The sequence below is a fragment of the Phyllobates terribilis genome, unplaced genomic scaffold (genome assembly GCF_046119375.1).
Source record: "Phyllobates terribilis strain yellow unplaced genomic scaffold, ASM4611937v1 Scaffold_1__5_contigs__length_1240528914, whole genome shotgun sequence".
Taxonomy (NCBI): domain Eukaryota; kingdom Metazoa; phylum Chordata; class Amphibia; order Anura; family Dendrobatidae; genus Phyllobates; species Phyllobates terribilis.
The window spans coordinates 946,116,248-946,260,426 of record NW_027362761.1 but is presented as its reverse complement, the minus strand read 5'-3'; the positions used below and the strand labels follow the sequence as shown (position 1 = coordinate 946,260,426).

Sequence of the window (144,179 nt, the reverse complement as noted above, 5' to 3'; positions counted from 1 at the left end):
AGTGTACAGGTAATACAGTGATCATCAGTGACATTATACACAGGAGCTCTGTATATAGTGTCAGTGTACAGGTAATACAGGGATCACCAGTGACATTATACACAGGAGCTCTGTATATAGTGTCAGTGTACAGGTAATACAGTGATCACCAGTGAAATTATACACAGGAGCTCTGTATATAGTGTCAGTGTACAGGTAATACAGTGATCACCAGTGACATTATACACAGGAGCTCTGTATATAGTGTCAGTGTACAGGTAATACAGTGATCACCAGTGACATTATACACAGTGTACATGTAATAGACTGACTCACCGGTGACGTCTCTAGGTGAAGTCCTTCATCTTCGCTTTTCTCCTTCATCCAGCACAGACCGCCATCACTCGTCTCTGCATAAAATAACACAGTTATCTAGAGCACATTCCCCAACTTCTACATTACGCAGCTGAATACAGACGTGCATCCACCATCAATATATGGTTAGTTATTAGGCAACCTACCATTCCAAATATAAATTGTAATCCACCACTGTGCCCCCATTAACTGTAAATAGGCACTTAATATATAATTTAATTAGAACCTCTACTCTTTCCGCCAATTTGTTACCAGTCACACTCCTGCATCCGCAACGCCCCCTACTCTATACTTCCTGCTCCCCGCATTCAATATTTACATGCACCCCCTGCCCCAATTCATTATATCATGTCCGTGCTCTCCCCACCCCATCATCATTTATCATTTACTCTCCCCCACCCCACATTCGTTATGTGCCCCTCTCTCATCCCCCTCCCCCACATGTGCCCCTCTCTCATCCCCCTCCCCCACATGTGCCCCTCTCTCATCCCCCTCCCCCACATGTGCCCCTCTCTCATCCCCCTCCCCCACATGTGCCCCTCTCTCATCCCCCTCCCCCACATGTGCCCCTCTCTCATCCCCCTCCCCCACATGTGCCCCTCTCTCATCCCCCTCCCCCACATGTGCCCCTCTCTCATCCCCCTCCACCACATGTGCATCTCCCATCTCATCCCCCTCCACCACATGTGCATCTCCCATCTCCCCCCCCCACACACATGTGCATCTCCCATCTCCCCCCCACCACACACATGTGCATCTCCCATCTCCCCCCCACCACACACACACATGTGCATCTCCCATCTCCCCCCCCCACACACACACATGTGCATCTCCCATCTCCCCCCCACACACACACACACATGTGCATCTCCCATCTCCCCCCCCCCACACACACACACACACATGTGCATCTCCCATCTCCCCCCCCACACACACATACACACACACATGTGCTTCTCCCATCTCTCCACTCCTAGTTAATTGTATTTTAAAAAAAATAAAACTTGTTATACTTACCCCCATGCGATCCCTGCAGAATCCTGGCGCTCGTCCAAATCGCTGACAGCAGGTTCTCCTGACTTCCGGCCATGTGACGGCACCGTCACATGACCGGAAGTCAGGGGAATCATCAAGGTGCTGCTGCAACAGCGCAGCTCAGCGCTGAAATGTCCCGGACCCGGCGCATAGCATGGGGCCCCGGAGAGAGACGCACAAGAGGGGGGCCCCCGAGGGGGCCCCTACCGGCCGGGCCCCATACTGGAGTCAGGGCAGTCATGCCCTGATGGCGGCCCTGCTGGAGGCTGGAGGGGCCCCCTCTCCCTCGGGGCCCCCGTTCAATGAACCGGCTGCACGGGCGGTAGTTCCGCCCCTGGTTGGCACAACCACTACAAAAGTTGATGAATGAAACCAGTCTTAGGCCACGGCCTCACTATCAGTATTCAGTCAGTATTCAGTCAGTATTTTTTCTCAGGAGTGGGAGACAAAACCAGGAGTGGGTGATAAATGCAGAATTGGTGACTTGTTTCTATTATACCTTTTCTCTTATTGTTTCTTACCTTGTTTTGGCTCCCACTCCTGAGAAAAAATACTGACCGAATACTGACCAAATACTGATAGTGGGGCCGTGGCCTAAGACTAAGTTCACCCCTCACTGAATACATCTGGTGATGCAGCGAGGCTATTGACACCACAGGTGTGTCACAGAATTTTATACTATTCTGTGGTGAAGAACTGCAAATAATTACATTTTTATCAGTAAAATACTGTTTTAGCCCCAGATTTTTTATTTTCACAAGGGGAAATTTCTCCTTAATGTGGCGATATTCCATATAAGACTGTACAGTACTGTTTGGCCACATGGCAGGGCTCAGGAGGGAAGGCACGCGATTTGACTTTTGCAGTCCAGATTTTTCTAGAATAGTTTACGGATTCCATTTGCAGAGCCCCTGATGTGCCTAAGCAGTGGAAAACCCCCTCAAGTGACCTCTTATTGGAATTTACACCCCTCTGGGAATTCATCTATGGGTGTAGTGATGATTTTTACGTTATGGACAATTTACAGAAGCAAACATGCAGTGGAAGTTGCAGAGTGAAAATTGCAAATATGCCATTGTAGTGCCCAATACATTGTGCCCAGCTTGTGATTCTGGAGCCACGCACCTTTAAATTAAGACACTTTGTGGGGCTCAGAAGAATGGAGGGCATTTGGATATAGGAGCGCAGATTTCGAAGATATTCTTTTGGTGGGAGCCATGTCATTTTTCCAGAGCCTTTATGCTTCTAGTAACTTGGACACCCCCTTCATTTCTGTTAAGAGATGGCAAACCTGAGTGAGGATTTGTTTTTTGTGTGGGTTGAGTTGAAGCTATTATTGGTGACATTTTAGGTTACAGAACATTTTGGATAAGATCACATTTATCCTGTGCTGTACGCTGAGCACTTGTATCATGTGATGCAAGTGCTCAGCGCAGAGCGCAGGATAAATGTGAGCTGAGCCTTACTGCGATATTTGGGAGGCAGAATGAACAAATCAGCAGCAGGTGAATAATTGGTTTTATTTATTTTTTACGTCGTTCCTCGTGTGGTATAAGTGATTAGACGACTTTATTCTTCGGGTCGGTGCAATTACAGAGTTATATCAGATTTTTATGTTTGGCAGCTGTCACACTAAAAGACGCTTTTTTTTTTTTTTTCCAAAAAAGCAGTTTTTGCATCGCCATATTTTGAGCTATAATTATTCTGTATTTCTGTCAACAGGAAGAGTTGACGTTATTATTGGTACCGTTTTTAGGCACACAACGTTTATTGATTGCTTTCTATTCTTATTTTTGGGAGGCAGAATGAACAAAAAACAGCAATTCAGGAATTGTTTATTGTTTTTTTTTTTTTTAATGCTGTTTCACGTGTGGTAAAATTGATAAGGCAGCTTTATTAATTGGGTCAGTACGATTATAGCGATACCACACTCATATATATATATATTTTTTGTTTCATGTTTTGCTACTTTTGCACAATAAAAACTATTTTATAGAAAAAAAGAATTGGCTTTGTATTCTAAGAGCTATAGCTTTTTTAATTATCCACTGATGGAACGGTATTGTGGCTTGTTTTTTGTGGGACAAGATAACATTTTCAGCGATTCCATTTTTATTTACATTCGTCTTTTTGATCATGTATTATTCCACTTTTTGATCGTCAGTTTGATGAAAAAGCATTGTTTTTTTGTCAATTTTTTTTAATTATTTTTACGGTGTTCACTGAAGGGGTTAAATAGTGTGAGAGTTTTATAGATCGATAGATAATGGCCCCCAAACTATATAATGGCCACTGCATTAGCCCCAAACTATATAATGGCCACTGCATTAGCTCCTACACTGTATAATGGGCCCCACATTAGCCCTCAAACTGTATAATGCCCCCGAATTAATCCCAAACTGTATAATTGCCCTCAAATTAGCCCCCAAACTGTATAAGGGCCCCATCTTAGCCCCAAACTGTATAATGGGCCCCACATTTTCCCCCAAACTGTATAATGGGCCCCCACTGTAGCCCCCAAACTGTACAATGTCACCCACGATTTATAAGGGTCCTCACAGTAGTCCCTATAACGTATGAGGTCCCTCTGATTGTTTCAGGGTCCCCCATTGTTTATGAAGCCCCCACAAGTTTTAATGAAAATAAAAAATATCATATACTCACCTATTCCAGGCTCCTGACAAGTCCACTGGTAAGACCTGTGCGGACCAACGCAATAACATCACGCCGGTGCACGCATAGGACGTTTGACTAGCGCCTCAGCCATTTTGCCTGTGGTCTACGGAACGGAGAGTGGTAGTGCAGGAAGACCATGTCTCCCTGCTCTATTGCAGGGGTTAACTGTATCAGCCCACTGCGCACGATGACACTGTTAGGCCACGTTCACACGTGCAGTATTTTACATCAGTATTTGTCAGCCAAAATTAGGAGAGGAATAATCAGAGGAAAAGTATAATAGAAACATGAGCACCACTTTTTCACCCACTCTTGGTTTTGGCTTACAAATACTGATGATAAATACTGATCAAATACTGAACGTGTGAACATGACTTTAAGGGTAGAGTAGCTCCGGGTGGGCCCCTCTGAGCACAGGGCCCAGGACGACCACACCCGTTGCCCCCTCCCTGTAGCATAAGGTAGCAGTGCTTCCTTCCTGCTCTTTTTAGGAGTTGGCAGCAAAAGAGAGGTGCTGTTCACAAAACTGTGCTCTCTTCCAATTCTTTATGGGGGTTGGCAGAACCGGAAAGAAAGGTTAATGTCATTTATAAAACTATGCCTTATTTTTTTAAAGAACCATTTTAATTACATTGAAACTACGTAGAGTGAATGAGGTCTGTATAATGTTTTACTGGTAGCTCCTGTTATGGTGTCCATATTAGGTTAATGAAGGAGAATCTTAAAAAATTAACACAACAATGCCACAAATAATAGCAACAAACACAACAATAAGTCAATCAAACACATAACAATACGTCAGAGACTGTTCATGAACTGACTAAGTTTATACAACATACAAAAACAAAACATGAATAATACAGTCTTGATTCAGATGTCAGTGATTTTTCTAGTACACAAAAAAACAGACCGTTTTTTTTTATCTGTGTTTTGGATCAGATTTTCATCAGTGTTTGGTCACAGTCAGTTTTTACCATCAGTGATTTTCTCATATGTTAAAAAATTGCAAATCTTCTCCTACCCATAAAGTCACATTCACACGATCAGTGTTTTACATCAGTGTTTGTAAGCCAAAACCAGGAGAGGGTGATAAATACAGAAGTGGAGACGTGTTTCTAATATACTTTTCCTCTGATTTTGGCTTACACATACTGAATGTGTGAACATGGCCTTATAGAGGAAAAGTCCTCAGAATGACAGGATGAGCGATTCCTTTATATGACAGCACTGCTTGGTGTGATTTCTTCCATGTGTTTCCTATTCCTACATTTACCTGATTGAGGAAGTCATCGCCCCATTGCACTATGATTGTGTATCCAAGAAGAGCGGTCTTCCCCCATTTGCTGTGGGACACAGAGCGGGCAAATCCCTACTTTCTACTGCAGAGGAGACGAGGTCATGGGGGCATGGATGGCGTCATTGGTAGGAAAGATTAAATATTAAAACATAGAGGACATTAGATCACATTACAAAATTGCCAATGCTTACTAGTAAAGGAGTCCAACAAGGACCCTGCGTGGTTTTGTTTTTAAGTTGAAAAACACTGAGCCAAAGTCAAAAGTGGATTCAGCAGAAATACAAGTCAGTCCTTTGTATTCCCCATTCCTTTTGAATCCGCTTCTGGCTATGGTTTGTAAAAACTCTATGAAAATGTCCTAAAAACTGTGTACAACACTCTAAGGCTATGTTCACAAGACGTTTATTAAATGCCTGCAAAAGTTTTTTCTGCAAAGTAAGGTTCAGGAAAATGCTGACTGTTCTTCCTGAAGCTTCTTTTCTGATGTCTAGTCCAATGTTTGTTTTTTGTTTTTTTTTAAATGTACATATTAAAAGTGAGCGATTCTCAACCGCCAGAGGGATGGTCAGCTAAATTCTTCTAACCACTTTGTGGCTTTGGAAGCCCTTGAAACAAGTTTTAACCCTTTCACCCCCCCAGGCCAAATTTTACAATCTGACCAGTGTCACTTTATGAGGTAATAACTCTGGAACGCTTCAACAGATCCCCCTCATTCTGACATTGTTTTTGTGACAGATTGTACTTCATGATAGTAGTAAATTTAGGTCGATATTTTTTTGCGCTTATTTGTGAAAATATCGGAATTTTGGTGAAAATTTTGCAATTTTCAAACTTTTAATTTTTATGCTTGTAAGCCAGAGAGAGTTATATCACACAAAATACTTAATAAATAACATTTCCCACATGTCTACTTTACATCAGCACAATTTTTTTTAAACATCATTTTTTTTTTTTCGCTAGGAAGTTTTAAAAGTTTATCAGAAATGTTTTCATTTTTCCAACAAAATCTACAAAACTATTTTTTTAGGGACCACATCACATTTGAAGTAACCGTGAGGGGCCTATGTGACAGAACAGTAAACTCTGAACAGCACTTGGATGACATCCATGTGCTATCGATTTCTGTTTTTATATGCACTGGCTAGTTCGATATACAAATATACAAAACGGATCAACGTGGGACAGGTGTATTTTTATTTTTTTATGGACAGTCTGTCTACAAAAAAACAACAACAACAACATATTAACCCCTTAATGACCCTGGGATTGTCTCCGTTTTTGCATTTTCGTTTTTTGCTCCCCTTGTTCCCAGAGCCATAGCGTTTTTATTTTTTGGTCAATATGGCCGTGTGAGGGCTTATTTTTTGCGGGACGACTTTTGAATGATATTACTGGTTTTACCATATCGTGTACGGGAAAATGGGGAAAAAAATTCCAAGTGAGGTGAAATTGCAAAAAAAGTGCAATACCACAGATGTTTTTTTTTTTTTTTAAACCACGTTCACTGAATGCTAAAACTGACCTGCCATTATTATTCTCCAGGTCATTACGAGTTTGTAGACACCAAACATGTATAGGTTCTTTTTTATTTAAGTGGTGAAAAAAATCCAAAGTTTGCTTAAAAAAACAAACAAAAAAAAACACCATTTTCCAAGACCTGTAGTGTCTCCATTTTTCAGGATCTGGGGCCGAGTGAGGGCTTATTTTTTGCACGTCGAGCTGATGTTTTTATTGATACCATTTTGGGGTAGATCTGATGTTTTGATCACCCATTATTGCATTTTATTGCAATGTTGCGGCGACCAAAAAACGTAATTCTGGCGTTTAGAATTTTTTCTCTCGTTACGCCGTTTACTGATCGTATTAATTCTTTTTTTATATTAATAAGATCGGGTGATTCTGAACGCGGCGATACCAAATATGTGTATGTGGTTTTTTTTTTTTTATTATTATTTTATTTTGAATGGAGTGAAAGGGGGGTGATTTAAACTTTTATATTTTTTTTTTTATATTTTTAAACTTTTTTTTACACTTTTTGCATGCTTCTATAGTCTCCATAGGAGACTAGAAGCAGCAACTGTCCGATCGCCTCTGCTACATAGCGGTGTTGAGCAGATCACCTCTATGTAGCAGAAATGCTCCTGTGCTATGAGCGCCGACCACTAAGTGGCGCTTATATCGATCAGTACATGACAACCACTGAAGTCTGCTGCAGACCCAGGGTTGTCATGCCCATCCATCAGTGACCCCCGATCACGTGACTGGGTCACCGATGGGCGGGGTAAGTGACGCGCTTCCGGCGCTGAGCTGTTAAATGCCGCTGTCAGAGATTGACAGTGGCATTTAACATGTGAACGCCGCAGGTGGATCGCGATTCCACCCGCGGCTGTTGCGGGCACATGTCAGCTGTAAGAATCAGCGCCGGAGCCTGTGCTGAACAGGGGGTGACAGCCTGGTGCGTACTATTACGCCCCAGGCTGTAAAGGGGTTTTAAAATCACATTCATTGTAATGGATCCGTAATCTATCCGCAAAAATAACGGTTGGCACAACCGCTACAAAAGTTGATGAATGAAACCAGTCTTGGGCCACGACCCCACTATCAGTATTTGGTTAGTATTCGGTCAGTATTTTTTCTCAGGAGTGGGAGACAAAACCAGGAGTGGGTGATAAATGAAGAATTGGTGACTTGTTTCTATTATACCTTTTCTCTTATTGTTTCTCACCTGGTTTTGGCTCCCACTCCTGAGAAAAAATACTGACCGAATACTGACCAAATACTGATAGTGGGGCCGTGGCCTAAGACTAAGTGCACCCCTCAGTGAATACATCTGGTGATGCAGCGAGGCTATTGACACCACAGGTGTGTCACAGAATTTTATATTATTCTGTGGTGAAGAACTGCAAATAATTACATTTTTATCAGTAAAATATTGTTTTAGCCCCAGATTTTTTATTTTCACAAGGGGAAATTTCTCCTTAATGTGGCGATATTCCATATAAGACTGTACAGTACTGTTTGGAGGGAATGTTGTTTCACGTGTGGTAAAATTGATACGGCAGCTTTATTCATTGGGTCAGAACGATTATAGCGATACCACAGATAAATATTTTTTTTTCATGTTTTGCTACTTTTGCACAATAAAAACTATTTTATAGAAAAAAAATTGGCTTTGTATTGTAAGAGCTATAGCTTTTTTAATTATTCACTGATGGAGCGGTATTGTGGCTTGTTTTTTGTGGGACAAGATAACATTTTCAGCGATTTACATTTGTCTTTTTGATCACGTATTATTCCACTTTCTGATCGGCAGTTTGATTAAAAAGCATTGTTTTTTTGGCAGGTTATTTTTATTATTATTTTTACGGTGTTCACTGAAGGAGTTAAATAGTGTGAGCGTTTTATAGATCGAGTCGTTACAGATTTGGCAATACCAAACGTGTACTTTAATTTTTTTTTACCTAGTCCCTCTATGGGACTTTAATTTTTATTACTCTGATCGATGCACAAGCACTGAAATGCATTATACCTGTCAGTGAGACACTGACAGAATGCTGTTTAGACCAGGCTCTCAGCATGGTTTAACAGGTACACTGTAGCTGGCCAACTCGGAGGTCGTCATGTGACCTCGGATTGCCATGGCAACAATCGGAAACCCGCTATAACGTTGCGGGGGTGCAGATCATGGAGGAGAGGGAGCATCCTCTCTTTTCCAACCTCCTAAATGATGCGATCGCTAATGATCGTGGCATTTAGAGGGCTAAACAGCCAGGGGCGGTGTGGGCACCACTCTAGGCCGTGACAGCCCAGATTCGGTTATCACTTAAGGCGAGCTCATGGCAGCGATTGCGCCGGCACAGCTCTTGTGCCCCACACGATCGCCATGACGTACCCATACTTCAAAGGTCGGGAACCCTTCCCAACCATGATGTATGGGTATGTCAAAGGTCATGAAGAAGTTAAACAAGACTCTGAACATGTACACAGCAAGTTGGTTTTACCGTGCAATTCTTTTTGCCTTTTTTTTTTTTTTTTAGGGCAAATACTGCATTTTTTCCATTGGGTTCTTTTGTGCAGGAAATCTGCATTAAACTGTCCAAGCACAGTGGATGTGAGTTAATAAAAATTAATACCCACTGTATTAAAAGATTCTGTTGAACTGTGCCTTTTTGTGTGTTTTTTTTTCCTCTATAAGCTTCTATGAAGAGCCTAAAAAAGTTATATCCAGCAGATACCTGCTGTGATATATAGATTGAATCAACTTGTAACAGCATTGGCTGAAGCTAGCTTTGATCAGTGCTGTTAACCATTTAGATGCTGTCAGTCACTGATAGCGTAATTTAAATGGCCTGCTTGACTATGTGCGTGTGCATATCTGCTCTCATTAGCTCCCTACAGCGCAATCGCAGTGAGCTGATGGATTAAAATGGCAGACAGGTGCCTGCTACCTTAGTCCTCCTGTGAAGCTCAGTCAGAATTTTGTTTCCATATGAGAACCACAATTTCACTATATACTGCAGTACAGAGGTATTGCAGTATAAGCCGAGATAAATAATTTTACAACAAAAAACTGGGAAAACTTAGTGACTCAAGTATAAGCCTAGGGTGGGAAATGCAGCAGATACTGGTAAATTTCCCCTTCCTGGTAAGTATTGCCCACTCATCCCCTATCCTGGTATGAATGGCCCTCCTCATCCACCAATCCTGGTATGCATGGCCCCCCCTCATCCACCAATCCTGGTATGTATGGCCCCATCACTGCACACATAAAAAAATAAACAATTATACTCACCTTCCTTCCTCACCTCTGCTCCAGCGCTGCGTCCTGTTCTGCTGCAGCAGCTCATGTCAGCATCTGAGCAGTGCATGGCATCACAGCCATGCGCTCTCAGACGCTGATGTGAGCTTCTGGCATATTCACTCCTCTCCATGCCGGGACTGTGGGCGTGGAGAGGAACAAATATGCATTCTCCTTAGTAGCGGACACTGTCAGCAGGAGCCGCGGCTCAGCGCTCCTCTGTGCCCGCTACTAAAGAGAATTGTGGGGGTCGTGATGACATTCCACTCGTCCTCCAGTCACTCCAAATTCAAACTATGAGCATGGGTCAACCATTCAAAGAATGAGTCAGACAACAAGCTGGTTCAAGCTCAGAACATGCTCAGAAGGCTACTACAGACAACGTCCTCAGCAATGTTCTGCCTTTATTTTTTACATGCACAAATCTAAATACACTACATAATGGGGAGGGGATAGGGGTTGTCCGGGGCGGGTAAGCCATGAAAGTCCAGTGTCTGGCCACTCCTGATTGGTCCACATCTCCTTATCTCAGTCTCTGGGCAGATATTGCAGCCGTCAGCTTATAATCTTGTTTCGTTTCTCTGAAATAAGTCTTGGCAACACTGGAACTGTCTTAGTTTAAGTTTCGATTTGAGTAATTACGTAGCAAGGAAAGCTTATTGTTATATGACACAAAATGGTGGTTAGTACATTAGCAAAAAAGCGTATAAAAGTTACAAAAGTATAAAAGTTACAAATATATATATTCTTTTTTACCCCGACATTCCCCCCTAAACACTAAGCTTTCCTTTGCTTCGGGGCCTTTGAGACTGTCCATGTGTGGGGAGAGGGGAGGTGGATTTCTTCACCCAATCATCTTAGAAGCTGCCCTCTTATGGGACGCCCCCAGACAATCGAGCCCTATCCTGAATGACACATGGAGTTCTCCCAACTGATCCTAAACTGAATCTTTCAATTGGACTTTATCATGGGGGTCTGGTCAGGCTTGTTCAAAGAAGTGTATTTCTCCATATCTTCTCTTGATTCAGAAAGGTCCCGGAGGTTGGGACAGCATTGGTTATATTTTTCCTGTATAAGGGGACTATGCAGCACAGGACCACCAGGCCCAATACTAATAGACCTCCCATTACTAGACAAACTTGTTGGAGGAATCCCTTGAGCCCTCCCAACCAACTTGAGAAAAAGGAGGTATCTACCCCTGTGTGGTAGCTGTCCACCCTGGGACAGACAGTAAGCATATGGAAAGGATATAGAAGAAGGTAGTCATCTTTTATAGACTCGTTCTGTCTCTCTTGCAGTGGGAGGCGTGAATCCAGGTGCTCTTGCCCTCAAGCTTCAGAGCCATCGGGGTGGTGAGAAGCACAGTGTACGGTCCCTCGAACCGCGGCTGGAGGCAGTCTTTCCGGACAAACTTCTTCACATACACTAGATCACCTGGGATGAAATCATGTACTGCATCACCTGTAGATTCTGGGAGAGAAACAGATACTGGAGAGCGGGTGTTAGTCAATTCTCTAGACAAAACAATCACAAATTTTACCACTCTATCATATGTTTCAGACAACTCTTGGGGCCTAATCTCTCCTATCTTGGGTGGGGTCCCAAACAAAATTTTATAGGGAGTCAGCCCATGTTTGGCCTGAGGAGTGTGTGTGATATGATACAATACTATAGGGAGTAGGTCGGGCCAGGGGAGGGGATGATCTTAGGTCATTTTCAAGAGCTGGGTCTTGAGTGTGGAATTCATTCTCTCCACTTTGCCTGAACTGGCAGGATGGTATGGAGTGTGGAGGCCCAAATCTGTTCCCAACATGTTCCAGAGTTCTTCGTAGATATTTGCTGTGAAAGCTGGTCCTTGATCCGATTCTATGACTTGGGGAAACTCCAAATCTGCAGGCAATTTCGGTGATCAGTTTCTTGGCTGTGACTTTAGCAGTCATGTTGACAACCGGGTAGGCCTCGGGCCAGGCTGAGAACATATCCACGGCTACCAAAACGTACTCCTATTTTCCTGCTTTAGGCATTTGGATATGGTCGACTTGTATTCTCTGCCAAAAATAGTCTGGTTTAGCCAGATGTTGAAGAGGGACCCGTGCCATACACGTTGGGTTGCAGGTAGCGCAGACAGAGCAGGATTTTGAGTATGCAGTCACAGTGGAAGAGATTCCAGGTGCAAAGTACAGTTTCTTGATACATGCCAAAGCTTGATTCTTTCCTCTGTGTGTAGGCCCGTGAGCCCATGCTGCCACAGCTGAGTACATGCGTCTAGGCAAGCAAGGCTTCCCATCCACTTGGTAAAGAGTCGAGTTGACCTTTGAATCTTTGCAACCTGCCAGCACAGCTCCTGCCGCTTTCCATTGCTTGACTTCTTCAGTGGGGGGTCTTCCTTTGTTCCTCACACAATTTTTCTTTAGGCATCCTGACCCCCCTGGATTCCACTCGTGTCTCCGCTGGACTTGTATGGTCTTCCGCCGGCTGTTCCTTGGCTCTTGCTCTAGTGAGCGCCACAGCTACGGTTTGCAGAGTCTCTCCCATCTCTTCTTCCTTTTCCTGCCACTTTGATGACACATTCTCCACTGCTGCAGTCTTGGCTGCTTGGTCAGCTAGGTGGTTGCCCCTGGCTTCTCTGGATTCTAGTCTTCCATGAGCCTTGACCTTGATAACAGCAACCTGAATGGGTAGTTCCAGGGCCTTCATTAGGGCCTTAATCCATGAGACATGTTTCACTGGTGTACCTGCAGCTGTGATGAATCCTCTAGACTTCCACAAGAGTCCAGAATCATTACAAATTCCATGTCCATACCTGGAATCGGTATATACATATTCGCCTTTGTTCCTGCTGCCAGGTGGCAGGCCTCTGTGAGAGCCACAAGTTCAGCTTCTTGTGCAGACATGTATGGTGGTAGAGCTTCAGCCTTGAGGACTGTTAGGTCCGTTGTGACAGCATATCCCGTGTGGAACTTCCCTTGAGGGTCTGCGAGCGGATGTGCCACCATATTCTCTGGAGCAGAAGTCTCTTCCTGCAAAATTTTTATACAATCATGAGGTTCCACCAATGGACCTTCACCCTCTTCACCTTCCCCCCTAGAAGGTGGAAGCAAAGTGGCAGGGTTGATAGTCAGACATCTGGTAAATGTTATATTGGAGGGCAACAATAGGGAACACTGCAGCCGCAGGTGTCTTTGGTTGGTTAGATGTTTCGGAGATGTTTGTTGCAGAACAGCTGAGAGATCGTGGCCAGCCTGTATAACTAGATCATGTCCAAGGACGATATCAGCTGACTTGTCAAGGAGGATGTGAGCAGCGTGGACCGCCTTAAGGCACGTGGGGGCAGTTCGGGCGACAGGGTCCAGGCGGGCTGAGTAGTAGCCCAAAGGCCGATACTTATGATCATAGCATTGTGCTAGAACTCCAGAGGCATGACCTTCCGATTCCGAGACAAAAAGGTGAAATGGCTGAGTATAGTCTGGTAAGCCCAAGGCCGGGGCAGAGACAAGAGCCTGTTTAAGGCGGTCAAAACATAGTCTGTGTTGATGAGAAACACGTGGATCTTCAGCATGAAGCCAAACTGAGCCTTCATTCTTGAGACAGTCGCACAGAGGTTGCATGAGCTTTGAGGCATCAGGGATCCATTGCCTGCAGTAAGTGATGAGGCCAAGGAAAGTCTGCATAGCGGAGTATGTGGTTGGGAAGGTGATATCCATGATGGCTTGTTTTCTTTCTTCAGTCAGATGTCTAGCACCTTGTGATATACAATATCCGAGGAAAATGACCTTGGGCAGACACCATTGGACTTTGCCTTTCGAGACTTTACAGTTAGCTGAGTGAAGAAACCAGAGAAGGGATGCTGACATCTCTGGCAAATTTTCTTCAGTGCCACAGAGTAAAAGATCATCCACATACTGTAGAAGGGTGACCTGAGGGTTCTCTTGAACCCATGGCTCCAGAATAGACTTCATAGAATGAGTGAATTGGTTAGGAGAGTTCTGGGCTCTTTGCGGAGTCCTGGTCCATGTAAGCTGTGCTCCTTGAAAGGTGAAGGCAGAAAAAAACCACGAATCTTCATGTAAGGGTATACTGAAGAAGGCGTTGGCCAGATCTAACACCGTAAACAAGGTGGCCGTTGGAGGCAGCTGAGACAAGAGGGTGTTTGGGTTAGGTACCACTGGAGTTTCTAAAATGGTAGCTGCATTGACGGCTCTGAGATCCTGAACCAACCGGTATCTTGGAGACTCTCCCGGAACGGTTTTTTCTTTTACAGAAAAGAGGGGTGTATTGCATGGAGATACACATCTGACAAGGACTCCTGATTCCAGGAGGGAAGCGATTTGGGTACCCAAGCTTTGTTCTTGTGCAGCCTTGAGGGGGTATTGTGGCAACCGTGGATACCTGTGTCCAGGCTTGAGGTGTACTCGGACCGGGGGAACCTGCAGGAGGCCGACGTCCTCTGGACCACAGAGAGTGAGGGAACTGTGAGGTTGTATGGTCATAATCATGAGAGGGAAGGCTTTAAGAACACAGCGGTCTTCAGTCCCTTGTTCGGAATGAGGGTCCCGCAAAAGAAGCTCCATACCATGGTTTCCGAAGGTAATTGTTGCCTTCATCCGCTCTAAGAGATCGGCTCCCAACAGATTGACAGGGCAAGTTTCAGAGACCAAAAATCTTGTGAGTACTCCGGTGAACGGTCCTGCAGACACAGGGACTGTGAGTGGAGAGGAAATATGTTGGCGTTCCACCCCAACACAGGTGAGGGTATCCGGTGATAGGGATACAGAAGGAGGGAGCTGTGCAGAGGAAATGACAGATGTGGCCGCCCCAGTGTCCACCAGGAACTCCAGTGGTTGATGGTCCACCTGTAAAGTGACAGTCCCACAGGCGGCCGTGAGATACGTAGCCGGGAAAGTGGACACTGGTTGACCGAGCCGTCATTGGCGTGGATGAGATGGTTCACGGGAAGGTCCATGGTTGTGTGGACCGTCATGAAATGAGCGGTCATGGTACTGTCTGCGGGTTGGACAGTCTCTGAGAATGTGATTAGGGATACCACACTCCCAACACAACATTCGTCCTTCAGAATCACGAGATTGTCTTCTGTTTCTAGATGGTCCCTTGTCATATCTTCTGCCTTGTTTTCTATATGTGGGAGGAGTATCATCACCTGTACCTTTAACCATTACCCACTTGATTCCATGTTGGTTGCCAGGGGTGGGTAGCTTTCTTGAGCTTGATATACCATGGCAGGAGCGGTTTTCTTCTTTGGCTTAGTATCCTTTTCCATTTTTAGCATTGATTTTTGGAAAGCTTTGACGATGTCCACCGCGTCGTTGAAAGAAGAAGAACGAATCTCGGGCCGTACTCTCAGGACTTCATCTCTGAGAGCGTCTTGTAGGCCATCTACCAGGGCCTGAACCAACAGGGCGGCCTGCGTCTTGACGTGAGGACTGTATCCAAGATCCTCAAAATGCATGCTGAGTTTTGCAGCATATCTTTCCACAGATTCATCAGGGTCTTGTTGAACATCTTGTACAGACCCAGCTTGATCTGACAAGCGATTCTGAGCCCAGGCCTTTAACTATTTCATGTATTCTAGGCCGGATTCATACGTACTAAGGGGCCCTGCTTTTGTGGAAACCATGGCCTTTTGAAAGCTCTCCGTTTTCGGCTAAGTGAGCCTGGCATTCTGCAGCCAGAGTAGAACCAGCAGCAAGGGAAATTTTGCGAGCCAATCCTCCAACATGGCTCATACAGGTGTTTGCAGGGTTGACTATGGCCCCCCACCCGATGTGTAAGGATGTCACCATAGCCTATTGACAGAGTGACAGGGCGTCCTGATGGGTCTACTAGATTCCGGGAGCGGCAGGGGTCCCAGACTTCTGAGGGGCTGGGGGGGTGGTGCTCTTTCAGCAGTTGCTTGGAGCAAGGGCCGGAGTACGGGTAATGGATATGGGGTGGAGGATGCCATAGGAGACGTATGGGGTAAAGGAGGGGGGGGGGCTGGAGTATCTTGAGCCCATCCCTCATCTGGCTCCGTATCGTCTTGAGTAACAGTATGTTGGCGGAGGGAGAGCAGTCTGGCCTGAAATTCTGGGGAGTTGAGGAGGATATCCCCAGGGTTGTGGGTGACTCCCATAGGAAACAGGGGAAGCGTCTCAGCATCGTGGACTGGAGCAGAGGGTGTCACATTAGTTTCAGATGGGTGCTCTGGGACTGCGGGCTTTTCCACCTGTGCTGGTGGCTGGTAATATGCACCGGACGGATCTAGTAGTGGATATAGACCGGATTGGGGCTTTCCGGGCCTCCCACAACAAGTAAAAGGTGTAGCAAGATGGCCGTGGGAGGGAGGAGGGGGGAGTGGGGGTGGGATTGTTCTTGGGGGCAGGCTGGGCATCGTGCCATGGGCGGCCCGCCCAGAGTGGGTTTTGCTCTCCACACACCCGACACGTCCACCCTTCCGGTGATTTAGCGTCGGCGCCATTATAGGGTGGTGGCTGAGGGCTCAGTGTAGTGACAGGCATCAAAGGTGCAACGGCCATTTTGGGGGCACATAACAAATCACAATCTGCAGCTTTCATGTATCCAAACAAAGGCTCGGCATTCTCTGTTCCCCCCTGCACCATCTACTCTAAGATATGCTTGAGTCTGGTGCAAAAATCCTCACCCAACTTTCCCAACTTCTGTGTAACACATTCTTTCCAAACTGAAGACTAAAGCCTGCCTGTACTGGATAAGCTTATCATGTTATACAAATTCCTAACATTCTTCTTGCCTTCCCGTAACTCCACTAATTGGCTTAACTCTCACAGCAGCATTCCGCAACTTACGAAATCTTTCAAATTTGAATATACGCAACATTTTCTTATAGAATGCAATGATCTGTCGCGACTCAGATCACTGGTGCAGTCCACAGGTCGCCATTCCTCAGTGTAGAGCACACCTCAATACACTGATGAGATAGAGAGACATCTCAATCTAACTCCTTTCCTAGCCTTGAATGGCGACTTTACAGTGCGACTCACCACGGCACCCTGACTACAGGTCACCACCCGTCAGTGTAGAGACACCTCGATACACTGATGAGATAGAGAGACACCTCAATCTATCTCCTTTCCTACCACGGCACCACCCGACAGTGTAGAGACACCTCAATACACTGTTTCCTAACCTTGACTTTACAGCAGTCTCTGTGTTAGACGAAGAGCACTCCTCAATTCGTCACAGATTCTGACAGCACAACACCTCCTTTACACTACAATTCAGGAATGCTTTGAAACTTCGACTATCAGTTACGGGAGGCAGCTATCTAAGAAAAGTACAGTGACCGGGGGAGGAGGAGGTGGTGTGCACACGAGCACGCGCAGGCATGCGACGTCACTCGTTTTAACACTTGCTGGTTCAGGACGTGGTGCGGGACGCCCAAGGTCTCACCACTCGACCGGTCACCCACCCAGATCCAACCTGACAATCCCACAGGAACCGCTGCGGCTGACACACAGGCAAGTGAGACATATAAAATACATCTCAACTTACCGTGTTCGATGGAGGTTGATCAGGCCTCAAATTCAGCCACCGCGGTCACCACCAGGGAAATCAGCAATATGGGTCCGGGAGGGCGGCGTACCGCTAGCCACGCCGCACGTTGAGCGCCATTTGTGGGGGTCGTGATGACATTCCACTCGTCCTCCAGTCACTCCAAATTCAAACTATGAGCATGGGTCAACCATTCAAAGAATGAGTCAGACAACAAGCTGGTTCAAGCTCAGAGCATGCTCAGAAGGCTACTACAGACAACGTCCTCAGCAATGTTCTGCCTTTATTTTTTACATGCACAAATCTAAATACACTACATAATGGGGAGGGGATAGGGGTTGTCCGGGGCGGGGTAAGCCATGAAAGTCCAGTGTCTGGCCACTCCTGATTGGTCCACATCTCCTTATCTCAGTCTCTGGGCAGATATTGCAGCCGTCAGCTTATAATCTTGTTTCGTTTCTCTGAAATAAGTCTTGGCAACACTGGAACTGTCTTAGTTTAAGTTTCGATTTGAGTAATTACGTAGCAAGGAAAGCTTATTGTTATATGACACAAAATGGTGGTTAGTACATTAGCAAAAAAGCGTATAAAAGTTACAAAAGTATAAAAGTTACAAATATATATATTCTTTTTTACCCCGACAGAATGAATATTCATTCTTCTCAACGCCCATGGGAGTGGAGAAGAGGGAATATTCATTTCCCTTTAGCAACGGGCACACGTTGTAGCTGCAGCAGCGGCTGCTGCATGTGCCCCACTCTTCCGTTGCCAACCCCCCTCACTATCCACCAACGGAATTTCTATATACTAGAGTATATAACAGAGTATAAGCCCCTGATTCATATGTATGCTTAATTATTATAAGTGACATTCAATTATGAAACTTTGTTATTCCAAGATTTATTGATTAACCCCTTCACGACCTTGGGCTTTTTCATTTTTGCATCTTCGTTTTTTGCTCCCCTTCTTCCCAGAGCTATAACTTTTTTATTTTTCTATCAATAAGGCCATGTGAAGGCTTGTTTTTTCAGGACGAGTTGTACTTTTGAACGACACCATTGATTTTACCATATAGTGTACTCAAACGGGAAAAAAACTCCAATTGCAGTGTAATTCCACAATTGTGTGGGTTTTTTTTTTTTTTACAATGTTCACTAAATGCTAAATCTGACCTGGCATTATGATTACGCGTTCGCAGATACCAAACATGTATAGGTTCTTTTTTATTTAAGTGGGGTAAAAAAGCAAAGTATGTAGGGAAGAAAGGCGCCATTTTTTTCGGGATCTGAGGCCAGGTGAGGGCTTATTTTTTGCGTGCCGAGATGACGTTTTTATTTATACAATTTTGAGGGAGAGACAATGTTTTCATCGCCTGTTATATTTCATTTCATTGCAATGTTGCGGTGACCAAAAAAACGTAATTCTGGTGTTTTTTTATTTTTTTTCTCGTTACGCCATTTACCGATTTCGATTAGTTTAGTTTATATTTTGATCTGGTGTTTATGAATGCAGCGATACCAAATATGTGTATTTGTGAAAAAAATTGTATTGTTTTATTTTGAATGGAGAAAAAGGGGGGTGATTTGAACTTTTATATTTCTAATTTTTTTAAATATATTTTTAAAAATGTTTTTTTTCTGCTTTTTACTTGCTTCAATAGTCTCCTTAGGAGATCTGATCGCTTGTGCTACACATAGCAGTGCTTCAACCCTGCTATGTATAGCAAAAATCATCATCTTCTATGAAGATCAGCAATGACAAGCATGGGGGTCTTCTGCAGACCCCCGGTTGTCATGCCAACCAATCAGCGTCCCGCAATCATGTGACGCGCTTCCTGTAAGCATGAGTTAAATGCTGCTGTCAGAGATTGTCAGCAGGATTTAACATGTTAACAGCTGTGGGTGGATTATTATTATTTATTATTCTAGCGCCATTAATTCCATGGCGCATTACATGATTAAAAGGCTCCCTCTCCCACCCGATCAACAAGAGGGTGACCAGGACCTGGTCATGCACCTTGTCTTTGTGTGTGCACATAACGCTATATCCTGTTTGAAATATGAACATGTGTTATGATCAATTGTCTGATGTGTCAGTTATAGGGTCAGTATAGGTCAGTGCAGGTAGGGTATCAGAATAGTAGAAGAGTAAAGCTAAGGGGGGCACTATAGCTTAAAGCAGATGTAGTTGTAAGTTAGGAAAGAGTTAAGGGGTTTGGGAGCTGCTCAGTGTGGGAGGAGCAGGTTCAGTGAAGGACTGGGACTTTTCCTGGTTGCAGTCAGTTTGAGAGGAAGTGAGAGATGTAAGGAGAGTACAGTTGGTGGTCCAGGGGGCACCGTTGACACGATCTGTCCAGCAGCAAAGGACCCATATTCAGATATTCTGAACCAGACATTTCCTAACGTTCGGGACCTACGGTCCACAGGATCCACAGAGAGGTGTGTGTCCAAAAGCCTTCACTGAAGGGGAAGTCGGAAGGGAAATAGACAGTACGGGATTCTTAAAACTGCGAGGGTCTCATAGGCCAATAAGGTCCGCTATGGAAGGGTCAGCTCAGGACAAACGGACAGTGAACATCAATACGTGCGGTGTATCAGACGGTAACCCTGGAAATGTATGTGAACAATGCTATGTGCTGTATGAAGTTGATTGCAAGTGTTCTAGTGAAGTTCTTTTTTATAAAACTTAATGGAAGTCCCTAAATATGTGTGCGGCGGTTCCTGAGGTGAAAGAACCAAAGACAGCAGAGATCTGCAATCCAAACGTGAGTGTTCTGCACAACACAGGAGAATTGGGACATTTATCTTTGTCAGGGGACCAGGGTATGGGAACACATCAGCCCCTCGCCATAACTACTACCCTGAGGTTCCTACAGTGACATGATCGCAGGGGACCGATGGTTGCCATGGCAGCAGGAGGTCAAATAATGACTACCTGGACTGTCAGCTACAATGGCCTGTTAGACCATGCCTGCAGCATGGTCCAAAAGGCGTTCTCTCAGAGTAAGGACTCGCTCACATGAGTGTATAACATGGCCGAGTGCTATCTGATATTTTTTCGAATAGCACTCTGCCCAATGTTATACTATGGGGCAGTGCAGATCCGCTATTATTTTCTCATGACTTTCTGTATGAAAAACAATTGTAGTATGCTGCAATTGACTGCGAGACTCGGCTCATATGCACCCATAAAAAAGTACATATTTAGTATTGTCAAAGCCAGAATGACCTGATCTATAAAACTGTCACACTAGTTAACCCCTTCGTGAACGCCGTAAGAAAAAAACATGTTTTTTCATCATACCACCCAAAAAAAGTGGAATAAACGTCAAAATTTGTATGTCAATAAAAATGGTATCACTGAGATTGTCATTTTGTCCTGCAGAAAAATAAAAAAGCTGTATCTCTCAGAATATAGTGATGTAAAAACAATACTTTTTTCTATAACACTGTTTTTATTGAGTAAAGGCAGAAAACATAAGATATAAATGTGGCATAGCTGTAATCAAACTTACTCGAAGAATAAAGCTGTCCTATCAATTTTACCACACACGGAATGGCATAAAACACACACACACGCGCACACACAAACTTGTTTCACCAATTTATTAAAAAAAAAAAATCCCACACAAGTCCATCTTAGTCCAGGAATCAGATGTAGTCCACAAATGGAAACCTGAAAACATAAAAGGATAGAAATAAAAACAAGACACTATCCCTCGTTCACCACCAATTCATTTGTGAAAAAGTTCCCACGCTTGTCTGGCGTAGTCAAGCGCTTCCCACGATGTTCCCCAAATCCGGTTCACGCTGTCCGGATTTGTTAATGGGTTAGTAATGGGAGTGTCTGATAGACACCTCTCCATTACTAACCCCAGGGCTTGATGCCAGCTATGTTTTTTGACAATTCACAGCTAACATCAACTCCAAACCCCATTAACCCGATTGCCAAAGCACCAGGGTAAACGGGAAGAGGGAAAGCAACGCACCAGAATTGTGACGCGCCACTACTGGGACGGCTGCTGGCTGGTATTTTTAAGCTGGGAAGGGTACAACAACCAGGTACCTACCCAGCCTGATAATATCAGCTCACAGCTGTCTGCTTTACTTTTGCTGGTTATTAAAAATGGGGGAACTTCACGCCATTTTTTTAATTTATTAGGTTAAAGAGGTTGTCCACTACTATAAATAATGCCCCCATCGATTTAAACATTGGAAAGAAGTTTTTTTGTAATCACCTTCTGTTATTATAAGTGCCTGTGAGCAGCGCTATTGCTGACCGCTCTCTGGGCATGCACCAGCCTGATTTCACTGCACGTCACAACCCAGTATGCAGCGCACGCTTGCGGGCAATGAATGCAGAAGAGAGGGAAACCACGCGCTTGATACTGGGCTGTGACGTGTGGTGAAACTCCACCCACAACCCATCAATCAGGGGGGTGTGAGTCCTCTGGGTTCCCGGAACTTGACGTGACACCAGCGGATGTCAAAGCAGGCTGCAGCCGAGGTAACGTGGTGCCCCATGAGCGGTCAGCAATAGCGCCGCTCACAGGCACTTATAATAGCAGAAGGTGATTACAAAAAACTTCTTTCCAAAGTTTAAATCTATGAAACCATTATTTATAGTAGTGGATAATCTCTCTAATGCATTTACAGTAAACTACATACAGTGCATGTAAAAGTTTGGGCACCCCTGATCAAAATTACTGTTATTGTGAACAGTTAAGAAAGTTGAAGATGAAATGATCTCTAAAAGTTAAAGATGACACATTTCCTTGTGTGTGGGTTCTGAGTTGCCTCTCTAGCAATCCTACGAGCAGCTCTGACTGAAATTTTGCTTGGTCTTCCAGACCTTATCTTGACCTCCACTGTTCCTGTGAACTGACATTTCTTAATTACATTTCGAACTGAGGGAAGGGCAACTTGAATACGCTTTGCTATCTTCTTATAGCCTTCTCCTGCTTTATGGGCCTTTACCATTTTCATTTTCAGAGTGCTAGGCAGCTGCTTAAAAGAACCCATGGCTGCTGTTTTTTGGCACAAGGTTAGAGGAGGCTGGGTTTTTATAAAGCAGGGAAATTTGCATCACCTGGCCTTTCCTAACAATGATGATGAACAAGCCATAACCCTAACAGGCTAATTAAGGTCTGAAACCTTGGTCAAAGTTATCTGAGCACACAAATCTCCAAGTGTGCCCAAACTTTTCCCATTTTCCTTTTTGTAATTTTTAAAATGTAACAAATGACAACATATAAATTTTTGCTGCCTAAAATACAAAGGAAATGTGTCATCTTTAACTTTAGGCCTTTTAGAGATTATTTACACTTATGTCATCCATGTGCACATGTGCGGTATGTATTGTCATCCCTGCTGCCAGAAAAAAATGGACATGTCTACATGTGGGTCACATGGACACATGGTCCGTGTGGACACACGGACATGTGTGCAGCCCTATAAATTATAATGGGTGTGCCTGTGTATGTGTCTCCAAAAAAGTGTGAAAAATGACACCACACATACTGGAAACACTGATGTGTGAAGGGGGTCTAAGTGTGCATAAAATCGCGATTGGCCACAGTTTTGTGCACTTCTGAAATTTGCAATTTTTACTCAGTAACAACCAATGCTGCTTGTTTTTGGAAAAAACCTATGGAGTCAAAATCGTTGCTTCATCTGTACATAAATTCCCAGAGGGGTGTAGTTTCCAAAATGGGGTCACCTCAGGGATGGGGAGGATTCTGCTCTTCTGGCACTTAGGGGCTCTGTATATGGAATCCGTAAACCATTCCAGCAAATCTGCACTACAATATGTCGCTCCTTCCCTTCTGATCTTTCCAATGTGCCTCAAAAGTAATTTCCGATTCCATTTTGTCCTATCAGCCCTTATAAAAAAAAAGACATGGGACTAAAACATTTTAGTGGTAAAAATGCAATTATTCTTTCTTCACAGCCCAATGGTATAAAATAGTGACATACATATTAATATGCTCACTGAAACCCAAGATGAATTCATTGAGGGGTGTAGTTTGTGAAATGGGGCCCTTTTTGAGTGAATTTCCCCTTTTTACACACATAAGGGACTCTACAAACGTCCACTGTCGCCCACTATCTATTCCAACCAATTTTGTGTTCCAAAAGTCATTTGGTGCTCCTTCCGTTCTGAGCCCTGCCATGCACCCAAACAGTTCTTAAAATGGTGTCACTTTTGGGTATTTTCTGTCAGCTAGGCCCCTCAACATCACTTCAAATGTGATGTGGTCCTTAAAAAGAAAAAAAATTTGGTTTTGTGAATTTTGTTGGAAAAATTAAAAATTGCTGATCAACTTTTAATCCTTCTAACTTCCTAACAAAAATTAGTTTCAAAATTATGGTGATGTTAAGTAGACACGTGGTAAATGTTATTTATTAACAAGTGTGTGTGTGTGTGTGTGTGTGTGTGTGTGTATAACTATCTGGGTTAAGGGCATACATATTTAAAGTTTGAAAATTGCAAGTTTTTTTTTAAAATGTTATCAAAATTTTCAATATTTTCATTAATAAATGCAAATAATATTGACCAAAAATTACCACTAACATGAAATAAAATTTCAGAATCCTTGGAATATGTTGAAGTATTCCAGAGTTATTACCTCATAAAGTGACACTTTACCTTGAAATGTTTCTTATGGAGCCACTCCTTAGTTGCTCTGGCTGTGTGTTTCGGGTCATTGTCATGCTGGAAGACTCAGCCACGACGCATGGTCTTTAATGCTCTTACTGAGGGAAGGAGGTTGTTGGCCAAAATCTCGCAATATATGACCCCATCCTCTCTTCAATATGGTGCAGTTGTCCTGTTCCCTTCGCAGAAAAGCACCCACAAAGTATGTTTCTCCACCATGCTTCACAGTTGGGATGGTGTTCTTGGGGTTGTACTCCTCTTTCTTCTTTCTCCAAACACGGCGAGTGGAGTTGATACCAAAAAGTTCTATTTTGGTCTCATCTGACCACATGACCTTTTCCCATGCCTCCTCTGGATCATCCAGATGGTCATTTGCGAACTTCAAATGGGCCTGGACATGTGCTGGTATAAGCAGGGGGGACCTTGCATGCCCTGCAGGATTTGAATCCATGACGGCGTAGTGTGTTAGTAACGGTAATGTTTGAGACTGTGGTCTCAGTTCTCTTCAGGTCATTGACCAGATCCTCCCATGTAGTTCTGGGCTGATTCCTGACCTGTCTCAAAATAATCCTTACCCCACAAGGCAAGATCTTGCATGGAGCCCCAGACCGAGAAAGATTGACAATCCTGGTCTTGGCCATGGTGGAGAGGTTGAAGTGTGATTGATTGTGTGGACAGGTGTCTTTTATACAGGTAACAAGTTCAAACAGGTGCAATTAATACAGGTAATGAGTGCAGAGTAGGAGGGATTGTTAAAGAAAAACTAACAGGTCTGTGAGAGCCAGAATTCTTGCTGGTTGGTAGGTGATCAAATACTTATTTCATGCAATAATTAAATAGAATTTTATGTAAAAATCATACAATGTGTTTTCTGTTTTTTATTTTTAGATTCTGTCTCTCACTGTTAGTGCACCTACGATAAAAATTACAGAGCGCTCCATTCTTTGTGGGTGGGAAAACCTGCAAAATTGGCAGTGTATGTCTGCCCTTCTCTGGCTCTATGAAGCCAGAGCTGTCGATCAAAGAAGAGGGGATGACAGCAAGGGTGGCATCCTGATCCTTCTCTGATGCTCAGCTACATGCTGGGCTTCAAAGGAAATCTTGATTTTCACTTTATATTGTAAAACTGTGATGTTAGCGATCAGGCGACTGCAGGTTCAAGTCTCCCGAGGAAACTAAAAAAGAAATAAAATTAACTGGATCAGAAAACACAGCAACCAGAAAAAAAATCAAAACACCAGAATTTTGGGTCACCACTCCTCCTTAAAGAAAATAAAATGCAAAAAAGCTGATACTAAAGTCATATCTGCCCTAAATTGTTATCAGTAAAAGCATCAGCTCGTCATGCAAAAAACAAAGCTCCACCTAGTTTAAAATACAATAAACATTTTTTTTTTTTTTAAATATTTTGAATTTAAAGGGAACCTGTCAGCAGGTATTCCCAATATAAACTAAAACCACCAGATTTAACTTCTCTTGTACCACAGTCCAGCAATCTGTATATAACCCCCAACTCACCCTATAAATCCAAAACACCTTTTGGAATTTTCCCATCCGTTTGATGAATGTTTTTGTCCAGTGCCTGCTATATCCACGCAATTGCATCCTTCCTTAACTGGTGTGTATAACACTTCCTACTTCGTCTACCCAGTACTCTAAATCTCGTGCCCGCGCAGTTGAAGCACGTGCCTGTACAGGCGCATTTTTCTCAGCCCTACTGAGAGCAGAGGAGAGTCCTGGAACATGTATGTGCTGGTAGTAGCAAGGCAAAGGGCATCTGCAGCGGCTTGTGCTTCATCTGCACAGGCACAAGATTTACAGTACTGGTTAGACGACGTAGATGCTGGAGTGATGTTACTAATCTAAATTCCCTGGCCCCAGTATTATACTCGGCATCTACTGTCTTAAGCTGTTCCCAGCGCAGCTCCGGTTCTGTGCCGCCATCTTGTGATCGTAACTTCTCACTGGCTGGAAGTCACAGTTAACAGTCAGAAGCTCCCAATGTAAGTCTATGATGGCCTCGTCCTCGCACTGCTCTTGCTGTCAGAGACTTACATTGAGTTGAGACTTACATTGAGTTGAGACTTACATTGAGTTGAGACTTACATTGAGTTGTGACTTCTGGATTGCCCAACAAACACTGGACTAATTCGGTAGGTCATAACCTGCAGAAGACCACAATGGCATTGATAACAGATGAAGAGGGAGGCTGGTAAGTAGAACACTAGGGGCAGAGATCTTGCATTAGGGACTCCACCACTGCTGGAGTGGTGCTTTCAATGAAGAAAAAATACATGCAAATTTGCTAACGCTGTAATCATACTGACTTCGTAAATCAAAATTCAGAGTAATGTTTTACCACAGAATGTATGGTGTAAAAACAAAACTCCAGAAACCAAGGCGGTATGGAGTTTTTTTTTTCTCAATTTCACCTCACTTGGAGGTTTATCCCTATTTTCTTGTACGTTGAAAGTTAACCCCTTCCTTAACAATTGCCAATACCCATTTAAAAAGGTGGCTGCTAAGGGGCCTTATTCCCTCATGATCGGGTAGAAGTGCGATCTGGTTCGGCGTTAGGCTGTGTGCCCACGATGCTTTTTTTAAGCGTTTCCGCAGCGGCAAAAACGCTGCAGAAATGCTTAAACGCATCGTAGAAGGCCTGCCATGTCCCCCAATGATAATCCGCATGTGCTGTGCACATGCTGCGGAAATTTCCGCTGCGGATTATCATTGCGGAAAAAAACACAGCACTACCAATTATTTTGCGGAAGCGCTGCGTTTTCGCCGCCATTGACTTGCATTAGAACGCGCCAATTCCGCAAGACTGCATCTGTACTTGCGTAATTGGCGCGTTCTAATGTGCGGATGGTACCCGGGTGTGGAGGAGAGGAGAGTCTCATCCACACCCAGGTACCATTAAAGAGCTGTAAAAAAATAATAAAATAAAAAAATAAATATATACTTGCCCTCTGGCGGCCTGCGCTGCGCTCCTCCTTGCTTCCCGGCACTTCGCGATGGAATGAAGGACCTGCGCTGACGTCAGGTCCTTCACTCTACCGCTGCCGGCAGCCGGGACCGAGCAAAGCAAGACAGCGCGGGCCATCGGAGGGTAAGTATAGATTTATTTTTTATTTTTTGACATTCTCTCGGTCACACTATATAAATCCATGCCTTTTGCATGGATTTATATAGTGTGACCAAGTTGTCAATCACTTTCCAAGTGATCCTAAAATCGCTTGGAAAGCACTTGACAACCCGCATGCGGAAATGCATGTGAAGAACGCTTCACTTCCGCATGTCCCTGGCAGGAAAACGCATGTACAATCCGCATGCGTTTTTTACTGCCAGGGAGATGCAGAAACGCTCAGGAAAAAATCCTGAGCATTTCTGTATCGTGGGCACATAGCCTTATTCAGCGAATAATGGCAATCACATAAAAAAAAGTGAGATCCGGTGTAAAAATCATTTCTCTCTCTTCTGACCTGATATACCATGTCAGAGGAGAGATAAATGTTCCCAAGCCGCCGACGGTACTGGTGATGCCATCCCCGTCCTACCTCCTCCTATTAGTGAAGAAAAATGGAGGGCGCATGCGCCGTGATCTGCCTGCCTGCATCAGCAGGGATTTTTCCTCTTGGTTGCTGATTTTTGATCACTGTGATTGTGTAACGTGACATGGGGCAGTAGCCATGGGCAAGGTGCTCGTCTCTTGTGCCCCAACATGTTATATGAAAGTGGGGGTCCTGGCTGGGTGTGTGGACTTGTGCTGTGAGGGCACTATGCCCATGCAGGCCCCATGTAACCAATGTTACTGGTTTGCCAGGACCAGGTGTTTTACAGTTCAATGAGGAAGACCACCAGTCAAAAATAAACTTTTTACTGAACGGGAACTTGGTAGGGAATATGTACAAGAGATAGCGTGTAATTAATCTTATGAATGTTTCCTTTACTACTTGAAGCATTTTCCACAGATTCCTTTCTTTGTTTCTCTACTCTTCTCCTTTCCTCTTTCTACTTGTCCTCTGTTTCCAATGTTTCTCACTACTTCACCACAACCCAGCTCGACTCTACAGTCCTGTTTAGCAAGAGTCCTTTGCTTACTTTCTACTCATCTGACGTACTCAGTCCTGTCTTGGCCTTTACCTCCAAGAGTTATAAACTCTGGACCTTTTTGCTAGGCGTCCTCTCCCAGGACTGGTCTCCAGTAGATCACTCTGTCTCTTAGTCACTTCTGCTCCGGATCTTGCTATCTTTCTTTTGGTCTCCTCTCACTTTAGGGACACCTGAGAATGCGGCACCGTTCACAGTGGACCTTAGGTCCTCTTTCTATGCACTCCAGGCCCTATCTGCCTCTTTGACAGGAAATTGTCACTTTTCCTTCAACTTAACCCCTCCCACTCTGGGCTAGTCCCAACCAATAACGCTAACTATCCATACGGTCAAACTACACACACTATATCAATATTACTAACACCTTTTAACCCACATCAGAATTCACATTATACATCACAATTCACATTACGCCACATAACACTAAACTTGTTTCTTCAAGGGGGAATGTGGGCAATATATCCATCTCCTTACAATTGCAAGATGTATACATTTGTTCCAGTGTGCACTACAAGCCTGATGATTTCCATTAGTTAGGCAGACTTTGGACATTTCCATTGATGTTCCAATAATGGCCTAGCTATAAAAATGATGTGACTAAACTGTAAGGTTTTAGGAATTGACCAATTAAGAAAACCAAGCCAAATAGAGATCGGGTTTCATTAACTAATAGAGTTTTAAATAGAATTAGTTGCCTTTCTGCCCTCGAGCAAGTGTTGGATACTGAAGTATTGAGTTTACAAAATCTGGATAGGTACAAAAAAAATAAAAAAATGATTTTAAGCCATTTTCCCAATGAGAGTGGCCTTTTGATGCTTTTTTTTCCCTTTAAATATAGATATCTATGCCAATCATTATTTGTGAATCGAATGGCCATTTTCACTTTCAATGACTCCTTTTTTTTTAAATTTAAGATTAAATGGAGTCATTGTAGAAATGAGAGTGAACCCCTTTTAGATATTGAGACATAGGAAATAGAAGATAAAAACAGATTTGAGAAATATGGGAGTGGTAAGTTTTATTATTATCATGAATTCTTAAACACTTATAAAAATCCTCGTTTAATGCTATAAAAAACACAAGAAAACCACATTCAACTAAATAATTATCTGTTAGTAAATAATTTTTTTAAGATTAATGCCAGCGTTTCTTTGAAAAAAAGCTCAATATAATATAATATAAGGAAAAAGAGGTAGAGGATAGTTTGAGCTTGGAACTCAAAGGAGTGGAGCGGCGGCGTTCCTTGGGTAATCAGCGGCAGCGTTCCTGATGCTACATATCTTGCTCCTGTCCCCAACTGGAGTAAGATGTGTAGCACTGCACACGCCACTTGTCCGACTCCTGATTCATCAAAAGGTGTGCACTATTTGAATCGGGAGCGTCCAGCATATGTTCTCAACAAGACTGGAGTGAATAATGCCGGTCTTGTTGAATTGGTTCCTGAATATATACATTTCCGTGTATATGCACACCTATAGGTGGCACAGAGCTAAGCAGGGCAAGAACTGCTGTAAATGGCAAGTGTGGTGCAGGCTGCAAAGTGGCCTGAGAAGGGCCAACTGGACCAACCCGCCAGATGGGTGCACTATGAACCTCTTCCTACTTGCATGTGTCTCTTGTAATTTTTAGGTCCTGTGCAATGTCGTATATGCATCCTGCCCCTGTCCTACAAATTAAAAGAGATCGGGCTTCCTGAAGGTATGAGGAGCGTCACAGCACTGGCAGGTGAGGAATACTGATGTGGCCATTGGACCAGTTCACTTATTTCTAGGAGGAGGAATACAGTAACTGTCCACTATTAATAATGGCTGAATAGCAAGCTGCTGTTTCTGTGGGATTAGATGAATGAGCCATTCCATACACAGCAAGCAAAAACCACCAAGTGATTTTGCAATCGAGTGTTCCTTAAAGTTGTAATGAACACAGATCTCCAATTCAACACTGGCTACATCATGTGCCCCTATAGATTAAGCGAAGAGGTGATGAAATGCAGTGATATAAATCTGGTGAACTCATTTATGTGAATTTGTGAATGTCACCCTGGCCTGATATCACATTTTCCAACAATGAAGAACACCGGGGAATATAGTCATTAATGGCAATCCACACTGCTATGACAGTAGAAGTCGTGTACAGTACAGTGCTGTGTCAGGAGGTTATTCCCTAGTTTTATGTGAAATTCTGATGAGTATGATGTGTGTGACTTTTATTTCCCTGCCGTGATACAGGAATGTAGGCATGGAAGATGTGTAGTCTATGGAGACCATGTTTGTGTGTTTACTAAATAACAAGACACAAGTGAGTGATCGGAAGATCTTTATGATCTAACTCCTATTTCTATATGTCTTATGTTTGATGTAAATGCAGTATTCTTTCTGTGTCATGATTTTTCATGGCAAAATTGTTCAATGGAGCTTTTTTTGGGGAGGATGGGGGGGGGGCAGAATTGGGACACTAAAAGGGCTCAACCACACGTCCAATTTTCACAGCCACTATACATTTATCTACAGCGTTGGTGGGAACCTCAGGCCCGTGGGGCATTTACGACCCTCAATGACCTTTAATCCGGAAGATTCCCGGGGACTGCAGTGCTTGGTCCAGCAGCTGTAGTTTGCGGGCCGCCAGCCCTATAATTTCTTCTTGCTCTGTGAGCACGGGCACGCAGTGGTCAGGACAGAATGCTGAGGCACGTACAATGAAAGATTACATCCTGACACCAGTGCCAGCATCAAGACGTACTTTGAGGGCGGAGTTGGTGCACATTTTATGTGGCCCCCGAAGGATGCTATAAACATCTAAATGGCCCTTTGTTAGTAATAAAGTTCCTCACCCCTGATCAAATGGAATCAATCACTGTGCGTTTTCAAGTGTGGATTTTTCTTTGTTGGCAAAACAAATGAAGACTTGTCTTACCTTGACCTGTAAACAGGAGCTGGAGAGCAAAAAAGCACAATATTTATTTTACTCACTTAAATAGCGTCATTAATTCCAGAACGCTTTACAGACATTATCCATTGGGGCTCACAATCTAGATTCCCTATCAATATGTCTTTGGAGTGGAGGAGGAAACCCACACAAACACGAGGAGAGCATACAAACTCCTTGCAGATGTTGTCCTTGGTGGGATAGAGCCTTATCTGGTGATAAATAGCAAAGTAATAATTAGTACTTGCTCACCTGGTGAAGTTGTGTAACAACACAATAATCAGCTGCAGTAGATCCACGGGTCATAAAAACCAAGAGCTACTCAGGTGGAGTGTTGAGTGGTTTTTCTGCGCTGCTGGTAGAATCCCACAAGAAGGATCCAGGACACACGAGGGATGAAGCAATGCGGTTTTAATATCTATCCATTATTCACGTATACTATACATTTTATTCCATTTATTCAATGGATTCAATCACTGTGTGTTTTCACATGTGGTTTTTTTTGTTTTTTTTATGTGGACTGATTGTCAGCAAAAAAAATTGAGACGTCTTGCTTTGTTTCAGACCAAAATCGCTCATTAAAGTGAATGGAAAAAAGAAGACATACACAGCATTCAGATTACACACAGATGGCATTTGAGTGCCTTTTTCCACTGATTAGTTGGTATGAGAAGCTTTTTTTTTTTCTGTACAAGAAAAACACGTCGCTCACAGACTTAACGTGGATCCAGAACACTGAGGTTAAAACAGTTGATTTTTTTTTCTCAGATGTGAAAAATGCAGAGTGAGTTTGGTCTAGCTACAAATCAGTCATCAACTTAAAACCCTGGATAACCACTTAAGTAACCAAGTGAAAAGTGACAATAGCAAGATTGTTGGTGCGCTGCAAGAAGAACAGTAAGAATAAGGCTATGCGCCCACGATGCAGAAATGAAGCAGACATTTTCCTGAGCATTTCTGCATCTCCTTGGCAGAAAAAACGCATACGGATTTTACATGGGTTTTTTCTGCCAGGGAGAAGCGTTTTTTAAGCGTTTTTGCATGCATTTCCGCATGCGTTTTTTCAAATGCTTTTCCAAGCGATTTTGAGCATCACTTGGAAAAGTGCTTGACAAGTTGGTCACACAATATAAATCCATGCAACCGGCATGGATTTATATTGTGTGACCAACTTATGCTGCTTTAAATACAGCATCAATAGTGAAAAAAAGAATTTAAAACCTAAAAAAAAAAAAAACATTATACACACCTCTCCAGCGGCCCCCGGTCTCCTTCTTCGGTGGCGTCCCCTGTCCTCGGAGTCTCGCGGTGTTCTGAAAGGACCTGCGTTGACGTCATTCTCCTAATTTAGAGTCAATCACTCCCCGTCCTTTATACTCCTCCACTAAGTCATTTATTTCTCGTGCAATGTAAAAAGTGGGGATAATAGTATTATTATTATTATAAAAGATATATGTATAATTGTATGTATAAATTCTGTGACTGTTTACAAGTCTGTACTTTTTTCTTTGTATTATTGCCTTTATATTTTGTGTTATGTTCTATATCACTACAGATAACCTTGACAAAGGCAACATGTGATGCCTCTACTTCGGAAAAGTCCTATTCTTTACCCTGGGAGATGGGGGTACTCTGAGTCGGGTCCTGTGATGGAGAGATGGGGTGCAGCCGTGGCCCGGACCTGACCTGTGCTCAGGGCCGTCATATTAAAAGGATGATGTGGGCTTATCCGGGTTGAGTGGCTGATTTACGACTACGCCACCTGTGGTGCCTAGTGAAGTGCCGGTGGGATCCTCAGGGCCTACCGGGCTTTCCCGACCAGGACATGGAGTAGCAAGGTCGGGTGTCGGGGGCCGGTACCCCTCTTGCAGCCGGACTCCCTCTGAATATATCAGCATGGCGAGGACAGGTGGCGTACACCGCTCCGTCTGCATCCTGCTTGGGATCCATTTGCTGTGGAGCCACACTCTTCAGCTCCGGGCCTTCTCGGTCATGGTCCTTGACCGGGCTGAGACATTCATTGTCTGCAACCTGCCCCTCGTCCCAAGGCCGGGGTACGAGGGCCGTGTCTCCCTCCCCTGCAGGTCCACACAGGATCCACTTTCAGGGTGGGAGATCACAGTACTTGACAGTCAGAAGAACGAGCAAAGACCAATCACTATCAAAAGACTTGACTAACAAGGACCTAGAACCAAGATGGCTTTTTATTAAATATGAAATTTGAAGTGTAACTAACTTGTAAGTCCTCCACCCTCACCCACAAACTGGTTCCCCTAGCTGTTGGTTCCCCAGTCTCCCTGTAACCAGGGGAGCAGCACCTTGTGCTTAACAGCTCCCTCTGGTGGAGAAATGTGGTGTTGGATGCAAAGGTTGGGTCACGACTATCACACTGTTCTTACCTCAGAGGAGGAACACTACACTCCATTAAGAAGTGCTGCATCCCTGTGGCGGTCGAACCCTCAGGGGCGCCACAAACAATTTGCCGAAATGTTGGATTTAATCTGTTTACCTTTGTGTCGGCTGTGAATAAAATTATCACTTTATGCATCATTCTTTGTATCCTCTGAGTGCCGAGGGTCTGTGCACATGTCAGTGTGTTTCCACGGACCGTGTGTCCGTGTGCTCCACACGCTGACATGTCCGTTTTTTTGCGGATGCAAGTTCCGCAAAAGTGTCTCACGCTGAACACACATGGATGACATCCATGTGTCATCAGGATCACACGGATCGGCGCCAGGGAATCAGCGCTACAAGTAGTGCTGTTCCCCAGTGCTGGGTGCTGAACACTGCCCTCATCATGGTTCCCTGCCGGCGCTGCGATCAGCACCAGCAGGGACAATGATGAGGGTAATAGTGTCTGCTCCCGCTGTGTCCCTGTGTAAAAATAAGAATAAAATAATAAAATCCTTATATTCACTTGTCCTAAGTGTCCCCCGCTATAATTCATGCGACTGATCAGCAGAGAAGCTGGGAAGAATGAGTTGCTCCAGCAAGCGGCCCTGGAGCTGAGCTCAGGAGCGGTGCCCTGTCACTCAGTGAGCGCAGCTCCGGAGCTGCTCGCTGGTGCGGCTCATTCTCCCCAGCATCAGCGGTTAGAGGATTACAGCGGGAGACATCTCCGGACAGGTGAGTATAAGGATTTTATTATTTTAATCTTATTTTTAAACAGGGACACAGCGGAAGCAGACTACTACTACCCTCATCATTGTCCCAGATGGTGCTGATCGCATCACTGGCAGGGAACCATGATGAGGGCAATGTTCAGCACCCAGCGCTTGGGAACAACGCTAACTGTAGCACTGATTCCCAGGCACCGGTCCGTGTGATCCTGATACGATACACACAGACACATGGGACACGGATCTCTCGGATACCGTTTTTTCCGGTACCGGAAATACACAGACATGTGAAACCGGCCTAAGGGCAGAGACAGACTGCCGTATAACTCGTGCGAGGATCACATTGCACTGTACGGACTGGCCGTCAGTTCTCCTGACCTGAGTATGACAGCGTGATGTATTTCTATGCAGCTGTCAAGTCAGGTCAGGAGAGCTGACAGCCAATATGAGGCTTACGATGAGATCCTCGCAAGAGAAATAGGTCAGTCTGTCTCTGCCCTAAGGGTAAAAGTAGATACCTTTTAGGCCATGTTCAGTATTTGTAAGCCAAAACCAGGAGTGGGTGATAAATACAGAAGTGGTGACATGTTTCTATTATACTTTTCCTCTGATAGTTCCACTCCTGGTTTTGGCTTACAAATACTGAGGTAAACTGTCCAAATACTGAACGTGTGAACGTGGCCATATTGAAAGTTTTCAGGATCACAAACTAGTTTTCCAGCTCGATCCTGAAAACTTCCAATAAAAGGTATGTACTTTTACCTGCCTTGGCCTCACCGTTCTCCTTGGCAGCGCACCAACAATCCTCCTATTGTCAGATACCCATAGTACCCTGTCTCACCTCAGGACTGTCTGGTGCTGCGGCTCCCTGGACCTGTGCCCTATCAGCACACTATCGGAACAATCTGCCAATTCGCACCACCATCACCTCAATAATCTCCTTACCAAGTGAAAAGTTACCAGTTTTTGTTTTTCTTTTATTTCAGTTGCTCCCTTGACTATTTTGGATACTGTTATTTTTTATTTTTTTTTTTTATGCTATGAAAACGAAGAAAAAAATTGCTAACATGCAATAAGTGTAGAAATATTTGTCATCAAAATTGATTGGACCCACATGAAACTTGGCAGGACATACGCAAAACTAATTATTAGAATATTGGTATTGTTTTCTACTTATAGAGGACCATTCACTGGAGTATTTACACGGAGTACCTTCTAAAATTGCTGCTGCTTCACTGATTCTTAAGCAGTTTTTTTCTGTGCCCTCCTTTAAAACTAATTTTGTTTATAGCACAGAACTTCTCTGTGGGTGTTTGCTTTTTCCTCTCTATAACAAAAGTTTTTTTTGGTTTGTTTGTTTTTTAAATCATGACAAGTCATCTTTTTAAGCATCGAATCACATATTTATCAGTTGTTGATGCAGTTTTTTTTAGCCAAATTCAAAAGCAGAAAAAAGTGGACAACCACCTGAATTGGCCTTCGAGTGGCAATAACCGGCACAGGAAATTGAATGTACGGTAAATTGGCTCGGTGTTTCAAACTGATAATGCGTGTTATATTGCAAGTAATCAGCAGCGTTATGTACAAACCAATGAAGACATTAACATTTGAAACCTTGTCTATTTTCTGTAATGGCACATTATCTTGGTTTTCGGTCGCTGCCATTTGTTAGTAACCAAGGTAGCTAATCACATTTGGCTACACCCAAGGGACATTTTTGGGCAAATTTTTAGGAGGCTTATATACTGACACTTTTTTTCCTTGTATTTGTGTATCATTTTTGGAGTTATTTTGTATTTTTTTTAAAAACACAGTGTGAATATATTGTAAAACTGCATGTAGAAAACAGTGCTAACAAGCATTTTAAATTGCAAAACAGTAGTGTCTAATCACAGCGTCATTGTTAAATGATACACATCCATGTGGTCATACACAGCATGGTTGCTCCACCGCATTCCAGAATGGAATACTTCACAAGTAAAGAGCCTGACACATGTTTATAGGGCAGGTACCGTGTCACCAGCCGAAAATAAAAACAGTGTGGTTCCCAGACTGCAGCTGATATGAACCTTGTAATATCTTGCTTCTCAGTGATTGATCACAACATAGTGGACATTTTGTAATAGTTGTACATCCGGATATATGCTGAACCTCCATGCTCCGAATCTTGGTTGTCTTTTGTTTGTTTTTGTTTTTTTCACATGTAAAAAAGATAAATACATTTAAAAAATAAGAAAAAGTGCCAGATAAGGTGTCACCTTCAGTGCTGCATAAGTCTGACTCTAAAGTATACATCTCCTCAGCCAACATTGCACATTTATAGCTCGTACAATAATTCCTATCATATAACAGGTAATTAATTATAGGTTGTGTATGTTGATGTACACTAAAAATTATATTGTGGTAGCGTTGTAAATGCTTTTATGGCCAAAAAAGACAAAAATATTCTAGGAGTGATATCTTTATTGGCCAACCAGAAAAATTATATCCTTTTTAGAATACTTTTGTCTTTTTTGTGCATACACATATTTACATGGGTTGTGTATGTACAATGTATAAAAGTAGTAGATCTTGGGTGATCAGTGTTGCACTGGTATGAAATGTACAAAAGGAGATGGGGGCGCCCTCTGATACCAAATAAGTGTAGCGTGTAATGGGGGGAAGGTCAGGCGTGTCCGTGGCTGCACAGATACAAGGGCATCTACAACCACGCGTATAGTGGTACAGATGTATACTGTGCACATCAGGCCTTCTAAAGCTATGTCTAGTGGGGTCTCACCGGCCCAGGTTCACCAAACAGACCCTGGTGATGCCCGGGCATCCGTCCAAGCGAAAACTATAAATATTGCTCATTTAAATATTGATTTGTCTCCTAAACTCTGTATAATGTTAAACTTGGTAGAAAATTAGATTATGATGTTGCTAAACCAACAATTGCTGCAACTAGAGAATGTGTGTGCCCCTTTTTACCACTTCTGGGGTACAGAGCTGCAGATTGGGGGTATGCAGCTTTGTACATGTAGAGTGTATATGGAAAAGAGAAGCGCTGTGCTGCCCGATGCTGCTCATGTACAGGAGATTATAGGTACCCAGGGATGTCTATGCATGATATGTATAGGGGGGAGATCAGAGTTGTCCAATGCTGCCCATGCATGATATGTATAGGGGGGAGATCAGGGGTGTCCAATGCTGCCCATGCATGATATGTATAGGGGGGAGATCAGAGTTGTCCAATGCTGCCCATGCATGATATGTATAGGAGGGACATCAGAGTTGTCCAATGCTGCCCATGCATGATATGTATAGGGGGGAGATCAGGGGTGTCCAATGCTGCCCATGCATGATATGTATAGGGGGGAGATCAGGGGTGCCCGCTGCTGCCCATGCATGATATGTATAGGGGGGAGATCAGGGGTGCTCGCTACTGCCCATGCATATGTATAGGGGGGAGATCAGGGGAGCCTGCTGCTGCCCATGCATATGTATAGGGGGGAGATCAGGGGAGCCCGCTGCTGCCCATGCATATGTATAGGGGGGAGATCAGGGGAGCCCGCTGTTGCCCATGCATGATATGTATAGGGGGGAGATCAGGGGTGCCCGCTGCTGCCGATGCATGATATGTATAGGGGGGAGATCAGGGGTGCCCGCTGCTGCCCATGCATATGTATAGGGGGGAGATCAGGGGAGCCTGCTGCTGCCCATGCATATGTATAGGGGGGAGATCAGGGGATCCCGCTGCTGCCCATGCATATGTATAGGGGGGAGATCAGGGGAGCCCGCTGCTGCCCATGCATGATATGTATATGGGGGAGATCAGGGGTGCCTGATGCTGCCCATGTAGGATATGTATATGGGGGAGATCAGGGGTGTCCAATGCTGCCCATGCATGATATGTATAGGGGGGAGATCAGGGGTGTCTGCTGTGGCCCATGTATGATATGTATATGAGGGAGATCAGGGGTGCCCGCTGCAACCCATGCATATGTATAGGGGGGAGATCAGGGGAGCCCGCTGCTGCCCATGCATATGTATAGGGGGGAGATATGTATATGAGGGAGATCAGGGGTGCCCGCTGCTGCCCATGCATGATATGTATATGGGGGAGATCAGTGGTGCCCGCTGCTGCCCATGCATGATATGTACTGTATAGGGGGGAGATCAGGGGTGCCCGCTGCTGCCCATGCATGAAATGTATATGGGGGAGATCAGGGGTGTCTGCTGCTGCCCATGTATGATATGTATATGGGGGAGATCAGGGATGCCCGCTGCTGCCCATGCATGATATGTATACAGGGGAGATCATGGGTGTCCAATGCTGCCTATGTATATGGGGAAGATAAGGGGTGACCGCTGCTGCCTATGTATGATATGTATATGGGGGAGATCAGGGGTGTCCAATGCTGCCTATATATGATATGTATATGGGGTAGATCAGGGGTGTCCAATGCTGCCTATGTATATGGGGGAGATCAGGGGTGCCCGCTGCTGCCCATGTATGATATGTATAATTTTGAGGGGATTAGTAGTGACTTTTTCTGACTATGTATAATATGTATATGGCAGAAATGGGGGGGGGGGTGTATATAGGGGGAGAGGAGGGATGTGTATAGGAGAGGATGGGTGTGTGTATACAGCAAGGTTGCCACCTTGACGTTTTATTATTTCTGGACAGTTTATCAAAAAATCACGGACAGACAATATTTTTGATGGAAACATTGGAAAACCATTATGATTATAAGTGATCTAGCTCTACAGCCCATAATTCTGATATGAAGACATCAGCTGCATTCACTCTAAACTGTAAAATGATAATTACAGTCAAAATAAGCTGTATAAGTTTCTCTAGCTTCAAAGAAATCACGGATGCCTTCAAGTGTTTTTACGGAGAGGGCAAAAAAGTTCCCTATTTTTACAGACTGTCCCATTATTTCTGGATGGTTGGAAGCCCTGGTATACAGGGGTGATGAGGGGTGTGTGTGGGCCCCTGCGGGTTCAGTCGCCACAGGGGTACTGCATCTCACCCAGAGGTGTGGTGCCCCATTCTCAGGTAAGGAGGAAGTACTGCCTGGGACCCACCCACCTGCATCCAACACTACACCATTTCATACCAGCAGGCAGGGCAAGATGCACTGGCTTATGCTGAGCCCTGTCCCTGGTTGGAAGTGGGGGGAACCGAGAGAGGGGGAACCATGTAGTGGGTGTGGGTGGAGGAAGCAGGACAGGGGAGCACTTTGAGTAGGAGTACAAAAAAGGAACCATCTTGGAAGAGTGAGTCCAGTCTGAGAGGAGAAAGAGTGGGAGCAGGAGCTCTGTAGGAGCTGTGCTCAGAAAGAGAGGAGCGGGCCTAGACTGAGAGGTCCAGGAGGACAGGCTGGAAGAGGACGGGAGCAGAGGGAAGGCTCCAGGAACAGAGGGTATCCCAGGGGCACGGCGAGTGCGGACGCCACCCGTGTGCTCGAATCTACAAGGAGGGATCAGGCCGCAAAGGGGACCGGCTCCTAACTAGTGGAGAACAACCAGGCTCAGCTAGGAACCAGAGGCTACTGTACTTTCAGGGTGCAGCTGTTCACTACTGCAACTATATCGCCAAAAAGGTGGCCGCATAGGGTTCAAGGGACTGCACGTTGCCCGCCAAAATCCGAGACTACGGGCTTGGGACACTGGTTGCGAGGCGCAGGGCAGGAGGGTGAGAGACAGCGCAGGAGAACGACCGAGGAAGGCACACAGAATGGGGTCCCGTTAAGTATTCCTGGGAGATTGCTGAACCCCTCCCTTGGTGAACACAGGATGGCGTGGGAGGTTACCCTGGCACTGGTAACCTGGAGTCTGACAACTGTGAGTAAATTTGAAGACTGCACCCCCACTGTGTCCTAGAATTATTATCTGCGCCATCACCTGCATTACCCTGCACCAACCACAGCTACCTCTTAGTATTACTACATCCTGCCCTGGAACTAAGCTCTACCTGTGGAGAGCTGAACCAACTCTGCTGCGTCACCATCTGCTTCAGAGGATCTGCACCGCAGCGGCGGCCCCATATAGCCGCATACCACAGGTGGCGTCACGAACATTATATATAAAAACTTTATATCTTTCATTTTATTCCCCTTTTATTGACCACCCTGGGTCACGGTGTGTATACAGGGGATGAGGTGTGTGTGTGTATACAGGAGAGGAGGGGGTGTATACAGGGGATGAGGTGTGTGTACAACCCCTGGCAAAAATTATGGAATCACCGGGATCGGCGCATGTTCATTCAGTTGTTTAATGTTGTTGAAAAAAAAGCAGATCACAGACATGGCACAAAACTAAAGTCATTTCAAATGGCAACTTTAGGGCTTTAAGAAACACTAAAAGAAATCAAGATAAAAAATGTGGTACTCAGTAAGGGTAATTTTTTGCAGACCAAGCAGAGGGAAAAAATTATGGAATCACTCAATTCTGAGGAAAAAATTATGGAATCATGAAAAACAAACACATAAAAGAACCCTCCAATACATCACTAGCATTTGGTTGCACCACCTCTGGCTTTAATAACAGCTTGCAGTCTCTGAGGCATGGACTTAATGAGTGACAAACCGTACTCTTCATCAATCTGGCTCCAACTTTCTCTGATTGCTGTTGCCAGATCAGCTTTGCAGGTTGGAGCCTTGTCATGGACCATTTTCTTCAACTTCCACCAAAGATTTTCAATTGGATTGAGATCCGGACTATTTGCAAGCCATGACATTGACCTTATGTGTCTTCTTTCAAGGAATGTTTTCCCAGTTTTTGCTCTATGGCAGGATGCAACCTTCCCATGTTGTTTGTATTTGGTCCAGATTTTAGAAACAGCTGACTGAACAACCAACATCTTTTGCAACATTGCGTGATGATTTACCTTCTTTTAAGAGTTTGATAATCCTCTCGTTTGTTTCAATTGACATCTCTCGTGTTGGAGCCATGATTCATGTCAGTCCACTTGATGCAACAGCTTTCCAAGGTGTGATCACTCATTTTTAGATGCAGACTAACGAGCAGATCTAATTTGATGCAGGCGTTAGTTTTGGAAATGAAAATTTACAGGGTGATTCCATAATTTTTTACACAGATTTGAGTGATTCCATAATTTTTTCCCTCGGCTTGGTCTGCAAAAAATTACCCTTAGTGAGTAACACATTTTTTTTATCTTGATTTCTATTAGTGTTTCTTAAAGCCCTAAAGTTGCTATTTGAAATGACTTCAATGTTGTTGAAAAAAAGCAGATCACAGACATGACACAAAGCTAAACAACTGAATGAACATCCTCCGAGCCCGGTGATTCCATAATTTTTGCCAGGGGTTGAATATAGGAGAGGAGGGGGTGTATACAGAATATGAGGTGTGTGTGTGTGTGTGTACAGGGGAGGAGGTGTGTGTGTGTGTGTATACAGGGGAGGAGGTGTGTGTGTGTGTACAGGGGAGGAGGTGTGTGTGTGTGTGTGTGTGTGTGTACAGGGGAGGAGGTGTGTGTGTGTGTGTGTGTACAGGGGAGGAGGTGTGTGTGTGTGTGTGTGTGTGTGTGTACAGGGGAGGAGGTGTGTGTGTGTACAGGGGAGGAGGTGTGTGTGTCTACAGGGGAGGAGGGGTGTGTGTGTGTCTACGGGGGAGGAGGTGTGTGTGTGTCTACGGGGGAGGAGGTGTGTGTGTGTGTGTACAGGGGAGGAGGTGTGTGTGTCTGTGTGTACAGGGGAGGAGGTGTGTGTGTACAGGGGAGGAGGTGTGTGTGTGTGTACAGGGGAGGAGGTGTGTGTGTGTGTGTACAGGGGAGGAGGTGTGTGTGTGTGTACAGGGGAGGAGGTGTGTGTGTGTGTGTGTGTGTATACAAGGGAGGAGGTGTGTGTATTCTGTATAGAGAAGATAAGGTGTGTGTGTGTACAGGGGAGGAGGTGTGTGTATACTGTATACAGAAGATAAGGTGTGTGTGTACAGGGGAGGAGGTGTGTGTATGTGTGTGTACAGGGGAGGAGGTGTGTGTATGTGTGTGTACAGGGGAGGAGGTGTGTGTGTGTGTACAGGGGAGGAGGTGTGTGTGTACAGGGGAGGAGGTGTGTGTGTGTGTGTACAGGGGAGGAGGTGTGTGTGTACAGGGGAGGAGGTGTGTGTGTGTACAGGGGAGGAGGTGTGTGTGTGTACAGGGGAGGAGGTGTGTGTGTGTACAGGGGAGGAGGTGTGTGTGTGTGTACAGGGGAGGAGGTGTGTGTGTACAGGGGAGGAGGTGTGTGTGTGTACAGGGGAGGAGGTGTGTGTGTGTGTGTGTGCACAGGGGAGGAGGTGTGTGTGTGTGTGTGTGCACAGGGGAGGAGGTGTGTGTGTGTGTGTGTGCACAGGGGAGGAGGTGTGTGTGTGTGTGTGCACAGGGGAGGAGGTGTGTGTGTGTATACAGGGGAGGAGGTGTGTGTGTGTATACAGGGGAGGAGTGTGTGTGTGTGTGTGCACAGGGGAGGAGGTGTGTGTGTGTGTGGCACAGGGGAGGAGGTGTGTGTGTGTGTACAGGGGAGGAGGTGTGTGTGTACAGGGGAGGAGGTGTGTGTGTGTGTACAGGGGAGGAGGTGTGTGTGTATACAGGGGAGGAGTGTGTGTGTGTGTGTGTGTACAAGGGAGGAGGTGTGTGTGTGTGTACAGGGGAGGAGGTGTGTGTGTGTGTGTACAGGGGAGGAGGTGTGTGTATTCTGTATAGAGAAGATAAGGTGTGTGTGTGTGTACAGGGGAGGAGGTGTGTACAGGGGAGGAGGTGTGTGTACAGGGGAGGAGGTGTGTGTATTCTGTATACAGAAGATAAGGTGTGTGTGTGTGTGTACAGGGGAGGAGGTGTGTGTGTGTACAGGGGAGGAGGTGTGTGTGTGTACAAGGGAGGAGGTGTGTGTGTGTGTACAGGGGAGGAGGTGTGTGTGTGTGTGTACAGGGGAGGAGGTGTGTGTGTATACAGGGGAGGAGGTGTGTGTGTATACAGGGGAGGAGTGTGTGTGTGTGTGGCACAGGGGAGGAGGTGTGTGTGTGTGTGTATACAGGGGAGGAGGTGTGTGTATTCTGTGTAGAGAAGATAAGGTGTGTGTGTGTGTACAGGGGAGGAGGTGTGTACAGGGGAGGAGGTGTGTACAGGGGAGGAGGTGTGTGTACAGGGGAGGAGGTGTGTGTATTCTGTATACAGAAGATAAGGTGTGTGTGTGTGTGTACAGGGGAGGAGGTGTGTGTGTGTACAGGGGAGGAGGTGTGTGTGTGTACAGGGGAGGAGGTGTGTGTGTACAAGGGAGGAGGTGTGTGTGTGTGTACAAGGGAGGAGGTGTGTGTGTGTACAAGGGAGGAGGTGTGTGTGTGTACAGGGGAGGTGGTGTGTGTGTGTGTGTACAGGGGAGGTGGTGTGTGTGTGTGTGTACAGGGGAGGTGGTGTGTGTGTGTGTGTACAGGGGAGGAGGTGTGTGTGTGTGTACAGGGGAGGAGGTGTGTGTGTGTGTGTACAGGGGAGGAGGTGTGTGTATTCTGTATAGAGAAGATAAGGTGTGTGTGTGTGTACAGGGGAGGAAGTGTGTGTATTCTGTATACAGAAGATAAGGTGTGTGTGTACAGGGGAGGAGGTGTGTGTGTGTACAGGGGAGGAGGTGTGTGTGTGTACAGGGGAGGAGGTGTGTGTGCACAGGGGAGGAGGTGTGTGTGTGTACAGGGGAGGAGGTGTGTGTGTGCACAGGGGAGGAGGTGTGTGTGTGTGTACAGGGGAGGAGGTGTGTGTATTCTGTATAGAGAAGATAAGGTGTGTGTGTGTGTGTGTGTACAGGGGAGGAAGTGTGTGTATTCTGTATACAGAAGATAAGGTGTGTGTGTACAGGGGAGGAGGTGTGTGTGTGTACAGGGGAGGAGGTGTGTGTGTACAGGGGAGGAGGTGTGTGTGTACAGGGGAGGAGGTGTGTGTGTGTACAGGGGAGGAGGTGTGTGTGTACAGGGGAGGAGGTGTGTGTGTACAGGGGAGGAGGTGTGTGTGTACAGGGGAGGAGGTGTGTGTGCACAGGGGAGGAGGTGTGTGTGTGTGCACAGGGGAGGAGGTGTGTGTGTGTGTGCACAGGGGAGGAGGTGTGTGTGTGTGTGTGTGCACAGGGGAGGTGTGTGTGTGTGTGCACAGGGGAGGAGGTGTGTGTATTCTGTATACAGAAGATAAGGTGTGTGTGTGTGTGTACAAGGGAGGAGCTGTGTGTGTGTACAGGGGAGGAGGTGTGTGTATGTACAGGGGAGGAGGTGTGTGTGTGTACAGGGGAGGAGGTGTGTGTATGTACAAGGGAGGAGGTGTGTGTATGTACAAGGGAGGAGGTGTGTGTGTACAAGGGAGGAGGTGTGTGTGTGTACAAGGGAGGAGGTGTGTGTATGTACAAGGGAGGAGGTGTGTGTGTACAAGGGAGGAGGTGTGTGTGTACAAGGGAGGAGGTGTGTGTGTACAAGGGAGGAGGTGTGTGTGTGTGTACAAGGGAGGTGGTGTGTGTGTGTGTACAGGGGAGGAGGTGTGTGTGTGTGTACAGGGGAGGAGGTGTGTGTGTATACAGGGGAGGAGGTGTGTGTGTATACAGGGGAGGAGTGTGTGTGTGTGTGGCACAGGGGAGGAGGTGTGTGTGTGTGTGTATACAGGGGAGGAGGTGTGTGTATTCTGTGTAGAGAAGATAAGGTGTGTGTGTGTGTACAGGGGAGGAGGTGTGTACAGGGGAGGAGGTGTGTACAGGGGAGGAGGTGTGTGTACAGGGGAGGAGGTGTGTGTATTCTGTATACAGAAGATAAGGTGTGTGTGTGTGTGTACAGGGGAGGAGGTGTGTGTGTGTACAGGGGAGGAGGTGTGTGTATTCTGTATACAGAAGATAAGGTGTGTGTGTGTGTGTACAGGGGAGGAGGTGTGTGTGTGTACAGGGGAGGAGGTGTGTGTGTACAGGGGAGGAGGTGTGTGTGTACAGGGGAGGAGGTGTGTGTGTACAGGGGAGGAGGTGTGTGTGCACAGGGGAGGAGGTGTGTGTGTGTGCACAGGGGAGGAGGTGTGTGTGTGTGTGCACAGGGGAGGAGGTGTGTGTGTGTGTGTGTGCACAGGGGAGGTGTGTGTGTGTGTGCACAGGGGAGGAGGTGTGTGTATTCTGTATACAGAAGATAAGGTGTGTGTGTGTGTGTACAAGGGAGGAGCTGTGTGTGTGTACAGGGGAGGAGGTGTGTGTATGTACAAGGGAGGAGGTGTGTGTGTGTACAGGGGAGGAGGTGTGTGTGTGTACAGGGGAGGAGGTGTGTGTATGTACAAGGGAGGAGGTGTGTGTATGTACAAGGGAGGAGGTGTGTGTGTACAAGGGAGGAGGTGTGTGTGTGTACAAGGGAGGAGGTGTGTGTATGTACAAGGGAGGAGGTGTGTGTGTACAAGGGAGGAGGTGTGTGTGTACAAGGGAGGAGGTGTGTGTGTACAAGGGAGGAGGTGTGTGTGTGTGTACAAGGGAGGTGGTGTGTGTGTGTGTACAGGGGAGGAGGTGTGTGTGTGTGTACAGGGGAGGAGGTGTGTGTGTGTGTACAGGGGAGGAGGTGTGTGTGTGTGTACAGGGGAGGAGGTGTGTGTGTGTGTACAGGGGAGGAGGTGTGTGTGTGTGCACAGGGGAGGAGGTGTGTGTGTGTGTACAGGGGAGGAGGTGTGTGTGTGTGCACAGGGGAGGAGGTGTGTGTGTGCGCACAGGGGAGGAGGTGTGTGTATTCTGTATACAGAAGATAAGGTGTGTGTGTGTGTGTACAGGGGAGGAGGTGTGTGTGTGTACAGGGGAGGAGGTGTGTGTGTGTGCACAGGGGAGGAGGTGTGTGTATTCTGTATACAGAAGATAAGGTGTGTGTGTGTGTGTACAGGGGAGGAGGTGTGTGTGTATGTACAAGGGAGGAGGTGTGTGTGTATGTACAAGGGAGGAGGTGTGTGTATGTACAAGGGAGGAGGTGTGTGTATGTACAAGGGAGGAGGTGTGTGTGTGTGTACAAGGGAGGAGGTGTGTGTGTGTGTACAAGGGAGGAGGTGTGTGTGTGTGTGTGTACAAGGGAGGAGGTGTGTGTGTGTGTGTGTACAAGGGAGGAGGTGTGTGTGTGTGTACAAGGGAGGAGGTGTGTGTGTGTGTACAAGGGAGGAGGTGTGTGTGTGTACAGGGGAGGAGGTGTGTGTGTGTGTACAGGGGAGGAGGTGTGTGTGTGTACAGGGGAGGAGGTGTGTGTGTGTACAAGGGAGGAGGTGTGTGTGTGTGTGTGTGTACAGGGGAGGAGGTGTGTGTGTGTACAGGGGAGGAGGTGTGTGTGTGTACAAGGGAGGAGGTGTGTGTGTGTGTGTGTACAAGGGAGGAGGTGTGTGTGTGTGTACAGGGAGGAGGTGTGTGTGTGTGTGTACAGGGGAGGAGGTGTGTGTGTGTGTACAAGGGAGGAGGTGTGTGTGTGTGTACAGGGGAGGAGGTGTGTGTGTGTGTACAAGGGAGGAGGTGTGTGTGTGTACAAGGGAGGAGGTGTGTGTGTGTACAAGGGAGGAGGTGTGTGTGTACAGGGAGGAGGTGTGTGTGTGCACAGGGGAGGAGGTGTGTGTGTGTATACAGGGGAGGAGGTGTGTGTGTATTCTGTGTAGAGAAGATAAGGAGTGTTTATACAGGGGAGGAGGTGTGTGTGTGTGTGTGTACAGGGGAGGAGGTGCGTGTGTGTGTGTACAGGGGAGGAGGTGTGTGTGTGTACAGGGGAGGAGGTGTGTGTGTACAGGGGAGGAGGTGTGTGTATTCTGTATACAGAAGATAAGGTGTGTGTGTGTACAGGGGAGGAGGCGTGTGTGTGTGTGTGTGCGTGCACAGGGGAGGTGTGTGTGTATACAGGGGAGGAGGTGTGTGTGTGCGTACAGGGGAGGAGGTGTGTGTGTGTACAGGGGAGGAGGTGTGTGTGTGTGTGTACAGGGGAGGAGGTGTGTGTGTGTGTGTACAGGGGAGGAGGTGTGTGTATAGAGAAGATAAGGTGTGTGTGTACAGGGGAGGAGGTGTGTGTATTCTGTATAGAGAAGATAAGGTGTGTGTGTGTGTGTACAGGGGAGGAGGTGTGTGTGTGTACAGGGGAGGAGGTGTGTGTATTCTGTATAGAGAAGATAAGGTGTGTGTGTGTGCACAGGGGAGGAGGTGTGTGTGTGTGCACAGGGGAGGAGGTGTGTGTGTGTGCACAGGGGAGGAGGTGTGTGTGTGTGCACAGGGGAGGAGGTGTGTGTGTGTGTGCACAGGGGAGGAGGTGTGTGTGTGTGTGCACAGGGGAGGAGGTGTGTGTGTGTGTGCACAGGGGAGGAGGTGTGTGTGAGTGTACAGGGGAGGAGGTGTGTGTGTGTATACAGGGGAGGAGGTGTGTGTGTATTCTGTGTAGAGAAGATAAGGAGTGTTTATACAGGGGAGGAGGTATGTGTGTGTGTGTACAGGGGAGGAGGTGCGTGTGTGTGTGTACAGGGGAGGAGGTGTGTGTGTGTGTGTACAGGGGAGGAGGTGTGTGTGTACAGGGGAGGAGGTGTGTGTGTGTGTGTATACAGGGGAGGAGGTGTGTGTGTGTGTGTGTATACAGGGGAGGAGGTGTGTGTGTGTGTGTGTATACAGGGGAGGAGGTGTGTGTGTGTGTGCACAGGGGAGGAGGTGTGTGTGTGTGTGCACAGGGGAGGAGGTGTGTGTGTGTGTGCACAGGGGAGGAGGTGTGTGTGTGTGTGCACAGGGGAGGAGGTGTGTGTGTGTGTGTGTGCGCACAGGGGAGGAGGTGTGTGTGTATACAGGGGAGGAGGTGTGTGTGTGTGTGTGTGTGTACAGGGGAGGAGGTGTGTGTATTCTGTATAGAGAAGATAAGGTGTGTGTGTGTGTGTACAGGGGAGGAGGTGTGTGTGTGTACAGGGGAGGAGGTGTGTGTATTCTGTATACAGAAGATAAGGTGTGTGTGTATACAGGGGAGGAGATGTGTGTGTGTGTGTGTGTGTGTGTGTGTGTACAGGGGAGGTGTGTGTGTATACAGGGGAGGAAGAGGTGTGTGTGTGTGTGTACAGGGGAGGAGGTGTGTGTGTACAGGGGAGGTGTGTGTGTGTGTGTGTACAGGGGAGGAGGTGTGTGTGTGTGTGCACTGGGGAGGAGGTGTGTGTGCACAGGGGAGGAGGTGTGTGTGTGTGTACAGGGGAGGAGGTGTGTGTGCACAGGGGAGGAGGTGTGTGTGTGTGTGCGCACAGGGGAGGTGTGTGTGTGTACAGGGGAGGAGGTGTGTGTGTGTGTGTACAGGGGAGGAGGTGTGTGTGTGTACAGGGGAGGAGGTGTGTGTACAGGGGAGGAGGTGTGTGTACAGGGCAGGAGGTGTGTGTGTGTACAGGGCAGGAGGTGTGTGTGTGTGTACAGGGCAGGAGGTGTGTGTGTGCACAGGGGAGGAGGTGTGTGTGTGTGTGTGTGTACAGGGCAGGAGGTGTGTGTGTGCACAGGGGAGGAGGTGTGTGTGTGTGTGTGCACAGGGGAGGAGGTGTGTGTGTGTGTGCACAGGGGAGGAGGTGTGTGTGTGTGTGTGCACAGGGGAGGAGGTGTGTGTGTGTGTGCACAGGGGAGGAGGTGTGTGTGTGTGTGCACAGGGGAGGAGGTGTGTGTGTGTGTGCACAGGGGAGGAGGTGTGTGTGTGTGCACAGGGGAGGAGGTGTGTGTGTGTGTGTACAGGGGAGGAGGTGTGTGTGTGTGTGCGTGCACAGGGGAGGTGTGTGTGTGTACAGGGGAGGAGGTGTGTGTGTACAGGGGAGGAGGTGTGTGTGTGTAAAGGGGAGGAGGTGTGTGTGTGTGCACAGGGGAGGAGGAGGTGTGTGTGTGTGTGTGTGTGTGTGTGCACAGGGGAGGAGGTGTGTGTGTGTGTGTGTGTACAGGGGAGGAGGTGTGTGTACAGGGCAGGAGGTGTGTGTGTGTGTGTGTACAGGGCAGGAGGTGTGTGTGTGTGTACAGGGCAGGAGGTGTGTGTGTGCACAGGGGAGGAGGTGTGTGTGTGTGCACAGGGGAGGAGGTGTGTGTGTGTGTGTGTGTGCACAGGGGAGGAGGTGTGTGTGTGTGTGCACAGGGGAGGAGGTGTGTGTGTGTGTGTGCACAGGGGAGGAGGTGTGTGTGTGTGTGTGCACAGGGGAGGAGGTGTGTGTGTGTGTGCACAGGGGAGGAGGTGTGTGTGTGTGCACAGGGGAGGAGGTGTGTGTGTGTGTGTGCACAGGGGAGGAGGTGTGTGTGTGCACAGGGGAGGAGGTGTGTGTGTGTGTACAGGGGAGGAGGTGTGTGTGTGTGTGCGCGTGCACAGGGGAGGTGTGTGTGTGTACAGGGGAGGAGGTGTGTGTGTGTAAAGGGGAGGAGGTGTGTGTGTGTGCACAGGGGAGGAGGAGGTGTGTGTGTGTGTGTGCACAGGGGAGGAGGTGTGTGTGTGTGTGTGCACAGGGGAGGAGGTGTGTGTGTGTGCACAGGGGAGGAGGTGTGTGTGTGTGCACAGGGGAGGAGGTGTGTGTGTGTGCACAGGGGAGGAGGTGTGTGTGTGTGCACAGGGGAGGAGGTGTGTGTGTGTGTACAGGGGAGGAGGTGTGTGTGTGTGTGTGTGTACAGGGTAGGAGGTGTCTGTGTGCACAGGGGAGGAGGTGTGTGTGTGTGTGTGTGCACAGGGGAGGAGGTGTCTGTGTGCACAGGGGAGGAGGTGTCTGTGTGCACAGGGGAGGAGGTGTCTGTGTGCACAGGGGAGGAGGCGTGTGTGTGTGTTTACAGGGGAGGAGGTTGTGTGTGTGTGTACAGGGGAGGAGGTGTGTGTGTGTGTACAGGGGAGGAGGTGTGTGTGTGTGTGTGTGTACAGGGGAGGAGGTGTGTGTGTGTTTGTATACAGGGGAGGAGGTGTGTGTGTGTGTGTGTACAGGGGAGGAGGTGTGTGTGTGTGTGTGTGTGTGTGCACACGGGAGGAGGTGTGTGTGTGTGCACAGGGGAGGAGGTGTGTGTGTGTGCACAGGGGAGGAGGTGTGTGTGTGTGAGTGTACAGGGGAGGAGGTGTGTGTGTGTGTGCACAGGGGAGGAGGTGTGTGTGAGTGTACAGGGGAGGAGGTGTGTGTGTGTGCACAGGGGAGGAGGTGTGTGTGTGTGTGTATACAGGGGAGGAGGTGTGTGTGTATTCTGTGTAGAGAAGATAAGGAGTGTTTATACAGGGGAGGAGGTGTGTGTGTGTGTGTGTGTGTACAGGGGAGGAGGTGCGTGTGTGTGTGTACAGGGGAGGAGGTGTGTGTACAGGGGAGGAGGTGCGTGTGTGTGTGTACAGGGGAGGAGGTGTGTGTGTATACAGGGGAGGAGGTGTGTGTATTCTGTATAGAGAAGATAAGGTGTGTGTCTGTACAGGGGAGGAGGTGTCTGTGTGCACAGGGGAGGAGGCGTGTGTGTGTGTGTACAGGGGAGGAGGTTGTGTGTGTGTGTACAGGGGAGGAGGTGTGTGTGTGTTTGTATACAGGGGAGGAGGTGTGTGTGTGTGCACAGGGGAGGAGGTGTGTGTGTGTGCACAGGGGAGGAGGTGTGTGTGTGTGCACAGGGGAGAAGGTGTGTGTGCACAGGGGAGGAGGTGTGTGTGTGTGTGCACAGGGGAGGAGGTGTGTGTGTGTGCGCACAGGGGAGGAGTTGTGTATGTGTGCACAGGGGAGGAGGTGTGTGTGTGTGCACAGGGGAGGAGGTGTGTGTGTGTGTGTGTACAGGGGAGGAGGTGTGTGCACAGGGGAGGAGGTGTGTGTGAGTGTACAGGGGAGGAGAGGTGTGTGTGTGCACAGGGGAGGAGGTGTGTGTGTGTGTGTGTATACAGGGGAGGAGGTGTGTGTGTATTCTGTGTAGAGAAGATAAGGAGTGTTTATACAGGGGAGGAGGTTGTGTGTGTGTGTGTGTGTACAGGGGAGGAGGTGCGTGTGTGTGTACAGGGGAGGAGGAGGTGTGTGTACAGGGGAGGAGGTGCGTGTGTGTGTGTACAGGGGAGGAGGTGTGTGTGTATACAGGGGAGGAGGTGTGTGTATTCTGTATAGAGAAGATAAGGTGTGTGTGTGTACAGGGGAGGAGGTGTGTGTGTACAGGGGAGGAGGTGTGTGTATTCTGTATACAGAAGATAAGGTGTGTGTGTACAGGGGAGGAGGTGTGTGTGTGTGCGTGCACAGGGGAGGTGTGTGTGCGTACAGGGGAGGAGGTGTGTGTGTGTGTGTACAGGGGAGGATGTGTGTGTGTGTGCGCACAGGGGAGCAGGTGTCTGTGTGCACAGGGGAGGAGGTGTCTGTGTGCACAGGGGAGGAGGTGTGTGTGTGTGTGTGTACAGGGGAGGAGGTGTGTGTGTGTGTGTGTGTGTGTATACAGGGGAGGAGGTGTGTGTGTGTGTATACAGGGGAGGAGGTGTGTGTGTGCACAGGGGAGGAGGAGGTGTGTGCACAGGGGAGGAGGTGTGTGTGTGTGTGCACAGGGGAGGAGGTGTGTGTGTACAGGGGAGGTGTGTGTGTATACAGGGGAGGAAGAGGTGTGTGTGTGTGTGCACAGGGGAGGAGGTGTGTGTTTGTGCACAGGGGAGGAGGTGTGTGTGTGTGCGCACAGGGGAGGAGGTGTGTGTGTATACAGGGGAGGAGGTGTGTGTGTGTGTACAGGGGAGGAGGTGTGTGTATTCTGTATAGAGAAGATAAGGTGTGTGTGTACAGGGGAGGAGGTGTGTGTGTGTACAGGGGAGGAGGTGTGTGTATTCTGTATACAGAAGATAAGGTGTGTGTGTACAGGGGAGGTGTGTGTGTATACAGGGGAGGAAGAGGTGTGTGTGTGTGTGTGTGTACAGGGGAGGAGGTGTGTGTGTACAGGGGAGGTGTGTGTGTGTGTGTGTGTGTACAGGGGAGGAGGTGTGTGTGTGTGTGCACTGGGGAGGAGGTGTGTGTGCACAGGGGAGGAGGTGTGTGTGTGTGCACAGGGGAGGAGGTGTGTGTGTGTGTGTGTACAGGGGAGGAGGTGTGTGTGTACAGGGGAGGAGGTGTGTGTGTGTGTACAGGGGAGGAGGTGTGTGTGTGTGTACAGGGGAGGAGGTGTGTGTGTGTGTACAGGGGAGGTGTGTGTGTATACAGGGGAGGAAGAGGTGTGTGTGTGTGTGTACAGGGGAGGAGGTGTGTGTGCACAGGGGAGGAGGTGTGTGTGTGTGTGCACAGGGGAGGTGTGTGTGTACAGGGGAGGTGTGTGTGTGTGTGTACAGGGGAGGAGGTGTGTGTGTGTACAGGGGAGGAGGTGTGTGTGTGTGTGTGTGTACAGGGGAGGAGGTGTGTGTACAGGGCAGGGTGTGTGTGTGTGTGTACAGGGCAGGAGGTGTGTGTGTGTGTGTGTGTGTAAAGGGGAGGAGGTGTGTGTGTGCACAGGGGAGGAGGTGTGTGTGTGTGTGCACAGGGGAGGAGGTGTGTGTGTGTGTGTGCACAGGGGAGGAGGTGTGTGTGTGTGTGTGTGCGTACAGGGGAGGAGGTGTGTGTGTGTGTGTGTGTGTGTGTGCACAGGGGAGGAGGTGTGTGTGTGTGCACAGGGGAGGAGGTGTGTGTGTGCACAGGGGAGGAGGTGTGTGTGTGTGTACAGGGGAGGAGGTGTGTGTGTGTGTGCGTACAGGGGAGGAGGTGTGTGTGTGTGCACAGGGGAGGAGGTGTGTGTGTGCGCACAGGGGAGGAGGTGTGTGTGTGCACAGGGGAGGAGGTGTGTGTGTGTGTACAGGGGAGGAGGTGTGTGTGTGTGTGTGCGTACAGGGGAGGAGGTGTGTGTGTGTGTGTGTGTACAGGGGAGGAGGTGTGTGTGTGTGTGCACAGGGGAGGAGGTGTCTGTGTGCACAGGGGAGGAGGTGTCTGTGTGCACAGGGGAGGAGGTGTCTGTGTGTACAGGGGAGGAGGTGTGTGTGTGTGTACAGGGGAGGAGGTGTGTGTGTGTGTGTGTGTGTACAGGGGAGGAGGTGTGTGTGTACAGGGGAGGAGGTGTGTGTGTGTGTATACAGGGGAGGAGGTGTGTGTGCACAGGGGAGGAGGTGTGTGTGTGTGTGCACAGGGGAGGAGGTGTGTGTGTGTGTGCACAGGGGAGGAGGTGTGTGTGTGTGCGCACAGGGGAGGAGGTGTGTGTGTGTGTGTACAGGGGAGGAGGTGTGTGTATTCTGTATAGAGAAGATAAGGTGTGTGTGTGTACAGGGGAGGAGGTGTGTGTGTGTACAGGAGAGGAGGTGTGTGTATTCTGTATACAGAAGATAAGGTGTGTGTGTGTATACAGGGGAGGAAGAGGTGTGTGTGTGTGTGTACAGGGGAGGAGGTGTGTGTGTGTGTGTGCACTGGGGAGGAGGTGTGTGTGTGTACAGGGGAGGAGGTGTATGTGTACAGGGGAGGAGGTGTGTGTGTGTACAGGGGAGGAGGTGTGTGTGTGTGTACAGGGGAGGAGGTGTGTGTGTGTGTGTGTACAGGGGAGGTGTGTGTGTATACAGGGGAGGAAGAGGTGTGTGTGTGCACAGGGGAGGAGGTGTGTGTGTGCACAGGGGAGGAGGTGTGTGTGTGTACAGGGGAGGAGGTGTATGTGTACAGGGGAGGAGGTGTGTGTGTGTACAGGGGAGGAGGTGTATGTGTACAGGGGAGGAGGTGTGTGTGTGTACAGGGGAGGAGGTGTGTGTGTACAGGGGAGGAGGTGTGTGTGTGTACAGGGGAGGTGTGTGTGTATACAGGGGAGGAAGAGGTGTGTGTGTGTGCGCAGGGGAGGTGTGTGTGTGTGTACAGGGGAGGAGGTGTGTGTGTGTACAGGGGAGGAGGTGTGTGTGTGTACAGGGGAGGAGGTGTGTGTGTGTGTGTGTACAGGGGAGGAGGTGTGTGTGTGTGTACAGGGGAGGAGGTGTGTGTGTGTGTACAGGGCAGGAGGTGTGTGTGTGTGTACAGGGGAGGAGGTGTGTGTGTGTGTGCACAGGGGAGGAGGTGTGTGTGTGTGTGCACAGGGGATGAGGTGTGTGTGTGCACAGGGGAGGAGATGTGTGTATTCTGTGTAGAGAAGATAAGGGGTGTGTGTGTGTACAGGGGAGGAGGTGTGTGTATTCTGTATAGAGAAGATAAGGGGTGTGTGTGTGTACAGGGGAGGAGGTGTGTGTATTCTGTATACAGAAGATAAGGTGTGTGTGTACAGGGGAGGAGATGTGTGTGTGTGTACAGGAGAGGAGGTGTGTGTGTACAGGGGAGGAGGTGTGTGTATTCTGTATACAGAAGATAAGGTGTGTGTGTACAGGGGAGGAGATGTGTGGGTGTGTGTGTACAGGGGAGGAGATGTGTGGGTGTGTGTGTGTACAGGGGAGGAGGTGTGTGTGTGTACAGGGGAGGAGGTGTGTGTGTACAGGGGAGGAGGTGTGTGTGTGTACAGGGGAGGAGGTGTGTGTGTGTGTACAGGGGAGGAGGTGTGTGTGTGTGTACAGGGGAGGAGGTGTGTGTGTACAGGGGAGGAGGTGTGTGTGTACAGGGGAGGAGGTGTGTGTGTACAGGGGAGGAGGTGTGTGTGTGTGTGTGTACAGGGGAGGAGGTGTGTGTGTGTTTACAGGGGAGGAGGTGTGTGTGTACAGGGCAGGAGGTGTGTGTGTGTGTACACAGGGGAGGAGGTGTGTGTGTGTGTATACAGGGGAGGAGGTGTGTGTATTCTGTATAGAGAAGATAAGGTGTGTGTGTGTACAGGGGACGAGGTGTGTGTATTCTGTATAGAGAAGATAAGGTGTGTGTGTGTGTACAGGGGAGGAGGTGTGTGTGTGTACAGGGGAGGAGGTGTGTGTATTCTGTATACAGAAGATAAGGTGTGTGTGTACAGGGGAGGAGATGTTTGTGTGTGTGTGTGTGTACAGGGGAGGAGGTGTGTATGTATGCAGGGGAGGAGGTGTGTGTGCATTCTGTGTAGAGAAGATAAGGTGTGTGTGTACAGGGGAGGAGGTGTGTGTATTCTGTATACAGAAGATAAGGTGTGTGTGTACAGGGGAGGAGGTGTGTGTGTGTGTGTGTGTGTGTACAGGGGAGGAGGTGTGTGTGTGTGTGTGTGCACAGGGGAGGAGGTGTGTGTGTGTGTGCACAGGGGAGGAGGTGTGTGTGTGTGTGTGTGTGCGCACAGGGGAGGAGGTGTGTGTGTGTGTGCACAGGGGAGGAGGTGTGTGTGTGTGTGTGGATACAGGGGAGGAGGTGTGTGTGTGTGCACAGGGGAGGAGGTGTGTGTGTGTGGATACAGGGGAGGAGGTGTGTGTGTGGATACAGGGGAGGTGTGTGTGTGTGTGTGTACAGGGGAGGAGGTGTGTGTGTGTGTACAGGGGAGGAGGTGTGTGTGCACAGGGGAGGAGGTGTGTGTGTGTGTACAGGGGAGGAGGTGTGTGTATTCTGTACAGAGAAGATAAGGTGTGTGTGTACAGGGGAGGAGGTGTGTGTATTCTGTATAGAGAAGATAAGGTGTGTGTGTACAGGGGAGGAGGTGTGTGTGTGTACAGGGGAGGAGGTGTGTGTATTCTGTATACAGAAGATAAGGTGTGTGTGTACAGGGGAGGAGGTGTGTGTGTGTGTACAGGGGAGTAGGTGTGTGGATACAGGGGAGGAGGGGTGTGTGTGTATATGTGTCACCCAGGGGGCTCGGTACCCGGGCCTTTTACCTTGTTTAGGAGGTCACGGCAGTCGGCTCCCGGGCCCGTACTCTGGGTCTCTCTTTAAAAAGGGGTTTTAGTATACAGTTTGTCTCGTGACGCCACCTGTGGTTTCCGGTAATGGTTACCGGCGCTGCTGCAGACCTCTTGGGGGGTGATGGGATGGCAGCTGGGATGTTTCTGCTCCCCACAGGTGGAGCGGGCCCCCGGGGCAGTGTAGGTGGAAATGGTGGTGATGCTGGGACTTGTGGTGCAGGAGAGATGGCGCAGCAGAAATAACTGACGGAGGCAGTGCAGTGCAGTGATCCGAGTTTTACTCACAGTTCTTGTTCAAGTTTCTCAGGTACACTGTACGGGTGTCAGCCTCCGCGTCGCACTGCGTCTGCCAGGCAGGGGCTCAGCACTCCTTCAGGTAGGTTAGAAGCACTTAACGGGACCCCCTTTCTTATGTTTCTTTCTTTGACCGACTTCACGCGCTGGGTCTTCTCTCTTCTGCCCTGCGCTCCCCAACACAGTCCCGATCGGGTGCTTTGAAGTCCCTTCTGGGCAACCTGGAGTTCTCGGACCTACTTGATGCCCTTCACGGCGACTAGGGTGAGGCTGTGGCAACTGCACCTTGGAAGTGCAGAAGCCTCCTGTTTTTCCAGCATAGACATAGAGTAACAGGGCTGGTCCAGGGACCGGTTCCCTTCCTGTGGCCTGATCCCTCGGACACCTGGCAGATTCGGGGCATACGGGTGCCGTCCTGCACTCACCGTACTCCCTGGGATCCCTTCTGTTACCGGAGCCTTTCTCTTCTGCTCCCCTCCTGGGCCTCTATTACTAGGCCCCACTTGTGGAGCAGAGCTCCTGAAGAGACTCTGCTCCCCTCCTCTCCTTACTGTATCCACACTGACTAACTGACCTGCCACCCTAAGATGGCTTCCCTTTATATACCTCCTACAATGGTGCTCCCCTACTCTACATCCTCCACCCACACCCACTACTGGTTCCCCCTCTCTTTGGTTCCCCCCCCACTCCATCCAGGGACAGGGCTCAGCAGGAACACAATGCAGCTTGCCGTTCCAGATGGCCTGGAGCAGTGTAGTGTTGAATGTGGGTGTTGGGGTCCCGGGCAGTACCCCCTCCTTACCTGAGAGAAGGAGACACCACACCTCTGGGTGAGGTGCAGTACCTCTGTGGCGACTGAACCCTCAGGGGCGGCACATATACAGGGGAGGAGGTTTGTGTGTGTGTATACAGGGGAGGAGGTGTGTGTGTACAGGGGAGGAGGTGTGTGTGTGTGTGTGTGTACAGGGGAGGAGGTGTGTGTATTCTGTATACAGAAGATAGTGTGTGTCGATACAGGGGAGGAGGTGTGTGTGTGTGGATACAGGGGAGGAGGTGTGTGTATTCTCTATACAGAAGATAAGGTGTGCGTGTACAGGGGAGGAGGTGTGTGTGTGTGGATACAGGGGAGGAGGTGTGTGTGTGTGTGGATACAGGGGAGGAGGTGTGTGTGTGTGTGTGGATACAGGGGAGGAGGTGTGTGTGTGTGTGTGTGTGTGGATACAGGGGAGGAGGTGTGTGTGTGTGTGTGTGGATACAGGGGAGGAGGTGTGTGTGTGTGGATACAGGGGAGGAGGTGTGTGTGTGTGTGTGTGGATACAGGGGAGGAGGTGTGTGTGTGTGTGGATACAGGGGAGGAGGTGTGTGTGTGTGTGTGGATACAGGGGAGGAGGTGTGTGTGTGGATACAGGGGAGGAGGTGTGTGTGTGGATACAGGGGAGGAGGTGTGTGTGTGGATACAGGGGAGGAGGTGTGTGTGTGTGTGTGTGTGTGGATACAGGGGAGGAGGTGTGTGTGTGTGTGGATACAGGGGAGGAGGTGTGTGTGTGTGTGTGGATACAGGGGAGGAGGTGTGTGTGTGGATACAGGGGAGGAGGTGTGTGTGTGTGTGTGGATACAGGGGAGGAGGTGTGTGTGTGTGTGTGGATACAGGGGAGGAGGTGTGTGTGTGTGGACACAGGGGAGGAGGTGTGTGTGGATACAGGGGAGGAGGTGTGTGTGTGTGGATACAGGGGAGGAGGTGTGTGTGTGTGGATACAGGGGAGGAGGTGTGTGTGTGTGTGTGTGGACACAGGGGAGGAGGTGTGTGTGTGTGTGTGGACACAGGGGAGGAGGTGTGTGTGTGTGGATACAGGGGAGGAGGTGTGTGTGTGTGGATACAGGGGAGGAGGTGTGTGTGTGGATACAGGGGAGGAGGTGTGTGTGTGTGTGTGGATACAGGGGAGGAGGTGTGTGTGTGGATACAGGGGAGGAGGTGTGTGTGTGGATACAGGGGAGGAGGTGTGTGTGTGTGTGGATACAGGGGAGGAGGTGTGTGTGTGTGTGTGGATACAGGGGAGGAGGTGTGTGTGTGTGTGTGTGGATACAGGGGAGGAGGTGTGTGTGTGTGTGTGGATACAGGGGAGGAGGAGTGTGTGTGGATACAGGGGAGGAGGTGTGTGTGTGTGTGGATACAGGGGAGGAGGTGTGTGTGTGTGTGGATACAGGGGAGGAGGTGTGTGTGTGGATACAGGGGAGGAGGGGTGTGTGTGTGTGTGGATACAGGGGAGGAGGGGTGTGTGTGTGTGTGGATACAGGGGAGGAGGGGTGTGTGTGTGTGTGGATACAGGGGAGGAGGGGTGTGTGTGTGTGTGTGTGTGGATACAGGGGAGGAGGTGTGTGTGTGTGTGTGGATACAGGGGAGGAGGTGTGTGTGTGTGTGTGTGGATACAGGGGAGGAGGTGTGTGTGTGTGTGTGTGTGGATACAGGGGAGGAGGTGTGTGTGTGTGTGTGTGTGGATACAGGGGAGGAGGTGTGTGTGTGTGTGTGTGGATACAGGGGAGGAGGTGTGTGTGTGGATACAGGGGAGGAGGTGTGTGTGTGGATACAGGGGAGGAGGTGTGTGTGTGGATACAGGGGAGGAGGTGTGTGTGTGGATACAGGGGAGGAGGTGTGTGTGTGGATACAGGGGAGGAGGTGTGTGTGTGGATACAGGGGAGGAGGTGTGTGTGTGTGTGTGTGTGTGTGGATACAGGGGAGGAGGTGTGTGTGTGTGTGTGGATACAGGGGAGGAGGTGTGTGTGTGTGTGTGGATACAGGGGAGGAGGTGTGTGTGTGTGGATACAGAGGAGGAGGTGTGTTTATACAGGCAATGAGGTGTATGTATACAGGAGACAATGGTGGTTTATTAATACCGCCGCTGCGCTCGCTGCCGTCGGTCCCGGGCTGTGACGTCACTGCTCTGTGCTTGGCTCGGCCCCCAGTATCTGGTGACGTCCCCATTCTCCTCCTCCATGATCACCGCTGAGGACATAGAGGGCTCCTGCAGCACCATGGACAGAGCGCCCTCCCGCAGTGCCCGCACCTGGACGCGTCCCTTTGCCCACACTCTCCCCGCTGTGCTGCCAGGGTGTGACGGGGCCATGTTTATATATGACGCCTCCCTGGAAGGATGAGCGCTCAGTGACCCGTGAGCCCCGGGGTCCGTGTGGACATCCAGTGACCGGAGGTCCCCGTCTCCTCCCCTCCTCCAGGAGCAGCTGACGGCGGCAGAAGGACGGTATTATTGTGCGGCGCCTCTGTAGCTCATCGCGGCCATGGAGGCTCTCTGAGGATCACAGCAGATCAGCACCTCTGCCCTCTGTGCCCCGGACCATGTGGATTAATCCCGAGGAAGTGCTGCTGGCAAAAGCCCTGTGGATCACCGAGAGGGCCAATCCTTACTTCATCCTGCAGAGGAGGAAGGGGCATGGGACCAGAGGAGGAGGGGGGCTGGCTGGTAAGATCTCCTCAAAATCACCATACACCGCCATCTACACTGGAATGACTAGTCTGTGGCTACAGTATGTGTAGAGATAGATGAAGATGGCTCTTGTGTGTGTTTGTATAATGCATCTTCTCATCATCTATCTAATCTAAGTTCACAGGGAATGGATGGTTTTGGTGTAATCGGAGCCTCCCATGATGTGGCCCTATAGTCTGCCCAGTGGCCAGTGAGCTGACCATTCCCAGGCCCATGGCCTCTGTTGTCACTCCATTGTGCTGTTTTTCCAGGTGACCTGCAGAAGGACCACATGTCACTTCCTGGGAATGTGGGGGATGGGGTGGGTGAATGAAGGCAGAGGAATGACAAACAGGACAATACTATTTGCTTTTCCTATTTCCACTATTTATATTAAAATGCTTGTGAAACCATTAGAATCCAATAGTTTCTTGGATAATGTTGCACAGTTATCACTACTATAAGAAGAGTGTAAGATCTTTTTGTATTTATGTAACGCAAGATCATGATAAAAAAAATCCAGAAAACCCCCCTGGACATCCTAGTTATGAATGTAACAACGCTGAGTCCTAACCAGCTTCCCAGCTTGTTGGGGGTCCAGTCTGTTCTCTCATTGAGCCGCGGGGCCGGCAGTGCTTATTCTTAGGAGCTATTAGCACTTCTAGACTCGGCTACCTTATAAAGACACTTCACGTGCTTCAGGTATTGTTGCAAAAATATCTGCAAATGAAAATCTATTCCATTCATCTGAACGGGAGAGTTGCACAACTTTCTGCAACAAAATCTGCACCAAATCCACTATGTGTGCAGTTACACCTATATGTGTTGCAGAGTACCCAATATTTTTTTTCTTTGGGATACAATTAATTTAAATATTATTAAGCACTTGGTCAAAAATACCCATATGGAAGACATGACAGGCCTGAGGACCACTCTTTGAGAAGACCATCTATTCCCACAGAACATCCTGTTATTGCTGGCCTTCTTATTTTCTGTCTCCAGGCATCTGGAATCTGATTGGACAAATGTTTCATCTTCCGTCCACACTAGACCCAAAAAACTGGTCAGCTCGCCCCCCATTCTAGAGCCGGGAAGCGGACACCCAACTTTGCCTGGACCAACGTGGAGACTTGGTTCAACTATTGTAGGGTTGTAGAAGATGTAAAATTCACCTTTAGGCTATGTGCCCACATAGCCGATTTGATGCAGAGCGTTTTTGCCTCTCTGGCAGAAAAAAACAAATGCAGATTTCCATGCATGTAAAAACGCTGAAAAAACGCTTCTCTCTGGCAGAAAAAACGCTTTTTCGCATGCGTTTTTTCAAGCAGTTTCCCAAGCGATTTTGAGCATCACTTGGAAAATTGCTTGACAAGTTGGTCACACAATATAAATCCATGCAACCGGCATGGATTTATATTGTGTGACCAACTTAGATGCTTTAAATGCAGCATCTATAGTAAAAAAAAAAAAAAGAATTTAAAAAGTTAAAAATAAAAAAAAACCCTGTATACTCACCTCTCCGGTCTGCTCCCGGCGGCGTCCTCTCTCTTCGGCATCCCGCGGTGTACTGGCAGGACCTGCGGTGACGTCATTTAGTCAGCTGATGGTCACGCGACCGCTGACGTCAGCGTTCAGGTGATGGTCGCGTGACAATCAGCTGACTAAATGACGTCACTGCAGGTCCTGCAAGTACACCGCGGGACGCAGAGGAGAGAGGACGCCGCCGGGAGAAGACTGCAGAGGTGAGTATACAGCTTTTTTTTATTTTTAACTTTTTAATTCTTTTTTTTTTTTTTACTATAGATGCAGCATTTAAAGCATGTTACGGTAACAGCCTGGAGATTAATTAATTTGCTGGATCGCCATCACTTACGTAAGATGGTTGTTACACAAAGGATTTCATTCTAATACAGTGTTTTTTATTTAATCTGACCCCAGTCAGCTTTTTCTTGTCACACAGCAAAAGAATTTGGAAAACAAAATACACTCCTAGATTGTTTGTCTGATTTTCTAACTATACATAATATTATTCCTCACTAGCAGGCAAAAGTCCTACTGCCAATCATCTCGAGATGCCCAGTACCCCACAACTATGCTGGGAAGATGGCTCAGTGGTTAGCACTGTAGCTTTGCAGCACTGGGGTCCTGGGTTCAAATCCCACCAAGGACAACATCTGTAAGGAGTTTGTTTGTTCTCCCCGTGTTTGTGTGGATTTCCTCCGGTTTCCTCCAACACTACAAAGACATACTGATAGGGAATCTAGATTGTGAGCCCCAATGGGGACCGCGATGATGTCTGTAAAGCGCTGTGGAATATCATGGCATTATTTAAACAACGCAAAATAAAAAGATGCTGGGTATGTTTTGTACTTTGTGTCACCCTGCTCCTTTTATGTCTATAAGAAATGTGATCTCAAGTTCAAATGCATTGCAGTCTAATAGTTTACCTGAAACTGCCGTGCTCATGCATTAAAGAAAGGCCCTATACACATTAGACTGAAGTCAGCCGAACCTGCCTATTGGTTGGATGGGCTGACAGTCTAATGTGTATGGGGGCCTTCAGATCTTTCCCCTACAGATGTCAGTGATTTTTAGAGTCATGCAGTTTGAATATGTGACAACTTTTTACTGTATCTTTTCGTAGATGATCTAATGTATGTGTATAATAACTTGGAGGAGTTAAGGATGGGGGGCATTTATGTTTTTATTGATCTTTATTTTTTTAACTGTAACTGGGGTGTTTATAGGAGCTCCAGTTACAGGGACAACAGCCCTCTACAGTGACACAAGTCTTGGCCAGAACTGATCTGGATCTGCTAGGACCCAGCATCTCTTCTATGCCTGGCAGTAACCCTGTGTTCATGTGATAGCCAGCTCCTAAAGAAGCTTCAGCATTATGTCACAAAGTAGAATACACCAGCTGTAATAAATGGCTTCTTTCATCTCTCTACTTCTGCCAGATTGCAGGAGCTTTAACACCGCCTTGTAAATTTACAATAGTGCGGGTTTAAAGCCCAGGAGTGAGCACTGTAACTTTACGGGTTATGCCGTTAACAAACCCGATGCGATCTTCTCACATGAGGTAGCGGCTTACTCCTCTTTCCCCAGCAAAAGTCGAGATGAATGTGTATGGGTAAGGAGGAGGGTTGGCAGTTTTCACTTGCAGCTTTGCATAACCGCCATTGATGTGACCATTCTGGCATACTCCTTATTCCCCTGCCAACGTGTTAGACATCCAATACTTTTGGATGTCTAACACCATGTATTAACTATAATTTACCTGGGACAAATTCCCCATACTTGGCTTGAGATATAATATTACATTAAGAAGAAGATTTTCCAGTCTGTTTATGCCAGTTTGTGTTTGGCATTAAGACAATAAAAAACATGGTGTCTTGGTTGGATGCCATATGACTGAAGGCTCTGAGCTGTTTTCTGACACCATACAAATATGTAGGGAAAAAAATAGGCAGTGTTTCCTTTACAAATAACTTCTGACATGTTCTCCAGATTCTTTTCTAATCCAACAGGTTAATCAAACATTCATGTACGATGAGATGAATCTGGGAGACACTGTGACACCATTCATACAGTGCAGCTTTAATAAGCATACATTTCCCTCTTTTTGTCTTTTTTGTTTACCTCCAAATTTTTCATTCTTAGTTTTGCTCCTGGTATTTCTAGGATGATCAGATACAATTGTCTGATGTCTTTCTTTCAAGAAAATGTATCGTACATGTCATTTTTTAAGACACCGTTCAATATGTCATGTTTTGAAGTCGATTCCCAAGCTTCATACCTGAAGGAAGGAGCACCTTGTTCTGCTCCTTTTGGTTCCTGAGTGATTGAGTTGGTTGTTTTGGAGTTCTGATCATGTCATCTGATGACTCTAGCCGGTGTGATTTACCATCATGTCATGTATGACAACGGCGTCACACGAAGTAGAAGCAATTATCACATGTCACAGAACTGTGATCTGCAAGGAATGATAATTATCGAAGCTTTGTTTGTATCTGTAACTTTTCCTTACTAATTACTGAAGTTTTATGACTTTGATATGTAACAAATGTTTCTCAATTGCCTAATTGTCTTGAATGAAGTATTAAATAGAGAAGTTGCAAGTCGTGGCTGAATCTTATGCCAAGGCATCAGACACTAATCAGGAATGGTTCTGATCGAATGTGAAGGTCTGACAGCAGAGATCCTGGTTGACCACTGCTTCCATCAGCACAATAGACTCTTATCAAAGTCTAGTCTCCATCCCATTCACAAACGTCTGGCTGATTTAAACCAATTTCTCTATTCCCCTGACAGCACTGCATTATTAGGCTGTTCTATCTAATATTTTTAGAAAGCTGCCTCGGAGATAAATCTACACTATCCAGTAGATACAGCAGACAATCTAAATTTGGAGGTCAAGAAATGAGTATGTTCTTCTTCTCCATTCCAATAAACCACAATTTCTACTTATTTTCCAAGTATTTAATCATAGCATTAAACCGCGTCCTAGCTGTAATGTTTCAACTTCCCTTTTATTTTTTTCAGTGTTGGGGATCGCGTGGGCGCATGATTAGAAGGGTTGTCTTATTTTAGACAATTGTTGGATGTGATTCTTTTATTGTTGGTTGGTAGATCTTATTTCCCCTAGAAGCAATGCTAGAGAAGAATTCTTCTGTATAGAGAACATGTCACAGTTATTTCACCTTATTACATTTATTACTTCTGATAGAACATGTGACCTTTATTTTTCTGTTGGATCTGGAGACGTCTATTTAGCTTGACTGACAGGTCTCTTTTTAGGTGTTCATATAGGGAAAACCTGTCCGTCTAGCTTGGTGAGAAGCCAGTGGAGACCTGTCAGTTGGACTTGCTGCCTTGTCCTGGCTGCCCAGCTAGACTGAATGATCTTCAATATACACACAGGAATCGACATGTCAGTGCAGCTTAGGTGGCAAGGAGATACCAGTGGGAACATGTCTCTTGGGGTAGCCACCTTGTCTCTGTTTATCCAACTAGACTGATTCGTCTTCCTAATACACACAGGAAGTCACATGTCAGTGTAGCTTAGGTGGCAAGGAGATACCAGTGGGGACATGCCTCTTGGGGTAGCCACCTTGTCTCTGGCTAGACTGACTGGTCTTCTTAATACACACAGGGCACACAGGAAGAGGGAAGTCAGTCTAGCTTAGGTGGCACGGAGATGCCAGTGGGGACATGCCTCTTGGGATAGCCGCCTTGTCCCTGGTTGTACGGCTAGACTGACTGATCTTCCTAATACACACAGTGCACACAGGGAGCGACATGTCAGTCTAGCTCAGGTGGCAAGGAGATGCCAGTAGGGACATGCCTCTTGGAATAGCCGCCTTGTCTTGGCTGCCCAGCTAGACTGAATGATCTTCCCTATACATGTAGGGCAAACAGGGAGCGACTTGTCAGTCTAGCTTAGGTGGCAAGGAGATGCCAGTGGATACCTGCCTCTTGGGGTAGCCGCCTTGTCCCCGGTTTCCCAGCTAGACTGACTGGTTTTTCATATACACACAGGGAGCGATGTGTAAGGAGATATCAGTGGATACATGCTGCTTGGTCTAGTCGTTCTGTTTTCAGCTGCACTTTAAACTAAACTTTGTTTTTCTCTGGAACGCCCCATTGTTTCAGAGTAAAATCTAGATGTGTAGAATGGAGGAGCTGTTCTCTGATTTATGCTGCCTGTGGCTCGGCCAGCATGAATCAGCAGACAGGTTCCCTTTTAAAAACACCATAACATACCTTACTACTATTAGGGCATAATGCATCCTAGCAATAATTCCTTGCTGGTTGTATGCTACATTAATAGCATAACATAATATTGCATGACGTACAAAAGATAATTAATGTGAATTATGTGACATTTGCAGCGTAATAGCATGCCTTGGGTTACTAGATAGGTGGGTCAACAGTAACCCATATTTCCCAGAAGGCGAAACGTGTATTGGGGTGTTACACCACCTCAGGGTTTGTACGGATGTTCTGACTACTATTTTGTATATCTGATTGACAATGTTAAGTTGATAACCAATATGGGTTCCTAATGAGTTCATATACCTTTATCCCTACCCTTGCTGAATGTGTGACTTGGTAGACAAGAACTGTTAATATAAGAATCCGTTATTGATTGATTGTCTTGAGAAAGGAAGAAAAAAAAATCCAATCTCTACATGAATATTCCACCACTTAACCACAGACCATGTGCTTTACTGGCATGACCTTGAAGACTTTGCTTTTATGATTAGGTCACATTTCCTAATGAAGAAATTCATGATCTTCCTTGTTGCTTTGCACAATGCCAGAGCTTTACTCTACACACTTCCTAATTCTCCCGTATGGCGACTTACAATCACTCTAACTGCTGGAGCGTCTCGGGAAACTGCTGGTAATAGTTGTATATGTCTGATATAGAAACCATTCTTGTAGATGCATAGAGATCAATATTGAATGCCGATGTTTAGCTAATTTTTTCAGTCCTTTAATACTATTTATTAAGCATTGCCCCTGATAGAGTTGCCTTCATGGACTTTGTTGTATTGGGGCCCATTTTTGTGTTAGTCCTAAGACCCACCAGTGAATTCTTTTGTTTTTCTGTATCATTCCTGATCCCTCCAGCAAACTTTTGGTCAAATTTTAGTCAATAATTTTTCAAACTTTTTAGTTCTAGATTTAGATAAGCATGTCTCTGTATAGTGATAGGGAGAAGAGATCAACAAGGAAGTTCTTAGATTTGACGAGTTTTATGAAACTCTAGAAATGTGACTGCTTTCTTCCAGTAACAACACAAATATTGTCTATCGGTTCAGTCCGGTATAGCAGCCCAGCCCCATCTTCTTTATTTTTACGGGGACCCTATTCTTCATAATTACCGAGATTTGATGTATAAACTAGACCGCAAAGCAAAATGTTACACTTCATAAAGGACATTAACAAAAGGTGAAACCTGTTGCTTGTTCCCTGGTCTTTATTCCTTGAACTACATTCGATAAGCCTTTTTCTCTGAGCCAGTGATCTAGCCATTCCAATTTGGCTATTGTCCAAGTCTCTTAGATCATTCATTACTCTTGCCCATTTTCCCTTCTTTCAACACATTGGCTTCGAGAATAGACTGTTCACTTGCCACCTAATCAGTAGTGTAGGTAGAGCAGGAGCTGAGGGTGCAGCGGTCTTAAGCCAACCCCCAACCACTGCTGCTACCTGTTGCTATGTTCTGTGCTTTAAATACTTATTGAACTCAGCCTTGTCAGCTCAATTGCTGCCTCTGCAGAGCACAACAAACAAGCTGAATGTCACTAGCTGCTGCTCTGTGCACATTCAGCTTCAATATGCAAAGCGCAATAGCCAGTGATAGTCAGCCACCTGCTGCGCTCTGCAGAGGGAGCAGTTGAACTGCCAAAACTGAGCTCAAAATGGGTTCGGTATGCAGAGCAAAGCAGCCGATGATGACTTGACTGCTGCGCTCTGCAAAGTCAGTGGTTTTAAATGGAATCTGTCAGTAAGATTTGTCCTAGGCAAGCACAGGTACTGCAGGCCAGGGCTGTGTAAAACCTTTCCAAGCATACTTTTTTTTATCTTTAATGCTCTTTTGTTGTGAAATTTAATATTTTTTTCAACTACAAAATAGCATCGCAAGTGCATTGGTGGGCGCATCATGCTCAACTTCTACCTGCCGGTGCCTCCCCCGCTGATTATTGACATTGGAGACAGAGGCTCGGCTGCAATAAATTTTTACTGCCAATCATTAGTGGGGGGCGGCATCGGCAGGGAGATGCTGAGCACTAAAAATGCCCTTGTGAAGCTATTTTGCAATAAAGTAAACAATAAAAGAATTTCACAGCAAGGGAACAATAGTCAGAGACAAAAAAAAGGTATAAATGGAAAGGTTTTACAAAGCCCTCCCCTGCCGTACCTCTACTTGCATGGGAAAAATCTTACAGATTCCCTTTAAACCACACAGGAGAGCATCTTCATTAAGGTGGCATTCACACATTGCAGGTCCCTTGCATCGTTTTACCACAATATTGTACTGTGATCGTGTCAAAAAAGCATAAACGAGTGAACGTAGCATTCACAAAGCGTGAACGCAGCCTAGGGCTTGTTCACATGATTGATTTCCAAGTAGAAAAGAGGCTACATGGCACTCTCTTAAAAGGTGCACAAGTAGGATACCACTCCAGAAGTAAGAAAAATAGATTGGGCACTCCAAGATTTCATGCAGAAAAATGCACAGTGTGAACACGGTTGTAAGCTGTGTTCACAGTAGGTCCACGTCTAAAGCTAGGTTCCCACATAGTGGATTTTCTGCAAACTTGGTTATAATGGAGCCTGCTACACTTCGTCGAAAAGGACTACATTCACATTGGTGAGGATGGTGGAGGATTATTCCGTCATGTACTGAAAATTTTGTGCATTATGGAAATGTATCTTTATAAAGAAAAATTGGAAGTTGTCAATGCATATTGAGATCTACGGCATTGAGCGGGTCGTGCAGCAGGACTATAAATGGCGAGGGTGTGCATTCATATATCAGGGGTCATTATTGAAAGTGTTTCGATTTCAGCCATCCCCTACAACTATAGGCCGTCTGTATGATTGCACGGCCAGAATTTTTTGTCCTTGCACTACTCCCGTTTTCCATTTAAAGTCCTTCCTGACATTGAGGTGAAACCACAAGTTCATCGTCTACATGTAATCCCGAAGAAAGGATGATATACATGAAACGATTATCTACGGTAACAGCCACACAGACAAATCTTATCACTTGTCATCATAGTTGTGTATATATATAACTCGGTGCATGGTTTATTTTGCAGGTTTGCTGGTTGGGACCCTGGATGTTGTATTGGATTCCAGTGCCAGGGTTGCCCCTTACCGCATCCTTTACCAGACTCCGGACTCTCTAGCTTGCTGGACCATTGCTTGTGGTAAGAAACTTGTTCTTTGATTTTGTCTGATACTGTGCCCACTGGAAATGAAAGGTCTCATTGTAAAAATGCATAAGTTTATATCCGTTCTTCCAGGATCCATTTTATTTACAGGATACTAATAGTGCACAAAGTTACATCTTTATCACCTTTAACATCACTATTATTCTACGTTTGCACAACTGTATTTTCGGCCTGAATGTTGTCCATGAAAAAAATGGACCAATGTTATTCAATAGGACTGTTCAGATGACAGCTTTTTTTCACCATCTTTCACTGAATGTGCGCGTGAAAAAATTGCAGCAAGCACTAGTATTATTGCACCGTATTTTGGATTAGACTCGCCAACTTATGCATATGGGTTCTCAAAAATATCTGATCCCATAAGGATCAACCGTATAGCATCTGATTTTTACGGATACATCGCAATTCTTCAACATAAAAAGTTGTACTTGTTGTTCTAAATTTTAATACCTGCTGATGTATAAAAACAGATGCCATGTGGATAGCATAAAGATGGAAGATCGTCCGATTTTTCTTTTCTACACTCGAGTGAACTTAACCATGTAAAAAAGGTGACATTATATGAATCAGTTGTAAAACATTAAATATAAAGTGGACCGCAATCAAACTCTGAGTGTAACCCAGCCTAACAATAATCACTGCTTTCGCTTATCACTTCATAAGCTATTGATGTAGCTGCTACAATCCCATTAAAGGAGTTACGATCATAAGATATATTGATGACTTATCCTAAGAATAGGTCATCGATCAGATCATTGTGGGGTCGATACCTGGCATTCCCACTGATCAGCAGTTATAAGCTTTAGCACTGGACAGGTGTACCCATTGGACAAAAAATATTGGCTGTTCTGAAGTACCCTGCAGCGGCCACTACTTGCTGAATGGAGCTGCATAGTAGTGCAGCTGAGTTCAATGTGGTTACATTTATAGTAGAGGATTGGTGAGTCTTGGGTACTCAAAAGAATAGGAGCTCTACCCATCAACGCTGCTGTGCAGTGCAACTCTGTCCAATGTCTGTATATCCAACCACCAACATAGCTTGAGTGTTAGGAGTGACTAACAGTGGCTTATATCGGCTGGCTCGACCAAAAGTTTAATGTGTATTGGAGCCTTCCGGTTTTCCACCCACCAATAATGTCAGGGGGAGATAAGGATCCGGCATGTCCAATTTTGGACTTTCCATCCTTTTGTACTCAGTGAGATAAGCCGCCACAAGAGGAGTCTGGCATTGGTTCTCTGGTAGAGAATACTGTATCGCTCAGCAGAGCTCCTGTTTATGGAGGAGTTGGGAGAGCTAGTTTAGCCATCAGTTATAAGCCGAACCATTGTTTGGCCAACAGCTTTCTCTTATGCTTAGGGACCTTAAGGATACTTGGCAAAAAGGAATTAGAAGAAATCTACCAGTCTCCAAGGATATAGTCCCATCCCAAGCGGTGTCTTGTTGCTTCACACATGGTCATGAGAAGGACAGCTTCGTGGTTACAGCTGTCTCACATCTTCTGACTCTTGCTCTAGGCTCTTACCAAACCAGGTGTGGGTCATAACGGGAAAGACACACAAAGCACAGATCCACTGCCACATTTTTTTTTAATCCTTGCCTGGTTTTATCTACGACAAACTGAACAAAACCTCACTGCTGGAATAAGTCATTAGCGTTTGACCACAGAAGCAGAAATAACATCAATATTGCAGATGTATCATTATTTGTAATATGTTATTTATAATTTGAGGGATTTGCCCGTAGTGGCCCTGACATCACGCCCAGTCGTATGGCCCCTTTCTTTATTTCTGCAGATCCAGTCTATGTATGTATTTTGGTGGAATATGATTGGGCTACTGTGGCCATGCAGCGGCTGAATGGGAATGTACCTGATAACTATCAGATAGCAAAGATTAACCCTTCCTGGCTTATTTAAGTAGGTCTTGATTAACTTTTGACATTTAATATTTAGTATCAGACTTGATGTCATGGGAAAATCCCTTTTTAAGTGTTGTGATATACGACCAGTTGCTTTTTGATTCAGTGGAGTTTGAGGATTTTGTTGTTTTGTCAAATCATAAGTGTCTTGTAGTTCTGATTATTCAACTAATGGTTGAACTGATGACGACTACTTTATACAGAACTTTTTTTGCAATGTTTGGGTATGTGCATATGATTTCTTTTAAATTCCCAGTTTTTCAATCTGTACAATACAAAATTATATTGTGGTACCGTAATAGCCAGAAAAATCAATGTAAGTACTTTTATGCCAAAAATGACAAAAGTATTCTCGGAGTGATACCTTTATTGGCTAATATATATATGTGCTCTGAAAGCTTGTGTGTGTATATATATATATATATGTGTTTCTGGTTAGCCAATAAAGGTATCACTCCGAGAATACTTTTGGCTTAAGGCTATGTGCCCACGATGCAGAAATGAAGCAGAAAATTTCTGTAGCATTTCTGCATCTCCCTGGCAGAAAAAACGCATGCGGATTGACAAGCGCTTTCCAGGCGATAGCATCACTTGGAAAGTGCTTGACAACTAGGTCACACTGTATAAATCCATGCAAACAGCATGGATTTATACAGTGTGAACTGTAAAAATTAAAACAAATAAAGCTATACTCACCCCCGAGGCCCCGGTATGTGCTGTAGCGCTGCTTCCTGGCTGGTTCCCGGCTGCCGGCATATCGCGAGACAGAGCGGTGAAGGGCCTGCGGTCACATGACTGTGACGTCACCACAGGTCCTCAAGCGATGCCGGCATTCAGAGAGAAGCCGCCGGACAGGTGAGTATAAACTTTATTTGTTATTTTATTCTTTTTTTACAGGTAGAATGGTACCCAGGTCTGGATGAGAGTCTCCTCTCCTCCAGAACTGGGTACCATCCGCACATAGAGACGCATAGAAGCCGCTTGTACAAATGTACAGTCGCGGTTTCTATGCGTTTCAATGCAAGTCAATGGCGGGAGTTCCGCTGCACTTCCGCAAAATTAAATGACATGCTGCAGATTTTTGTACGCAGCATAAACGCTGCGGAAAAATCCGCAGCATGTGCATAGAACATGCGGAATCCCCTTGGGGACCATGGGGTGCGGATTACCTAGCGTTATTATGCTGCGGAAATTCCGCAGCATAAACGCTTGAAAAACGCTACGTGGGCACGCAGCCTAAAAGTATTTACATCAGTTTTTCAAGCAGAAGACACTTTAGGAAACTACTTTTTTGTCGTCTTTCTGGTAGCTTTTGGGACAGGTTTGTTGCCAGCGTTTTTTTTTTTTCTTTGTATGAAATAGTGAGGAAGCCACTTGAAGAATGGTCAGGTCACTTCTTTTCACCACTTTACAGATTTGGAAGCCTGAAGTAGTTAAAAGAAGCTCCAAAGACTCAATATACTCCAAAGACTCATTACATTGCAGTGAATGTGGTTATTCTTTTTAACATTTAGTGCTTTTTCAGGTCGGCTATGGAGTGCACTTGCCTGAAAAAAGATGTTGTATGCACACGCCCCATCATGACTATACCAGTGTTTCAATTACTTATTTTTATTACCCTATATTCATAATCCATAATGTGTGTGTGTTCATTAAAATCCTTACCCATTGCTGTCTTCTGCCGTTTCCAGCACTGCTCTGGTCCTCTGCATGATGTGACTGCATCTTCGACTCGCCAGCTCACACAACGGACTGTTAGTTCTTTTTTTAATGGGTGTCTCGTTTGGAGTCTCATAGACTGACCTTGGGTCCACACAGAAATACTGAATACTGTGTTAGCCAATTGGTCACGATTGTGGTCACATGATACTAAGAGGGACTGGAGTAGCACTGGAAACAGCAGAAGACCGTGATGGGAAAGTATTTTAATGCACACACTGCTGATTGCTAACAGACGGGGCAATAAACTGCCGGAGTTCTCTTTTAAAGGAAACCTGTCATGTCAGTTTTCTGTACAAAACTGCCCCCATTGCTGTATAAGTCATTTAATGTGCATCCCCAGAACAGGTAATCGCTTGTTCACTCTATCTGACCATTATATGACTTAGAGTCTGCAGAGTGAAAAATGCGGAATACAGCTCTAATTTTCAGTTTCTGATCTGCTGAGATTTAGCTGCTTTGAAGTCTCCTATAGGCAGTAGACTTGGGGGGGGGGGGGGGGATTTCTTCTTAGCACAGGTTCCAAATCAGCAGCATGGAGGACATTATACAGCAGTATTGAGCTGTGTGGCTGTGACTCCTGCTCTGTGATTAAGCTAAATTACTCAATAAGTGTAGTATATTCTGTCTTTCTGCTTATTTTCCTAATTTGATGATAACTCCTCCTTCCCCTAGAGTATTATAGGAGGTAGTAACCGAACACATGACTATTCAGAGTGGATGGTGAGTTCAGGAGGATTAGCAGGTAGGTGGGTGGAGAAGTGGCTCATAAGTGGAGAAAAAAAACAACATTTTCTAATAAGATACCGTGCAAAGTTTCTTATATGCATCTGTACTATTCATTTGTACAAAGTTTATTTAAGTGACAGTGACCATTAAACTATACTAGATGATAAAGGGGCATTCTACGTGTGGTTGTCATAGGCTAGAACTTTACTACCATGATTGCACCCTGGTATAATGTTTAGTATAACAGCTGATAAACATGTTTACACTAATTTAATTAAAAACAGATCGATAAAGCCCTTCAGAATACGTGAACGCTAAAAAAGACTGGAATAAGACTGGTTTGATTATTGCCACTTCTCTGAATCCTATAGATACCTTATATTTATTTGCACACAATCTAAAACCTTAAGCACCCGTCTCACATAGCGCTATGTGTGACACTTTGCAACGATCAGACCCCTGCTGTGAGGTCGCTGATCGCTGCAAAGTGTCCTGGACCATTTTTTGGTCGTTGGCCTCCCGCTGGCCAGCACACATCGCTGTGTGTGACCAGCGGGACCAACGATCTGGCTGGTAACCATGGTAAACATCGGGTTACTAGGGGCACACGCGCACTTAGTAACCCGATGTTTACCATAGTTACCAGCCTGCTCCTGCTTAAGCAGCAGGCTGGTAACAGGAGCAGGACATCGTGGAACGATTCTTTCCACGATATCGCTGCTCCCCTGATCGCTGGTGAGCCTGCCTGTTTGACAGCTCACCAGCGATGTATTAGCGATGCAGCAACGATCCCTGACAGGTCGTATCGTTGTCGGGATCGCTGCTGCATCGCTTAGTGTGACGGGGCCTTTAGATGTGTTCTCAGGATTTTATAGCTGTGTAATGATTTGGAGAATGTTTTCCTAATGGTGATTAGGCCCATTGTTGCTTATCTTGTCACATGTGAATAAAGGCCCCGTCACACATAACGAGATCGCTAGCGAGATCGTTATTGCGTCACGGTTTTGGGATCGCTGGGGAGATGTCAAACATGCAGAACTTTCCAACGATTTCGGCCGCCCCAGCGATCTAACCAACGATCTCGGCGGTCGTTGGGACGCTTTCACACAGCAGCTATTTCAACGATCCACACCTTGATAGGGACTGTACTGTGTCAGAAAGGCGTGCATAAAATTACTTTTCCGCGCCCCCTCATCTCCGATTGGTGGACGCTACTGCGTTCTGATTGGGTGGCCTTGGTTTAACACTGCGTCTCCGGTCAGATGGGAACGCTACTGCGTCTCCGGTCAGACTGGAACACTGGTGTGTGCATTGTTCCTGTACAGATATATGGATGTCCATATATTTATATGAATATATATAGAGATGTAAATGGCCATTTATGTGTATGCATATCTGTATGTTTGAGAGTATGTATGTGTATATATAGTTATCTGTATACGTATGTGTGTATGAGTGTGTGTGTATATATTTATGTACTTAAAAATATGTATGAGTACATGGATGAATCTGTTTACATACGAGTACAGAAATGTATATGCGTGTGTGTATGTATGTATGTATCTGTATACGCATGTGTATACATATGTATGTATGTATGTATGTATGTATATATATATATATATATATATATATATATATATATATATATATATAATATGGACTGCTTACTGCGGCGACTACTGCTACTACTGAAAGAATGAGAAACAAAGCTTTTGCATAGTAGAACACACAGTTTATTAGACTCATCAGTACAGAAATGTCAGTATTGTAGAAACATGAGTAGTTGCCCACTATAGGTTCTGATGCTGCCAAGGAACAGCACCAGGACCGTTAAAATACTGGCAGTAGTTGTCACGGCAGGTCTTCGCATCATGGGTGTTTCTGCCATGTCCCACTGGTTGAAGGCCTGCAATTGCAGGATGGTTTGCACGCCATTCACCGAGCTCCACTTCCCCATTGGCTAGGTCCACAGAGTCCACGAAGCCAGGCGCACAGTACGTAATTGCATCACGTCGACTAAGAAAGTTGTGAAGCGTGCAACAGGCCAAAACAACAGAGTCTATTCATGTTAATTGGCGTGTGAAAAACTCTGAAGCGGTTGGCCAGGACAGCGTGTCAGAAAACGTGCTGTGTGAGTGTGTGTGCACGAGACCCCTAAAATATCTGCCCATGCAAAAGCATATATATACAGATAGAAGCCAAGCCCTCCCTCCCTGAAAAGCAATGATAGCAGATAATTGGTAGATGTCCGATAAATGAATTAAAAATGGAAACTCATTTGAGACCCCAAACAATACCTACCTCGCTAAGGATGTCTGATTTCTTCAAAGTGGAGTCACAGCCGGAGAACGCTGGTGGGATCCGAAAAACAAGGACGCAGTAGCAACCACCAATTGGGGACGAGGAGCGTGGAAAAGTCCAATTTATGCACGCCTACGTGTCTCAGTTCTGAATCACTAACGAGGTCGTTGATAAGGTGTCAAACACAGCGATGCACACTGCCCAGCGGGAGCGCAACGACCCAGGAATGGTCCAGGAAGCTTTGTAACGATCAGCGATCTCATAGCAGGGGCCTGATCGTTGCTACCTGTCAGACATAACGAGATCGCTATTGCGTCACCAAAACCATGACTCATCAACGATCTCGCTAGCGATCTTGTTATATGTGATGGGCCCTTAATATGTTACTACACAGAATGTGAGAAGATTAGAGCATTTCATACCCCTTTGAAGTGCTGACATAGGTATTGTCCTAGGGAGGTGAAACTGCATCGGGCCGGGAGGAATGCACCGAGACATATTGGACATTTTGCAGAATGTATGCATGTAGGCTGTTCTGAAATAAGTCTACCACCCTGCTTTTAGGTAGATGTAAGTAATGCTGTTTGTACTGGCATCATGGTTCTGCTGTGGTGACCCACTCATTAAAAATGGGGCGAAGTGGAGCCATCATATTTATCATGGATCATTTACAAACTGAATCCATGGTGCAATGTCTGTGACAGATCTTACTGGCTGAAGATGCGTCTGCTGGATTTACTCCACTGGTAATCAGGGCTGTGGAGTCGGTAAGCCAAACCTTCGACTCCTCAGTTTCCATGACACCAACTCCACGACTCCGACTCCCTCATACATGGCTCATGTGTAAGTAATAAATTTACTGTAGTACAGATTCATCTCAGCTAAAAGTCTAGACCCTTAGATCAGGAATAGGACAGACATTTATAGGACATTTCATAACTTTCCCAAATTCTTATGAAAAAATATTCCCCACAAACTGCATTGAATTACTGTACCCAATTTATTCTATATTTTAGGAGTTGGAGTCAGTTGGTTTGTATTTGCTCTGTCCCACCCATAGAGGTGACATTGTGCTTCTCTTGTGTCCAGGAGGCTCTCGCAGGGAGGTAACCGAACACTGGGAATGGCTGGAAGTCAACCTGCTTCAGACACTTTCTGTTTTTGAAAATGAAAATGACATTACAACATTTGTCAAAGGAAAAATCCAGGTAACGAACCCTGTATATTGGTTTGGTTTGACAAACAGGTTAAGTTTAGAAATTCTTTAAAATATAAAATGATCAAATTTTCAGTTTAAAGCTGGTGAATCTATTTTTCCATCACATGATAATTGCTTTTCACTTGCAGTGACTACTGTAGGGTGGACATCTCCCTGGCTGTGGTGTCCTAGCCAAAATTGTCTGATACCAGAAGTATGGGGAGCCGGACTCCTCAGATGATCACTGCTGTAGTTAACACTGAAGCCAAGTTCACACATCCGTATTTTCGGTCAGCATTCGGACCAATGTTCAGTGCAGATGAGTGTTTTTTTTTTTTTTTTTTTTTTAGGGACCAAATATGCAATTCTTTAACATGGGAAACTGTATTTAGTCCTGTAAATTATTAACTACTGCTGCTATATAAACATGGATTGCATACTGTAGGCGAATGAGAAAACAAATCATCCAAGTTTTCTGGATAAAACTGCCAATTTTTTTAATACGGTTTTTCTTTTTTACTGAGAAAATCTCTTTATGGCTCGCTCACACATTATGTGTATAACACGGCTAAGTGCTATCCGATGTTTTGAAAAAAAATCACAGCGTGCTGCAGGACTGCATTCAGATGTCGTCAGAGTGCAGCCTGACACTCGCGGACTCAGACAATGAAGAGGATGGAGAAATTAAGTTCTGTCTTCTCCACACCTGTCCTGTGATTTTCTTATGCGAGAGAGTTTGAGCCGAGTGTTATTAGCAAAATCAGCCCGATTTTCTCCCATGAGAGAACATACAGCCGTCTGATTGCTGCTCATTGTAATTAGACTTAGTTTTTACTGATCACCCACATTACATAACCTGTGATGAGAACATACACTAGGTCTTGCTTTAATTAGTTATAAGGATTCTGGTTGTCACTCCGATCTTATTGTGGTGCTCAGTTATAGGATATTATTCCCTAGAATTGAAGAGATAACACTGACACTCAGATGCAGTGAAAATTCTTATAATTTTATTGGTATCTCAGCCTCTGAAGTTCAAAAAAATGTTTTGACCACACATAAAGATTAGTGGATGCCATTTTAGTCCTCCCAGACCTTAGCTCACCATGGCCTTCCATTGTGTGGGATGCTGATTCCTGTGATGGTCGTAGTTGACCATCACATGAACTGGCAGCTCATACAAATCTAATCCAGACAATCCAGGCACACTGAGGTATCGACCCCTAATTTGCATATGGATAAAACTATTTTTGGAGCTTTACTTGCCGACATACAAATAAAGTTATAGTGCCAGATTTAGCCAAGCTTTTATGGCAGCATTTGGTGTAAAAAGATCTGAAAGTCGGGGGCAACTCAAGGCTGCACAAAAGTTTTTTTTTAACTTTTGACATTTCCACCCCTATTTTCAGCCAGCTCCGACAAAGTGAGTGAATCAGGGGTGGGAAGGGTTGGGGCAACTGCCGCTCGTCGAAAAGCGGCGATGTTACACTACACCACAAATCTTACTCCAGCAAGGATCGGAGTAGAATTTTTGGAGAACTGCACACAGAGGTGTACGCCACACGTCCGACGCCTCTTCATGAATCAGGAGTGTCTGACTACAACACATCTCATCAAACACCTAGCAAGAAAGTGAATGGAGTAGAGGCACACCTGTTCAGCTTTTTCTGTAATTGCTAGACAACAGAATGGAAAGCACAAATGACTTGTGCCCTTTTGGAGAAGAGAGTTCCTTTATTGAATAGCTGCAAGTCCCCAATATAATTAGATTTAGGTGAATGGGGTACAAGTCCAGAAAATGCCCTATAGGAAGCAAAACTCAGCACCATAATGTGTGTGGGGAAGGGGGATGAGGGGGAAATCTTGATCTTTGCTGTGGGGCTTAAAACATTCCAGAAATAAAGCCCAAAATGTAAAAAAAAACTTTGACTAACTACTAAGAATACCATATTATATGTTCTTTTGTAGATTCAAAGAAAATTATTTGACTTCATAATATTGGTTTAAACTTTAATAGACAGGTTAAAGTAAGCTTAAAGACAGCTTAGTATGATGTGGAAGCTAGAATAAAATGTTAAAAACAGTCACAATTACAATTTATAAATGATCCGGTCTCATCACTGTCCATTGATGACTATAGAATATCCCCTTACTTCCTCCAGGGTGTCATTGCAGAATATAATAAAATCAATGGCATTAAAGAAGATGATGACACCGATAAGTTTAAGGAGGCGATCGTCAAGTTCCACAAGCTATTTGGCATGCCAGAAGAAGAGAAGTTGGTGAACTACTATTCCTGCAGTTACTGGAAGGGCAGAGTACCCCGACAGGGATGGATGTACCTAAGCATCAACCACCTCTGCTTCTACTCCTTCCTGTTGGGGAAAGAAGGTAGTGTAACAGGCCTACATCTTACCATAGGTTTAATCCATTTCTATTAAATTTTAACAATTGGTGCATCTCATCTAACTGGTCCAGTGCAACATTATGGGGGAATTCATCAAGACTGGCTGTGAGATGGAGGAGATTTCTGCTATAATTTCAGCTCCTTTTTAGCATAAATTATAACTAATATGGTGGGTCTTGGTTGACTACTGCCTCTCCAATTACACTCCACTTACTTTTTAGAAAAGTAACGACTGTGTATATGTATCAAAAGTTTCAGAATTATTACACAACTGCACATTATGCAAAAATTAGTCTTTTATTTACCATTTTCCACCCCTTAAAAGTCATGATAAATTCCCCCAATGTATCTACATGCACTTTCAATAAGCATGTCACAATAAACTTTTAATGTACATTGCAAAACTCCCCTTGACAAAGTTACTGCATGTTCATGTGTATATACCACTTTATATAGGGAGACCTAATTTACCTGTGGCTATGAGATAATCTAGCATCGTGTAAGACTGAGAGCCCTCGTGCAGTTGCACTGTTTGTCCGCAAGCTTTTTTAATCAAATAATATTGGTCTTTTAAGTGCTTTTATTATGTACCAAAAGTAATGTATATTCTGCAAGTCTCTGAACAAAACTCCCTAATATTACCATAATTTTTCACTGGAAAATATAAGCCCTGCAGAAAATCTTTACGATCTGTCAGTTTCTCTCATTATCTTGTAGTTACTTTTATAAATTAAAGTCTATAGCAGGAAATATTGGGAGAGATGTTTAGATATATTGAAGATATACACTTCTTCCTGTATCTATAGCTAGTCCAGCAGAACGTGTGTGCTTTATTGGAGCATAAGGGGGTTACTAGTCCTGAAGCATATAGGGGTTACTAGTCCTTAATATGTCAATCGACTAATGTACTATGGCAATAAATTCTGCCCTGTCCCCCAAAGACTAGGAAGTGGCCGTCAAGATGAACACAGATCCATATCTGTGTGTATGCTTTTCCTTCCCGGTCTTCTCCAGTTCCCAGCCGTACAGTAGACACTGTGCTGACTCTGTACCAGTCTACACAGCAAAGCTGAAGCGTGAACCACACAATGCCGGAGATGTCAGCATATTGTATGTGTGATATCCAGTTCCTAGTTTGGAAACTGTAAGATTTTTTTTCTGTGTCACATAAAAAATGTTTATATTAGAACAGTCTTCTCCATTGTGATAAGGAAGAAGGACAAGCTAATAGACCTTTATCCACCATATGCTACAGCAGATGGAGGGCTAAAGGGGTTGCTGTATGGAAGCAGTAATGCAGATACAGGCTGTACGGCCACTGTAAATAAAGGCTTTTGTCTGTACAGAACCTCCGGAAATGACCGAGCTATGCTCTCTCTTTGATAAACTGTCATCTATCTTTTTCAGCCAAGCTAGTGATCCGATGGGTTGACATAACACAACTGGAAAAGACGGCTACCTTGCTTCTCCCAGACATAATTAAAGTCAGCACTCGCTCCAGTGAACATTTCTTCTCTGTTTTTCTTAACATCTCTGAGACTTTTAAATTAATGGAGCAGCTTGCCAACATAGCAATGAGGCAACTCCTGGATAACGAAGGCTTTGAGCAGGATCGCTCTCTTCCTAAATTAAAAAAGAAATCACCCAAAAAAGTATCTGCCTTAAAGAGGTGAGTGGAAGTTGAGAGAAGTGATTGCCAGAAGCCAAATTTTGTAGTCCTTCTTGGGACCTATGTAAAAGAAATGTTCACATTTTTCTATGATGAATCCGAAGAATATGGGCAGTTTCCATTCTGCCCACCAAAGCTGCATCTGGTTGTTGTTCAGACTGTGCTATACTGGGAGCAGAGTAGATATGCCAAATGATTCCTTAGTACATATAGTCATTTTATCAGAAGAGGTTTTTAGGTTGAAAAGATCCAAATAACAGGAGGACGATTATGCCAAGAATGATGGGTGCAGGAGATGTAAGAATGAAACCATGTTAAGGCCCTCATATACATTAAGGTTAAGTTGGGCGAACCCGCTGATAATGGCAAAATCGTTCTAGAGTCTGATGTATATGGGGGCCCACTGACTTGTAGTGGGAGATAAAGGTCATCTGGCCCTTTGGTTATATAGGTGACGGACCTCATAGTGGCTTTTACCGCCTTCCCCTCTAAAACTTATGAACTTTTGGCCGAGCCAATGATTTGTGTATGAGGAAGTCAGGAGAGTTTGCTGGCAGCCAAATGAGTGATCGACTATCCATTATTGTATGTGTATGGCCGTCTTTAGAATGGTATATTTGACATGGACTTTTTAGGGATTGTCATTTGGTGGTACTGTATCTGGAACCCAGATGGACGTTCAAATGTTTAGGGGTTTGCTTGAAAATGAGGGCAGCAGTTATTTTTACAATATTGAATATTATAGATTTATGGAAATTGAAATATTCATAGAAACTTTCTTTATAAAAAGAAACTATTTTATTAATATCGAACCTATTTTACATCTATATATTACAGGGACTTAGATGCTCGAGCCAAGAGTGAGCGGTACCGGGCTCTCTTCCGCCTTCCAAAGGATGAGAAGTTGGATGGACATACAGACTGCACATTGTGGACACCCTTCAGTAAAAGGCATATAGTGGGGCAAATGTTTGTTTCAACGAATTACATCTGCTTCACTAGTAAAGAAGAGAATCTGTGCAGTCTGATCATCCCACTGCGAGAGGTTTGTGTTACCGCCTGGTCATAGTCTGTATAGTCTGTATATGCACTATGGAGGACCGGCCTCCGAGGAATGGTCTTGATATACGCAGCTTTAGAACTCAGATTGTCGCTCTTAAAAATAAAATAAAAAAGTCTGTTTGTTCAGAAATTAGTCATGTGGCAGCAGCGTTTTCCAGATCATGAAGTCCAGTTGTCAGTTAGTAATATACAGTATGGTCTATTACACGATCTGGCTGATTATATTTATAAGAAGTGCAACCATGAAGAAACCTCCACATCCCAAAGCCTCCTCATCACTGATCTTCAGAAGGTGCACTGACCTGTAAGGAGATTCGCTGCTCGTTCTGCTGCGTAATAAAACATACATAGTATGGTAGATGAGCTGATAAGTAATGCAGAGATGACCTTTCTGATATTTCAGATACTTATACAATTCGGTATTATATTTCAGCGATCTGAGAAATGTATTCCCCTTCAGTTCCATCTTGAGAAGCCTTTGCGGAGCCTAATTAATATATCGCATGAATATTTATTTATAGCAAGTGTATAGGATCATGCATCACATCATATTATTTATGGCTTACTATGAATACCTGCAAATTGGCAAAATCTGCAATCAGAGGATTAAAATGGCAAAATAGGGAACAGATGTACCAATAAATCCTGGTGTCCATGCCATGTCTCGATGTGCTTCCCCGGTAAATGTTATTGCTTTACTGTTTTTACACAGAAATATACTTTATTGTTTAGGGATTCCAAGTTATAAAATGGAATTGTTGAAATACTTTATTATAACTTTATGTACTTTTAATGAGGTCTGGGTGACTCCGTGATAAAAATGAGAGCCATGTGGTTCTAAAAATGTCAGCAGAATCTTCAATCCCTTAATTAAAGATGAGTGTAAAGCCCCTTTAATGCTTATTACATTCATACCTTCCTAGTAGAATTTCGTTGTTTTTTTTTAGAAAAGTTTATTTTCTAGTGCATACATGTCAAACACACAGGGTGGTTTTATTTGGTCCGCGACACCAGAACCACCACCCTGTATGGAGGACTATGTGGGGCCCATTATTCTGTATGGAGGACTGTGTGGGACCCATTATTCTGTATGGAGGACTATGTGGGTCCATTATTCTGTATAGAGGACTATGTGGGGCCTATTATTCTGTATGGAGTACTATGTGGGGCCCATTATTCTGTATGGAGGACTGTGTGGGACCCATTATTCTGTATGGAGGACTATGTGGGTCCATTATTCTGTATAGAGGACTATGTGGGGCCTATTATTCTGTATGGAGTACTATGTGGGGCCCATTATTCTGTATGGAGGACTATGTGGGTCCATTATTCTGTATGGAGGACTATGTGGGTCCATTATTCTGTATAGAGGACTATGTGGGGCCTATTATTCTGTATGGAGGACTATGTGGGGCACATTATTCTGTATGGAGGACTTTGTGGGGCCCATTATTCTGTATGGAGGACTATGTGGGGCCCATTATTCTGTATGGAGGACTATGTGGGGCCCATTATTCTGTATGGAGGACTATGTGGGGCCCATTATTCTGTATGGAGGACTATGTGGGGCCCATTATTCTGTATGGAGGACTATGTGGGGCCCATTATTCTGTATGGAGGACTATGTGGGGCCCATTATTCTGTATGGAGGACTATGTGGGGCCCATTATTCTGTATGGAGGACTATGTGGGGCCCATTATTCTGTATGGAGGACTATGTGGGGCCCATTATTCTGTATGGAGGACTATGTGGGGCCCATTATTCTGTATGGAGGACTATGTGGGGGCATTATTCTGTATGGAGGACTATGTGGGGCACATTATTCTGTATGGAGGACTATGTGGGGCCCATTATTCTGTATGGAGGACTATGTGGGGCCCATTATTCTGTATGGAGGACTATGTGGGGCCCATTATTCTGTAGGGAGGACTATGTGGGGCCCATTATTCTGTAGGGAGGACTATGTGGGGCCCATTATTCTGTAGGGAGGACTATGTGGGGCCCATTATTCTGTATGGAGGACTATGTGGGGCCCATTATTCTGTATGGAGGACTATGTGGGGCCCATTATTCTGTATGGAGGACTATGTGGGGCACATTATTCTGTATGGAGGACTATGTGGGGCCCATTATTCTGTATGGAGGACTATGTGGGGCCCATTATTCTGTATGGAGGACTATATGGGGCCCATTATTCTGTATGGAGGACTATGTGGGGCCCATTATTCTGTATGGAGGACTATGTGGGGCCCATTATTCTGTATGGAGGACTATGTGGGGCCCATTATTCTGTATACTGGTTGGCCCGTGACTTTGTCCAAGTTTTTCATTTTGGTCTTCTGTGTGTTTGAGTTTGACATCCCTGCTCTAGGGCATCAGGACGGGCTCAGGTTCACTCACCAGCTCTTCTGTACTTTAATGCCCACCGACTGTCTCCATTCATTAATTGACAGGTCACGGTTACCTCAAGGAGCTGTCTTCCCTGTGCAGGCACGACCATTGCCTGGGTTTGTTTAATCATAAGGTCGGCACCTGCGCAGAAAGCTCCTGATATCGTTGTGACATCGTCACAATGGCATTGGGAACTAGCTGCATAGGCGATGTCATTGCCACGAACCCAGTAAATGACGACATCCGAACCCCCCGCAAAATGGAATGATAGACTATAATGGTTCCGGCAGAGCGAGCATGCGCTCTGACATGCATCATTTTCGTGAGTGTACACCTACTGGAGGCGGCCACTCAGAGGCAGGCTGCTATGTCTGAGTGTCCGCCTCCAGAAGGCGTACACGCCTGAAAATGATGCATGTCAGACCGCACGTTTGCTGTGCCAGCACCATTACAGTCTATCATCCCGTTTTGCAGGGGGTTTGGACATATGCCCCGACGTGGCCACCGAGCGTATCCCTAATCGCAATGTGAAAGTACCCGAAATGTGAGAGAAACATTTTGCTTTTTATTAAAAAAAAACAAACAAAAAAACCGGAGAACTTGTTGAGGATGTTAATATAGCATGTTTCCCCATGTAGGTGACCATTGTAGAGAAGGCGGACAGCTCCAGTGTCCTGCCCAGCCCGCTGTCTATCAGCACCAAGAACAGGATGACATTCCTCTTCGCCAATCTGAAGGACAGAGACTTTCTTGTGCAGAGAATATCTGATTTCCTGCAGCAAACTACCCTGAAAATGTACTTTGACAAGGATATTTTTGGAAGCAACAGCAGCATAGAGGAGGAGGTACAGTACGTGAATGACCTGTCCAAATACTGATCTACTTCAGCTACTAATTCTGTTTTCCAAAGACTTTTAACACTACACCATACAGCGTGATAATGGGGAGATCATATTTATTACAAGCCTTAGTCATTGTATCTCCTCACCATATTATCCATTTTAAATACCACATAATCTTATTTTACTGTTATTCGTCTTAGGGTATGTGCACACGATGCCGAAATGAAGCAGAAAATTTCTGCATCATTTCTGCATCTCCCTGGCAGAAAAAACGCATGCAGATTGTACATGCAGATTGTACATGCGTTTTTCCTGCAGAATACATGCGGCTCCACATGCAGATTCACATGCGTTTCCGCATGCAGATTCACAAGCGCTTTCCAGGCGATTTTAGCATCACCTGGAAAGTGCTTGACAACTAGGTCACACTATATAAATCCATGCAAACAGCATGGATTTATATAGTGTGACCCGAGAGAGTGTATATACTTACCTCCGATGGCCCGCGCTGTCCTGCTTTACAAAGTTCCCGGCTGCCGGCAACTTTGAATTGAAAGACCTGCCGACGTCAGCGTCACGTGACCCGTCACATGACTCTGACGTCAGCGCAGGTCCTACAACTCACTGCAAGTGCCGGGAACCAAGCGGGAGCGCTGCGCGGGCCGACAGAAGGTAAGAATACATTTATTTTTTATTTTATTCTTTTTTTACAGCTTTTTTAATGGTACCTGGGTGTGGATGAGACTCTCCTCTCCTCCACACTCGGGTACCATCCGCATATTAGAACGCGCCAATAGCGAAAGTACAGATGCAGTCTTGCGGAATTGGCGCGTTCTAATGCAAGTCGATGGCGGCGAAATCGCCGCGTTTCCGCAAAATTAATTGACATGCTGCAGATTTTTGACCGCAGCGTTCACGCTGCGGAAAAATCCGCATCATGGGCACAGCAAATGCGGATTTCCATTGGGGAACATTGCTGCCCTTCTACCATGCGTTTTTCATGCGTTTCCGCGGCGTTTACGCAACTGCAAAAACGCCGCGGAAACGCATGAAATACGCATCGTGTGAACTCAGCCTTATACTACTGTTATTTTGCCTATAAATTGACATTACAGTTGGTGAAGGGAATGTATGTATCCAATTGCATATATTGTAATATGTCCCATTTGTTTGTCTCAGCCTGACTCCAGGGCCACCGGCTTTGTTTCCTGCAGTCCTCATCAGAGATTACGAGTTGAAGCTGATGGAGACCGTCATGTAAACCTTAATGGGAACAGCGCTCCAACAGCCACGCAAACTTTAATGACAATGTATCGTAGGAGGTCACCCGAGGAGTTCAATCCTAAACTGGTAAGCGGCAGCAGAGCACCGACACTGCATGAATACTGCAGACACTTCTGGGCGCAGAACGTGACCCTGCCAGCTCTCATCACTAGTGTTGTCATACTGGTTAGATAACTTGTTTTAATGAGGCTTCCATTCTCAATCAGGCCAAAGGTGTATGAAGAATGTGAGTCACTTAATGGTTTCCTGCTGTAATAGTGACAGCATTAGTATCATAATTGTGTGTACAAATTAATAATCTCATTGTCTGCAGTTTATTACACTGAATATATTCCATAAATGTCTGTACGTTTACATACTGTGAATAAACTTGCAGGCATCTTAATAACCTTCTTTTACATGCCTTTAAACTAAAAAATATAGAATAATACAAAAGTTCTGATATAGAAAGTTGGTCTTTAAACCACATGCATGAAAGACGTATCATCACACTATTAAAGAGGGTGTCTCCTAAAAAAAATCCTGATCTACATACCCTTTTAGAGCACATAGACCTCCTAGATGGAGCTGACCTGCTCGACACCCTATCGTGATCCAGAATGCATGGTGGCTCTGTACATCTGCCTCCCATTCTGGCAATGTCCTTAGTGTTGCTTGTAAGTCCTCCATGTAGTACTAAGATTGATTTCCCCTGAAAGAAGCCACTGTTTGGGGGTGCTTGGCGCAGGCTCCTGGGAAAATGAGGATCCCAGTTTTGAAATCTATATTGCCCCAAAATAGTATGGGTTACACCAACAGAGAGGACGACGCAAATGTACTGAAGATGTGAGCCCATGGCAAGTGACTGACTTATTACAATGTCTGTATCCTATTTAATCAGTCTAATCTGACATGCTATAGATAGATATGAGAAGATGACATGGGTGAGGTCTGTCTGATATCGGTCTGCCCTTCATTTCCATACTGAGAGCGCTCTGTTGTCTCTCTAGTACTTCTCATTTCTGATACTGAAAGTTGTAACACTATACGGAAATGACCATTTACGTCAATTATGTCATTATTCCAATAACATTGGTATAGTGTCAGATTTTTGGCGCTACCAAATCATGTTATAGAGCCCTTTTTAATGGTAATCCATGGACGGACATAGCATATGTGCAACTTGTGCATCTGCACAGAGGTCTGAAAAATAGAAGGAGCCACTGCCACCGTAAAAGCACAAGAATTTGTAAGGTCAACTAGATAATATGCATTGGAAAGGTAATCATCATCATGGATCACGATTACTGATGGACTGTATTAGCAGGGTGGATTTTCTGCCATCTGTCCAGAGAAGCTTCATTGGCTTGTATAATGTTCTTATTTCAGGGGCCACATGCTGTCCGGGCCCTCATGATGAAACACACAGTCTGAGATCAAAGATATCATTCCTGTATGTCTCTATAGCTTATCAGACCATCAACATGGCTGAACTTCTCTTTTAAGATTTCTATACTGATTTGTGAAACTAATGATGTAAGGTAGACGTCTTTTTACAATATCCTTCTTTACAAGTATTTTATACTACATAGTAAGCCCTTTATTCTGTCTTCAAAGGCCAAAGAGTTTCTTAAGGAGCAAGCTTGGAAGATTCACTTTGCAGAATATGGACAAGGTATTTGTATGTACCGCACTCAGAAAACAAGAGACCTAGTACTGAAGGGCATCCCGGAAAGCATGCGGGGAGAGCTGTGGCTGCTCTTCTCTGGTAGGTGATGAGCACTGTGCAGGGATATTTAAGCTGGATGACACTTACTTTTATGTGACCATTTATTTTCTGTTATCAGGAGCGATTAATGAAATGGCAATGCACCCCGGTTATTATGAGGAGCTGGTCGAGAAGTCTATGGGTCAGTACAACCTTGCCACAGAGGAGATCGAGAGAGATTTGCACCGTTCCCTCCCGGAGCATCCAGCATTCCAAAATGAAATTGGCATTTCTGCCTTGAGGAGAGTCCTCACTGCTTACGCTTTTAGAAATCCAAACATCGGATATTGTCAGGTAGGTTCTAGTATGTTACCCATTACAACTCCCTTTATTCTTGACCACCTACAGCCCAATTCTAGGGGGAGAATCGTGCGGCAATGAGAAAGAAAACCAGAAATTTGTACACCATCTACATAACACAACCTATTGCAAAATCTCCAGTACATCCCAATCTTTTTCTGTTCTCATAGTAATCAAAGGGACTGCTTTCCAATGCTTATGTGCATGTCCTGTTACCGAAAATATGAGCACTGGCAGAATTTTGTATACTCTCCAGCCAATCCCTCGCCATTCCTCTCCTAGGGTTCCCCCAATACTAATTTCATTAAAAAAAAGTAATACTGGAGTAACTGTGTAAAAACAATTTTGAATCAGATTCATACATGAAAGGGAATGGAATCATTCAAATGTAAATAGGCTCTTGAAAAACAGTGATTGCTGGGGTTTTCTATATGCATATTGCCTCTTCAGAGAGAAAGAGGACTTGAACTCCTATAGCGCCACCTGTTGGAAGCAGCAATCCTACAAGTCACAATCGACCCTTTAACGAGTCTTGCCATATGACTTAGGATGAAAGTCAAATCAGAATCTCAATTTGCAGATTCTAGTTATTTTATTTTTATGTATAATGAAAATGTATTTTCTGGAAGCAACAAGAGTTCCTATAAAGCAGGGTTCCCCAACCTGTTGGGAAAGCTTTGGTTCTCCTACCGGTAATGGGGGCTTTGGGTGCTGCTACTTTGAGGAGGGAGGTCTGGATTTGGCTTGCGACCCTCTCTCAAAGCTGAATGTCGCTCTCCAAGTAAGAAAAGTTGGGGATCACTGCTATAGAGTGACGCCAAGCAGAGATCTTAAAAACTATAAAGAGTTAACCCAAAAAGGTTATTGAAAAATTGTATAACTTTTCATTATACAAATTTATTTTTGAGTCTTGAATTACATTAATCTTAGAAAGCCAGGCCTTTTTATAATGATTACAGTTATCTTTAAAACTGGCATCTAGTATTGACCAAGAACAGTGAGGGCCTCAATATACTGTATACAAGCAATGTTTCCCTTCAATGACTAATGACATGATCCTGAGCATGTAACCTCTGCCTAAAGCCGGCAGTTAAATACCAGATGAATGTATTTTCTCACCCAATGCTATAATGAGGTCATTGTTTCCATGCGCTGGCCATTATTGTATGCAAAATGTAAACGCTTGTACCAGGAGTCTTTTGTGGGTGTCATTGTGGAGCAGTCAGCAGTTTATGCCGCCTTCTGGTTTCCTCTATGGTTCACTTTCCTATGAATTAGATGACTGCAGCAGAATCTTACTGCAAACAATGAGGTCCATGACCCCCTTCTGAAGACTTTTAATAAGATTTTTTCCTCTGTAGCATGGTACATTTCATGCAGTTTATTTTAAATCCTCATTTTTTTTTTGCTCTTAGTTTTACCTATAATATTTCATGTAATAAAAAGCATACTATTTACAAAACCGTCACCATCAATGGAAGTGTGTCATTTAAAATAAACCACTTTCCATATATCCTATAAAGGGGAATAGATGTCATGGGGGAGGAGGTAAATCCCGTGCCAAGGACCTCTCTCTATGAGCCAGAGCAGACGTGCTGTTGTGGATGCCATGAAATACTAAATTTTGCTGTATGGGAAATATCTGGCCAGAAATTACTTTTAAAGTGGTTTTCCAAGTATCTATGGGTACATTTAAAAATGAATAGGTTTTGTAATAAAAAAAAACACATGTTTTAATATTTGGGGTCAGTCATGTGATCCCAAACAATGTTTCATATCATCTTCAGAAATAGGTAAAATTGTATAGTACTTGGCACAACCGACTTGGCAATTTACCTCTTATTAAAAATTCTCCCCATTACCCAGGTTACCAGATATATTCGTAGGCTATCAGTGGTTGCTCGTCTCCTAGATAAGGAGTGCAGCACTTACAAGCGGTTTACCATAAAGCTTGGACAGGCTGCTCTGAAGCTGGTAGGATCACTGAATCATGCCACCTTCAGGTTATGTGCCCACGATGCAGAAATGCTGCTTATTTTTTCCCCATCTCCCTGGCAGGAAAAACACATTTTTCCTGCCAGGTAGAAGCGTTTATCAAGCGTTTTTGCATGCATTTCTGCATTTAGGTTATCAAGCGCTTTTCCAAGCTATTTTAGCATCACTTGGAAAAGTTCTTGACAACTTGATCACACTATATAAATCCATGCAACCGGTAAAAAATAAAAAAAAAAACATTATACTCACCTTCTGATGGCCCCCGGTCTTCTCTCGGGTGCATCTGGTCTCTCGTACGGCTCGCGGTGGTGTAAAAGGACCTTCCATGACGTCATTTAGTCATGTGACAGGTCAAGCGACCGCCGACGTTAGTGGTCGCGTGACCTGTCACATAACTAAATGACGTCATGGAAGGTCCTTTTACACCATCGCGAGCCACCGAGGAGCCAGGACGAACTGTACAGGAGACCGGGGGACATCAGAAGGTGAGTATAATGTATATTTTTTATTTTAAACTTTTTTTTTTTTTTTTTTTTTTTTTTTACAGGTACTATGGTACCCGGGTCTGGAGGAGAGTCTCCTCTTCTCCAGACCCGGGTACCATCCGCACAATGAATCGCTTAGCCCCTTCGCCACCCTGGGATTTTCCGTTTTTGCATTTTCGTTTTTTGCTCCCCTTGTTCCCAGAGCCATAGTTTTTTTATTTTTTGGTCAATATGGCCGTGTGAGGGCTTATTTTTTGCGGGATGAGTTGTACTTTTGAACGACATTACTGATTTTACCATATCGTGTACGGGAAAACGGGAAAAAAAATTCCAAGTGCGGTGAAATTGCAAAAAAGTGCAATACCACAGATGTTTTTTTTTTATTTTTTTTACCACGTTCACTGAATGCTAAAACTGACCTGCCATTATTATTCTTCAGGTCATTACGAGTTCGTAGACTCCAAACATGTATAGGTTCTTTTTTATTTAAGTGGTGAAAAAAAATTCCAAAGCTTGCTAAAAAAAAAAAAAAAGCGTCATTTTCCAAGACCTGTAGCGTCTCCATTTTTCGGGATCTGGGGCTGGGTGACGGCTTATTTTTTGCGCGCGCCAAGCTGAAGTTTTTATTGATACCATTTTGGGGTAGATCTGATGTTTTGATTGCCCGTTATTGCATTTTATTGCAATGTTGCGGTGACCAAAAAACGTAATTCTGGCGTTTAGAATTTTTTTCTCGTTACGCCGTTTACTGATCGGATTAATTCTTTTTTTATATTGATAGATCGGGCAATTCGTAACGCGGCGATACCAAATATGTGTGTGTTTGTTTTTTTTTTTTGTTTTTTTTTATTTTGAATGGGGCGAAACGGGGGTGATTTTAAACTTTTTTTTATATTTTTTTTAATATTTTTAAAAACATTTTTTTTTACACTTTTTGCATGCTTCTATAGTCTCCATAGGAGACTAGAAGCAGCAACTGTCCGATCGCCTCTGCTACATAGAGGTGATGAGCAGATCACCTCTATGTAACAGAAATGCTCCTGTGCTATGAGCGCCGACCACTAGGTGGCGCTCATAGCCATCAGCTCATGACAACCACTGGGGTCTGCTGCAGACCCAGGGTTGTCATGCCCACGCATCGGTGACCCGCGATCACGTGATGGGGTCACCGATGGGCGGGGTAAGTGACGCGCTTCCTGCGCGGCGATGTTAAATGCCGCAGTCAGAGATTGCATTTAACCTGTTAACAGCCGCGGGTAGATCGCGATTCCACCCGCGGCTGTTACGGGCACATGTCAGCTGTAATAATTAGCTGACATGTGCCCGGTTCAGTGTGGGCTCAGCGCGGGCTCAGCGCCGGAGCCCGCGCTGGACAGGGGGTGACAGCCTGGTGCGTACTATTACGCCACAGGCTGTAAAGTGGTTTATATCCGTATGTGCACATGTAGTCATGCGGATATTATGCGTTTCAATGTAAATCAATGGCGTCAATTACGCTGCGTGTCCGCAAAATTAATGGACATGCTGCGGATTTTTCTGCCATGATGATCTGCAGTGGAAATTTCCACAGCATGTGCACAGCACATGCGGATTATCATTGGGGACCATGGGGCACATATTACCAAGCGTTTTTTAAGCGTTTTTGCTGCGGAAATTCCGCGGCAAAAACGCTTGAAAAATGCATAGTGGCACATAGCCTTAGTGTCCCTGCACTCATCCAATGCTGCATTGCATTAAGGAGAGCACAAAGCTGGGGCCAGCAATGCAAATATGCCATTGGTCCAAACTGTCAGTCATCAGAATGATGCATTCCTGAAGACAGACACAGGACACACACGGGAAATTATCAACTAATCATATAATAGGGAATACATTCTAGATTGATGGGGGTTTGACTACTGAGATCTCTATCAATCACCAAAATGTGGCACACGTGCTCACTGTCTGAATGAAGTGGCAGTGCGCGTGCTCAACCTTCACTCCATTCATTCTTTTAGGGACAATTGGAGAAAGCCAAGTAAACAAATGCAAGCGGCAGTCGAGCACATGCACTGCCGCTCCATTCAGACAGGAGACAGACGTGCCCCATTTAGGCAATCCCGTGGATTTCTTGGGAACAACATGATGACCTGATCCTCTATAATCTCTGTAGACATCCTCTCCTTCTCTCCTAGCTCCATGCTCCTTATCCTTTTGTAGGTCCTACCATGCAGCTAAAGATGGGGGTTAAACTTTCTCAAAAAAACAAACCGTTGCCCATATAGCAATCAATCATAGAGCGGCTTCCATTTTGTATTCTGCTATTGAAAAATGATCTATCATTACTGTCACTAGATAGGAGCAAGAGCAATGTGATGAGACGCCGACATCATGGGAATGTAGTCTCACTGGTGCCTTGTTAAAGGGGAGGAAGGAATCCAGCCCACACATGGCACATCCACTAAAACGGGCAAGAAACAGTGCCTATATTCTGTATAGGTAAAGCAAATGCTGGAATGTTTCTTTTAAACTTCTTTCCACTGGTACTTTGGCATTAAATATCATTACACATTCATATTGAAATATATGAAATGAAATATATTTGTGTTTTCATTCATGCAGGCAATGAATATTGTTACCTCAGTACTGCTTCTGTATGCCAAGGAAGAAGAAGCCTTCTGGCTGCTGGTGGCCCTTTGTGAGCGTATGCTTCCGGATTACTACAATACCAGGGTTGTTGGTGGGTAGAAGATTACTGCTTTGTAATTATTTTGAACTGATCATTTATAATTACAGTGCGTCACTGGCTGGTATATCTAGGTATGCGTGCCTCATTCTTTGCTACATGAAAATGTTCCCAGAGTAGAGCAGGAATTTCTGATTTTAATACAATATGTGCAGTGCCGGACACAGACAGAAAAGGGCCCCTGTGCAAGAACATTATATGGGCCCCTTGCAGTCCAATAGTTCTGTCTGTGACCGAAGTGGCTTTGAAGCTGGATGTGGGCCCCCTTACCTCTTAGGCCCCTAACCTTGTACCAAGGATATGCCTTGCCCATATATTCAGGGGCAAAGTGTTGGGACACCTACATATTACACGTGCCGGGGCTTTTGTGACATCCTTGTTTACCTCCATAGTCCTTAATATGGAGTTGGTCCTCACTTAGCTGCTAAAACAGTTCCCCACTCTTCTGGGAAGGCTTTCTACTAGATCTTAGATTGTATCTGTGTAATTTTGCCCATTCATCCAGAAGAGCATTAGCGAGGTTAGACACTGATTTTGGAGAAGGCCTTGCTCATAATCACGGTTCTTGTTCATCCCTAATATGTTCGGTAGGATTGAGGTCAGGGCCCTGTGCAGCCAGTCATGTTCTTAAACACCAAGGTCTCCCTACAATGCTTAAACTGTTCCCACAAACGTGGAATCATACAATTATCCAAAATGCGAGATTTCTCTTATTTAGAGATGCTCAAGCATTAACCTTTCCTTTCACTGGTACTAAGGGACCTAGGCCATTCTCTGAAAAACAGTCCCATAGCATTAACCATCCTCCACCAAACTTACAGTTGGCACAATTCAGTCAGATAACGTTCTCTTGGTATTCGCCAGTGCCCAGACTCGTAGATCAGCCTGCTGGATAGAGAAGTGTGAATGTTTAATTGACAGAACACGTTTCCACTGTTCCTGAGTCCCTTGGAGGTGGCCTTACACCACTCCATTTCTGTTTGGCGTTGTGGTTGATGTAACGCATTGGGTTGCAATGTCTCGACTATGGAAACCCATGTCATGAAGCTCCTGGCGCAGTTTTTGGGCTGATGTTCATGTCAGAGAAGGTTTGGACTCTGCAGTTACTGAGTCAGCAGAGTCTTGGTGACTTTTATGCATTTGACGACCCTGCTCATTAACTTTGTGTTTCTAAATTTTAAGGAGTGACTTGTTGTAATGGAGGCATCCTATTTCAGCACAGTGCTCGAATTCAGTGAGCTCTGTGGAACAAGCCATTCTTCCTCAAATGCAGGGCTAGGGCTGGATTATATGCAGTGGTGGTAATGGGACTGAAAAAACTTCATTAAGAAGTATAGTGTATATACTTGAAAATACTGCTTTTTGATCTTTTTCTCAACTATCATTTGTCTGATAATGTCATGTATCGCATGATATTTTCACCCAACATATAGTCATGATTATAATCACAAGTATTAATGTAGTTGTGCAGTAAATGTCAGCAACCATGGACTGGATTTATATGTATCCCATTTTATGTTTCTTATTTACCCCCAGGAGCTCTTGTGGATCAAGGAGTGTTTGAGGAGTTGGCTCACGATTATGTGCCTCAGCTTTATGACTGTATGCAAGACTTGGGGGTGATTTCCACCATTTCGCTTTCTTGGTTTCTCACACTTTTCCTAAGTGTGATGCCCTTTGAAAGTGCAGTGGTGGTGGTGGATTGTTTCTTCTATGAAGGCATCAAAGTTATATTTCAGCTCGCACTTGCTGTATTGGAGGCCAATGTCGATAAGCTCCTCAACTGTAAAGACGATGGAGAAGCCATGACTGTGCTTGGAAAGTATGATGCATTCTTTTATTTGCAGTTTTTACATATGTTCAAGCATTTATCCAGTATAAAATAATTAAAGAGCTTGTATGGCATAGTAATGTTTTTTTTTTATGAAATGTTCAGGATGGCTTGAAAAGTGTTAAATTCCCTAATCCACTACCTCTCCCATTCAAAAGCTACCCAGTGCTCTGACAGTCTCTACTTCCTACTGCAGTGATAACCTGACAGACGTAACTGCTACAGTCAATTATTGGAAACAGCGGTGACCCCCTGCAGCTAGTGATTGGGTGCAGCATTCACAGTGATAATAATCATTGCTGCAGCAGGAAGTAAATACCAGTTATAATGGTTTTCTAGCGAGGGGGGGGGGGGTTTGTCTGTAATATTTGTACGTGTATGTAGATATGTAATGTATGTATACATGTACAGTACAGACCAAAAGTTTGGACACACCTTCTCATTTAAAGATTTTTCTGTATTTTCATGACTATGAAAATTGTACATTCACACTGAAGGCATCAAAACTATGAATTAACACATGTGGAATTATATACTTAACAAAAAAGTGTGAAACAACTGAAAATATGTCTTATATTCTAGGTTCTTCAAAGTAGCCACCTTTTGCTTTGATGACTGCTTTGCACACTCTTCGCATTCTCTTGATGAGCTTCAAGAGGTAGTCACTGGAAATGATCTTCCAACAATCTTGAAGGAGTTCCCAGAGATGCTTAGCACTTGTTGACCCTTTTGCCTTCACTCTGCGGTCCAGCTCACCCCAAACCATCTCGATTGGGTTCAGGTCTGGTGACTGTGGAGGCCAGGTCATCTGGCGTAGCACCCCATCACTCTCCTTCTTGGTCAAATAGCCCTTACACAGCCTGGAGGTGTGTTTGGGGTCATTGTCCTGTTGAAAAATAAATGATGGTCCAACTAAACGCAAACCGGATGGAATAGAATGCCGATGCAAGATGCTGTGGTAGCCATTCTGGTTCAGTATGCCTTCAATTTTGAATAAATCCCCAACAGTGTCACCAGAAAAGCACCCCTACACCATCACACCTCCTCCTCCATGCTTCACGGTGGGAACCAGGCATGTGGAGTCCATCCATTCACCTTTTCTGCGTCGCACAAAGACACGGTGGTTGGAACTAAAGATCTCAAATTTGGACTCCTCAGACCAAAGCACAGATTTCCACTGGTCTAATGTCCATTCCTTGTGTTCTTTAGCCCAAACAAGTCTCTTCTGCTTGTTGCCTGTCCTTAGCAGTGGTTTCCTAGCAGCTATTTTACCATGAAGGTCTGCTGTACAAAGTCTCCTCTTAACAGTTGTTGTAGAGATGTGTCTGCTGCTAGAACTCTGTGTGGCATTGACCTGGTCTCTAATCTGAGCTGCTGTTAACCTGCAATTTCTGAGGCTGGTGACTCTGATAAACTTATCCTCAGAAGCAGAGGTGACTCTTGGTCTTCCTTTCCTGGGACGGTCCTCATGTGAGCCAGTTTCTTTGTAGCGCTTGATGGTTTTTGCAACTGCACTTGGGGACATTTTCAAAGTTTTCCCAATTTTTCAGACTGACTGACCTTCATTTCTTAAAGTAATGATGGCCACCACTCGTTTTTCTTTACTTAGCTGCTTTTTTCTTGCCATAATACAAATTCTAACAGTCTATTCAGTAGGACTATCAGCTGTGTATCCACCTGACTTCTGCACAACACAACTGATGGTCCCAACCCCATTTATAAGGCAAGAAATCCTACTTATTAAACCTGACAGGGCACACCTGTGAAGTGAAAACCATTTTCGGTGACTACCTCTTGAAGCTCAAGAGAATGCCAAGAGTGTGCAAAACAGTCATCAAAGCAAAAGGTGGCTACTTTGAAGAACCTAGAATATAAGACATATTTTCAGTTGTTTCACACTTTTTTGTTAAGTCTATAATTCCACATGTGTTAATTCATAGTTTTGACGCCTTCAGTGTGAATGTACAATTTTCATAGTCATGAAAATACAGAAAAATCTTTAAATGAGGTGTGTCCAAACTTTTGATCTGTACTGTGTGTATATATATATATATATATATATATATATATATATATATATCTCATACATACCAGAGAACCTTATCTCTAGTAATCAATTTAAAAACCTCTTAGAATATGCATCTCATAAAGTTCCAGGCTCCACCATTTATTTCAAGAAGAACATTATTAGGGGACTTACTGCAGTAATTTAAATCCTCATTGTGATTAAAAAGTTTTCTATCTTGAGACCTGTATTTTATTTTTTAAGGTATCTCGATAGTGTGAGCAATAAAGACAGCACATTACCTCCAATTCCTCACCTGCATTCCTTGGTCACCGATGATGTGGACCCATACCCTGAAGTGGACATCTTCACCCTCATTGGCTCCTCTTATCAGGTATGTACATGCGCTTTACCACTAACTTTGTAGATCATACTTTATTAGAAAACTCAACAAGAGTGTGATAGGAGCCATAATGCTTAACATTACATGGGTCAGATCACAGGACTGCACTGTGACACATTTCATACATTTGGGGATGTACAAAGCAACTATAAAAAGTAATGGCACTTTTTATATAGATTTTTTTCCAGTTTTGAAAATGGGTAATATTTCCTAATTAGAGTTTATGGATCATTTTTGCTACAATTATACATTCTATGTCAGCAAGAAAAAGTTGTCGATTTCTTGATTTGTCCACCAGATGTCACTTGTGTCTTGCCCTCAATGCTAGTACATGAACGCCATATTACATGGGTTTAACATGCTGCTAAATTTGTATCCCTTTGTAGAAATTTGGCTCTATACGGGCAGATCTAATAGAACAAATGAGGTTTAAGCAAAGGTTGAAGGTGATACAGACCCTTGAGGACACTACAAAGCGAAATGTGGTAAGCGGTTACTTTTTCAATGACTACATCTTGCTGATGGTGAAGTTTATGATCACCCGCAAGGCAGTTATCATTGGAGGATTTGTCATGTTGTGACAACCCCTTCATATATTTCTTTATGTTCTGTTTCATAAATTAGCTGTTAGCGACTGGGGAAATTTTGGAAAACCGACATAATTACATGGCGGCCATTCAGATAAATGACTGCATGTAGTCGGTGCCAGATTGTATACATTGAGTCTGCCTGAGAGAAACATTCTTGGGGTCCATCATGCAGCAATATCAAGCAGAATTGATCCTTTGTAATGCAGTCTGCTATAAATATGCATAATTTGTGCAGTTGTAAATGCAGCAATATCTGCACAATTAAGTGCGACTATTAGTGTTGTGAAAATTTTCACTGTGGAAATTCTGCCGCAAATATATTGTGTGTGATCGTACCCACTTAGTATTGGGGGTTGGGAGAAGGGCCCTCAATCATCTATGACCTTATGAGCTTTTATTTACCACTGTCGTCGCCACATAATGTGAGACGTTGTGCCTGTTCCAAATTAAATTGTAAAATTAAAATTTGTGCACGGAAGAACTACGACTGATACATTTGAGCATCAGGCTAGATCTGCTTTATTACATGTTCTGGTCCAGGTTTATATAGGTTATTAGTATTCATACTTTAAAACAATGTAACTGGCTCAGCTTATCTCTAAATATGTGTTGGCATTAGCATGGATACATACATCTCATTGGCTAAAAGTATTTCTGTCTACACCCAGCTTTCTGACTTTAGGAATCGCTCATTTTCTAGTTTCGGTTCTCTGTTTTCTTTAAGTGTTTAGACAAAGACATTCCAAAAGACTCCTTATCTCACACATACCAGCTCAAACTCCATTCTGGTAAGCAGAAGATGCACGTACAAAAATCAAAATGGAGTCAGGATAGCTAAAGTATAACTCCTGCTCTCACACCACCTTCATCCCCAACTTTTCATACATAGTTTTCCATAAAACGTGTATGAACCAAAAAGTCATAACTGATTGAGGGCCCTCATTTAGTTAGGTGTAATATGGACGATGGGAGAAGGGGGCACTCAGTCATCACTAACTGACAGAGAATACCCATCCTAATGATACCCACTCCTAGTTGCCTGAGGCCCTCCAACTTTTCACAATCAAAGACTGTGCTGAATTTGGGAGGGGACCTTCAGTCAGTTAGGGGTGATAATGGTAATCAGAGACAGTTTACTTGAGCCTAGAGCTGACAGTTACGAAACAAGGATCCAGCAAATAACTTTACAGGGGATGGTTGGACTTCTCAATCTTCACTTCACCTAAGCTGCATTACTGAGCGGTGGGGTGGAGGGTGCAGACCTCTCTAATTAGCTGTGCAGTCAGCATAAGGCCAAGTTCACACATTCAGTATTTGGTCAGTATTTTACATCAGTATTGGTAAGCCAAAACCAGGAGTGGAACAATCAGAGCAAAAGTATAATAGAAACACGTCACCACTTTTGTATTTGTCACCCACTCCTGGTTTTGACTTACAAATGCTGATGTAAAATACTGAACGTGTGAATGTGGCCTTAGGCTTAAACTGTTCCCACTCTTGAAGAGTAGTAATGAGCAGTCTGTTGTCTGGACCAGGTTTCATTTGGGCCAGGCTGTAGCTACAGTAGGTAGCGTCAACAGCATGTCCAACCCCCGGGAAAAGCGGTGAGCAGCCTGCACCAGACAGTATGAGTGGCGGAGCCCACTAGAGGACGAGACGCTGCATGGATGGGCCATATCCATCTAAACGAAAGCTGTTTCTTACAGCAGCTATTTATAATAATGTTTATAGAGGTGAATCAGATGTCAATATACCCCAAGTCTTAGGAGACGGTCATTTTAATGTTCATTACTATTCAGACCTTCAGTGCTACATTTAAATACTGTATATACACAGTGAAGGCAGGATTTCAGCCATTGTCGTAGGCTGTACATGAGCCCTTAAAGCTGTAAGTCACCTGCAGCAATGAGTTTTAGGAATGATTATTGACCAATTTGAAGCTGCTTTAATGAATTGCCCCAAAAACCTGTCAGCCACCTCTTGCTGGTAACTTTGCATAAGGAAATTATCCAGCATTTACCTGTTCAACCCCCTCCACTCCAGTGCTTCTGCTCTTCGTATCCCCGCTGGTCCTCCGATGATGACACTTGACCTGCGGCAGCATCATTGGCCTCGGCACTGTCACTTGCATGTATGGCACATGACAGATGACCAGTTGTTACCTGTTGCAGTCATTTGGCCAATGAATGTGACTTTCTAAAGTAATAATTTTTTAAAAAGTGTTTTTTTCAGCAATGACAATTCCTGCTGTGCGACAATTTTTCTTAAAATCCCAGACAACCACTTGAAGCTATAGATGATATTTATAGGCTGTGCTCCCACATTCCGGTCATGCCTGAATTTGCTGCGTTATTGCAGCAAATTTAGAAATGTGAGCACAGACTTTCTTATATTAAATAAGTAAGGAAATGTGGGTTGATTGACGGAATAATGGTTTTCATAGGAGCTGTGTAATGGGAATCCTTAGAAATTGCTTTGAATGCAGCTCTCCTTACAAGTAATGTGCCATTATCTATGCTGTGGGCAAATAACGCTTGATAATGGTTTTCTCTGTCTGCCTTATTAGGTCCGCACTATTGTGACTGACACAGCATTTACTGTTGATGAGCTGGAAGAGTTGTTTGCGCTTTTTAAGGTATGGAGAAAAATATTAGCGTAAGAGCCAACCGTGTAAGACCTGACAATGTACGGAGGGAAATCAACCAATTATTGGTTATAGGAGAATGGCGATGCCTAAGGAATATAAGTGGGGTTGTTACTGTATGTAACTGATCCTTCATATTGCACCATCCATTCTGGGGGATTTCTCAGTAAAGATACTGCAATAAGTGGTAAAGAAAATAGTGTACACATTGTACTGAAAACGGCTCAGGTCGTCTGATATAGAGTTTATACATGTGGGCTATACTAAAATTTGTTTCTCAAAATTAAGTAAATTTAAAAAGAGAAAAAAATGAATGATGATAAAATAAAAAATGTAAAATAAGTGAGCGAATAAACCCCATAATAAGAGAAGAACATAGCACACTACTCGACCATAGGCACATGCAATAATGACAGTAGAAGAAACATACTAATCTACTTAAAGAGTAAATATTGTTTTTTTTTAATAAATTAATAGTAAACATGAAAATAAAAAACCTTGTAATACATCTCCTCAGAAAAAAAATTCTCCTCCTGAACGGATATCTCATTCTCAAAATTCTCAATTCATGGGTGACATCTGTCTTCATTAGATCCAGACTTTCCCATTACTGATGTAGGAGAAGACAGTTGGTGCTCAAAGTTCTGTGGAGGAAGAGGAGGAGTTAGAGGCAGACCCAAACATTCTGCTGCACCTTTTCCTGAAACGCCGTTTAACCCCTTCCCATTAATGGACATAACTGTACGTCCAGCTATCGGGTGATTTCCCACAATCGGGCGTACAGTTATATCTGATGGATGGCACGAGCTGTGTGTGCTGAGACACGGACTGCTGATGGTTACTATGACCTCCATGTCTGACATGTCCATCAGGCAATCCGATCTCACTGGGGGTGGGCCCTGATAGACTGTCAATCACACCCTGACAGGTTAGATAATGCACTGTACTACCTAAGTTATGCAGTGTATTATCAATGCGATGAAGGGATTGTATGTTCATGTCCCCTTGTGGGACTATAAAGTTCTATAAAAAGAAAAAAAATGTTTTAAATATTAAACAAGTTTTTTTGTTTTTAAATATTTTTTTATTTGCTAAAGAAAACCACTTCCTGCAAAAAAAGACATATATTTAGTATCACGGTATTTGTAACCACTACTGATAATCAAGTTACGCAGCACGCACATGTGTGCGCAAGTAGTTTTGCCGTGCTCAACAACTATGTTCGAGTTGCCGCGGCTGCATGTGTCGCAGCTGTTAGGCAATCCCTGCATGTGTCACAGATGTCTAAGAAACAGGCAATCCCTGCACGCTCGATCATCACTAGTAACCACCCATATCATAAAAATATATAATTTTTCATCATCCATTATTTTTTTTAAGCCAAGATTATCAAAAAGTCATTTGTATTTTAAAATGATATCAATAAAAACTACACCTTGTTACACAACAACAAGCCCTCAAACTGCTCCATTTGTGAAAAATAAAAAGTTCTATCGCTTCACCATCACTGGGAGGGGGACGTAGCGGTCTCCTGTGCTGAAACGAAACACCGATATCCGCATCGGGCCATCTTACATGATTACAGTATATTAGTAGATTTAAAGCGTTTACACTGGAGAGCTGCATTAAAAGGAGGGAAATACATGTAAAACTAAAATAGGGTCTTTGTTCCTGTGGCAATAATGACCTGATGTGTTACACAGCGTATACTGGATTTGGCATTTCTATGCAGGAGAATTAGAGAATTTTTTTTTTGCTGATAAACAGCTGGACATCAGCTCTAGTTTTGTAGTCGTAGTGGAAGCAGTACAGGATCCCACAAATATTAGAGGACAGCAGCATTTGTAGAGGGGAATATGAGCGAATTCCATAAGTTTCTAGGGTCTCTGATCCACTGAAGCTAAAATCTGGTATTCTTACTAATAGAAGGTTTGGGAGAATGTGGTAGAGTCTTTATATTGTATTATGAATTGTATCAAGCCCGAAAAACGTTGCTAAGCATGGACTTCAGAAGTTGCACGATTGATTAGAGACATGAATGGCATTCTTACGATTGAGAAGGGAGTCTAGATCTAGAGGGGGACCCTCGATAACTTTGAAAACCAATGGGACGGATGGCTGGATTGTGCAAGAGTACACCCAATCTCATTATGACTGTTAAAGTGTGGGGTTATTTGTATATTGATGTCTTCATTAGGTAAAACCACCTAATTTTCCATGTAAGAGGAATTTTTGGGTGATGGTAGAGCATGGATAAGCTTTGAAAAAATATTGTTACACTCTGTATAAAACCGCAAAGGGAGCCTGTCAACACAAAATGAGGGTACAAACCAAACACAGGCACTTTGTGCACTCTTGGCATGGCCAAGCCGCTCTGTAGACTTTCCCACTTGTTTTCTGTCGATCTACGCCCTCCTCTGACAGCTATGGCTTTACAGGCGCCAATCAAGGATGATGGGTTGGGGATGGATACAAAACAAGTAGCTAGACAGGTGCACTGAGCTGTTGGGTCCCAGCAAGAGTGCATTGAGCGCTTGCGCTTTGTACCACTTTTGTGCAGGGGTAGACACAAAGAAGGGCACCTTTGAAGTTCAATAATGCACACCTTTATGTGTCAGTGGCAGGAGTTATTTGCTGCTTTGGAGGTGGAGATGGCCTCCATACGTCTTGGGTGCTTGTGCCGTTGCACCAATCGTGTGTCCTCCCCTGATTTTTGTGCTGACATACTCCCATTTATGTTTACCTGATTATCTTAACTTCATATGCATAGTGTCTGGCTCTTGGCCATGCGTAATTATCGAAAAAACTAGTTAATACTATATGTAACCTTTTATTTTGATTTGGCTTTTTTTTTTATGATCCTTCAATTTGTATGGTTTCAGGCTGAGCACCTGACCAGCTGCTACTGGGGAGGTACCAGCAGTTCCATAGAGCGCCATGACCCATCCTTGCCCTATCTAGAGCAATACCGCATAGACTTCCAACAGTTCAAGAGCTTGTTTGTCCTACTCTTTCCTTGGGCATGTGGTACACACATGGATATCATGGCTTTCCGCATCTTTAAGCTTCTGGATGAAAATGGTGATGGTTTAATCAACTTTCGAGAGTTTGTTTCGGGGCTAAGTGAGTATTTATTGGTTGGATTGTATGTTATACATTGATGTATGCCAATTGCACAAAATAATCAATCTATACAATACAAATAAATTATATTTCTTAATAAAATAATGGTGACTGCTAGTGGCCAAAGATAAAATTTCATTTCCCAGTACAGCTGACATGACCTGTCTGACAGTATAATAAATGAAAATACCTGCAGGAAATATTCTAAAATGGCAAACCAACCATTCCTCACATGATAAACCCAGTGTTACTCCAGCACCAATGCCCCATCAGTGCCCACTGGTCTTAGTGTTTACTTTCCCTGTAGCAATGACTTACTGTACGTCTAAGTGACCATTACAGCCAACTACTGACCTCAGCAATGCTGCTGGCATGTGTGGCCACTGAGACCAATGTACACGTATGTACAGTATATCACCACTGCAGGAAAGATGGAAGACCGGATGAGGCCACTTCACTGTACCACTGGCACACCACACACCGCTGCTCTGCTGTATACTGGGAGGAGGGAGTTTCTGCTGTATACCTCCAAGATAAGTGTGTGTATGTATATACCATGTATGTATGTATGTGTGTGTGTATATATATATATACAGTTATATGAAAAAGTTTGGGCACCCCTATTAATCTTAAACTTAATGTTTTATAAAAATTGGTGTTTTTGCAACAGCTATTTCAGTTTGATATATGTAATAACTGTTGGACACAGTAATGTTTCTGCCTTGAAATGAGGTTTATTGTACTAACAGAAAATGTGCAATCTGCATTCAAACAAAATTTGACAGGTGCATAAGTATGGGCACCTCACCAGAAAAGTGACATTAATATTTAGTAGATCTTCCTTTTGCAAGCTCACCCCAAACCATCTCGATTGGGTTTAGGTCTGGTGACTGTGGAGGCCAGGTCATCTGGCCTAGCACCCCATCACTCTCCTGCTTGGTCAAATAGCCTGGAGGTGTGTTTGGGGTCATTGTCCTGTTGAAAAATAAATGATGGTCCAACTAAACGCAAACCGGATGGAATAGCATGCATCTGCAAGATGCTGTGGAGGCCATGCTGGTTCAGTATGCCTTCAATTTTGAATAAATCCCCAACAGTGTCACCAGCAAAGCGCCCCCACACCATCACACCTCCTCCTCCATGCTTCACGGTGGGAACCAGGCATGTAGAGTCCATCCGTTCACCTTTTCTGCGTTGCACAAAGACACGGTGGTTGGAACCAAAGATCTCAAATTTGGACTCATCAGACCAAAGCACAGATTTCCACTGGTCTAATGTCCATTCCTTGTGTTCTTTAGCCCAAAAAAGTCTCTTCTGCTTATTGCCTGTCCTTAGCAGTGGTTTCCTAGCAGCTATTTTAACATGATGGGCTGCTGCACAAAGTCTCCTCTTAACAGTTGTTGAAGAGATGTGTCTGCTGCTAGAACTCTGTGTGGCATTGACCTGGTCTCTAATCTGAGCTGCTGCTAACCTGCGATTTCTGAGGCTGGTGACTCGGATAAACTTATCCTCAGAAGCAGAGGTGACTCTTGGTCTTCCTTTCCTGGGGCGGTCCTCATGTGAGCCAGTTTCTTTGTAGCGCTTGATGGTTTTTGCAACTGCACTTGAGGACACTTTCAAAGTTTTCCCAATTTTTCGGACTGACTGACCTTCATTTCTTAAAGTAATGATGGCCACTCGTTTTTCTTTACTTAACTGCTTTTTTCTTGCCATAATACAAATTCTAACAGTCTATTCAGTAGGACTATCAGCTGTGTATCCACCTGACTTCTGCACAACACAACTGATGGTCCCAACCCCATTTATAAGGCAAGAAATCCCACTTATTAAACCTGACAGGGCACACCTGTGAAGTGAAAACCATTTCCGGTGACTACCTCTTGAAGCTCATCAAGAGAATGCCAAGAGTGTGCAAAGCAGTCATCAAAGCAAAAGGTGGCTACTGTGAAGAAACTAGAATATAAGACATATTTTCAGTTGTTTCACACTTTTTTGTTAAGTATATAATTCCACATGTGTTAATTCATAGTTTTGATGCCTTCAGTGTGAATGTACAATTTTCATAGTCAGGAAAATACAGAAAAATCTTTAAATGAGAAGGTGTGTCCAAACTTTTGGTCTGTACTATAGATAGATATAGTGACAGTGCCAATAATGTCTGTAAAGCGCTGCAGAATATGATAGCGCTATATAAGAAAAGATTAATAAATAATAGTGTGTTTGTTTTTCTGGTGTAAAAGTTTTGAAAGTTGCAAAATTGCCTAACTCTTCATTTTCATGCCAGTTTCTCCCAGTTCTGACAAAATGGGTAGAGCTGAGACGGGGGCACAGCGGAGCAGGATGCCAGAGCTCATCCAATTCATGAAGAGCCATGGCGTTTCCTACACCAGAAATCTCACTCCAGTACCTGACTGGGGTGAGGTTTTTGGCATAGCGCACAGAGGCGCACGTCACTCGTGAGATGCCACAGATTTATGAAGAGGCATGCACCTCTCCATTAATCAGGAGGACCTGATTCCGGCACGCCCCCTCATCAAGACCGGCATGAATCGGCCTACTTTGTGCTATAATGTTAATTTCCTTTTCGTTATGTGTTGTCATCTGTTTTTTGTTTTTATTTTATTTTAGTTTTTGAGGTATAGAATCGCGTAGTAGGCTGCAATTCCATACAGCAAAAAAAGCTAAACTAATGTATACTGGAGCGACGGAGACCAAGTGGAAGCTCTATTAGCCCTAGATCAGCTGAATAGGAGCCTGTAGGTACATTTGATGTGTGCACTAGGAGCACTCAGTGAGCGGACACTGTGAAATGCAGGGAGTTATTGGGATGAGCACAATGTCTAGTGGTTAGTCCACCGTGCTACATGTGTAAGTAGGTAGCAAGGAGGTACAGTAATGGTTTAGGCAACTCTGTTCCTATACCGGATTACAGACGGGCTTAGTGAGGTAATGCGGTATTTCTGTCCCCAGGTGCAGCCTGCCATGGGGACCTCAAAGAGAAGCTGAAGCTGCTGTACAGAATGCACATATTGCCTGGTGAGTCCTTCGCAGCGGCTGAGCATTACATCAGCCCTCACACATTTGTGGTATACGTGGATGGAAATGACTGCCGATAAGATCAAGGTTTACAACGCCTGTACATTAATTGTTGCTTTATAGTAATCCCTAAACTGTTTCAAATGTTCAATCCACAGACCTTTAACCTATATAGTGATATGATAACACATTATTGACCTTTTTAGACCTGTCTCCAGACCAAGAAGAACCAGATTCCGCGTTTGAGGCCGCACAGTACTTTGAAGACATTGCACCTGAGTGTAGCCAAGGTACGCCGACATCTATGAAAGCGGGTTTGCTGCTATTAAAACCTAAGGTTGATAGTGACCACTACACTAGCCTAGATTGCAAGTATGTCAGTTTATCTTCAGCAACAGTGTAATAGATTCATGCTGAACATCATTCACTGATTGCTGGCTGTTCTAGTCCCTGACTTCTGTAAAAAGTGTTGTAAATGCAGCATCTCTCCCAATCCCTCATTAAAGGGACTGCAGGCCCTTCGACTGCAAACTTGTGAATCCTCACATCGCGCGCACTATGCGCTCTGAGGATTCTCCGGCATCGGGAGTGATCATAAGCATGTGAGCGAGGCCGGACACAGTCTAGTCGGATTGTGGCCGTAAGTATGCAAATCACATACTTGCGGTAACATGCCTGCCCACTTCCGGCACGGAAGAATCCTCACAATGCGCTTGATGTGAGGATTCATAAGAGTGACTACAACTCTGTAGTCAAAGGCTGAAAAACTCCTTTAAGTTAAATTGGCACAATCCTTAGGGCTATTAATGCTTGTCTCTGTTTCTGCCTTAGTAGTATGTACAGTCATGGCCAAAAGTTTTGAGAATGACACCAAAATTATATTTTCACATGATCTGCTGGCCTCTGGTTTTTATTAGTGTTTGCCTGATTTTTATATCGCATACAGAAATATAATTGCAATCATATTATGAGTACCAATAGGTTATATTGACAGTTAGAATGAGTTAATGCTGCAAGTCAATATTTGCAGTGTTGCCCCTTCTTCTTCAAGACCTCTGTAATTCTCCCTGGCATGCTCTCAATCAACTTTTGGACCAAATCCTGACTGATAGCAGTCCATTCTTGCATAATCAATGCTTGCATTTTGCCAGAATTTGTTGGTTTTTGTTTGTCCACCCGTCTCTTGATGATTGACCACAAGTTCTCAATGGGATTAAGATCTGGGGAGTTTCCAGGCCATGGACCCAAAATCTCTATGTTTTGTTCCATGAGCCATTTAGTTATCACCTTTGCTTTATGGCAAGGTGCTCCATCATGCTGGAAAAGGCATTGTTGGGCGCCAAACTGCTCTTGGACGGTTGGGAGAAGTTGCTTTTGGAGGACATTCTGGTACCATTCTTTATTCATGGCTGTGTTTTTAGGCAAGACTGTGAGTGAGCCGATTCCCTTGGCTGAGAAGCAACCCCACACATGAATGGTTTCAGGATGCTTTACAGTTGGCATGAGACAAGACTGGTGGTAGCGCTCATCTCTTCTTCTCCGAATAAGCTGTTTTCCAGATGTCCCAAACAATCGAAAAGGGGATTCATCAGAGAAAATGACTTTGCCCCAGTCATCAGCAGTCCACTCCCTGTACCTTTTGCAGAATATCAGTCGGTCCCTGATCTTTTTTCTGGAGAGAAGTGGCTTCTTCAATGCCCTCCTTGAAACCAGCCCTTGCTCAAAGAGTCTCCGTCTCACAGTGCGTGCAGAAGCACTCACACCAGCCTGCTGCCATTCCTGAGCAAGCTCGGCACTGCTGGTAGTCCGATCCCGCAGCTGAAACAGTTTTAAGATAAGGTCCTGGCGCTTGCTGGTCTTTCTTGGGTGCCCTGGAGCCTTTTTTACAACAATGGAAGCTCTCTCCTTGAAGTTCTTGATGATGCGATAGATTGTTGACTGAGGTGCAATCTTTGTAGCTGCGATACTCTTCCCTGTTAGGCCATTTTTGTGCAGTGCAATGATGGCTTCACGTGTTTCTTTAGAGATAACCATGGTTAACTGAAGAGAAACAATGATACCAAGAACCAGCCTCCTTTTAAAGTGTCCAGTGATGTCATTCTTACTTAATCATGACTGATTGATCGCCAGCCCTGTCCTCATCAACACCCACACCTGTGTTAATGGATCAATCACTAAAACGATGTTAGCTGCTCCTTTTAAGGCAGGACTGCAATGATGTTGAAATGTGTTTTGGGGGTTAAAGTTCATTTTCTGGGCAAATGACTTTGCAAGAACAGTAATTGCTGTTAAGCTGATCACTCTTTGACATTCAGGAGTATATGCAAATTGCCATTACAAAAAATGAAGCAGTAAACTTTGGAAAAATTACTATTTGTCTCATTCTCAATACTTTTGGCCATGACTGTACAGTCAATGCCAAAAGTTGCATAAACGTGATGCATTTATCAGTAAATGTATAGAAACTTATAATTGTACTCCTGTATCCATGCACACAACTTCTGACTAAAAGATCTGAAAACGCTGAAGCAGCAAACTTTCTGAAAGCCATCATTTTTGTCAGTCTCCTAATTTTTGTCCAGGACTGCATGGTTGGTTTTGCCACTTGGCAATATTTATTCTGTACTTAGTTTGCAATAACTTTTTATGCCTGATTCATCAACATTGCCATTTTGTATACCAGCCTTGATGAGCGGTGTGCTGCAGTAAGATGCAGAAAATTCATCAAGAAGTATTTGACTCTTATTGAGTTTGGTGGATCCTTTCAGTGCCGTGTACCAAGAACTGAAGTTCATTTTTGGCATAAATTACGTCATTTTTGTGGCATAAATTGTCATGAATTAGTTGGGCATGCTTGGTCCTGCCCCAGCTCCTCTCACTGTTTGGAATTGTTTTGGAGCTTGTATGGAGTGGTGTAACCCTGAAAAGTTGCAAAATGTTAGCCCAATTTCAAGTTGCACAAACAATGTGACCTTTTCTAAGGTGTTTTACACCAGAATTCTGGCGAAAAAGCACATTGACACATTGGGCCCTCTGGCTTTGACATGCATAACCAGGTTCCTGCTGAAATTGCAAACATTAGAGTGAACACCTCACCTGCCATTTAACCCCTTAGATATTACTATGCATACCAACAACAGCACACTAGGGGGAGCCACCTCCCTCTGTCAAAACACTGTCAGCCCATTGCCCCCGATCAATAGGGATGGCCATGTTGTCATGGCAGAGGGGGTCCTAACAATGGGCCCCATGGCTGCTTTCTTAGTCCTTCCATTTATTTTTTTATAAATAAAATTTTCCCTGTAACTAGGGCTGGTATATTAACCACAGTTACATGGCAAATTCAGCCTCCTGGCTTCCTAGCAATGCTGACCTGGGTCTGTTAGGACCCAGTAGCTCCTGTTCCCTCTCTACACATGCTCATTGGGGCCAGAGGAGGAAGCACTGTCAGTTCTTCATATCCTGTATACATAGTGCTTGTTCAGATTTGTACATAGCGTCCAACAAGGCAAACACCTTAAACCTGCTCTATAGAGAGTCTGTCTGACAGCTGGATCTCTGCTCCCGCAGCTGCATGATTTTGTGCAGCTGCTATACTATGCAGTGATGTTTTAGAACGTCACTGCAGAGTAACATGTGGAGCACCCAGAAGTGGACTGTAAGTAGTTATTAAAAAAAAAATTGTATCGCCACGTTCGTACCCTCTCTAGATTTAAGAATGGCACATTAATTCTGGCATAATTTTTTTTCTCTTTGAGATCACCTTCACAATTCTTGCATATGTTGAACTTGTGAGTTTTTGGATAGTTTCTGCTTGAATTTCCTTGCAGGATGTCAGAATAGCCTCCCAGAGCTGCTGTTTTGATGTGATCTGCCTCCCACCCTCATTAATCATTTGTTTGAGGATACTCCATAGGTTCTCAATAGGGTTAGGTCAGGGGAGGATGGTGGCTACACCATGAGTTTCCCTCCTTTTATGGCCATAGCAGCTAATGACTCAAATATATTCTTTGCAGTATGAGATGTTGCATTGTCATGCATGAAGATGATTTTGCTATGGATAGCACAGTTCTTCTTTTTGTACCATGGAAGAAAGTGGTTAGTCAGAAATGCTATATACTGTGCCAAGGTTATTTTCATACTTTCAGAAACCTAGCTAGGGGTTCCTGAAGGTATGAAGCTACCAGCTTTCTCCCCATGATTCTGGCCCAAAACATGACTCCGCCACCTCCTTGCTGACATTGCAGCATTGTTTGGGACATGGTGGGCATCCAGCAACCATCCACCACTCCAGCTAGATTTGCACAGCACTTATCAGTAAACAACTAATTTAAAACAAGTCTTCATGTATGTCTGGGCCCATTGCAACCGTTTCTGCTTGTGAGCACTATTTAGGCGTGGCCGAATAGTAAGTTTAGGCACAATTACAGGTTCGTGTAACTCCAGAGGCACCAGCATCAACAAATACCTGTTTGCCGCTTTGTAAAGTTATTTTAGCAGCTGCTCTGTTAATCTGACGAATTTGTCTGGCAGAAACCTTCCTCATAATGCCTTTATCTGCACAAACCCATCTGTGCTCTGTATCAGCCACAAATATTCAAAGTACGATTATCACGTTTAAGTTTTAGTGAAATATCTAATATTTTCATACCTTGTCCGAGGCATTGCGCTATTTGACGCTTTTCAGCAGCAGAGCAATTATATTTCTTTCCTATATTGGGAAACTTGTGGCTACCTTAATAATGTGAAACTTTCTTCTTAAGTAGTTTTCTTTAAATTGGGCTCACCTGGCAAACTAGTAACAGGTTTTTGAGATTCAGTTCAGTGATCCAAAGAGCCCTGAGACCCAATACCATCCATGAGTTTATTTAAAAACAAAAATGTACATCTTTATGACTGTTTTTGTTTTGTCCGCCTTCCAAAATAAAAAGTGCTCAAAAAAATCTCAAAATGGCACCAATGTACCAATGCAAACATCCTTCACATAGCTCCGTAGATAGAAAAATAAGTTGTAGCTCTCAGAATATGGCAACAAAAGAAAATGATTTTTTTATAAATGTATTTTATTGCACAAAAGTAGGAATAAACCTTTTTGGTATCGCACTGATCCAAAGAATAAAGGAAATTTTGTCATTTTTACCACAAGGTAAACACTGGAAAATAAGATCCCAAGTAAAAAAAAAAAAAATTAAAGTTTTGTAATGACTGATCTATTATTTTTCTTTGGGGAGAATTGAAAAAAAAGTTCTTCTAGCACATGAAATCTACCCGTAATTGTAGCATTGAGAAATAAAACTTGCCCCAGAATAAACAAGCCTCGTATAACTATGTCGACTGAAAAAATAAATGGCAATGGCTCATGGAACACCGTGATAAAAAAACGAAACCTACAGCTTTGACCTTAAGAAGGTTAATAATTCTAGTGTAAAGATGGTAGTGGATGTTAAAATATAACACCGCTAGTTGAGTTGTGCAAAAATCGTTTTTGAGGTGCAATATTGTATTCTAAATATGTAAAGCAGTCTGGCTCAGTGCAACCACCACCAGGGAAAGTGTGTGCAAAATCCAGCAGCAAGGATACTCATGACAGTGTAAGCTTGGTGGTTATTGTAGAAAAACTATTAAGATAAAAGACTACATATAACTCCTAGTTTTGACAGTGTTAACTATATACGTGTGTGTGTGTGTATATTATATATTACACGCAATTTGAGCTGTACAAAGCATCAGGCCCTGAGCCATATCTCCCAACCATTCCAGATCAAGTGGGGCTGTCCCGAATTTGGGTAGCTGTCCTGATAGGTTGGAGGGATGTTTCTACACAGTTGAATGCAATGGTGGAACAGGGAATTATCAGATCCATGCTGAATAGTTCATTCTGGGTAAAAGCTGAAGGACCTATTAAAGTCATATGATGGGCAAGAGCGAGCAGCTCTCACAGAGGAGCAGGACACACAGACAAGTGAGGGTACGACACGGTCAGTGAATGTGAAGACCTAATACTGTTCATAGGGGGCTGAGGAGGAATCATGCTGTATGGCGGGGGCATTTGGGGTATCATACAGTGTGTTGCTGGTTGTCGAGACATCATACTGTTTGAGGGGAGATATTAGGAGTATCATACTGTGTATGGGTAGTTGTGGAGGCATCATACTACTGTATGTGGGTGGGGGGAATTGGGGTATCATACTGTGTGAGAGCACCATATTGTCTGTGTGGCGAGGGCGCCATACTCTGTGTGGGGAATCATTCTATGTGGGGGGGCTTTGGGGCATCCTAGTCTGTAATGGGCTCGTACTCTGTGGGAGGCATCATACTGTGTGTGGAGAGTAGTGGGGGCTTCATACTGTGTAGGGGGACTGTGTGGGCACCATTCTGTGTGTCTGTGTGAAGGGGTTGTGGGGGAATGTATTGTGGAGTTATCATACTGTGTGGGGGATACTGTAGGGGCATCATGCTATGGGAGCTTCATGCTATATGGGGGCACTGTGGGGGTGTCATATTATGGGAGCTGGGACTCGGCGAGATTAGGGAAGTGGCTTAGTGTAAAAATAAATGCAAATTGCTACTACACACTAACTCTGCTCGCCCCTGTGTGTACCTCTTTCCTATGTTTCAAAGGTGGGAAGTATTTCCGAGCCCCCCTTAGCGGTGGCTGCAGCTTCTGGTTATCGCAGTTTGTCTGCTCAGTGCTAGACCTCCCGGTACGCACTCCATAGCAGCTGTATGGCCACTGATTCATACAGCACTGTATTATACATTTAAGCTACACCAATTGCAGGTACGATACAATGCAGTTACTTGGTATTTGCGATGGTAGTGAGATCTCATTTGCTGCGGCAAACATCTAAGAGATGTTTCTTCATTTCCTGTGTTGTCATTAAGTTGCTGCAATTGAGTTGGGAAGCAAGAAAAGGACAGAAGAAGGCTTTGTTGCCGTCAGTCTTAAAAAGGCTAAAGGTAACACGTAGTGGTCACAGTGTCTGTGTTGTGCTTGTAGTAGAGACAGTAACATTGTGATTATTGTGACTTGAATGTTCATGTTACTGAGAATGTAAACTATTATTTTTTCATTTATTAGTTAGGAAAACAAGACACGATAACCGAAATTATCTCCGGATGTGGGCACAAGAAAATCGGTCTAGGCAAAAAGTTGCTACAGAATTACCCAAGTTAAATCAGGTATTGCCTTGATGCCGAGTTTGTATGATAGTATTATTCCACTTTTCAGTAATTCAATATACTTCTTCATTTATGCTTCACTAAAATGGATATTAGCTAGGTGCATATCTAGAGACTAGTTGGCGGGGCTTGTCCTGAGTGCCAGGTGAGATGCCAGCTTTACTGTATGCCAGTACGCTGGTATTGAAGTTGAGTGAAGTAAGACCTAGGTGCAACTCACATTTCCTCTTAAAGTGAGAAATTACTCAGTATACTTAAAGGGGTTGGCTACTGTATCTATATTTTAACAGATGTGTTGGGGATGTAATTCTATGGCTTTTTTAGTAATGTATAAGTATTACAGGTTTCCCACCTGCACTGTCCTCAGACTCCAGAGCTCTCCAGTCCACAGAAATGGCATTAAGTAGAGGAGTGTCACCAAACCTGTCCATAGTCTCCTCTAATTATAGAACAGGAAAGAGTTTTACAATTGTGGGAGGATGGACAAGTCGGGAGACGCGCTCCTCCTTGTTGTGGAACAGAGAGCCGTGCAGTCTGTGAGGAAAGCTACAGTAGCAAGTGCAGGAGGAGAACCTGTCATACCTATATAATAGTAAGTGCCAATATAATGCCAATAGAACGATAAAATGGTCAACCCCTTTTTTGTCCTTGATTTATTTTCTATTTTGGTCAGGTTATTACAATCAGCTTTCCTTAGAGCCTAAATGTTAAAAATGTTTGGTTATTTTTTAAAGGGGTATTCCCATCTCAAAGATCCTATCCCAATATGTAAATAACAGCAGAGTGGTAAAACTAATAAACTTTATTGAATAATTCTTAAAATGGAACCCAGAGTGCAATGGGTGCACCACATAGAAAATATACACTCTGATGTACTTGGAAAAGACACGTAATAAAATATATTCCAATAGGGCCAAAATTGCCCCCAAGAGTTTGGGGCAAATGGGACCCTGGCTGTATATGATCTTATAAACATGCCAACTCCAATACAGGCAAGATGGGTCCTTATTCAGGTCAACTCCACAAACAGATCATATGTGCAAAGCAGTCATCAAAGCAAAATGTGGCTACTTTGAAGAACCTAGAATATAAGACCTATTTTCAGTTGTTTCACACTTTTTTGTTAAGTATACAATTCCACATGTGTTAATTCATAGTTTTGATGCCTTCAGTGTGAATGTACAATTTTCATAGTCATGAAAATACAGAAAAATCTTTAAATGAGAAGGTGTGTCCAAACTTTTGGTCTGTACTGTACGAGCTCAGGGACCCCACAAAGGGTTTTAGTATACGATCAAGATAAATGCCCAAATTTTATGTGAGACTGTACCTACCACGATTGGTCTACCCTTTAGGGGATTGCACCCCTTATGTTCTTTAGGGAGACAGTAAAAGGTGGCCATAGTGGGGTACTGTAGACAGAGAAAGTCTTTCTTTTTTGTCTATAACTCCAGTGGCTACTCCCTCATCAACCAATTGCCTTAGTTCCTTCATCAGACCTGCTGTGGGATTAGTAGCAACAACTTCGTAGCTCATACGATCCTTGAGTAGGGTCATACACATTTCCTTGTAGTCAATGGTATTCATAATTACTATGTTACCACCCTTATCAGATTGTTTGATAGTAATCTTAGTGTCACTCTCCAGACAACAAAGACTTTGCATTTCTTGTTTAGTAAGATTGTTTCTGGAGGTCAAATCTGTGGAGGGTATGTCCATGATGTCTTTAGTGACCAGATCAAGGAATTAATCAATAGACCCAGGATCCCCTGATTGTGGAGGCATGCTCTTACTTTTATTTTTAAGGGTTGTAAATGGACCATTCCCACTATTCTTATAGTCGCTATCCCCCAGGTGAAAGAGGAATCTAACGTCCTGAAGCAAATCCTCTGACATCCCTAACTCTGAGCAGGTTTTCCTATTTTCCCGATTTGAAATGTTTTTTCCACCTTAACTTACGGATAAAGAGATTAAGATCCTTGATGGTTTCAAAGTGGTTTAGGTCAGTTGTCGGTACAAAAGACAATCCTTTGCTGAGGACACATCTCTGCGCGATTAATGGGTCTAGAGGATAGATTAATGACTTGAGATTCCTGCCATGAGGGAAAAGCGCTACAGGGTTGGTTTAGATGATGGAGGCTGGGAGAAGGATTTTTTTATAGGTTGGGGAGTCCCAATATTTAAAGACCACTGTTGGGGTTCAGACTGTTGCTCAATGGGTAGTTGTACTCTAAAAAAAATGTCTCTTTGGGGAGATCTCCTACCACCCCTTCTATTACCTCGGTTACCTCCTTTTACTTTCCCTTTGCCCTTAGGATATCTTGGCCGAATGTCCGAATCGGAGACCTCGGTCTCAGATGAGGAAATGTCGGTCTCTGGTCCTCTCAAATTACGCCCTATAGAGATAGAATATGCTTTGTTATCCCAGAATTCCTGTAAATCTCTATTAAACAATCTGTGTTTACGTTCTTTCAAATGGAACTGAAATTTCTCTAGACCGTTTGAGACCTATTTCCTTCTTTTGAAATTCAGGTTCAGATGAAAATTTTTTGGTAATATCAATTTGTTCTTTTAGAGATTTGTTTAAATTATGCAGATTAACTTTTTCCTCCTCTAGTAAGAGCTTCATAAGCTTTCTGTTTCTTCCTTCTCCCACTTGATGAGTAAATTTGGATTTTTATTCCGATATCCTGGTGAGAGGGCGATTCTAAGATGGCGTGGTACAATGCCGGATCTAATATAATTATCCAGGCTTTGCACCTCCCATCAGGATGTGATTTGATCTCTATAGGTTTTAGTAAGATCCTTAAAGGCTGTGTTGAATGATGGAGTATACCTTTTCTGGATAAAAGTGCGGTCTGAGAAGACCTCCTTGGCTTTGATGATCCAAACGTTTGTATCAATACTTGTTGACAGGAATCCTGCCATACTCATATTAGAAGTAGAAAGCTAGTGTGGTACCCAACTAATTTGGTGAACACGCCCCCCTGCCAGCTTGAGGTAGGAATGACAAAGCCTGCTCTTCGCTGCATGCGCAGAAGCTATGCGCTCCACCTGCGGTCCATCAACCGGATGTTGTCATATATCCAGCGTCAGTATGGGTCGCGCACAGGATATTGCATCATACCCGGAAGTGTGCCGCTTGTTACTAGCGTGCAGTACATACATAAATTGCACTGTAGTCATATGCTACGACCATGTCTGCCTTCCTATGTGTCTAATGAAATGGGGGCATAATTTTGGGCAATGAACTCCCCTGATGACTAAAGGGAAACGCGTCGGGAGCCCGCCTATGTTAGAATACTGCCACCAATGGAGGATCAGATAAGTTGACATACTATCTCCTATGAGTGTGCTGGTGTTATACTCTATCTATACCACTTTTCATGGTGGATTTATTGTGTGTGGTTTTGTGTATTAATTGCACCACTTATATTAAGGTTTACCTCAATACACTTGTTCTGGCTGAACTAATATGTACTGATTTAGGCTGCTTTGTTTTATATGGCCATATACAGAGTGTAGACACCGCATATTGAGCTTGGCGCCGCTTGTGTTCTACATTTTGGCTAGAAAACTTGCTAATTTTGATATGATCTGTTTGTGGAGTTGACCTGAATAAGGACTCTACCCTCATCTTGCCTGTATTGGAGTTGGCATGTTTATAATATAAGATCATATACAGCCAGGGTCCCATTTGCCCCAAACTTTTGGGGGCAATTTTGGCCCTATTGGAATATATTTTATTACGTGTCTTTTCCATGTGGTGCACCCATTGCACTCTGGGTTCCATTTTAAGGATTATTCAATAAAGTTTATTAGTTTTACCCCTCTGCTATTATTTACTAAATTAGTTGGGTACCACACTAGCTTTCTATCCCAATATGTCGTAGGTGTAATAATAATATTAGCAAATACCTCCAATTAGAAATGTAGTATAGTATTTTTGATTCGCTATGTCTCTTTCCTCATGTGCAGGCATTGCAGGACCTTAGGTATCCATGGTAAGTGGCATAGCGAATCAAAAATACTATACTACATTTCTAATTGGAGGTATTTGCTAATATTATACACTGCTCAAAAAAATAAAGGGAACACTCAAATAACACATCCTAGATCTAAATGAATGAAATATTCTCATTGAATACTTTGTTCTGTACAAAGTTGAATGTGCTGACAACAAAATCACACAAAAATCATCAATGGAAATCAAATTTATTAACCAAATTTATTAACCAATGGAGGCCTGGATTTGGAGTCACCCCCAAAATTAAAGTGGAAAAACACACTACAGGGCTGATCCAACTTTGATGTAATGTCCTTAAAACAAGTCAAAATGAGGCTCAGTATTGTGTGTGGCCTCCACGTGCCTGTATGACCTCCCTACAACGCCTGGGCATGCTCCTGATGAGGTTGCGGATGGTCTCCTTTGGGATCTCCTCCCAGATCTGGACTAAAGCATCCGCCAACTCCTGGACAGTTGGTGGATGGAGCGAGACATGATGTCCCAGATGTGCTCAATGGGATTCAGGTCTGGGGAATGGGCGGGCCAGTCCATAGCTTCAATGCCTTCATCTTGCAGGAACTGCTGACACACTCCAGCCACATGAGGTCTGGCATTGTCCTGCATTAGGAGGAACCCAGGGCCAATCGCACCAGCATATGGTCTCACAAGGGGTCTGAGTATCCCATCTCGTTACCTAATGGCAGTCAGGCTACCTCTGGCGAGCACATGCAGGGCTGTGCGGCCCTCCAAAGAAATGCCAGCCCACACCATTACTGACCCACTGCCAAACCGGTCATGCTGAAGGATGTTGCAGGCTGCAGATTATTCTCCACAGTGTCTCCAGACTCTGTCACGTCTGTCACATGTGCTCATCCTGCTTTCATCTGTGAAGAGCACAGGGAACCAGTGGCGACTTTGCCAATCCTGGTGTTCTGTGGCAAATGCCAAGCGTCCTGCACGGTTTTGGGCTGAGAGCACAACCCCCATCTGTGGACGTCGGGCCCTCATACCACCCTCATGGAGTCGGTTTCTAACCGTTTGTGCAGACACATGCACATTTGTGGCCTGCTGGAGGTCATTTTGCTGGGCTCTGGCAGTGTTCCTCCTGTTCCTCCTTGCACAAAGGCGGAGGTAGCGGTCCTGCTGCTGGGTTGTTGCCCTCCTATGGCCCCTCCATGTCTCATGGTGTACTGGCCTGTCTCCTGGTAGCGCCTCCAGCCTCTGGACACTACGCTAACAGACACAGCAAAGCTTCTTGCCACAGCTCGCATTGATGTGCCATCCGGGATGAGCTGCACTACCTGAGCAACTTCTGTGGGTTGTAGAGTCCGTCTCATGCTACCACGAGTGTGAAAGCACAACCAACATTCAAAAGTGACCAAAACATCAGCCAGAAAGCATTGGTACTGAGATGTGGTCTGTGGTCCCCACCTGCAGAACCACTCCTTTATTGAGGGTGTCTTGATAATTGCCAATAATTTCCATCTATTGTCTATTCCATTTGCACAACAGCATGTGAAATTGATTGTCAATCAGTGTTGCTTCCTAAGTGGACAGTTTGATTTCACAGAAGTTTGATTTACTTGGAGTTATATTCTGTTGTTTAGGTGTTCCCTTTATTTTTTTGAGCAGTGTATTATTACACCTACTACATATTGGGATAGGATCTTGGAGATGGGTATACCCCTTTAATGACCATCTCAGGGTACACTCTGTTTTGCTGTAGATTTAGGAAAATGGATATTCAGGAGATTGAACATGTCTTTTTTCATCCATACCATGTAAGTGTTCTGGTGGTAGTTACAGTTATGGCCGAAAGTATTTCTCCCAGAAAATTATTGCAATTACACATGTTTTGTTATACACGTGTTTATTTCCTTTGTGTGTATCTGAACAACACAAAAAAAAAACAGAGAAAAAAGGCAAATCTGACACAATTTCACACACAGCCCCAAAAATTGGTTGGACAAATTGTGGGTAAACAACTTTGTTTCAGGCATGTGATGCTCATTCAATTGCACCTGTGGAAGTAACAGGTGAGGGCAATATGAAAATCACACCTGAAACCAGATAAAACGGGGAGAAGTTGAGTCAATCTTTGCATTGTGTGACTGTGTGTGCCACACTAAGCATGGAGAACTGAAAGAAAAGAGAACTGTTTGAGGACTCGAGAAAAAAAATATCAACAATCTCAAGGTTACAACTCCATCTCCAGAGATCTTGATGTTCCTTTATCCACTGTGTGCAACATAATCAAGAGGTTTACAACCCATGGCAATGTAGCTAATCTCCCTGGACGTGGACGGCAGAGAAAAATTTATGAAGGGATGCAACGCAAGATAGTCCAGATGGCGGATAAGCAGCCCCAATCAAGTTCCAAAGAAATTCAAGCTGTCCTGCCGACTCAGGGTGCATCAGTGTTGGCACAAACTATCCGTTGACATTTGAATGAAATTAAATGCTATGGCAGGAGACCCAGAAGGACCCCACTGCTGACACAGACATAAAAAAAACTAGACTGCAGTTTGCCAAAATCCTTCTGGGAAAAAGTCTTAGGCTATGTGCCCACGATGCAGAATTGAAGCAGAACATTTCTGCAGTGTTTCTGCATGTCCTTGGCAGAAAAAAAGTATGCGGATTTTACATGCGTTTTTTAATCGTTTTTGCAGCGTTTTTACATGCTTATTTGACGTTTTTCAAATGCATTGGGACCTCAAATCCACATGCAGAAACGCTCAAATAATGGACATGCTGTGGATTTTTCTGCACTGAAAATTCGCTGCGGAAAATTCTGCAGCATGTGCACAGAACATGCAGATTTTCATTGGGGACCATGGGGCACGTATTACCAAGCGTTTTTAAAGTGTTTCCGCTGTGGAAATTCTGCATCAAAAACGCTTGAAAAACGCATAGTGGGCACACAGCCTTATGGACAGATGAGATCAAGATAGAGATTTTTGGTAAATCACATCATTCTACTGTTTTTTTCAAAAATGAGGCATACAAAGAAAAGAACACTGAACCTTCACCATATTTGACTGCCGGTACTAAGATGTTTCGGGGTTGTTTTGCTGCCTATGGCACTGGGTGCCTTGACTTTGTGCAAGGCATCATGAAATCAGAGGATTAGCAAAGAATTTTGGTCGCAATGTAGTGCTCAGTGTCAGAAAGCTTTTTTTGCGTCCTAGGTCATGGGTCTTCCAGCAGGACAATGATCTCAAACATACTTCAAGAAGCACCCAGAAATAGATGGAAACAAAGTGCTGGAGAGTTCTAAAGTGGCCAGCAATGAGTCCAGATCTAAATCCCATTGACCACCTGTGGAGAGATCTTAAAATTACTGTTGGGAGAAGGCGCCTTCACATATGAGAGACCTGGAGCAGTTTGCAAAAGAGGAGTGGTCCAAAATTCCAGTAGAGAGGTGTAAGGATCTTGTTGATGGTTATAGGAAATGATTGATTGCAGTTATTTATTCCAAAGGGCGTGCAACCAAATATTAAGTTGAGGGTGCCAACAACTTTGTCCGGCCCATTTTGGGGGTTTTGTGTGACATTGTCAAATTTGCCTTGTTTTTTTATGTTGTTCCAATACCTACAAAGGAAATAAACGTGTATAACAAACACAAGTAATTGCAATAATTTTCTGGGAGAAATACTTAATTTTCTGGAACAAGTTCAAGGGTGCCAACACTTTTGGCCATGACTCTATATTGCTTGTTCACAAAGGCCTCCATACACATTTATATAAATCAGCCACCGGTTTAGGTGGGATTAGCCAGAAATCGAATGGGTATGGGAGCCTCCTAACCCTCTCCCGTCAGCTGTTGTCGGGGGAGAGACGGATCTAGTCTGTTCAATTTCAACAGCCAATCCTTTTGGTCATTTAGAGAAGCCAATGTCAGAGGAATGAGGCATTGATTCTCTTATTTAGGACAGCGCAAAGCTCGGCCGAGCAATCCTGTGGTTAGGGGAGAGAGCTGTCAGCCAAATTATAGTTTGGCTGACTGCTTTTTCAGTAACATATCTAAATAATAATGGATGAAAATAATTTTTAACTCTTTTAACTGAAAAGACTTGGTGAAATATATGTTTACTGGGGATCAAGAGGACCCCCCTTTGTACAAATTGTCCCTCCATAATGGGGCCATGTTTTGCCTCACTGGACAGAAAAGCATGTTGTTCGGTTACGCTTATGCCTAATTGGTGTCCATTGAGCCAATATCCTACCCGTTTATTACTAATAATGCAGATAAGTCCAGTGTGCCTCAAAACTATTGGGAGAGAGGGGCTGTTGGCTAAACTGCTATCTAATGCGTATGACCATCCTAAAGGTTATTGTACACTGTGCGATGGACATTGTTACATGACAGCCAAAATGCTTCTGGTCGGCGGTTATTTAATAGCCTGAGCAATCTGTAATAGACCGTTCATTGTATATTAACTGCCATTGTTCTTGGCGACCTAAGTCCTGCTTACACAAGACTGTATGCTGATTAGAACCATGAACTGTTGTGCAAGCCGAAAGATCATTTCACCCGACAAATGATCGTTTGCTTGTGGTGATCTGGTGATCGGCAGCCTGCCTAGATTACAAGATTATTGTGAACGAGCATTTCTAGAAACGCTCATTTCAAGATCATCTTGCACTGTAAAAGCTGGTACTTCTCATCACTGTCGAAATAAACTGTAGATCTAGATGCATAAGTAATCCAGAGTTCATCTGCTCATACAAGAAAAACCCCAAGCGGTCATGTAAGTGAGAATAATGAAAGTCCGGTAGTTTCCTTTTTGTGTGCCTTTCAATGCAGACTACAATTTACCACAAATAAGAAATATGAGATCTAAACTAAATTTATCTTGTTAATTTCTCTAAACCGCGTCAGAGCAAATTCAATCACACTAAGTTCTTAATTTTGTCTCCTCTTGATTGTTTACGTCTAGGGACAGTTTATTGAATTGTGTAAGACCATGTACAATATGTTTAGCGAGGATCCAAATGAACAGGAACTCTACCATGCAACCGCTGCTGTTACCAGCTTACTGCTTGAGATTGGTGAGGTGGGCAAACTCTTGTCCATGGAACCTTCAGAAGAAACTCCCAGTCACTGCAGCACAGAAACTCCAAGTAGGGTTCTTGAAAAGAAGCCCATCCAAACCTATCAATATGTGGTTTCCCCTGATAGCACAGAAGAAATTCACTCTGATCAAATGGAGGAGGTCAAGCTTGAGGACTCTTCTCCAAGAGACACCGGGGCCTGCTCATCTATGCTCATATCAGATGATGAGACAAAAGACGATAGTTCCATGTCTTCTTACTCTGTGCTGAGTGCCGGGTCACATGAAGATGATAAATTGCAGTGTGAAGATATTGGTGATGACACAATCCTTGTACGAAGTCGCCACCATGCTTCTTTGCCAGTCAGTACTAGTCTGGACCATGACTGGGCTGTTACATTCGAGCAGTTCCTTGCTTCTCTCTTGACAGAGCCAGCTATTGTCAGATACTTTGAGAAACCGGTGTCCATGATGGCTAGAATAACTAATGCTAAAAATGTCAGACTGATGGGGAAAGCTTTCCCTTCTACAAGTGACTATGAGATTGCCACCATCTCTGGCTGAAGAACACTAGGGAGTTGTATATACTATACCATGGTAGAGTCTGGATCCCATCAATCCTATTAGAACAGCAACCTCTGTTTTAATATATTAGTCCAAAAATGCACAATTTACAACGACCATCTGAAGATTTTATGGATTTTAACCTAGCATTTTCCTTGGGATACATCCATTACATAGGCATGAGTACGAACAATTTTAAATAACAAATTAAGGTTTTTAGACTACATACGGTAAGTACATATAAGCCTAACCTGAAAATAGGATTTTATGTTTTGTCCTCTATAGAACAAGAGTGTATTGTACTGAAGATAAGACCACATATGGTAAAACAACATAATATCCTCTTTGGGTGAAATATTACATCCTGTGTCTTTTAAGAATCCTGTAAATAAGTTATTATGTGAACTTGGATATATTTAGTCAGTTGGAATGCATTGACACTTTACTATACAGTATCCCATCCCCGTTTATGCTAGTTTTTGCTGTCTTTTGAGCACCTGCACTTTGAATTCCTGCTTCTTTTATACAATGAATTGTCAGTTCATCAATGTCTTTCATTTGTTTTTTTTTTCGCTCTCCTCAAGTAACATGGTACTTCTCCAGGAAAAAAAGTGTATTTGGTGATTTGACTATATATAAAAAAAATTGTCTGTGTTGGACCTTAGAAGAATGTTTCATTGTGGAAGGATGTGGAGCGCACAAAGTTTTCCACTTCATTTTCGAACGTGTATTAATGCATTTTCTGTGTATATATATTTTTTTTTAATTTGGAAAGTCTTATTTTTTTAAAGCTATTTTTAATTTCAGGTAATTATTGTAATATATATATTGAACCCCATAGATGTTAAGAAAATGTAACAATAAACCAATGCTGCTGTTTTTGTTCTGTTTACAAGAAATAAAAGGGTTCATTCAGAAACTGCGTCCTTTTATTCATGCACTTTTCTTTATTTGTCGTGCAAAAAAAAGTTACGGTTTCATAATCTGAGTTACTGATAAAGGAAATTTTTCCACATTTACTAGGATATGATTAGTTTAAGTGACTGCCATACTATTGATCCTCATGCACTTCAACACAAAGGACTTATACAGGAGTAGAAATATAGATATAATATATATTCTTTTTTTCAGAAACCGTGCCACTTTTGTTCATGGGCTGTGTTTGATATTGCATGGCAACAATCGGTTAAAAAACTGTGAATTTTTGCAAGGGCTCTACGTCCAAGATTAAAATCAAATAACGTGCATAAAAGGAACCTGTCATGTAACAAAAACGCTATTAACCTGCAGATGTGGGATTAATCTGCAATTTAATAGTGTTCCAAAGCTATGCGGCCGCCACACTGAGAGCCTGACTGCCGAAAGGAAATGGACTTTATTCCTCCGGCTTTCAGTCATAGGAGGTGCAGCTTCAGTCACCAGTCAGTACACAGTGAGCAGTGACTGTAACGAGGCTTTGGCAGTGACCGAAAGTCTACTCAGCAGTGTATCAGTGGTAAGCTGGCTATCAGTCAATGCCGGGGCATGGTTACAGCCGCCGCTCACTATGTAAAGAGTGGAGACTGAAGCCGTGCCTCTATGACTGAAAGCTTGAGGCTACCGGGAGAAATAAATTTCATCTCTTCCCGGTAGCCAGGCTCTCAGTGCGGTGGAACACAGAATGCTATTAACCAGCAGATTAACCTCATTTCTGCAGATTAATAGCATTTGCGAACAAGACAAGTTACCTTTAATTGCTCAATTGATAGATCTAGAAATGCAAAGGTAAATTGCACAGAACAGATACGACCTTGCTACAGTAATCGTGTACAACTGGACTGAAGTGGAACTGTTGTTGCCCCTACGTTAGAGTTAAAGTTTACAAGCGTTAATCTTTTATGATGAACATTGAATGATTCACTGCAGAATTCTTATAGTTAAACTGGCCAAGCCAAGTGGTTTATACTCTGTGTACGCGGCAACTTTGGCCATGACGTAGGTTGCACGGCCAAATATTACTATATGCGACATCACAGCGTAATGCAGGTGAATGGGGTCAAATTGCAACTCCTGGCTGGGTAAGCAAATTATGAAATGTTTGACCCAGTCAAATTTTTGGCGACGTTCTTGTTGCGGTGCCCTAGGGGTAGCTTATTCAATTGTATTATGCTGTAATGTTGCTGTGGCACACAATGATCTTTGGCTGTGTGGCACGCAATGATCTTTGGCCGTGTGGCACGCAGTGATCTTTGGCCGTGTGGCACGCAGTGATCTTTGGCCGTGTGGCACGCAATGCTCTTTGGCCGTGTGGCACGCAATGCTCTTTGGCCGTGTGGCACGCAATGCTCTTTGGCCGTGTGGCACGCAATGCTCTTTGGCCGTGTGGCACGCAGTGATCTTTGGCCGTGTGGCACGCAGTGATCTTTGGCCGTGTGGCACGCAATGCTCTTTGGCCGTGTGGCACGCAGTGATCTTTGGCTGTGTGGCACGCAGTGATCTTTGGCCGTGTGGCACGCAATGCTCTTTGGCTGTGTGGCACGCAATGCTCTTTGGCCGTGTGGCACGCAATGCTCTTTGGCCGTGTGGCACGCAGTGATCTTTGGCTGTGTGGCACGCAATGCTCTTTGGCCGTGTGGCACGCAATGCTCTTTGGCCGTGTGGCACGCAATGCTCTTTGGCCGTGTGGCACGCAATGCTCTTTGGCCGTGTGGCACGCAGTGATCTTTGGCCGTGTGGCACGCAGTGATCTTTGGCCGTGCAACTTGCTTCTTTAACATATGCGACTCTGCAGAACTAAATGTTATTCTTCAAACACCACAGCATTAATAAGTGCATAAATCACCTTATTAGAATAAAGAAGTCTGCACCCTACTACTAATTAGTGTTTGCAGAGAGGGGGTAACCTGACAGGTTCCTTTTTAAATTGTTTGTACTAAGATAGCAAATTGTAATTTAACCATAATACAAAGTGATAACTTGCTCATCGCTGACAGCCCCCCCCCCACACACACAGATCCTGAGCACTCTATTTCTTGCAGTCCTATAGTAGAATGGTAGGTAGGACATGTTTGACAGCCACCTCAGACGGCAGAGCACTGCGGAGCCCTTTTCTCAGGATTGGTTAAAATTCTAGCATTGGGATCCCCAAATTCTAACCCATGCTATGGCTAGCCAAAAACTAGTGTAAACTCTCTAACTTTTGTATAAGTCCTGTTCTTTGATTTTGCTAAAAAAAAAAAAAAAAAGGCAGATTTCAAGATCACTGTTTATATCTATAGACTTAATCAAACAATTCATAAGCTTTGGAAAAATTAAAGAGAATTAATGCTTCAGCTGTCTTTGGCTATAGTGCTCCCAAACCACGTTCTTCTACGGACATTATGCTGCATGTTGCCTCCCTGTTCAGGAGCAATACTGAGTAATATACATTCCAAAATGTTTTTTAAAATTCCATCCTTCAGTTTTTTTTTTGTTTTTGAAGGCTAACACATTAAATTAAACTTGAAGGGAAAGGATAATTGCACAAATAATGCATTCAATTCTTTAACACCTGCTGAATTTATTTTTGTGTCATTGAATGAGTTTCTATAGGAATGCTTTACGTAAATCGTGGTCTCTGTACTCATTATCAGAGTTCATCGGACTTCGTTTAAGGTGAACTGATGCAAGCAGTATGGCAGCTATTTGAATTGCATAGGAAATGTTTGTCTATCTTGACCTCTCGCTTTTACTACGCAACTGGTGTAGACCTAAAAATGATAGAGTAAAGGGCCCAATATGTTTCTATAGAAGCCTTATTACAGCTCAGGACCAAGAGATGCCCTAATACTGCCATGGGCATACAAAGGGAAGTTTATTCATGAATTGTCTTAGTAATGTAAGTTTTCACAGATGTTAATGACTGACTCTATCTCTTCGGGCAGAGATTCAATTATTTTGGGCATGAAGAAAAATCACCTCTGTAGAGAAACCCAGTGTAAGTCAATAGGGTATGTTTTCGAATTTGCAAATTTTGAACAACCGAGTAGAGTAGAGATCCAATAGGCCTGCCACGACGTGGCCAAAAATCATGGCAATGATCAATTTGACAACTATGCAGATCTACGTGGGCCCTTGCACTGAGGTTAAAGCCACCTAACATATAAATTGTTTAATTGCTCAATTGATAGATTTACAGTAATAAGCAATAATCTGTTAGGCCAGCTTCACATGTCCGCATTTCACGCTTCATTTAAGGACCACAATTTCTGAACTGACTGGTGTCCCCTAACCCGAGCAAGCAGCCTCATCTATGCCTATAAGGAGGTCAATCTGGAAATTACAGCCCATACAAGGTCTGTGAAATGTAGGTGTGAGGCCAAACTTGGAGGCTGAGGTGTCACAAGCTAATGTATTCAAATTTTATCAAACAACCTCTCTATCTGCTAGAGTAGGGTTCCCCAACTCCAGTCCTCAAGGCCCACCAACAGGTCATGTTTTCAGGATTTCCTTAGTATTGCACAGGTGATGTGCAGGTGATGTAATTATCACCTGTGCAATACTAAGGAAATCCTGAAAACATGTCCTGTAGTTGGGGAACCCTGTGCTAGAGTACTTGCAAAGCTATAATTACAATTTTATTTTTATGCTATTGACTATTGTAAAGTCTTGGAAAAATACATTTAATAATAAGCAATCTCATTTATAAGGCCCATTGCTCATTATATATCTTGTTTTAACAAAAAGGTAGATCACATCTTAACACGAGTGAGACAACCTTTATAGAATCCCCACAAGGTGGATCATAAAATAAGTGTGTTTGCATACTTCCCCGACCGCCATTTTTTCGATACGAGCGCTGTGTACCTCGGCGATCACTTGACTGCTGCAGCTAGTCAGCGGCTGTTGGATCAGCTGCAGCCCTCACTATTCAGACATCTGTTTTGACAGAAAACTTGAACAAAAGACTCGAGTTGAAAATTGTTAGTGATACAAGTTGTGTAATTCAGAAGCTGGCATGTCAATGTGTATTGATTTACTCCTTGCTCTTCAGATTGTGCTGAGAGACACAGACGACCACCTTGCGATGGCACGTATGGTACGATGGCACGCTGGGTGACCTGTGCCGCCTGAATGTGCTTCAGGTACCGACTCCTGCTACCAATAGTGACCAGGACACCGACAAAACTAGAGCGGAATCAATCAGGAAAGATGAGGAGAGTGATTGATTGTTTCCACTACCTGTAAAACCAGTTTTTTTGGAGATTGCTGTTACCTCTAAGGTTCACCTGTCATCACTTTCATTGCACCAAAGCAGGTGAAATTGCTTCACAATCGCATCTGCTTCCTAATTGAACAGATTAATGTCCCTGAAGTTCAATGAATCTGTAGTTATACTTTTATGTGCAAGTGTTCCCTTAATTTATATATTTCTTTTTTGGGGGGGAAGGGAGGGGACAGGAGTGGCACATATTGGGACAAATATCCTCAATAAAGGAAATAGATAGTTTTGCAACTAATACTATGATGTAATCTCCTCTTCATATATTACGAGCAGTTTAGCAGCAAGTTGATGATTATACTGATTTTTTTTCCAGTGTAGGAGCTGGTTTAATCCTGATTGTGCAGACTTTGTTCCTTGTCATCTGTCTATTCTCGACGCCCAGTGCTAGAATAGAATTGCAAATGGGAACTTGTCAGCTGCACCAATGAACCTGCTCTATCACATAAGACTTCAGTGCAGGTTGTCGGTCCTTTCCCTCAAGTGCCCCCTTTGTAGAAGGCCTCATCCAGACAGTGATTGTTCTGGTACACAACAAACCTATTCTGATGTTCATCAGTGTTTTTGATCAGATTTTCATCAGTGTTTGGTCAGTGTGTTTTTACCATTAATGTTTAATAAGTAATTTTCTTGTATGAATAATAAATTCCAAAACTTCTCCTACCATTACAGTGTTAATAATGGACAGTATGTGGACATTACACAGATGGCATTCTGTGCTGTCAGTGATTTTTTTTTTTTTTTGAAAACCAAAGACTTAAATGGGTAATTTTGATCACTGACTCAGATCAAAAACTAACATGTCTCCATTTTTTTTGTGATCCACCTGGAACAGCCCCATGTGTTATATCCATGATAAACACAGAATATGTGCGTAAATAACGAACGTCTGAATGAGGCCTGAAACATACTGTATATACAAAGTTTGCAGATTGGATATTAGATAAGTTATCTACTAACATGTTCAGATGAACATTAATGGGGTCGGCCACTTTCTCTTGTTATTGCAGATTTCCTCACAAACTGACCATAAAATAGCTGCTGGCAGAGGAGTATGTGACCGAACCAGCCCATCACCGCCACCAATAGAAAACCGTCCATCAACTTTACCATGTGAGATGGTTTTCTATTGGAGGAGGCTGATCATAGAATGTTACAGTTAGAAGGGACCTCCAGGGTCATCGTGTCCAAGCCCCTGCTCAATGCACGATTCACTAAACCATCTCAGACCATGTCCAGCCTCTGAAGACTTCCATTGAAGGAGAACTCCCCACCTCTCGTGGCCGCCTGTTCCACTCATTGATCACCCTCACTTTCATGTGCGTACTGTTGAATGATGCTTTTAGTTACTGGCTCTTTGTGCTAGAGTTACCACTGAACGTACAATTGGGACAAAAATATGGCTCGTGTGACTGCATAATTAGTTAGTTTATATCCAGTTGCAGCTCAATGTTTCTGGCTTGCTCCTAGCATAGATATTAGCCATTGTATTACCTATTATTTAAATCCTATCCCTGTTGATAGGGATCTTGTAGCCTATAAGCCCTTCCGGGCAGAGTCCTCTGTCCTCCTGTACCAGTCGCTGACTCGTGTTGTTCAAGATTATTGTAATTGTTTTCGCTATGTATACCCCTTTTTCACATGTAAAGCGCCATGGAATAAATGGAGCTATAATAATAATACTAGCCTGCAAGTAACAATGTGCTGAATGCCAGTCTGACCATCATTTTGTATTATGGGGTCAATATTCAGCAGCAATGAGTAGTGAATAATTCAATTAAAAAACTTCTTCAAAGGTTAGAAGTCAGCCACATTAGTCTGACATTTCAAATAAATCATGGTATAGATCTACTTTAACCAATGGGGTAAATGTAACGGCAAATATGTTGTCACACAAAGTCACTACAGGATATTGACATGTTAATAAAAAAAATAAGTGTACGAAAGAGGGAAAACCAGGAACTTTTGAAGACTCAATGACATGAAATCGGGACAAGGGAAAAAAGGTCATCATACAGGTTAAAGGTCCTAAAGTGACTGCACCGCTGTCCATCGTGGCCTTGTAGTTCTCACAGCTCCTTGGCATGTGTCATGTCTTTGGCAAACTGTGAGAATAAAGTACAGATTGTTATAAAAATGGAGATACTGGGGGTAAAAGGGCAGTTCTGAAGCTTAACTCCTGTGACGAGACTGCAAAGTCAGCAAATGTGAACAGAAAGCCACTTCAAACGGAGAAAGGTTTCTAAATTATTACTGTGTAGCTGGTAATTCCTGTAATTACTCAATTCTTATCTACTGTATAGATAAGAGATAATGATATGAGGACATGCCGATAAGCGAGGAGTAGATCTGAATAAGAAATTGATGATCCAGTTATCACAAATCGTGGCTTTACACGAGATGCATCTCTCCCGACTCCAATGGGGAGAAGACTGATATCAGTAGTCGTCTATGGTACTAATGCTAACGCCTGTGGTCTCGGAGTAAAACGTCTGGTGACCATTGGGTAATTTATCTCTCCAGGCTCCAGTGCTGTCCTCCTGTGGGGTGTAGATGCCCCCTGTCCTCCCGCTTATTGTACAGTAATAGTCCAATATGTTAGGTTGATTTGTCTACCACTGCTGACATGGTTTATATATTTCCTCATCTGGGCAAATATGGCTCTTTCCCCTCTAATGGTAGTGCCGATACACATGGCCTCCTGTTAGATGGGTAGCAGCACCTGGGAGAATCAGCCCTGACTGTGTTTCTTAGGGCTACTGTCACAAATCCCTTCTGAGAGAGCGCCTGATGTGACATGACACTGTGCCATAGATGCATGTGTCACAGCGAGGCGCATGATGTCTGTCTATATAAGGAGTAATGTAATGATAAAGCTAAATGATGTCATCAATACAAGTGGAAAATGATATATATTACCTATCAAAAGCATCAGTGGTAAATGTCTAATTTCCGAGGGTCCAACCTCTTGGACCCCCATTAATCATGACAGCAGGGATCACAAAATCTCCTATGTGAATGAAGCAGTAAAGCTTATGTACGAGCTTTATACACTACTAGGGGAATGAGAAAACCGCTATCGCTCTCTCTGTCCCATAGAAGTAAATGAAGTGGTGGTCATGCTTACACACACTACAGCTCAATTCACACAAGGGACTCTGGCACCACTGCCTCCCAGTTGTCCGAACTCCAGGGATCATTTATTTATCACCATCCTGTACGCAGGTGAAAAATGTTGCTTATGAAAGATTTCTTTTAAGTGTAAATTTTTCAAATCAGTAAATCATCAATACTGAGAGACCTTTCATAATTACATCTCTGTATAATGATTTTTTTTTGTCAATAACTTGCCAGCAAAGTTGATAGAATGGAGTAGTAGACAGCACAGAGACATGCGGCTATACATTATTATTATTTTTTTATATTGCTCATGCACCACCGCCATATCCCACAGTGCTGTAGAGAGATTGACTGACTGATATTATGACAATAAAATTATCCTAAATATAATGCTGATTATTTTTTCTAAATGAAAATTGGAACTCTGGGACCCTGTGGAGTGTGTCAATGACTGCCTTCTGGACATCTGTCAAGTCAGCAGTCTTCCCCATGATTGTGGAGCCTACTAAAACAGACTAAGGGACCTTTTTAAACTCTTAGGAAGCCTTTTCAGATGTTTTTGTTAATTATTTTAATTTACTGAGATAATGACTTTTGTGTTTTCATTGGCTGTAAGCCATAATCATCAGCATTAACAGAAATAAACACTTGAAATAGATCACTCTGTTTGTAATGACTCTATAATATGAGTTTCACTTTTTGTATTGAAGAACTGAAATACATTTTTGAGGATATTCTAATTTAGTGAGATGCACCTGTATAATTTTAGTGCCAAAGTTCTGTAATTTAGTACCAGTTAAAAGTTTGGACACAACTTTTCATGCAATGGTTTTCCATGTCATTATTGGAATTTGCACATTGTAAATTCAGGCTGAAGGCAGCAAAACCTCAAAGCAACCCATATGGAAGTAAGAAGTAAAGAAACATGTGTGAAATAAACCAGAATTTGTTAAACCATAGATTCCTCAAAGTACCCCCCCTTTTACTTTGATTACAATTTTACACACACTTTGCATTTTGTCAAGCTGCTTTATCTTGTAGTAACCTGGAATGGCTTTCACTGAACAGGTATGCCTTGTCAAAAGTGCACTCCTGTAATCTTCAGATAGAGTTTGCGAACGTCAGGTGTGTTTTGCAGAGGTTATATTGGTACATAGTTCCATACAGAACTGAACCTTCTTTTACAACTGTTATAAGCCAAAATGTCACAATAACCACTCAACTAAGTAAAGAAAAATGACAGTCCATCATTAAAATATGAAGGACAGTCAATCCGGAAAATTGCTAGAACCTTGAAGGTATCCTCAAGTGCAGTCATGAAAACCATTAATCACTATGATGAAATTAGCTCTCGAGGATTGCCCGAGTAAAAGAAGACCAAGAATTACATCTGCTGCAGAGGATAAGTTCATTAGCGTTACTAGCCTCAGAAACCACAAATTGACAGCACCTACGATAGCAGCCCTCATAAATGACCCACAGACATCAAGTAGTAGACACATCTCAACATCAACTGTCAAGAGGAGTCTACAAGAAGTAGATCTTTATGGCCAAATTGCTGCAAAAAAAAAAACCCTCTACTGAGAACCACAAAGAAGAGGAGACTTGTCCATTCCTTGTGTTTCTTAGCCAAAACATCAGATCGTTGGAAATCAGTAGTGTGATAGGATGAGTCAAAATTTGTGTTTTCGGTATTATTCGTCATGTCTTTGTGAGATGCAGAAAAAGTGATTAGATGGTTTGTATGCTGCCAACATTGAAGTATTGAGGGAGAGGTGTGATAGTGTGGAGATGATTTGCTGGTGACATTGTTTTTGATTTATTCCAAATTTAAAACACACCTACCCAGCTAGACTACCACAGCATTCTGCCATCATTTGTGTTACAACAGGACAGTTACCCAGAACACACCTCTAGGCTATTTAAGTGCTAAGTGATCAAGAAGGAGAGGGATGGAGTGCTGCGTCAGATGACATGGCTGCCACAATCACCCAACCTCAACCCAATTAAGATGGTTTAGGATGAGTTGAACTGCAGAATGAAAGAAAAGCAGCAAACAAGTGCTTAGCAGCTCAGGGAACTCCTTCAAGATTGTTGGAAAGTCATTCCAGGTGATTACCGTATCTTTCGGGCTATAAGACGCACCGGACCATAAAACGCACTCCAAATTTTGGGGTGGAAAATAGGAAAAAAAATTTTTGATAACATGAGGGTCCGTCTTAATAGTCTGAAAAGGTATCTTACTGGATGAGCCGTGTAGCGGGGGACACAGGAGGCAAGGCCCTTCAGGAAGCCGGGCCTGGCGCTGGTGGCTTGCGCTGGTCGCCTGGCCCCTGGTGCTGGTAGCCTGCACTGGGGCTGGGCGCCTGGTGGCCTGGGCGCCTGGTGCTGGTAGGCTGGGGGCCTGGTGGCTTGCGCTGGGCGTCTGGTTGCTGACGCTGGGGGCTTGGGTGCCTGGGTGAGTGGTAGCTGGCGCTGGGGGCTTGGTGTCTGGGTGAGTGGTGGCTGGCTCTGGGGGGTTTGGGGCCTGGGTGAGTGGTGGCTGGCTCTGGGGGCTTGGGGCCTGGGTGAATGATGGCTGGCGCTGGGGTTTGGGGCCTGGGTGAGTGGGGGCTTGGGGCCTGGGTGAGTGGTGGCTGGCGCTGGGGACTTGGTGCCTGGGTGAGTGGTGGCTGGCTCTGGGGGCTTGAGGCCTGGGTGAATGATGGCTGGCGCTGGGGTTTGGGGCCTGGGTGAGTGGGGGCTTGGGGCCTGGGTGAGTGGTGGCTGGGGCCTGATACCGGGGCCAGAGTCTTGCGGTGAGTAGCGTGGCAGAGCGGCGTGAGCGGCTTCCGGTGCGCTCGGCCATCTTTCTGAAGCTGAGATCTACAGTAAAATGGCCGCCGGCGTAGCAGAGCTCATGCACCGGCTCCGGTTGCCATTTTCCTGTAGCTTCAGAAAGATGGCTGCACGCACCGGAAGGCGCTCACAGCAAGAAACCGGTACCGGGCAAGGCCCCGGCTCCCAGGCAGATACCTCTTCTGCTGCCGCCGCCGATCCCACTCCACCACCACTGGTAAGTTACTTTCGAACCATAAGATGCACCCCTCATTTTCATCCCAAATTTGGGGGGGAAAAAGTGCCTCTTAGGCTGCGTGCCCACGATGCGTTTTGCATGCGTTTCCGCTGCAGCATTTCCACAGCGGAAGCGCATCAAAAACGCTTGGTAATCCGCACCCCATGGTCCCCAATGGCATTCCGCAATGTCAATGCACATGCTGCGGATTTTTCTGCAGCGTTTCTGCAGCGCTCATAAATCCGCAGCATGTTCATTAATTTTGCGGAAGCGCAGCGGAGGCGCCGCCATTGACTTGCATTGAGACGCATAGAATCCGTGTCTGTACATTTGTACACGCGGATAATATGCGATTCAATGTGCGGATGGTACCCAGTTCTGGAGGAGAGAAGACTCTCATCCAGACCTGGGTACCATTGTACCTGTAAAAAAAGAATGAAATAATAAATAAAGTTATATTCACCTGTCCGGCGGCTTCTCTCTGCATGCCGGCAGCACTGAAGGACCTTCGGTGACGTCACAGTCATGTGACCGCAGGCCCTTCACCGCTGTGTCTCGCGATATGCCGGCAGCCAGGAACCAGACAGGAACGAGCGCTGCAGCACACGCCGGGGCATCGGGGGTGAGTATAGCTTTATTTTAAGCATTGTTTTACGGTCATACTATATAAATCCATGCTGTTTGCATGGATTTATATAGTGTGACCTAGTTGTCAAGCACTTTCCAAGTGATGCTAATCGCCTGGAAAGCGCTTGTCAATCTGCATGCAGAAACACATGTGAATCCGCATGTATTCCGCATGTATTCTGCAGGAAAAACGCATGCACAATCTGCATGTACAATCTGCATGCGTTTTTTCTGCCAGGGAGATGCAGAAATGCTGCAGAAATTTTCTGCTTCATTTCTGCATCGTGGGCACATAGCCTTATGGTCCGAAAAATACGGTACTTGATGAAGTTGCTTGTTAGAATGCAAAGAGAGCTGACATCAGAGTAAAAAGGGAGTACTTTGATGAATAGGTTTAACATATATTCTGGTATGTTTCACATGTGTTTTCTTTGCGATTTTGCAGCCATCAGTCTGAATTTATAATGTGCACATTCCAATAAGAACAAGGAAAATCACTGCATGAACAGGTGTGTCCAAACTTTTGACTGGTACTGTATATGTATGCACAAAGAGCATAAAGAGATGTAGTATATCCTAAAATTAAATGCAGATTATTTTTCTGCACTGAACTTCTGAACTGTTTCCTGTTCTTTGGACAGATATGTTTATGGCACTACCATATTGTACAACCTTTGCACAAGAAATTGAACAAACAGGATCTGGCCAGTGATAATTAAGTGATATAACATATTTATGTGCATTTACCTGAAAAGCCTTTGTGTCACTGTTGCTTGAACAGGCCAATGCAAACTGAGGTCTTGGGTAAATAGGTTTTTCTTGTGAAATGTAAAGGGCTACAAATTTAAAAGGTATAGGACATATCGAATCATAGCAGAATCTGTTATGTGACAAATTGAAAATGCGCTCTGAAAGTTACTGGTACATACACATGGAACATATTTATTGCACTCCTCCAGCAGTGGAGATACCACATTGATATCTGCAATGGTAAAAACCATATAATTGCGCTGCTCATTTCAACCTTTGCATTGCAAATGGTGAAATTCACACTGACATCCTCAGCATAAATTGACATGTTGCAGAACTCATATTCACGGCTATTGTAAATTTAAAGTGCAGATATTTTTCGCAGAATGTGCATAAGATTTCTTGTGGGGTCATCACAAAACTCGACCAGATCTCAATCACATAACAATAAAACTTTCACAGTCCTTATCTATGAACTGCTCCAATATTTACGGCTACATTAGTTTATCCCTCTCCCATACTGAAAGTTCTTCTTCACATCACTTGTCTGATCTATTGCATTATTTCTGTGTCCTATTGTGTATAAATATGTGACTCTTCAGATTTCATGTTATACTATGCCTGATGAAGAGACCTGAGTAGCCTCAAAAGCTTGCAATTTACCATCTTTTCAGTTAGACATTAAAAGGTATCAACCACTGAGGACTCTCAAATCTTAATATTTTTCAATCTACTGGCTAACACGGTACAAAGATAGATATTTTCCCAGTCTTAAAATCTCATTCACTAACACAGCAGATTTTCCATAAGCAAATACACAGAGTAAAATCTGCTTCATATAAACTACATATGAACATACCCCTAAAGGGATTATCCATTACTTTTATATTGCTGATATATTCTGTGGATAGGTTATCAATATAATGTTGGTGTCTGACACATGGCAAACATGACAAATTTTCGGGAGCAAACTTTTTGCACATGCTAGTGCGCCACACCCTTAATGAAAAGTCATACCCCTTGTCAATTTAGGCACAAACATTGTTTTAAACCAGGGATGAGGAACCTCCAGCCCCTGGTCAAATTCCTGGTGACCACAGTGCTTGGGACGGTGGCCCTGTTTTGCTGCTCCGAGCACTATCTGATGTATATACAGCAGTCTCAGTGTAGCCTATATCATATATAAACAGCAGTCTCAGTATATCCTATGTGATGTGTATACAGCAGTCTCAGTGTCTTTTATGTGATTTATATCCTGCAGTCTTGGTGTTGCCTATGTGATGTATATACTTAAGACCTCTCACTGCTCGAGTTCTATAAACGTGACGTGAACAGTGATGAATTTCGCACCATGAGGAGACCTGCAGATAAATATAAATGTGTTCGGTATAACTTACTGTTGCGAGCTCTTTACAAAATTTATCACAAAGAGTCTCCTATGCTCCAGACTGATGTAAACCTGGAAATGCAGCTACAAGTAGCAACATCATCCATACCACCTAACATCGCATCTCAATAAGAGAAGCAGCTCCAGCCATCACATATAGGCGTGAATTAAATAATTGTTTGACCAAATATAGTAGAATAATTTTCAAGTTGCTAATTTTGTACAGCCCTTAAAGAATGGTATAACTATACAAATGACCCTGGCAGAAAAAAGGTTCCCCACCCCTGTTTTAAATAATTAATAAATATGTTTACAACTAGATGGGACAATTTGTACATCTTTCTATACATCAGATATAATAGAAAATGGGGCTGGTTTAGATATAAAAATGAGACAGTCAACCAGCTCCCTTTATACACAGTTACACAGTACTGATGAAATTCTATCCAGTGTTGACCACAAGACAATAGAGTACACACAGGAACCCACTAACAGAGGGGATATCTAAAGATCAGGCCACCATGATTGAATTATAATTGCAGAATATTAGTAAATTATATAACTTACTATTTTAAGCACATTTAAGAATATTTTTTTTAACTAACAACATCTTTGTAGGGTTCCTGTCACTTCCGGTAACTTTTCATAATAAACTGTCAAGTGTGTGTACATGAGGAATAACATTATTTTTGCTCATTATATGACTTGCATTTTACACCCGTTTTCCCTTATGCAGACTCTATCTCTAATTTTCTCTAATCTAGTGGGTGGGGAGACTAGCTGTATATGGAGACTAGCTGTATAGTGTCTCCCATACACATTGCACACTGCCATGATTGATTCCAGCTCTTCTTTCTTTGTGTAACACATGTTCAAAAGCAGCAACAGTATGGAGGACAATATACAGTAGCATGGAGGATATTATACAGCTATTCTGAGCTGTGTGACTGTGAATCCAGCACTGTACTGAGATATAACAGCTGCTTAAAACTGCAACACAAGTCTGTGTGTGTCTCACTGGGCTGACCACTCCTTAATCATTCTCCTACCTTTCCTCTCCATAGTGTATAAATAACAGAGGGTGTAACCTGACTCCTCACTGGGCCTCTTGCTTAGAACAAGACAGATGTTAAGTGTTTTCTTTAGAGTAAATGATGAAGTCAGGAGGAGGAGAAGAAATTCCTCATAAATGGAGAAAGAAGCATATTTTTCTGATGAGATGTTACAAAGTTTCTTATATTCGCTCATACTATTGATTTAAGCAAAGTCTGTTGAAATCACAGAGACTATTTAACTTGGTCACTAGTGTGACTATAAGACAACGGCACATAGGTGTAACAATAAAAGGAGTTTCTGCTGCATCCTGATGGCATGGACTGTACAGCAAGAGGATGTGGCAAGCAAGCATTCACTGAATTGTTGGCACATGTGATTTTTTTTGACAGTCCATGGAGGTCTAGACAGAAAAGGGAAAAGCAAGTGTGCTGTTAACATTTACCAAAGTTTTCTATGCAGATAGAACATTTGTTCCAATGTAGGCTTTTATGTGGTCTATGGGGCATAAAGACTCTTATGATGATAAACTCGGATCGTGAAGGCTGTGGCTATTACATAAATGCTAATCTTTTTTATAATGCTAATCTCGATAAGGAACTTTTGACATCGCGACTCAGAAAACAAGATGTTTTCCTTCCTGTTATCAGCCATTAAGCCTTTAAAGAATTGATCTCTGTACTGGGCTGGTTACTGATTATAAAGTGTTTTTCTGGCCTGTGTGCCCATCGCACACCTCTGCTCTGCCTCCCTTACAAAGAGGAATCTCAGTCGTTCCATCGAGCAAGTCAACAGTTTATTGGAGAAAACACGCAAGCCTCTTCTTTCATTGGTCTCAGGGGGCGAGCCTCTGCCCACAGCAGCTGAGTCACTTGTCAGTACACTGGTCTCTGTGTGCTGAGAGAGCACGTTGCATTTATACTACATACGGCATATGCCTAGAAGTAATTCATATTTTACCTTAAGGCATGAGCCCTTTTTAGTTTGAAAATTTGTCAGGCAACCTGCTTCAGTGGAGCGTGGTTCTTTACCCTGCCATTCCTTTACTGATTATTGTCAGTATGTCATATGGACCCCGAGAGAGTGCCCAATACAGTTATTACATCAATCATACCATGTGTGATGATCAACAGGAATATGGTCACATATCAGATCACAAAGTAGAGCTTATGTACCCAGTGAGACCACTGGACACAGGGCTATCCCAAATTATGCTTCATGCTTATACAACTTACTATATGTACACTACTCAGCATTGAAAGTGTGACGCCGAAAAGGAAAAGTCTTGGAATTCTGCAAATCACAGGATAGTGTTAATGATATGCAAATAATGAAAAACATTTTAAAAACATCTCAGTTTATTCACATTTGAGTATGAGCGCTACATGCAGAATTACACCCATTTATACACCTTAATATGTTATTAATAAGGTTATTAATGGTTGTCTGAGGACTGTTCTGCGATGCTGAATGCACTTGGGCGCGCAAATCATCAAGATCCGCTGCTGGCAGCTACCTTTACAACTGCTGATCAATGATTTCCCAGATGTGCTTGATAGGAGAAAGTCCAGAGATGCTGCAGGCAATGGTAGGATGTTTAAGCCATGTAGAGTATTCACAGTAGCATGAGCAACATGTGGCCTAGTGTTGTCTTGTTAAAAAATGGCTTCTGAAACTTTTTGGAGAAATTTCCACACCAGTGGTCCCATGATTGATACATTCTGTACTGCTGTGCAGTTGTACGTCACATACCAAGCCTAAGGAATCAAACAGTATACACACAAATAATCTGAAAGCATTTTCATGAAATTGGGTTACGAACCCGATGTCCAGTTACGGGTGTCCCATTGACCTCACGCCACTGTTCTCAAAGGCTATCATGAAGCACAGCAAGATGGCAATGGAAGCTGGAATGGAGGTTTATCCTTTTCATTTATTGTATCCAAAACAAAACCGGGACTAATGATAACTGGAGATTGATCACCATATGAGTAATACTATGATGAGGCATTTATATGGGAATGTCACACTAGTTCTACATCCGGGATTATGGTGCTGGGTGGCATAATATAGAGTAAACCCACCCATCTAATCTTCATTCCCAGTAAACTATACTTAATAGTGTTAAATTGATTTGGTCATGGAACTAGTAGACATTGGTCATTTCTTCAGTGTCCCGGAAGCTGTTTTTCAACATGTCATCTCCAGTTGCTTGTGTTGCTGTAAGAAGTCTGCATGGTTTAAATATGTTACCATCTCCGGACTTGTCTCCCATCTACCACAACTGGGACTTCATAAGTAGGCAATTACAAAGGGAGCTGCCAGCAGCGGATCTTGATGATTTCCGTGCCCAAGTGCATTCAGGGTGACAGAACATTCCTCAGAGAACCATTAATAACCATTGATAGCAGCTAAGGTGTGTAGTACGTGTATTTCTGCTCGTAGCGCTCAAACTTGATCCTTAATAAATCGAGATGTTTTTATAATTTTGTTTACCCTGTTTCATCATTTATATAATATTAACATATCTATCGATCCTTTTATGACCATAATTCCATAACTTTTCCTTCTTGGTGTTGCAATTTCAATGCAGAGTAGTATGTATTTTAAAAGTGGCTTTCTAAAGTATTTATTTGTTGCAAAGAATGCATTGGAACTAAAAAAAAAATTACATGTATTTATAAACCATTTGTTCAATATTAATTTACCTTCAATGTAAAGGTTTAAAGAGGTTGTGTTATCTTCTTAAAATGGATAAAATTGTAAAGTGCTTGTAAAACAAAAACAACTTTGAAATTTACCTCTTATTAAAGGGAACTTGTCACGTGGAAAAATGCTATTAACCTGGATATATGGGGTTAATCTCCAGGTTAGTAGCGTTCTGAACCTGCCCGGCGCCTGCGCTTTGAGCCCTGCTGCCGAGAGGAAATTAACTTTATTACTACCTGCAGCATTCGGTGGTCAGTCACTGGGGTGGCGCCGCTCTGTATATAGAGAGCGGCATTGGTAAAAATGCCCCGACACTGACTGATACCGTGCTGTCAGTCAGTGCCGCGGGTGCGATGCCAACCCCATGTCTGAACACTGCCGGAGGGAAAAAATTTAATTTCCTACCGGCAGCAGGCGCCAGGCAGATTCAGAAGGCTATTAACCAGAAGATTAACCCCATATCCGCAGGTTAATAGCATTTTTTCACTTGACAGGTTTCCTTAAAGGATCTTCACCATTTTCAAGAAAGGAGGAATTTTTTATTTTACTACGCATTGTGTAGGCTACCAGTCACCGCTGCAGTCTATCAGACATCTCCAGTCTCCTAGACAAGGAGTGCAGTGCTTGAAAGCTCTGCTATAGAGCTTGCATGTGCTGCTTTGAAGCTGGCCTGAATGCTGGAACCAGTTGGCTCCAGTGTTGCTGTGCTCTTCCCATGCTGCAGAGACAAAGCTGCCTCTGCTTCCAGCATGGAAAAATGGACATTTCCAGATAGCTTAGCAGTCATGCTGCAGGCCCGAACTGTCAATCCTCAGGAATGATCTGATCCAGAAGGAACAGTATTAGACAAACCTATCATTTTCTTAGCATGTTTACATCATGTTACTATGGTCAAACTCAGAAAGACATACTTCTTTCTCCCATTGGTTACAACTCTCTACATGTTGTATAATATATACAGTATATATCAAAAAGGTCAACAAATTGCAACTCCCAATTCATATGGTATTTAACAAACAAAGTCGCGCTACATAAGCCCTGTTTAAAGGAAGATTAAATACAGATTTGTTAAAATAAATTCATTTTTATTTCAATAATTTAAAAAGACTTTTTTTAAAAAAATTCAAAAACAGGTACCTTTAGATTTCACCAATTCAAATCTCCATACTGGCTAATGTTTAATACAATGAATTATCTCTTATATAACATGCAAAAAGTCTGTGGCACCTCTATTACACTCTCTCCCTAACAATAAAGTGCTGAAAACAATTTGATCTAATCCCCTCTTAATCCAAAAATAAAGTGCAAGTGCGTAAAAAGGAGATTTCTCACTCAATATTTAGAGAAACAAGCTAAAATGACTATACTTGTAGGTATAAGTGCATAAGTGTTTAATATAATTACCAAAAGTATACCTTTTTTCTCAAAAGTTAGGGGAATGTGAGAAACAGCACACAACACTTGGTAATGTCATTGATGGGGAGCTATGCATATAGAGACAGTTGTATTTATACTATCATTAGGCATGAATTGTAAAGAGAGTACTTACATGTTAAGTATTGGTATCGTTATACAGCCTGTAGGGATGTGAAGGAAATCTATAGATTAACATGTAAGTACTCTCTTTACAATTCATGCCTAATGATAGTATAAATACAACTGTCTCTATATGCATAGCTCCTCTAGCTACTTCTCCTCTCCATAGAGTATTAAAGTAGCGAGTGTAATTTGATCCCTCACTGAAGACAAATTTGCAGACAAATTTGAGCAGTTTTTGAGAGGGAACGATCCATGCAGAGGACAAAGAGTGACTGATAAGAAGGGAAAGAGACATTTTTCTGTCATAAGATACATTAAAGTTTAAATCTTCATTTGTAGTATTAGTTTATGGGGGAAAAAAAGTTTAGCTACTATTTAAATTGCTTTACTGAATCCCAGTTCCCTTTGTATTGCATACATAATGGATCACGTACATTCTCTAATATTGTATTAGATGGCGTTTGGGAAGTAAAATTAGATTGGATATGCTGAAAAAATGAGAATCCAATCTCTAGTCTCTAAATGACTTCTACATTATTATTTTCATAGTTTGACTGACTACATGGGGTCCTGCTGA

The 144,179-nt window shown here is 44.1% G+C and overlaps 1 protein-coding gene and 1 long non-coding RNA gene across 3 annotated transcripts; both read left to right on the top strand.

The window, feature by feature from the left end:
* Positions 1 to 19,974: 19,974 nt before the first annotated feature.
* On the top strand, positions 19,975 to 33,822 carry LOC141172060 (uncharacterized). Its single transcript, XR_012252408.1, has 3 exons — positions 19,975 to 20,125; positions 30,084 to 30,179; positions 32,935 to 33,822. It is a non-coding gene; the product is annotated as an uncharacterized lncRNA (long non-coding RNA).
* A 25,596-nt stretch (positions 33,823 to 59,418) lies between these two features.
* TBC1D9 (TBC1 domain family member 9) lies at positions 59,419 to 125,005 on the top strand. 2 transcript variants are annotated; one of them, XM_073642093.1, is made up of 21 exons: positions 59,419 to 59,934; positions 68,775 to 68,885; positions 76,669 to 76,787; positions 78,940 to 79,168; positions 80,592 to 80,853; positions 81,691 to 81,898; positions 84,946 to 85,152; positions 86,329 to 86,499; positions 88,030 to 88,180; positions 88,260 to 88,474; positions 93,562 to 93,679; positions 95,222 to 95,507; positions 97,786 to 97,915; positions 98,311 to 98,409; positions 101,081 to 101,149; positions 104,041 to 104,281; positions 107,252 to 107,317; positions 107,524 to 107,607; positions 114,203 to 114,277; positions 114,399 to 114,499; positions 123,446 to 125,005. In XM_073642093.1, exons 1-21 carry the CDS (start codon positions 59,811 to 59,813, stop codon positions 124,121 to 124,123), a joined length of 3,744 nt encoding a protein of 1,247 aa, XP_073498194.1. In that variant the 5' UTR covers positions 59,419 to 59,810; the 3' UTR covers positions 124,124 to 125,005. The 2 variants fall into 2 exon arrangements, with proteins under 2 accessions (XP_073498194.1, XP_073498203.1); XM_073642102.1 differs by lacking the exon at positions 114,203 to 114,277.
* Positions 125,006 to 144,179: the final 19,174 nt, after the last annotated feature.

Excerpts from the sequence above, each read along its gene's own strand:
- TBC1D9 (XM_073642093.1), top strand. The coding sequence starts at position 59,811 with ATGTGGATTAATCCCGAGGAAGTGCTGCTGGCAAAAGCCCTGTGGATC. Across the intron at positions 86,500-88,029 it reads AGGAGTTCAATCCTAAACTG|GCCAAAGAGTTTCTTAAGGA; the intron begins GTAAGCGGCAGC and ends CTGTCTTCAAAG. Across the intron at positions 104,282-107,251 it reads AGAGTTTGTTTCGGGGCTAA|GTGCAGCCTGCCATGGGGAC; the intron begins GTGAGTATTTAT and ends TTCTGTCCCCAG.